The sequence below is a fragment of the Oncorhynchus tshawytscha genome, linkage group LG13, assembly GCF_018296145.1.
Source record: "Oncorhynchus tshawytscha isolate Ot180627B linkage group LG13, Otsh_v2.0, whole genome shotgun sequence".
Classification (NCBI taxonomy): domain Eukaryota; kingdom Metazoa; phylum Chordata; class Actinopteri; order Salmoniformes; family Salmonidae; genus Oncorhynchus; species Oncorhynchus tshawytscha.
Window position 1 is genome coordinate 67,843,724 of NC_056441.1, and position 142,366 is coordinate 67,986,089.

General features: G+C 43.1%; 7 protein-coding genes and 1 long non-coding RNA gene across 35 annotated transcripts in view; 5 read left to right on the top strand and 3 right to left on the bottom strand.

The window, feature by feature from the left end:
* LOC112265557 (roundabout homolog 2) overlaps positions 1-3,512 on the top strand; it is a 79,997-nt gene extending 76,485 nt beyond the window's left edge. The window contains exons 24-26 of one of the 2 annotated variants that reach the window (XM_024442963.2): positions 1,689-1,862; positions 2,159-2,298; positions 2,827-3,512. In XM_024442963.2, the coding sequence (XP_024298731.1) occupies positions 1,689-1,862; positions 2,159-2,298; positions 2,827-2,838 (326 nt within the window). In that variant the 3' untranslated portion in view covers positions 2,839-3,512. The remainder of the gene's footprint in view (positions 1-1,688; positions 1,863-2,158; positions 2,299-2,826) is intronic. The other variant, XM_024442962.2, reaches the window with a different exon arrangement.
* Positions 3,513-9,386: 5,874 nt separating this feature from the next.
* On the top strand, positions 9,387-12,930 carry LOC112265559 (lens fiber membrane intrinsic protein-like). Of its 2 annotated transcripts, none has more exons than XM_024442967.2 (5): positions 9,387-9,954; positions 11,503-11,690; positions 12,045-12,194; positions 12,337-12,471; positions 12,764-12,930. In XM_024442967.2, exons 2-5 carry the CDS (start codon positions 11,516-11,518, stop codon positions 12,823-12,825), a joined length of 522 nt encoding a protein of 173 aa, XP_024298735.1. In that variant the 5' UTR covers positions 9,387-9,954; positions 11,503-11,515; the 3' UTR covers positions 12,826-12,930. The 2 variants fall into 2 exon arrangements, with proteins under 2 accessions (XP_024298735.1, XP_024298733.1); XM_024442965.1 differs by lacking the exon at positions 9,387-9,954 and adding an exon at positions 10,089-10,137.
* A 520-nt stretch (positions 12,931-13,450) lies between these two features.
* LOC112265558 (heat shock cognate 70 kDa protein) lies at positions 13,451-21,659 on the bottom strand. The gene is made up of 9 exons (XM_024442964.2): positions 21,505-21,659; positions 18,331-18,540; positions 18,025-18,230; positions 17,700-17,852; positions 15,437-15,992; positions 15,077-15,279; positions 14,676-14,874; positions 14,182-14,414; positions 13,451-14,000 (listed from the first exon to the last, which is right to left on the bottom strand). The coding sequence occupies exons 2-9, from the start codon at positions 18,533-18,535 to the stop codon at positions 13,800-13,802; spliced, it is 1,956 nt and encodes a 651-aa protein (XP_024298732.1). The 5' UTR covers positions 18,536-18,540; positions 21,505-21,659; the 3' UTR covers positions 13,451-13,799.
* A 1,400-nt stretch (positions 21,660-23,059) lies between these two features.
* LOC112266142 (zona pellucida-like domain-containing protein 1) lies at positions 23,060-33,368 on the top strand. 3 transcript variants are annotated; one of them, XM_042296230.1, is made up of 12 exons: positions 23,060-23,112; positions 27,173-27,237; positions 27,483-27,595; positions 27,808-28,034; positions 28,164-28,348; positions 28,501-28,573; positions 28,684-28,781; positions 28,927-29,007; positions 29,141-29,312; positions 31,271-31,373; positions 31,565-31,585; positions 31,715-33,368. In XM_042296230.1, the coding sequence occupies exons 2-11, from the start codon at positions 27,224-27,226 to the stop codon at positions 31,582-31,584; spliced, it is 1,086 nt and encodes a 361-aa protein (XP_042152164.1). In that variant the 5' UTR covers positions 23,060-23,112; positions 27,173-27,223; the 3' UTR covers position 31,585; positions 31,715-33,368. The 3 variants fall into 3 exon arrangements, with proteins under 3 accessions (XP_042152164.1, XP_042152165.1, XP_024299378.2); XM_042296231.1 differs by lacking the exon at positions 31,715-33,368 and having other exon boundaries at positions 31,565-31,663; XM_024443610.2 differs by lacking the exons at positions 31,565-31,585; positions 31,715-33,368 and having other exon boundaries at positions 31,271-31,544.
* Positions 33,369-35,730: 2,362 nt separating this feature from the next.
* On the bottom strand, positions 35,731-57,738 carry sytl2b (synaptotagmin-like 2b). Of its 6 annotated transcripts, none has more exons than XM_024442970.2 (20): positions 57,378-57,734; positions 57,109-57,290; positions 53,691-53,854; positions 50,574-50,728; positions 48,067-48,175; positions 46,794-46,860; positions 46,516-46,618; positions 45,088-46,017; positions 41,837-44,863; positions 40,786-40,899; positions 40,600-40,650; positions 40,274-40,368; positions 40,055-40,171; positions 39,522-39,691; positions 37,839-37,941; positions 37,557-37,718; positions 37,100-37,178; positions 36,801-36,909; positions 36,357-36,562; positions 35,731-36,216 (listed from the first exon to the last, which is right to left on the bottom strand). In XM_024442970.2, the coding sequence occupies exons 3-20, from the start codon at positions 53,789-53,791 to the stop codon at positions 36,071-36,073; spliced, it is 5,844 nt and encodes a 1,947-aa protein (XP_024298738.2). In that variant the 5' UTR covers positions 53,792-53,854; positions 57,109-57,290; positions 57,378-57,734; the 3' UTR covers positions 35,731-36,070. The 6 variants fall into 6 exon arrangements, with proteins under 6 accessions (XP_024298738.2, XP_024298740.2, XP_024298736.2 ...); XM_024442972.2 differs by having other exon boundaries at positions 45,088-45,984; positions 53,691-53,887; XM_024442968.2 differs by having other exon boundaries at positions 53,691-53,887.
* Positions 57,739-59,424: 1,686 nt separating this feature from the next.
* picalmb (phosphatidylinositol binding clathrin assembly protein b) lies at positions 59,425-81,918 on the bottom strand. Of its 18 annotated transcripts, none has more exons than XM_042296234.1 (24): positions 81,038-81,918; positions 73,774-73,916; positions 73,420-73,495; positions 73,142-73,259; positions 72,633-72,726; positions 72,274-72,385; positions 71,933-72,039; positions 71,711-71,749; positions 70,905-70,916; positions 70,234-70,319; positions 69,763-69,886; positions 67,818-67,951; positions 67,454-67,554; positions 67,134-67,289; positions 66,518-66,601; positions 66,084-66,179; positions 65,710-65,814; positions 65,517-65,630; positions 65,285-65,315; positions 65,060-65,159; positions 64,596-64,658; positions 61,740-61,847; positions 61,257-61,361; positions 59,425-60,786 (listed from the first exon to the last, which is right to left on the bottom strand). In XM_042296234.1, exons 1-23 carry the CDS (start codon positions 81,165-81,167, stop codon positions 61,269-61,271), a joined length of 2,226 nt encoding a protein of 741 aa, XP_042152168.1. In that variant the 5' UTR covers positions 81,168-81,918; the 3' UTR covers positions 59,425-60,786; positions 61,257-61,268. The 18 variants fall into 18 exon arrangements, with proteins under 18 accessions (XP_042152168.1, XP_042152171.1, XP_042152167.1 ...); XM_042296237.1 differs by having other exon boundaries at positions 71,711-71,752; positions 73,142-73,244; positions 81,038-81,917; XM_042296233.1 differs by having other exon boundaries at positions 71,711-71,752; positions 81,038-81,917.
* Positions 81,919-92,838: 10,920 nt separating this feature from the next.
* On the top strand, positions 92,839-97,867 carry LOC112265970 (zona pellucida-like domain-containing protein 1). The gene is made up of 10 exons (XM_024443482.2): positions 92,839-93,774; positions 93,896-94,116; positions 94,306-94,487; positions 94,667-94,739; positions 94,948-95,045; positions 95,518-95,598; positions 95,834-96,005; positions 96,240-96,342; positions 96,659-96,688; positions 96,954-97,867. Exons 1-10 carry the CDS (start codon positions 93,633-93,635, stop codon positions 97,127-97,129), a joined length of 1,278 nt encoding a protein of 425 aa, XP_024299250.1. The 5' UTR covers positions 92,839-93,632; the 3' UTR covers positions 97,130-97,867.
* A 6,296-nt stretch (positions 97,868-104,163) lies between these two features.
* On the top strand, positions 104,164-108,164 carry LOC112265971. Of its 2 annotated transcripts, XR_002955868.1 has the most exons (7): positions 104,164-104,276; positions 104,486-104,540; positions 105,019-105,116; positions 105,260-105,367; positions 105,671-105,843; positions 106,498-106,606; positions 106,810-108,164. It is a non-coding gene; the product is annotated as an uncharacterized LOC112265971 (long non-coding RNA). The 2 variants fall into 2 exon arrangements; XR_002955867.1 differs by having other exon boundaries at positions 105,260-105,843.
* Positions 108,165-142,366: the final 34,202 nt, after the last annotated feature.

The window sequence follows — 142,366 nt, forward strand, 5'->3', positions numbered from 1 at the left end:
ACAACTTAAAAAGAGGTTTTAAAAATAAGTTATATGCCTCAACATTCCATGACGTACACTAAGGCATTGTTGGCAGAATAGATTGATGCCGTTCAATGCATTATTAATATAATTCACCAATACGTTTCTTGGTAGTCCAAAAAATATTGCTATCAGGTTGTAAATCACAGCTGGCCTGGTACATTGTTTGCTGCCTCCATTCAGGATGCACTGTTTCAGTTTCAATGGCTCAATATTTTGGACAAAAATGGTTGAATGTAACTAAGGCTGGATATGACAATACAGTCAAACTAGCAAGGGCAATGATCACTAGTCAGTCATAATGTGGCTAATAGGCTAGCGTATCTATTTATGTAGCAAGCTAAAAACTCGGATCCTAATGTTAGTTAAATCGCTAGCTAGCTGTTAGGAGGATGTCATGTCATTGGAGGAGTGACTGACCTTTTCTCCTCATTGTTTTATGGTGGCTATACACGGCTAGAGATGCAGGTGTAATTTGGTTAGATAGCAATAACTTTAACATTTAGCATATCTCTTGCGTTTGCAATTTCACTCTAGCTATCTACTACAATTTCAGAGCACTCTTCTGAATGTGCCAGAGCACAGAATAACTGATACATTTTTGAATGCGCAACATCCGCTGAATATGACTTGTGTTAGTAAATGTAGGCAAAGAAAGTAATAGTTAGTCACGAACACTTTAGATAACAACGTGTAAAAAGCCTAACCAGCTGTTAGGGCGAGTAAAATGGTCAGAGTAAGGTGTTCTCTCATTTGTGTCAGGAAGTAGCAAGCTAGCTAACTTTAACCAGTTCGCTTTGGTTCATGGTTGGGACAAGCATGCATTGTAGGCATGCAAGCGCCAAAGAAATAGTAGGCTACAATTCCCCATTGTTTATCAGTGCAATTTTGACGACTAGCTATTTCTAAAAGTTGGTGTTTATCCTAATGTTCCTTCGTTAATGTTAGCTCATCCTTCTCTGGCTAGCATTAGTTGTTGATCTTTTTGTTGTTGATGTGCATAACTGAAGGAGAGAGAGACTATCTTTTCATGGTGGTTTAATCAATAGGACTGTAAAATTTCCCAAATGTAAGAGGACTCCCAAGTGGTATTGACATATTTGCAGAAATCCATTCAGGGGTATTTTGTGGTTTTTGGCGAATGCGTTCTAACGATCTAAAGTTGCCAGTCCAGTTCAAAGTGAATGGTGGCAGGCCTGTGTGCAAATGGCTTGTTTGCATAAAGGCCTATACTGTAGCTCTGATTGGCTATGGTGTACCAGTCTAAGTAGACTCTGGTCCTGGACGAGACAGATGTATTTATTTACTGCAGTGTCTATTAATTGTCCAAACGCACGGCTGCTTTCCCACTCTATATTGCTATAGAATTTTGACATACCTTAGTATTTGTAATTCCCAAACATTCTAAGAATTTATGAAAACATGAAAATTACCATATCTAAGTGTTCACTTGTCAGAAAAAGTTTTTTTTTTTTTTTAGTCATAGATTTTAATATTTCATGTTGCTAAAATGCTGTCAGTTCCACTTCAATGCTGTCAGTTCCACTTCAAAGTCCTGTAGTGTACATTTAACTGTGAACAGATAGACAGCAGTGCTTTAAAGAGGCAACCTGTGTAGTTGAGTGAAGACAGAGTTTTTTTCATGAGCTGTCAATCTGTCTGTACAGAACTGCCCCCTCCGCCGGCCCCACCCCCTGCAGCAGATGACCCCATGCAGCTCCTGGTTGATGTGCTGGGCTGTAGCCGGAGGCCTTCGGCAGAGAACTCGCCGGCCCTACAGAGGAGAGGAGGAGACTACTCCTCACCCCAGAAGAGAGGGCCTGCCATGAGGGGCTCACAAGGTATGCATCAAACCATCTAATTAAAGCAAATACACGTTACAGTAATATAAAAGCGGCAAGCACAGACTCATATTGTTATTGAGGTCTAGTAATACTCCGTCTACATTAATATGCATACAAATCCTCATTGGACTTAAAATAGTGCATCGGTTTAAGCACACATCGAGCAACAATCCCCTCTACCCAGGTGGCCAGGGATGGTGGGGGGTCTAGTCTGGTCCAGCACTTAGAATCTGACCCATATAATTCCAGCTGTACTTTTGAGTGATTGCGGTATTGCATATTGTCATCTGCAGATGAGGGGGTAATCCCGTACTGCCAGTCCAGCTTTCTGCCCCGGGGTCAGATGTCCGGCTACAGTTCCCTTGGTGGAGTGGCCTCCTCGCGGGCTTCAACTGGACAGAGAGGGCCTGGAGTTGCCCAGAGGAGGGACGAGGTGAGTCTAGTGTGAAGGACAGCAGGACTACCTGGTCTGGCTCAGGAGAGACATGTTAGTCCTATAGTTGTTATCAGTGTTGGTGTCCTCCTAAAGTCTAGTGGGTAAATGTAAGGCAAGGATTTGGTGATAATCCAAGACCATTTTGGATCTTAATCAGTGTTGATTGGTGTGGCACAGAGAGCCAAGAGACCCACTGGCCCAAGACCCACCTGGTTCTCTGCTGCTTTAATCTCTATACTAATCTGGTCCAGTTTATCCAACATCTTGGTTATATTAATAATGCCAAATCAAGACTAGTGTTTTCATCTATAGTATGTTGCATAGGATAGATTATGGACATGTCAAATTAATGTTTTGACAATGGCATAGATGTAGGCAAATATGGGAGGTCAGAAGATTTATAAGAGCTCAACATAAATGGAATACTCACATTTGTGTGGCTAAGCCTTGGCTAAATTAGTGTCAGGATTCATTTTTGGCACCAGCCACATCGCTGATTTGTGATGTATGTTTGTTTACTTTCAGAACCTCATATAGCTGGAAGCAGATTATGTGATGTGAAGTTCTCCGCCATGTTTTTTTTAAAGGTTGTTTTGCTGCTTCCTTCTTTGCTGTACTCCAGCCTGTTGCCATGGTATCAAAGAAGAGCTGAAGACAAAAGTGAAAGCATGTAGGCTTGCCACCTGCCTTTTCCATATTGGTTCATATTTGTGTTTTTTATCATTTGATTATTCATAATTTGTATGTGATTTTTATGTCCTGCCTCGATGTATATAGACATCTTAGCAACTTTTTTAAACAGGACCTTGGATAAAGATAATATATTGTATTTTGAGAAAAAGGAAAGAAAAAGTCTTAAAATTACTGTAGATGTTTGAATGTACTTTGTTTTGTTGTTTACCCTGAAACCCTGGTGATGTTTGTGTGATGAAAGGATATGAGGCAAAAACTCTGTTAACATGACCATCTGAGAGTTGGGCATATGTGTATGTTTACAGTTTTTCTCTCTCTCTCGCTGTCATTGTGGCGTACACCTCCTGCTTCTAAACAGACATATCGATCTTATCAACACCAGATGAAATAGCTTTGTCCTTTTAGGTTGTGATGCTGAAAATGTGTGAACCTATACCCTTGTTGAACACCAATTGTTATGTTCTGTCATTAGCTGAATGATTTGTTAAAAAAATACCAATAAAACATGTTACTCTAAAGACATGTTTCCCTAGACTGTTTCCTGGAATCGATCAAGTGTAGGTAATCAATCCTATTATACATGCCTGCTATATTGATTCACGTTTATGAGAAAAATGTGCCCTTTTTCCTATGTTCTTTGTACTGCGCTGCTGTGCACTGACTTTGATGTAATAGTTAACTGCTAAACCCAGACAGATTTCAGATTGTGTTTTCTACAAGAGAGTAGAAAGTAGTTAATAGTAAGGTGGTGAGGAGGACAACCCACCACAAAACTACAGTAGCGAGAACTGTAACAGGCAGGGATATGCTACAGTTAAAAGGTAGCCAGAGGAGGGAGAGGTTTTTATTTAGTGTGGAACATTGGGCAGTATATGTGAGGTGTGTTAAATCAACTGGCTGGCTGGCTGGCTGGCTGGCTGGCTGGCTGGCTGGCTGGCTGGCTGGCTGGCTGGCTGGCTGGCTGGGAGCGTTGTGGATGAGGTTGGGAGAGAGAGGAGCATGTGAGCTGTTCCACCTATGAGACACTCTTCCCAGGTTTCTAAACGCTCCTCTCTGTACAATATTAACCTCCTTTGTTCTGTGGCTCAGCATAGAGCTCTCTAGTGACTGGTACACTGGTATCAATAATATATCCACGCAGTTATCTTTCGATACTGTCTCAAGTCATTCTGAAAACCTCTGCTTGAGATACTGTTATGTAAGAACATTTAGGGTTTTTGCGAACACAGGCGCCAGGGAGCAGAAATATATGAAGATGATTGGGTGGTTTCTTTTCTATTGGGTAAAAATAGCACGAGAAGAACAATGCCTTATTAAAGTCAGTGGAATGTCACTGGACTTCAAAGGGACATTCTTTCTGGACACAGTTACTCAGTGTGGATGATGGGTTCTGGGACTGTTTGAAATTAACGAGTGGGCAAGACTGTATGATAAGCTATTTTTTTATTTAACTAGGCAAGTCAGTTAAGAACAAATTCTTATTTACAATGATGGCCTACCCCGGATGATGCTGGGCCAATTGTGCACCTCCCTATGGGACTCCCAATCACAGCCAGATGTGATACAGCCTGGATTTGAACCAGGGACTGTAGTGACGCCTCTTGCATTGAGATGCAGTGCCTTGCACCACTCAGGAGCCCAAAATACTCCTCTCTCTCCCAAATGTCCACAGGGACCCACAAAGATTGGGGATAATCCATCAGAATTTAGAGCAAAGCGTTTAAGCAGTGGGGGCATTGTTTAAATATTTTTTGCATGCTTGTTTGTGTTGTGGATTAGGGTATTTTTATTAATCACAATCCCTCAGTGATCCTCTCCCAGCAAGGCTCAGACTACTGAAAGGCCATTTCACATACAGTATGTCTCTGTATAGAATTTTTTCAATCTATACTTTTTCCCCCATTTAGTATAGGAACAGAAATAGACAAACATCCACTGAGATGTTTTTATATCTGTGGCAGCATCGGGGTCAATTTCACTTCAATTACAGTCAATTCAGAAGGTAGACTAAAATTCAAATTCTCTTCAATGCTTTTCAATGAGGAATCAATGAGGAATTTTTTTTTAATTGACTGGAATTGAAATTGAATTGACCCAACCCTGATCAGTTGTATATGATGGGATTAGAGATATGAGAACTGATCTGCTGAGTAAAGATGAAAATAGAAAAGGTCAACCATAAATTCATTTCAGCATCGACACACAGTAAGAATATAAAATACCACAATGTTTATCAATGGCAGATGATGGGATTAGGAATTTAATGTGATCTGATATACAGTACCAGTCAAAAGTTTGGACACACCTACTCATTCCATTGTAGAATAGTAGTGAAGACATCAAAACAACAATTGGAATCATGCAAAATATATTACAAAATATATTTTGATTTATCACTTTTTTGGTTACTCCATGATTCCATATGTTATTCCATAGTTGAGATGTCTTCACTATTATTCTACAACGTAGAAAATAGTCAAAATAAAGATGAACCCTTGAATGAATAGGTGTGTCCAAACGTTTGACTGGTACTGTAGATTAGATTATAAATCAAACATGAATGTCATCACGGAGAGAATTTGCAAAGATGATCCCATGTACTGTTGACTAAATACTCCTGAGTCAGTTACCATGTGGAGGATGACAAGGAACACACAAATGCTTATTACCAGTTGGCCAGACACTGGTTAAATGAGTAACAGAGACCTGTTGAACTTGCTCCATGTATGGATGTTTGACTTGATAGAGGGCACCATCTAGTGGCTGTTATATAGCATTTATCCTTCTGCCCAGTCATCAATTGCATGTAGGATCCACAGATAATTTTGCCATTAGGCCACACAGAAGCTATCACAATGTAGCTTTTTTTGTCTCATCCTTGAGCTAGATAAGAGTCTGACTCAAAATGTGAACACTAGGAAATGAATTCACAATCTACCACAATTTAGGAGGTACTGTGTGGCTAAATTGGTAAGAGCATACTGCCAGCAATGCCAGGGTGGTGGGTTTGATTTCCACATTGTGCTACATCCACCCATATGAAAAAAATGTATGCACTCACTGATGTAAGTTGCTTTGGATAAAAGTGTATGCTAAATGGATTTCATATTAACAGAACTCTCAGCAAATCACTGGCTGTTGACAGACATGTTCAGCCTAAAGAAACACATAAAACATGCCAGTCAACAGTTTGGGCACACCTACTCATTCAAGGGTTTTTCTTTATTTTACTGTTTTCTACATTGTAGAATAATAGTGAAGACATCAACACTATGAAATAACACATATGTAATCATGGAGTAACCAAGAAAGTGTTAAATAAATCAAAATATATTTTATATTTGACATTCTTCAAAGTAGCCTCCCTTTGCCTTGATGACAGCTTTGCACACTCTTGGCATTCTCTCAACCAGCTTCACCTGGAATTATTTTCCAAAAGTCTTGAAGGAGTTCCCAGATATGCTGAGCACATGTTGGCTCAATACAAATTATCCTGCAGTTGAATCTAGTTGATGATCCCTGATGTAAGCAAAAAAAAGGGAAATTATAGGATGGGCAACTGGTGACCCGCAGCCCCCCTTTTGTAGACAGCAATTTAAGTCTAGCTATAGATTTTAAAGAGATTGAAGACAGAGCTGTTACTTGGCCACTCAGGAACATTCACTGTCTTCTTGGTAAGTAATTCCAGTGTAGATTTGGCCTTGTGTTGTAGGTTATTACCCAGCTGAAAAGTGAATTCCTCTATCAGTGTCTGATGTAAAGCAGACTGAAGCAAGTCTTCCCCTATGATTTTACCTGTGCTTAGCTCCATCCCAATTCTTTTAATTGTGAAAAACTCCCCAAATCTACACTGGAGTTGCGTATCAAGAATGTGAATGTTCCTAAGTGGCCAAGTAACAACTTTGACTTCAAGCTCTTTAAAATCTATAGCAAGACTTGAAAATTGCTGTCCAACCATGATCCCCAACAACTTGACAGAGCTTGAACAATTATGAAAAGAATAATGGGCTAATACTGTACAATCCAGGAGTGTAAAGCTCTTATAGCATACCCATACCGTGATGCAGCCACCCCCATGCTTGAAAATAAGTAGGCAGTTACTCAGTGATGTGTTGGCCAGTAGCTTACCACCCTGCATCCCACTGCTGGCTGGCTTGCTTCTGAAGCTATGCAGGGTTGCCCTGATCAGTCCCTGGATGAGAGACCAGTTGGTGTTGGAGGGGCAGTATCGTCCTCTGGTCTATAAACACATCCGAATGCCCCAGGGCAATGATTGGGGACATTGCCCTGTGTAGGGTGCTGTCTTTTGGATGGGATGTTAAATGGGTGTCCTGACACTTTGTGGTCACTAAAGATCCCATGGCACTTATTGTAAGGGTAGGAGTGTTAACCCCGGTGTCCTGGGTAAATTCCCAATCTGTCTCTCATACAATCATGGTCACCTAATCATCTCCAGCTTACAATTAACTCATTCATCCCACCTCCTCTCCCCTGTAACCATTCCCCAGGTTGTAGCTGTAAATGAGAATGTGTTCTCAGTTAACTTACCTGGTAAAATAAGGGTTAAATAAAATGTGTTGTGTTGGATTTGCCCCAAACATAAGGCTTTGCATTTAGGCCAAAAAGTGTATTCATTTGTTGTTGTTTTCCCCAGTATTACTTTAGTGCCTTGTTGCATACAAGGTGCATGTTTTGGAATATTTGTATTCTGTATATTTGTATTCTTTTCACTCTATCATTTAAGTCATTATTGTAGAGACACTACAATGTTGTTGATCCATCCTCAGTTTTCTCCCATAACAGCCATTGAACTCTGTAACTGTTTTAAAATCACCAATGGCCTGATGGTAACATCCCTGAGAAGTTTCATATCTTTGATGTGTCTGGGAGGTTTAATACATAATCCACAGCATACTGTAATTATTAACTTGACCATGCTTAAAGAGATGCTCAATGTCTGATTTTATATTGTTACCCATCTACCAATCACTGCACTTCTTTATGAGGTTCCCTGGTCTTTGTAGTTTAATCCGTGCTTGAAATTCAATACTTGACTGAGGGATTTTACAAATGTTGTATGAATGGGGGACAGAGGAAGTTAGTCATTCAAGAATGATGTCAACAACTATTATTTCACACGGAGTGAGTCGATGTAACATATTTTTTAAACTTTTTCTTCCACTTTGACCTTACAGAGTATTTGGAGTTCATTGTTGACAAAATATGACAATTTTTTTTTTAAAGTACCTTTATTTTACTAGGCAAGTCAGTTAAGAACGAATTCTTATTTTCAATGACGGCCTAGGAACAATGGGTTAACTGCCTGGTCAGGGGCAGAACGACAGCTCGGGGGTTTGAACTTGCAACCTTCCGGTTCCTAGTCCACCGCTCTAACCACTAGGCTACCCTGCTGCCCACTTTGCAAGTAACTGTACACTTATAGTGTACTTGATCACTCTCAAGCAGTTTCATTTTTTTTTTAAATCAACACTTCAACTTAAAAACAACTCCAAGTGTATTTTGAATGAATATATTAAATTACAATTCAAGTGTTTGAAATTGAAGTACAGTTTTAATGAGTGTCTTTAAGTTTAATGATAGTGAACATATAGTATACTAAAAGACTGAAATAACAATGAATATAAAGTACACTTTTAATAAGTGTGTTGAAGTGTAATGATAGTATATTTATAGTATACTTAAGGTATAAAGTACATTTCGTATTTGAAGTACAGTATATTAATATAATTGTTTTATATATTTAAGTATACTTATAATTAAAATATTTCACTTGGGATCTCTGGACTTGAAACCCATTGAAAACCTATGGTTTGAATTGAAGAGGGCAGTCTATTTCTCACAGACAAAGGAGATCAAGGAACTGGAAGGATTCTGTATGAAGGAATGCTGTTAAGATCCCTCCAGATGTTCTCCAACTTATAAAATATTTTTAGGGGAAAAAAGTATTAATTGTTTTAAAAATATATATCTTTCTCTGAGCAATTGTATTAGTTTAAAATACTATAATTTCCCCATTTATTTAAGCATAGCTCAGTATTTGAAGTATTTATTCCATAGTCATTTTTGCTCATTTTTATCAAGGCTGTTAATAATGTCAGACCTCACTTTATATATAAAAATATAAAAACACTCACTGATAAAATTTCATTTGATTATTTTCCCACCTCCTAAACAACTTAACTCTCCACCGAAAATGTTGAATACATAATTATTGATTTATTTGACTGAAAATGTGTTAATTATGGAATAGCACTGAATAACTTGAATCATTGTTTTGTGATTATAAAATACATCTACCACCATTTGTTCAAGACACCTGCTACCCTAGAAAAGGAAAGTATTACATACTGTAGTGACTCATATGCATCACAGTGTGTGTTTGAAGCTGATTTTTGGACCACGGTCTGAGATTTACTGGGCAGTTTAAATTCAATGAACTGGCAGGGGTTTTGGGAGTTCAATTGTAGTTTCAATGAAGATTTTAAAACCTTAACATCTGATGTTGAGAGAAAACATTATCTCAATTTCGCTTAACTAACATGAGAGCCCCAACTATACTTTTGTTCTTTTCTGCGTGAAATAACTACGTGAAACTTACTTTTACTGCATAGTGTGGGATCCTATTGCCAACCCATGTCCACTGTGGATGGTAGGGCAGTATTTTGAATTGAAACCCCTGTGTCATCAGTATTACTGTGACTTACCCAGGGCTTAAATAGTTTTGTATTTTCAGCAGATTCCCTAAAACACAAAACTCATCCCATGTGATTGGTTGTGGCTCAGCATGCTCTATTGTGCCCCGGGGCCGTTTGTTCGCCTGGTTTCCGACACACAAACAAAACTTTCCTGTCAGCCTGGGCAATATTGGGCTCCGGAGTGCTTTGACAACCCCCCTGTAATATTGGAATCTCTGACTTTTTCTCTAACGGGATAATAAAGGTAAGTTATTAATTAGCTGAGTGGTGTGGGTAAAATGTCATGTTATGTGTTTTGATATAATGTACAGTAGGTGACTTAAAGATCATATTTCTTCATAGAAAAACAGAGAGAACAGAAGAGAGAGGACAGAAAAGAGATGACAGAAGAGAGAGGACAGAAGAGAAACAGATCAGTCATGTCAGGGTAAATACAGTATATCAAAGCTAAAACTACACTACCGTTCAAAAGTTTGGGGTCACTTAGAAATGTCCTTGTTTTTGAAAGAAAAGCATGTTTTTTTGTCCATTAAAATAACTGGTCTTCTTTAAACTGGCAGCTTCATTAAATAGTACCCGCAAACCACCAGTCTCAACGTCAACAGTGAAGAGGCGACTCCGGGATGCTGGCCTTCTAGGTAGAGTTGCTAAGAAAAAGCCATATCTCAGACTGGCCAATAAAAATAAAAGATTAAGATGGGAAAAAGAACACAGACAGTGGACAGAGGAACTCTGCCTAGAAGGCCAACATCCCGGAGTAGCCTCTTCACTGTTGACGCTGAGACTTGTGTTTTGTGGGTACTATTTATTGACGCTGCCAGTTGAGGACTTGTGAGGTGTCTGTTTCTCAAACTAGACACTCTGATGTACTTGTCCTCTTGCTCAGATGTGCACCGGGGCCTCCCACTCCTCTTTCTATTCTGGTTAGAGCCAGTTTGTGCTGTTCTGTGAAGGGAGTAGCACACAGCGTTGTACGAGATCTTCAGTTTCTTGGCAATTTCTCACATGGAAGCCTTAATTTCTCAGAACAAGAATAGACTGATGAGTTTCAGAAGAAAGTTTTTTGTTTCTAGCCATTATGAGCCTGTAATCGAACCCACAAATGCTGATGCTCCAGGTACTCAACTAGTCTAAAGAAGGACAGTTTTATTGCTTCTTTAATAATAACAACAGTTTTTAGCTGTGCTAACATAATTGCAGAAGGGTTTTCTAATGATCAATTAGCCTTTTAAAATTATAAACTTGGATTAGTTAACACAACGTGCCACTGGAACACAGGAGTGATGGTTGCTGATAATGGGCCTCTACACCTATGTAGATATTCCATAAAAAATCTGCCGTTTCCAGCTACAATAGTCATTTGCAACATTAACAATGTCTACACTGTATTTCTGATCAATTTGATGTTATCTTAAATGGACAAAAAATGTGCTTTTCTTTCAAAAACAAGGATGTTTCTACGTGACCCCAAACCTTTCAACGATAGTGTATATAATGGCCATTTGAAAAGACCTTGCTCTAACAAACTGTCTAAAAGCAGTAGGCTTATGGTAAAACAAATGGAATATGAATAAGATTATTAAGATTATTCTTTGAAAAAATATAATTGATTCAATGTTAAAACGGTCTGTAATGTCCATCCAGACCCTTTCAACTATTCAAAGCAAACAATGTACTTTATGTTGTGTTACTCAATGCTGTATTCACCAGCCATGAGATGTAATTGTATAGAGATGCTTCAGTGTCCCTGACAATTGTGTTGTAGGCTAACTGTCTCCTCTGTGTACATCAGTGTGCTTGGCAGGATGTACAGCTTCATGGGCGGTGGGTTGTTCTGCGCTGGAGTCGGGAACATACTCCTTATTATCTCCACAGCAACCGATTACTGGATGCAGTACCGTCAATCCAACAACTATATGCATCAGGGCCTGTGGCGCTACTGTGTGCCTGGGAAATGCATGACACACACAGATAGCATTGGTAAGCGCAACATGTCCCATTTGTCATCAAATGTACTGTAAGTGAACGAAAGGTCTTTATAAGGTCCTGTTCCATGCTGTGAATATCTAGTAAAAAAGCATTTCAACAAAGGAATCAGCTCCTTTTATTTGAGCAGGTTTAGTTGGGAATAAGTCACCATAATTCAACATTTGGTGCAAAATATAGAATATTGTGTAGTAAGTAAATGTTCAGTGATGTCACATCTGAGTAAAGTGTGAAATGTAATTCAGTACTATGGACAGGAATGTCACTACTAATAGTAGTAGTGCTTATTGGGTAAGTAGTACCTGTACTGGGTCTCAGCCTTGTCCTCTCTGTGCCCTCTGTCACCAGCGTACTGGGATGCCACCCGTGCCTTTATGATCCTCTCCCTGCTGGCCTGCTTCATTGGCATCGTGATCGGCGTCATGGCCTTCATACGCTCCTCCTCCTTCAGTGGGTTTGACAAGACCTTTGCTGCCGGCATCCTCTTCTTCATCTCCTGTAAGTGTCTCCTTCTGTCATTTGTCCCTGTAACTCTTTCAAGCAAAGAAATACAATAAATTACATATTTCTATGCTATCAAGTCTCTGTTGATTTTTGTGATGAAAGGAATAAGCAGCATTTGATTGACTACTCTCCACAGGCTTCTTTGTGCTGCTGGCGATGGCTGTGTACACTGGGGTGACTGTGAATTACTACGGGAAACGATACGGGAACTGGCGTTTCTCCTGGTCCTACATCATGGGTTGGGTAGCCGTGGTCCTCACCTTCTTCTCAGGTAGGATAACGTGGTTCTACCTGTAGAGCTAAAAGGGCTTCATTTACTATTGTACATCCCAAATGGCCCCCTATTCCCATTAGTGCACTACTTTTTATCAAGGCCCATGGGGCCCTGTTCAAAAGTAAGTGCACTATATAAGGAGTAGGCTGCCATTTGAGATGCACCCTATGGCTCAGTCCAACAAGATTCATTTGAAGAAAAACATTTTTGACATCAGTGGATAATCCAGTGGACAGTATACAGTATGCCCAGGACCTGAATGTTAATCTCTTCCTATTTTCTTTTACAGGCATCTTCTACATGTGTGCCTACAGGATGCATGAATGCCCAAGAAACTCCAACTCACGCTGATCTGACAAAAACACACAGTTCACACCTGGGTTTACACACCTAACTACGTAATTTCCTGTTTACCTGACCACTATTGAATAAGCATAATAAAAAGGGTAAAACCAATTGTCTGTTTATTCTCCTTTCTATTGAGTGGTATTCATCTGTTTAATAATTAAAAATTATAACTGTGGTGCATATTCTTTAAGTTTCTTTAAAGCTGCAATATGTAACTTTTTGGGTGACCTGACCAAAATCAAATAGAAATGTGAGTTATAGATCAGTCATTATTGAAAGTCTAAGTGGTAAATCTGTTCTATGTGCACCATTTCTATGCTTCCCATTCTTAAGCTTCGTTTTTGTGTCTTTTACTTTCAGTTTTGTACACCAGATTCAAAACAACTAAAAATACAATATTTTTGGTTATAGAAAATATATTTCACAGTGGTTTAGATTGTACAATGATTCTATTTACTATAGGTGTTTTTTTTACAAAATGAAAATAGGCGAACTACTATAATTTTTTGCAACCAGGAAATGGCGGAGCTATTTCTGCATAGAGCAGCTTTAACATGCAAATTAAACCCTGACTGTCATCAAGACTGTCACAGGTGTCGAAATTAAAGAAGAGTCTGGTAGAAGAATGTGAATTCAAGAGATTTTATTTTTTAAGAGTTACCTTTAGCCAAGAGCGCAGTGCAAAGGAAAAAACATTTTGCAGTCACAGAATGCAACTGGTAAAAAACATGCTCTGTATAGTAACCATTCACTGGCTAAACTGAAAACATTTAACAATAGGTAGAACAGTGCCCATGAAAAAGACTCAATCCATGGTTGCTTTCAGCATAAAAAGATGAATGACCGAAATAAACAAAAAGTAGTCAATGTAGATTCTGAAAATAAAGGTTCAGTCCATTCCAAGCCATAGCATGTGGACCACTATTTAATGTGGACCACTATAATATCCAATCAAGAGTAAAATAATACTAAATGGTTTAGTCAACTTCCTCAATTGTTGGTCCAGAGGATCCACCTCCTCCGGGTGCGGCACCACCAGCCCCGGGCATCCCCCCAGGCATCCCCCCGGGCATCCCCCCGGGCATCCCCCCGGCACCCTGGTACAGCTTGGTAATGATGGGGTTACAGACCTTCTCCAGCTCCTTCTGGTGGTGCTCAAACTCCTCCTTCTCTGCAGACTACAAGGAGAAAGAGGAGAAAGGAAGAGATAGCAAAAGAGAGTGCTCCAACCTTGTTCAACCACCAGACATTTGTTTAATCAAATTACAATGAGGTGAAGGACTCAGTGCTTTACTTCACTTTAGATATGAACATCAACCCACTCCATTCTGGTTGAAGGACCCAGAGCCCGTACTGTACCTGGTTCTTGTCCAGCCAGCTGATGACCTCATTGCATTTGTCCAAGATCTTCTGTTTGTCCTCATCGCTGAGCTTGCCCTTGAGCTTCTCGTCCTCCACGGTGGACTTCATGTTGAAGGCGTATGACTCCAGGCCATTCTTGGACGCCACCTTGTCCCTCTGGACATCGTCTGCAGCTTTGTACTGCTCAGCCTCCTGGACCATGCGCTCTATGTCCTCCTTACTCAGACGACCTGTGGAGAGAGGGGCAGACAATGAGATGGAGGCTTTGTTACCAAGCATTGTTAGAGAGGACATGCCTATTTAAAATGTTGTGCATACTTTACAATGGCATAGTGTTTAAAGCTACATTCTGGGATTCAGATGTTCAAGAATCAATGGGTAAATATCAAGAATTTGAAATGAACATTGAACAGATTTCCAGATCCCAGACATGTTTTGCTATTGTTTGAACTGCCGATTTCCCCTTTAACTGTAAGAACTACTAAGTGTACCTTTGTCATTGGTGATGGTGATCTTATTCTCCTTGCCGGTGCTCTTGTCAGCGGCGGACACATTCATGATGCCGTTGGCGTCAATGTCAAAGGTCACCTCGATCTGAGGCACACCCCGGGGGGCTGGTGGAATCCCACACAACTCAAACTTCCCCAGTAGGTTGTTGTCTTTGGTCATGGCTCTTTCCCCCTCATATACCTGAGGACAGGACACAGACACATTCAGGTCAACATTAAAGTGGATACATTCAAAGTCTCATCTTAAGTTGTAATGTAAACACTAACAAATAAATGACCATGTAGTTCAAGACTGGTTCAGATCAAAATTGTATATGATAACATTTTGACTCTGATGGATACAATCCATTGAGGTACCTAAGAATGAGGTACCTCATTCTCACCTGGATGAGCACCCCAGGCTGGTTGTCTGAGTATGTGGTGAAGGTCTGTGTCTGCTTGGTGGGGATGGTGGTGTTCCTCTTGATGAGCACGGTCATGACCCCTCCGGCCGTCTCAATACCCAGGGACAGTGGCGTGACGTCCAGCAGCAGCAGGTCCTGCACGTTCTCAGACTTGTCTCCGGACAAGATGGCCGCCTGGACAGCTATCAACAGGCACAGGGGTTGTCACTCATTCTTAAATCATTATCCATATTCGGGCTTCTCTGGATGAAGGTTAGGGAAGGCAGAACAGGAAAAGACACAGCTGACCAGAGGGGTTAACTGGGCAAAGCTTTAGATAGAAAAATAAAAGAGCCTCACCTGCACCATAGGCGACAGCCTCATCAGGGTTGATGCTCTTGTTGAGCTCCTTCCCATTGAAGAAGTCCTGCAGCAACTTTTGGATCTTGGGGATGCGTGTGGAGCCTCCCACCAGGACGATGTCGTGAACCTGGGCCTTGTCCATCTTGGCGTCCCTCAGAGACTTCTCCACCGGGTCCAGGGTGCCTCTGAACAGGTCAGCGTTCAGCTCCTCAAAGCGAGCTCTGGTGATGGAGGTGTAGAAGTCGACGCCCTCATACAGAGAGTCAATCTCAATGCTGGCCTGGGTACTGGAGGACAGGGTGCGCTTGGCACGTTCACAGGCGGTGCGCAGACGACGCACGGCCCTCTTGTTATCGCTGATGTCCTTCTTGTATTTGCGCTTGAACTCAGAGATGAAGTGGTTGACCATGCGGTTGTCGAAGTCCTCTCCTCCAAGATGGGTGTCTCCGGCCGTGGACTTCACCTCAAAGATCCCATCTTCGATGGTCAGGATAGACACATCAAACGTACCGCCGCCTAGGTCGAAGATCAGGACGTTTCTCTCCACTCCCACCTAAAATGATTATAAATGTTTTTAAACGCGAGTTAAATATGCATTTTTATGAAATTTGTCTCCCAAAACACTTGGATGCATTATAGTTCTAAGTACAGTGGGGCAAAAAAGTATTTAGTCAGCCACCGATTGTGCAAGTTCTCCCACTTAAAAAGATGAGAGAGAGGCCTGTAATTTTCATTATAGGGACACTTTAACTATGACAGACAAAATGAGAAGAAAAAAAATCCAGAAAAATCACACCGTAGGATATTTAATGAATTTCTTTGCAAATTATGGTGGAAAATAAGTATTTGGTCACCTACAAACAAGCAAGATTTCTGGCTCTCACAGACCTGTAACTTCTTCTTTAAGAGGCTCCTCTGTCCTCCACTCGTTACCTGTATCAGTATAAAAGACACCTGTCCACAACCTCAAACAGTCACACTCCAAACTCCACTATGGCCAAGACCAAAGAGCTGTCAAAGGACACCAGAAACAAAATTGGAGACCTGCACCAGGCTGGGAAGACTGAATCTGCAATAGGTAAGCAGCTTGGTTTGAAGGAATCAACTGTGGGAGCAATTATTAGGAAATGGAAGACCTTTCAATTCCACTGATAATCTCCCTTGATCTGGGGCTCCACGCAAGATCTCCCCCCGTGGGGTCAAAATGATCACAAGAACGGTGAGCAAAAATGCCAGAATCACACGGGGGGACCTAGTGAATAACCTGCAGAGAGCTGGGACCAAAGTAACAAAGCCTACCATCAGTAACACACTACGCTGCCAGGGACTCAAATCCTGCAGTGCCAGACGTGTCCCCCTGCTTAAGCCAGTACATGTCCAGGCCCGTCTGAAGTTTGCTAGAGAGCATTTGGATGATCCAGAAGAAGATTGGGAGAATGTCATATGGTCAGATGAAACCAAAATATTACTTTTTGGTAAAAACTCAACTTGTCGTGTTTGGAGGACAAAGAATGCTGAGTTGCATCCAATAAACACCATACCTACTGTGAAGCATGGGGGTGGAAACATCATGCTTTGGGGCTGTTTTTCTGCAAAGGGACCAGGACGACTGATCCGTGTAAAGTAAAGAATGAATGGGGCCATGTATCGTGAGATTTTGAGTGAAAACCCCCTTCCATCAACAAGGGCATTGAAGATGAAACGTGGCTGGGTCTTTCAGCATGACAATGATCCCAAACACACCGCCCGGGCAACGAAGGACTGGCTTCGTAACAAGCATTTCAAGATCCTGGAGTGGCCTAGCCAGTCTCCAGATCTCAACCCCATAGAACATCTTTGGAGGGAGTTGAAAGTCCGTGTTGCCCAGCCACAGCCCCAAAACATCACTGCTCTAGAGGAGATCTGCATGGAGGAATGGGCCAAAATACCAGCAACAGTGTGTGAAAACCTTGTGAAGACTTACAGAAAACGTTTGACCTCTGTCATTGCCAACAAAGGGTATATAACAAAGTATTGAGATAAACTTATTGACTTCTTTTCCACCATAATTTGCAAATAAATCCATTAAAAATCCTACGATGTGATATTCTGGAATTCTTTTTTTTCATTTTGTCTGTCATAGTTGAAGTGTACCTATGATGAAAATTACAGGCCTCTCTCATCTTTTTAAGTGGGAGAACTTGCACAATTGGTGGCTGACTAAATACTTTTTTTGCCCCACTGTATAGTTGTTAGTGTTGATAAACATATATACATTAACCTTCTTGTCCAGGCCGTAGGCGATAGCAGCAGCAGTTGGCTCATTGATGATGCGGAGTACGTTGAGTCCTGAGATAGTCCCTGCATCTTTGGTGGCCTGGCGCTGAGAGTCGTTGAAGTAAGCTGGCACAGTGACCACTGCATTGGTTATAGTCTGCAAGAAGAAAGATTCAGTATACACAAATAGGTAATGCTTCACTAGACAAGACAATCTTCATTTTTTGAATGTGTTCGAAAAATGCATTTCTATTTGGTTAAACCATTAGGTAACATCCCAAAGATCATAACATGTGTTGCTATGAAGACAGAGTGATAGGCATGCTCACCTTGCCCAGGTAGGCCTCTGCAATCTCCTTCATCTTGACCAGCACCATGGAGGAGATCTCCTCTGGGTAGAAGGCCTTGGTCTCTCCCTTGTACTCCACTTGGACCTTGGGCCGTGTCGAGTCGTTGATCACTGTAAACGGCCAGTGTTTCATGTCTGCCTGGACGACACTGTCGTCAAACTTCCGCCCTATCAGCCGCTTAGCATCTGGGAGAAGATAAGGGGGTAAACATGAGTTAATACCACAGATGGAGAGACTATGTAAAGTACATCTTATTTAATCAATTTTTCTAAGTTAATTTCTTACCAAACACTGTGTTTGTGGGGTTCATGGCCACTTGGTTTTTGGCTGCATCCCCAATCAGCCTTTCTGTGTCTGTGAAGGCGACATAACTGGGTGTGGTTCTGTTTCCCTGGTCATTGGCTATGATCTCCACTTTGCCATGCTGGAACACACCCACACAGGAGTAGGTGGTGCCCAGGTCAATGCCAACTGCTGGTCCCTTTGACATGGTGTCTGAAAATGAAGAGATAACAAAACAAACTGTGTGGTTGGGCTGGGCAATATGACCTGTTGACATGTTGACCCAGGTGAGTTATTCTGAGGGTAGACTCTAGGGGACAACTCTATACAAACTGGTCAAGTTGGATCTATTTTAGTATAGACCCATGACACACGATGCTATTTTCTGAAAAGTTCATGCAATAGTAGCCACAACAGAGCCCCACCTGATTTGAGCCCCACATGTCTTTTCTTTGGGTTGCTTGTTTTGCATGTTATTTTGGCATTAATATGTCACATATTAGTTTGCAAACAATGTATAAAAATGAATAGAATAGAATCATTGAGTTAATAAAGCTTCAATACAAACATGGTCTCTTTTTTGCTTTCTTGAGTAAGGCAGCTCCAAAATGCAGGTGTTTCAGCCTAGCTCAGTGCTTTCTGTGGTGGTGGGGCAGCCAGCAGAAAATACAGAGTATAGGGGTTGGTAATGTTCTCTAGTTGCGCCGTGATTGGCTCAGTGTTCTTTCACTCATGGGGACACTACAGTACATCACTTCCAAATCTAAGGGTAGAGCTAGAAAATTCAAGCCCCTTGGGTGCTGCCATAGAGTTACATTAGAAGTGCCCATCCAAGAAGGCACAGAAAATGGCCACAGATAAATCAAACATTACACAACAAGTTGGAAATGGCAAATTCAACAATGAGTGGTTTGGAAAGAATCAGTGGCTAACTGCAAGCATTGCAAAGCAATCCCTAGCCTGCTATTCAGTGGAGTGGGTGTGTGATCCCTATTCTGTGTTTAAGGGTCGCTTTTCCAAGCTTAAAATGATTAACATCCAACAATGGCCTGCTGTTAGTGAAGCATGATTTGTGCCTCGCTCCAAACAACTTGACTCGGAACTGGGAAATCTGACTTCAGCGAGTTCAAGACAACTGGGAACTCGGGGGAAAAACAAGCTCCGACTGGGAAAATACATTTTGAACAGTCATCAAGCTCGGAATTTTAAGCAGGGAACTTGGGCCTCTTTCTAGAGCTACATCCTGAAGATCACTGACATCATCATGATTCAACCTTTTTTGAGTTCCCAGTTGTCTTGAAAACACCATAAATCCAGAGAATGTCAGACTTCGATGACAAAATTTGCCCACAAAAGGACCGCCGCGCCACCTTCCTGTTCAAGTGAACACAACAAGGGGAGTCTAAAAATGTCTTGTATGCTGCTGCATAAATGATGCAATATGCCAGGTAGATATGTATACTGTAGCCAAGAAAATAATATTTAGTGTATGTTGTGTAGTAAGCTGTTAGTAGCCTATGTGCCTCACCCTAATAATTTGGTATATTTTCCCCTCTTAATTTCACCTAATGTTCTGACTTGGTGATGAACATTTGGCCTATAAACTGTTTTAGAGAAATGTAATCATCGAATGTTGTAAGAGCTTTCATTGTCTGCTTATATGCCCCTGTTATTTATCCTACGGTTCTGACTTGGTGTACAGGGAGAACACTGTAAGAACGATTGTGTCACTGTACATTTCAAAAGTGCTGAACAAAGTTATATTGACTACATCCGTCCTAGCTCGCTCATTAATGTCTTACAGATTACCGTCCCCTTTATGCCATAGTTTGTACATCTCAATCGCCAGTGGAAAACAATTTTTTAAGCAAGTCAGCCTTATCAGCTGTTTTATTTTATTGTTAAAGGCAGTAAATGAGGCTAAATTAGCTGTTTCGCTGCCAGACAAGGCTCCGCTGATAGCCAGGTGTAGCAGTGGTAAGGTGTTGGGACTGCTGTTGGGACAGCTTTATGTGGACACCGTTATAGTACAATTCATGTATTGTTTAGTGTTGTGTAGTGGCTTTGCTGGCATGCATCCCCCAGATTTTTGGGATTGACATACATAACTTTGTTACAAAGAAAACAGGATAGGTTGTACAATTTAATGGTTATGATCTGATTTATTTCAGAAATTCTGACTTTGATTAAATGTAGTGTATTTAATTCAACTGCTAGTAATATTTGGTCAATTTCATATTCAAATGCTAATGGTCTAATTCAAAACCTATCTTTTTTCACTTTATAAATTAATAAATTATTTATTTTTATAATTAATTTAATTAATTATTTAAACAATATGGCACTACTTTAAGTGAAAAAACAAAATTCAAACTTGAATTTTCAATGAATACGTTTTGTTTGCTTAGCGTCCCTGGCAATGTACATAGTTTGTATGTATGCATGCATGCTTGTTTACATGTGACTATTCGTCTTTTGTTTGTTGATATTCGTTTGTTAATAAATAAAACAAAAACATCTCGAGCTTCATTTTAACTGAATAGCTAAAGCAACTCCATACTTATTATCACTTTAACCAAATGAACATGGATAGACCACATCCTGGAAGCTATTCCTCCCGATCACATATTTAAATATAAAACAAACATTTTGCCGGGAGTTTGTCAGTGGACTCGCCCCTGCGCTGCCGCGGTGTGTTGGGAAATTGCTGGAACATTCCGTTCAGCTTCATCACCATCCAAGTATTGCCAGCCAACTCACGTAGTCTAGACTAGGTAGGGTTTCCATTCAAATAAGTTTCACACGCAATTATTTAAACTAACATTTAACCAGCGCATTAAGCAACATCGATAGAACAAGCCAATGGTTCAACTGTATAATGTTGGAAGGCAAACCCAGGTCTTCATACAACGTTAGCTAGCCTAACAAGAGAGCGCCCTTTAAACATCTAGCAAGCAAACTGATACTGACATATCCGATGATGTAATCGTTGAAACTATTGAGGCATTAGAAAATAATGTAACAACTTTGAACCTGAATCTGTGTTTACAGGAGAAGTTGAATATGGCGATTATCCTACAGGAGACGTTGAATTTTGGAGAATAGCCTAATTTACTGTTCGTAATTTACAACAACTATAATGCTGATATTCAACAACTTCCATTTCAAAATGCTTACCTTATTAAATATTACAAATCAGCCTGAAAATGTCGCTTCACCCTGATTAGTACAGAAGTACACCTCGCAGAAGCTGACCGTGCTGGTGATTTCCGCAGAACAGTCTAGAACAAACTGAGCGATGTCGCTAGCCAATCAACTGCCAACAGTTGCTTCATCGCGAGGTCAAATGAACCAATAAAAATATTTCCACAGTAGATAAGTTAGTTGCTACAATGTTTCCTATTTTTAGAGAAACAGTGTTGGACCGTTCCACAATTTGAGAAGTGTAACTTGTTGAGAAACACCCCAGTTTTATTTCACCTAATTATAACATTCTGTCATAAAGTTCACATGTTCATCTTAATGAAAAACAATTTTTCCCTTCTCAAGAGCAATTTTTTAAAATTATTATACTATAGCATGTGCCTAATAAAGCAACAAGGTTGACTGTAAATCAGCCATAAATCCCCTTGTGACAGGGGGAATGGAAGCTTGTGTGTCACATGGAGGCACAGTTAGTTGAATGCAAGCTTCACTAGAAAAAAGTAAATTGCTAAAGGACCAATTCAGCTTTTTTCATCTAAAAATCAAATAATTTCTGGGTAACAATTAAGTACCTTACTGTGACTGTTTTCCATTTAAAAGGTCAAAAATAAACAAAAATAGCTTTTTAGCGAAGAGCAATTTCTCAAGGAAGAATTTTGATGGGACTGTCTAGGAGTGGTCTGAGTGGGGAGGGGGAAACTGAAAAAAACCTGTTACTGGCAGAGAGGTTTGGAACTCTTTCTTATTGGTCTAACATCTAACTTACTGCCTGGTGACATCAGGCAGGCCAAAACTCCATCCTACCTAAGCATTTTCAAAGTGTTATTCCAACCTCATGGAGTGGATATACAGTACCAGTCAAAAGTTTGGACACGCCTACTCATTGCACGGTTATTTTTACTATTTTCTCCATTGTAGAATAATAGTGAAGACATCAAAACAATGTATGTATTAACCAAAAAAGTGTCAAACAAATCTAAATATATTTTATATTTGAGATTCTTCAAAGTAGACACCTTTTGCCTTGATGACGGCAGGTAGCCTAGTGGTTGGGGCGACAGGTAGCCTAGTGGTAATGAGCATTTGGCCAATAACTGAAAGGTTGCTAGATCGAATCCCTGAGCAAATCTGTCGTTCTGCCCCTGAACAAGGCAGTTAATCTTCTGTTCCTAGGCCATCATTGTAAATAAGAAAATGTTCTTAAATGACTTGCCTAGTTAAATAAAGGTTAAATAAAAAATGTAAAATGACAGCTTTGCACACTCTTGTCATTCTCTCAACCCACTTGGAGTTTTCCAAAAGGCACCTCAGACCATGAGAAACAAGATTCTCTGGTCTGATGAAACCAAGATTGAACTATTTGGCCAAGTGTCATGTCTGGATGAAACCTGGCACCATCCCTAAGGGGAAGCATGGTGGTGGCAGTATCATGCTGTGGGGATGTTTTTCAGTGGCAGGGACTGGGAGACTAGTCAGGATCGAGGGAAAGATGAACGGAGCAAAGTACAGAGAGATCCTTGATGAAAACCTGCTCCAGAGCGCTCAGGACCTCAGACTGCAGCGAATACTCACATAAAGAAGGTATTTCTGTTTTTTATTTTTTTAAATAAATTTGTTCAATGTTTGTTGACCTAAATGACTAATGATGATAAATACAATCCACCTGTGTGTAATCAAGTCTCCATATAAATGCACCTGCACTGTGATAGTCTCAGAGGTCCGTTAAAAGCGCAGAGAGCATCATGAAGAACAAGGAACACACCAGGCAGGTCCGAGATACTGTTGTGAAGAAGTTTAAAGCCAGATTTGGATACAAAAATATTTCCCAAGCTTTAAACATCCCAAGGAGCACTGTGCAAGCGATAATATTGAAATGGAAGGAGTATCAGACCACTGCAAATCTACCAAGACCTGGCCGTCCCTCTAAACTTTCAGCTCATACAAGGAGAAGACTGATCAGAGATGCAGCCAAGAGGCCCATGATCACTCTGGATGAACTGCAGAGATCTACAGCTGAGGTGGGAGACTCTGTCCATAGGACAACAATCAGTCGTATATTGCACAAATCTGGCCTTTATGGAAGAGTGGCAAGAAGAAAGCCATTTCTTAAAGATATCCATAAAAAGTGTCGTTTACAGTTTGCCACAAGCCACCTGGGAGACACACCAAACATGTGGAAGAAGGTGCTCTGGTCAGATGAAACCAAAATTGAACTTTTTGGCAACAGTGCAAAATGTTATGTTTGGCGTAAAAGCAACACAGCTCATCACCCTGAACACACCATCCCCACTGTCAAACATGGTGGTGGCAGCATCATGGTTTGGGCCTGCTTTTCTTCAGCAGGGACAGGGAAGATGGTTAAAATTGATGGGAAGATGGATGGAGCCAAATACAGGACCATTCTGGAAGAAAACCCGATGGAGTCTGCAAAAGACCTGAGACTGGGACGGAGATTTGTCTTCCAACAAGACAATGATCCAAAACATAAAGCAAAATCTACAATGGAATGGTTCAAAAATAAACATATCCAGGTGTTAGAATGGCCAAGTCAAAGTCCAGACCTGAATCCAATCGAGAATCTGTGGAAAGAACTGAAAATTGCTGTTCACAAATGCTCTCCATCCAACCTCACTGAGCTCGAGCTGTTTTGCAAGGAAGAATGGGAAAAAATTTCAGTCTCTCGATGTGCAAAACTGATAGAGACATACCCCAAGCGACTTACAGCTGTAATCGCAGCAAAAGGTGGCGCTACAATGTATTAACTTAAGGGGGCTGAATAATTTTGCACGCCCAATTTTTCAGTTTTTGATTTGTTAAAAAAGTTTGAAATATCCAATAAATGTCGTTCCACTTCATGATTGTGTTCCACTTGTTGTTGATTCTTCACAAAAAAATACAGTTTTATATCTTTATGTTTGAAGCCTGAAATGTGGCAAAAGGTCGCAAAGTTCAAGGGGGCCGAATACTTTCGCAAGGCACTGTATATACAATTAAAAACGTTATATTACATTTCACTACAGATTTCACAACACATGAAGTGTGTGCCCTCAGGCCACTACTCTACTACTACATATCTACAACATAAAATCCATGTGTACGTGTGTATATTATCATGTGTGTGTACGCATGTGTCAGTGCCTGTGTGTATGACTCTTCACAGTTCCCGCTGTTCCATAAGGTGTATGTTTATCTGTTTTTTAAATGTAACTTTACTGTTTGCAGTTACTTGATGTGGAATAGAGTTCCATGTAGTCATGGCTCTATGTAGTACTGTGCACCTCCCATAGACTCTTCTGGACTTGGGGACTGTGAAGAGACCTCTGGTGGCATGTCTTGTGGGGTATGGATGGGTGTCTGAGTTGTGTGCTAGTAGTTTAAACAGACAGGTCGGTGCATTCAGCATATCAATCTCTCCTCTACTTTGAGCCAGGAAAGATTGACATGCATATTATTAATGTTAGCAGTCCGTGTACATTTAAGGGCCAGCCGTGCTGCCCGGTTATGGACCAATTCTCATGTTCCTAAGTCCCTATTTGTGGCACCTGGCCACACGACTGGACAGTATTCCAGGTGTGTCAAAGCTAGGGCCTGTAAGACCTGCCTTGTTGGTGGTGCTGTTAAGAAAGCAGACATACCTCTCCCCATCTTACCTACTTTTGCATCAATATGTTTTCACATTGACAGTTTACAATCCAGGGTTACTTCAAGCAGTTTAGTCTCCTCAACTTGCTCAATTTCCACATTATTCATTACAATATTTATTTGAGGTTAGTGAATGATTTTTCCCAAATACAATGCTTTTAGTTTCAGAAACATTTAGGACTAACTTATTTATTGGAAGTTATGCTCAACCTGCTCAGATTTCCACCACAAAACACACAAAAATTAACCAGCTCACCTGCTTTTACACTATGTATTGATATTGAAGTAAACTTGGAGTCACGCGATGACATGTTGTGTGGTCCTCCCACTACGACTAATCGGGAAAGCCTACAGCAGTTGTTTGTGCTTGGATGAAATTGAACAGGTGAACTAGAGTACACGAGATGAGAGCAGAGAACACGTTCTTGCTTTGTCTCCTCTCCTGCCATCTGCTTGTATCAAATGTATACGTCCCTGCTCCCATGGGAGGTGTGAAGTATAGCTTACTGGCACAGGGGAGCTACAGCTCACAGTACAGTAGCCTAGGCTTTGTTGTACTGTGGGAGTGATACATTCCTTGATAAAGGACAGCCCAGCAGAAACCCTGACATAACACTGTGAGTCAGATGGGGGAGCGAGACACACACACACACACACACACACACAGAGACAGAGAGACTCACTCTGTGAAAGAAGGTTGGGATTTAGCTAAAGAGGTTGCCTCACTTAACAATTGCTGCCAATTGGCCTTTGTGTCTGGACTGGAACAAGTTGTTAGAGAAAGAAGAAATAGTGCTAAGCATATCTGCAGTTCCATTATCAGAAAAATAATGAAAGATACATGATGGTGGCAGTCCTATATATATGTTGTTGTTTATGGTTCTTATGTAATGGTAAAAGTATCTCTAGGCCTACAGTAAACAACACCAATGGAGAAAAATAGATGTTTAGACGGCAAAGGTGAGCTCAAAACTGGCATTTATCATTGGATACCACTAGAGTAATTTAGCATGCGTTTTTATTGGGCTGTACTAATACAGGCTATTGTGGTGCTGTCTCTGGGGGATCCAGGAAACTCCCTTTCATGTTGGGGTGCCACACAAAATACCCTGACTCTCTCTTCAATAGGTGTGTCTTTTATTCCTGAACAGGGAGAAAATTGAAAGATTTTCTACATCCAATTTAGATGCCTGGCTGAGGCGCCTAACCGCCAAACCTGATACATTATGAAAGCCATGCTGTATCAAATAATGACATGTTTATCACCATACAAAAATAATGGCAACAGAATATCTGACGACATCACTTTGTACACCCTCCGTTTGCTGATCCCAGGGATCAAGAACATAATTATAGTAATCATTGTAGTGTCGAATGTACTTAATATATACTTGAATTGAATGTGCTTATTACATTATGTCTGAGACGATTCATTATGTAGTCCTTACATAACACCATTAATGGCTATTCACACCTTTATAATAACACCTTCCATCCCACCTACCTTCACGTCTCCCTATCCCATGGACAGTATGTGCTTGGTGTGGACTTGATTGTAACTCAATTGAAACAGTTAGAAAATTACTTGAATTATGTCATCAAGTTGTTCCTCGAGCACTGAGCTCATCCTGTGGCAGTCTATCTCAGATGCACAACGCTGTTGAAGTGCATTGGCTATAATCAACACAAAATCATACAATTACTGTCAGAGGATATTTAATGAAATTGTCTTACTTTAAAGTGCATCTGTGTCCTTCATTTCACCCCATGTTGATAAATCACCTTTAGTCTTGCATTCTAAAGCAACATTGTAGGTATGTCTACTGACAGAGATCATTGGTAAAATATGAAAAATGTATAAAAATACTTGATAATTGAAGTATATAGCAATGTTGAAAATACAACAACATGCAGTACTGAGATGTTTCTGAACATCCATATCTCATGTTACTATATCTTTTGTATGGGATATTCACTCTCACGCCCCTCTGCTCCTCAGGAGGCCAGTATAAATATAGGGAGCTGGAGACAGAGATAAAGACAAAGTAAGATGAACACCTACAGGTGAGTCTTTGACAACATCTTTTTTTAGCCATTTCACTGGAATGTCATCAACTAGAATACATATTTGCTTATTTTCTTAATAATAGATGCATACAAATGTGTGCTTTAATTAGTGCACAAATGTAAGAAGTGTGCTTGTCTTTAATCTATGCAAGATTATTCCGTATAATCTATAATTTCCTGTTTATTTGTGATTTTGTAATTGAATGCCTTGGTCCTCATTGTGGAGTGTCTTGTACTTGCAGACTGAGAACAATGTGGCTGCCCCTGCTTGTGTGCCAGCTTTGCCTGATTCTGCGGAGTGAGGCCCAGACACCCAGCACTTTTTGCAACATGCACTCAACATTCAGACCACCAGGTTAGTGAATACACTGCTCAGCTGGTACAAGTACTTCCATCCCCTCTTATTTCAACAGAGGTTAGGGTGATGATAAAACAACATTTTCACACACATCAACGTCACCAAAATGTCAGGTAATTACTATTATAGTATTACAGTATTACTGTTGTACCACATTGTGCGCTATTCCATTGTCTTATCTAATGGTTCATATCTCTGGTCTTTCCCAGTGAACTCGGACATCACAGTGACCTGTGGTACTGAGGTTATGGAGTTGAGTATCTTGTTATGCCCAGTCTACTTTGGTGGATACAACGAAACCCTGATGGCCCTCAACGCACAGTTCATCTTCCCCGGGTGCCATGGAATACCTGACTGGAACATTGACCCTCCAATCCTGAAATTCAATCTGTCAATAACTGCTGATGCTGTGGCTGTCTGCTCCAACACATTCAGGGTAAATCAATTATAGGAATGTATTTACCTGCTTGGTTAATTATGGTGAGAGAAAATTTGTATTTGATTCTTCGAGTTGCCACCTATTGTTCTAAGCTGGGTGTTTTAAATCTCTTTGTCTTGACTCTAGATAACCAATGAAGTTGGTACTGGGTTATTTTCTGACTTCTCAAATGTCCAGTTTGTTAATATATCTGGCACCATCAACTCGCTGGACCCCAGTGCATCTATTGTCACCTACCGCCGGCAGATCATCTACATGTTCTCCTGTCGCTACCCTCTGCAGTATCTGGTCAACAACAGTAAAGTCACAGTGTGAGTACTTAAATTCATCACCTGCTCTACTGTAACTCCCAGTATAATTCTGCATAATTTTGTCTAATGACTCAAACAGCCTGTTCATTATTGAGTGTAAACCATGTACAGTATGTGTCACTGTAACATTCCCTCCCCTTGATTGTCCACAGATCGGGTGTGAGTCTTGCAGTGAGGGACAATGAAGGCAGCTTTGTCAGTACACTGAGCATGTGGCTCTACAGTGTAAGTGTCTACCTTCAGCACATTACTGCCAGAAGTACACAGTGCACTTCTATAGGATATGAAGCAATTGTGTTGTGCTTATAATAGACTGGTGTTTTGCTGTGAAACAGGACACTGACTACACTCAGCAACTCATTGTCCCAGAGAATGGAATAAATCTGAAGACCAGAATCTTTGTGGAGGTGAAAGCCACCAGTCTAACAGAGAGGTAAGACTACAGATGCTGAGCCTTTTGTAAAGTACCGTACTGCAAAACATACAATTTCTCACAAATAAAAAACAAATATATTTAAGAAAAAAAGTGCTGTAGCTATACTGCATTCTAGAATCTGTCCCTCTGTTCCTCTCTAAAGGTTCCACGTTCTGCTTGACCGATGCTATGCAACAACAAGTCCCGTTCCCAACAACAGCACCTACTATGACCTCTTTGTTGGGTGAGTCAGTATTATTCACCCAGTTTAATTTCTATAGATTTATAATAACTCTAACTGAAACCGAAGCATTTTTGGTTTCTGGTCACGCCTAATTTGTGTATGTGTATGACTCATATCTCTTATCTCATCAAAGGTGTACACGTGATAGAAAAACCAGGGTCGAGTTGAACGGAGCGTCTCAGAATGCACACTTCTCCTTTGAGGCCTTCCGTTTCATTGAACACAAGAACATGACCATCTCCACTTTCTACCTGCACTGTGTCACCCGACTCTGTGAGGTGTCCTCCTGCTCGTCCTTACTGCCCGTAAATAGCAACAATTAGAAAATAACACACATGTCACTGCCTTCACTCAGAGAAACAAAACAAAACATTTTACAATTGTACACAGTGGCGGTCACAATCACATTCATAATATTGCCGTTGCTCTCTCTCTCGACATCCGGTTTGTCTACAACAACGTTCAAAGATTCCAGCTTAACACCTGTTGCCTAGAGTCTGGGTTTCCCAGACTATATTGCCCTCTGTTCTGAAGAACCCTAATTTATGAGACAACCCTATGATATACAGTGCCTTGCGAAAGTATTCGGCCCCGATGTACTTTGCGACCTTTTGCCACATTTCAGGCTTCAAACATAAAGATATAAAACTGTATTTTTTTGTGAAGAATGAACAACAAGTGGGACACAATCATGAAGTGGAACGACATTTATTGGATATTTCAAACTTTTTTAACAAATCAAAAACTGAAAAATTGGGCGTGCAAAATTATTCAGCCCCCTTAAGTTAATACTTTGTAGCGCCACCTTTTGCTGCGATTACAGCTGTAAGTCGCTTGGGGTATGTCTCTATCACTTTTGCACATCGAGAGACTGACATTTTTTCCCATCCCTCCTTGCAAAACAGCTCGAGCTCAGTGAGGTTGGATGGAGAGCATTTGTGAACAGCAGTTTTCAGTTCTTTCCACAGATTCTCGATTGGATTCAGGTCTGGACTTTGACTTGGCCATTCTAACACCTGGATATGTTTATTTTTGAACCATTCCATTGTAGATTTTGCTTTATGTTTTGGATCATTGTCTTGTTGGAAGACAAATCTCCGTCCCAGTCTCAGGTCTTTTGCAGACTCCATCAGGTTTTCTTCCAGAATGGTCCTGTATTTGGCTCCATCCATCTTCCCATCAATTTTAACCATCTTCCCTGTCCCTGCTGAAGAAAAGCAGGCCCAAACCATGATGCTGCCACCACCATGTTTGACAGTGGGGATGGTGTGTTCAGGGTGATGAGCTGTGTTGCTTTTACGCCAAACATAACGTTTTGCACTGTTGCCAAAAAGTTCAATTTTGGTTTCATCTGACCAGAGCACCTTCTTCCACATGTTTGGTGTGTCTCCCAGGTGGCTTGTGGCAAACTTTAAACGACACTTTTTATGGATATCTTTAAGAAATGGCTTTCTTCTTGCCACTCTTCCATAAAGGCCGGATTTGTGCAATATACGACATTGTTGTCCTATGGACAGAGTCTCCCACCTCAGCTGTAGATCTCTGCAGTTCATCCAGAGTGATCATGGGCCTCTTGGCTGCATCTCTGATCAGTCTTCTCCTTGTAAGAGCTGAAAGTTTAGAGGAACGGCCAGGTCTTGGTAGATTTGCAGTGGTCTGATACTCCTTCCATTTCAATATTATCGCTTGCACAGTGCTCCTTGGGATGTTTAAAGCTTGGGAAATCTTTTTGTATCCAAATCCGGCTTTAAACTTCTTCACAACAGTATCTCGGACCTGCCTGGTGTGTTCCTTGTTCTTCATGATGCTCTCTGCGCTTTTAACGGACCTCTGAGACTATCACAGTGCAGGTGCATTTATATGGAGACTTGATTACACACAGGTGGATTCTATTTATCATCATTAGTCATTTAGGTCAACATTGGATCATTCAGAGATCCTCAGTGAACTTCTGGAGAGAGTTTGCTGCACTGAAAGTAAAGGGGCTGAATAATTTTGCACGCCCAATTTTTCAGTTTTTGATTTGTTAAAAAAGTTTGAAATATCCAATAAATGTCGTTCCACTTCATGATTGTGCCCCACTTGTTCTTGATTCTTCACAAAAAAATACTGTTTTATATCTTTATGTTTGAAGCCTGAAATGTGGCAAAAGGTTGCAAAGTTCAAGGGGGCCGAATACTTTCGCAAGGCACTGTACTAAGCGTATCCAACTGAATAGATAAATGTTTTACTTCCTGTCTGAACTCTGCCTGTTTGATCCCAGAACTGTTCAGGTTCCTCCAGGAAAAAGAGAGAAGCCCAGGGAGGGTTGGCCAACGACCAGGCCACAGTCTCCTCCGGACTCATCAAGACCAAAGTGGACGACGGTGCGGCCATACTGTACCAGTGGTGTGATATGATAGCAGACATTAATGATATATCAGACATGAATTAATGACACTTGATGAGAGTGAAATTGATTAGTCATTTCATTGCTTATATAGAATGAGTAATTAAATGTATTGTAATGTAAGTCACTTCATTCTTGAACATCTTACTCTGTTTCCATCTCCTACAGGTCTTCCAACAGCTTCATAATGTAAGAAATTCTTCCAAGCTGCCCTTGATAATCACAGTCATCAAAGCCTATGCCTTTCAATAAAATAAAATAAATGCTCCCAATGGTTACAGTATGTTGATATATCCCTACTTTCTGCCCCTCCAACAGTCTCATTCCAGTCCCAGAGAAGCCCAACGGGCTTGTGGCTGTCAGTACTGCGGTGCTGGTTGTCATTTGTCTCTCCATGGCCCTGTTCATTGGTCTTTTCCTGAGGAGTAGAATGTTATCCATCCTCCAATGAGATTTGGTCTAGGACCAGGGAAACACTCAGTGGGGTACTTTACATCCCCAGAGCACGTAGACAGCTGTTATGAAGACACAATACAGTGGCAGGTAAAATGAGCAAAGGATGGTTAGTTCTCAATTTATAAGTAAAGGATGGTTAGTTCTCAATTTATGTAAAGGATGGTTAGTTCTCAATCCATGAGCAAAGAAGGGTTAGTTCTCAATTCATGAGTAAAGGATAGTTCATTTTCAATTAATACGTAAAGGATGGTTAGTTCTCAGTTCATAAGCAAAGAATGGTTAGTTCTCAGTTCGTAAGTAAAGGATGGTTAGTTCTTAGTTCATAAGTAAATTATGGTTAGTTTTCAATTCATGAGTAAAGGATGGTTAGTTCTCAGTTCGTAAGTAAAGGATGGTTAGTTCTTAGTTCATAAGTAAATTATGGTTAGTTTTCAATTCATGAGTAAAGGATGGTTAGTTCTCAGTTCATAAGCAAAGAATGGTTAGTTTCTCAGTTAATAAGTAAAGGATGGTTAGTTCTCAGTTCATGAGTAAAGGATGGTTAGTTCTCAGTTCATGAGTAAAGGATGGTTAGTTCTCAGTTCATAAGCAAAGAATGGTTAGTTCTCAGTTCGTAAGTAAAGGATGTTTAGTTCTTAGTTCATAAGTAAATTATGGTTAGATTTCAATTCAAGAGTAAAGGATGGTTAGTTCTCAGTTCATAAGCAAAGAATGGTTAGTTTCTCAGTTAATAAGTAAAGGATGGTTAGTTCTCAGTTCATGAGTAAAGGATGGTTAGTTCTCAGTTCATAAGTAAAGGATGATTAGTTCTCAGTTCATGAGTAAAGGATGGTTAGTTCTCAGTTCATAAGTAAAGGATGATTAGTTCTCAGTTCATGAGTAAAGGATGGTTAGTTCTCAGTTCATGAGTAAAGGATGGTTAGTTCTCAGTTCATAAGTAAAGGATGATTAGTTCTCAGTTCATGAGTAAAGGATGGTTAGTTCTCAGTTCATGAGTAAAGGATGGTTAGTTCTCAGTTCATAAGTAAAGGATGGTTAGTTCTCAGTTCATAAGTAAAGGATGGTTAGTTCTCAGTTCATGAGTAAAGGATGATTAGTTCTCAGTTCGTAAGTAAAGGATGGTTAGTTGTCAGTTCATAAGTAAAGGATGGTTAGTTCTCAGTTCATGGATTACAACGTTATACGCGTTAGTGAGAAAGTATCAAGCAACATTTCATGCATAATGATACAGAAACATAGCATTTTATAATTGTAAGAAAGTGACAGCAGGGTACTAGAGGTAATCATCTTCTACACACCTAAATGTATAGTTCATAAATACGGCATGTACAGATTTTTTGTATGAATCTTTTGTATGATAGCTGACTAATAATCAGAGTAAATTCTGTGTGATAGCTAAAGGCCAGAGCAAATGTTGATTGCACTTGCTTGACAGATGTGTATTAAAGTACACAACAAAAATATAAACGCAACATGTAAAGTGTTGGTCCCATGTTTCATGAGCTGAAATAAAAAATCCCACAAATGTTCCATACGCACAAAAAGCTTATTTCTCTCAAATGTTTTGTACAAATTTGTTTAAATCCCTGTTAATAAGCATTTCTCCTTTGCTAAAATAATCCATCCACCTGACAGGTGTGGTATATCAAGATGCTGATTAAACAGCATGATCATTACACAGGTGCACCTTGAGCTCGGGACAATAAAAAGCCACTCTAAAATGTGCAGTTTTGTCACACAACACAATGCCACATATGTCTCAGGTTTTGAGGCAGCATGCGATTGGCAGGAATGTCCACTAGAGCTGTTTGCCAGAGAATTTAATGTTAATTTCTCTACCATAAGCTGCTTCCAATATCATTTTAGAGAATTTGACAGTACGTCCAACTGGCCTCACAACCGCAGACCATGTGTAACCACGCCAGCCCAGGACCTCCACATCCAGCTTCCTCACCTTCGTTATTGTCGGGAGGAGAGGGGGGTGTTGAGTAATATTTCTGTCTGTAATGAAGCCCTTTTGTAGGGAAAAACTCATTCTGATTGGCTGGGCCTGGCTGCCAAGTGTGTGGGCCTATGCCATCCAAGGCCCACCCATGGCTGCACCCCTGCCCAGTCATGTGAAATCCATAGATTAGGGCCTAATGCATTTATTTCACTTGACTGATTTCCTTATATGAACTGTAACTCAGTCAAATCTTTGAAATTGTGGCATGTTGCGTTTATAATTTGTGCAGTAAGAGAAAAGAGCAACATGTTGACAAGCTTTGTCAGGACCTACACAGGTCATTATTTCAACTATTTGTCTTATTTAAGCAATTTCACCTGGCACCTATCTTTTGGTTTCAGTAGCCTAAATACAATATAAGTTCAGTCAAGGAACATGTGGAAAGTCACAAAAAAACACAAAAAAACAGACACATAGCTATAGTAAGTACTGTTTTGGTAACAGATTGAGGTACTAGCAGTCTAACTTCTCACATCCATCAGTAGTCTAAAACACACTTTTGGTTTTATATGTACAGACATGTTTGAATTCTCTTTGTTTGTGTGTACCTGGTTGACTGCCAGGGTTTGTCTTGGCTGGACTCCTGCTGGCTGTGGTCTGCCAAGAAATTGATAAAGATGTGGAAGAGACCAATGAACCTTCAAACCCACAAGAGAAAAAGGAGCTGATGGACTTTTTTGGCACAAAAAAAAGGCAAGGTCATCAAAACATTATCCCGTAGGTGGCAAACATGTAAAGCAATTCAAAATGTAGCTGGGGGTGGCATACACTAATATACACGAAGATTGTACTGTGTTGTACTGTACAGTATTGCACTGTGGGAAACTTCTAGATAAGGACATGCATATAGCTCTACGGCTATGCCACTAACAGTTTCATACAGTACTTATATTTACCCCTGAATCATGGGATGCATCCCAAATGGCACCCTATTCTGTTTTTAGTGCACTACTTTTGACCTGGGCCCTGATAATGCACTATATAGGGAATAGGATGCCATTTGGTACGCTGTTGATCTTTCTCTCCACTGCCCTGGCTCAGGTGCACCTGTTCCTTGTACACTCTGGGAGCCAGACATGAGGCTGAGGTCCTTTGAGATGGTGAAGACGGACCGTCAGCTGCACTGCAGTGACACGCTGGCCCAGCTCTGTACCTCCCTCTGCTTCTCCAGTGTCATGGAGTTCATGAGCAACCAGCCGTCTCACTGACCACTTCTGTCATCACCGGGGATTGAGATCATAATTAACATACATTTTATATATATATAATATATATATATATTTTATGACCACTTCTGTCATCACCGGGGATTGAGATCATAATTAACATACATTTTATATATATATAATAAATATATATTTTATATATATATATATATATATAAAATATATATATATATATATTATATAAAATGTATGTTAATTATGATCTCAATCCCCGGTGATGACAGAAGTGGTCAGTGAGATATATGGACACACTAGTTACCGATATATATATATATATATATATATATAGGTAATGAAACAAAAAATATAGCTTTTTTATGTCTACCAAATAGATCCCGTTCCAGAATGTTACCAACAGTCACAGGTTCCCAAACCCACCATTTCCTGACCATGTATGGTAAAATAATAGTGCCTGCTGTCAGTGTGTCTGTCCACCAGGTGGGGCTGGTTATCCAGAGTGCTCAGTGCTTTCTGCCCAAAGTGATCTGGCACACCAAGTACAAAGTCACATGTGAGGGCCATTATACAGGCAGTGATGTTTGAAGAGATGGGTGCAGAGTAGACTGTTCATCAACGTCACACACAGACCACGGATCTACTAAAACTCTTCACTTCTTCTGGACACTAATCAAAACTCTGAATACTCATCATTGCACATTCTTTAATTGTGGTTAATGTTAGGATGAACATTCATGTCATGGAAAATTGTCATATCAAATATAAATAATGGAGTGAGTAAACTTGTTGTGATTGAGAATTAAACACAGAAAATAAGTGTGTTTTGACTGATAATAATCATATTTGGGTTGTATGATTATCATTAATATAACATTTGATCAACTTGTTCAGCAGATTTTTACAAAAGCTTCTTCATTCCTATATATTTCAATATAAAATGTCTGATTATTCTAGATTACACATCACATGTACAGTATATAGCATAAAACGCAACAACGTTATTTGAACTGTGGCAGGTTGAAGACTTTCTCATTTCAGCACAGTCTTTGCTGTTAGCATTCTTAGTGGCAGTACATCCTCCACCCATTCATTTGGAGAGGTCATCATTCGTTCCCATAGAGCTACCTCGTCAGCATTCGAGTCCATCCAATTCACCAACGCCCCATAACTTCTGCCTGTAGGGAGAGATGGAGAGAATCTAGGCTTAGCCAATGAAGTCAATTTAATAAAATGAATGTACAGAACCTGTGTTTCTGTGGAGAAATCTAGAATATAAAATAAAATCATATAATAGAATAGAATAGTCCATTAGTACCTGTGCCAGGCCCCAGTCTTAGACCCCCTAGGAGGTTACTGGCCAGCTTGTCACGGTCCCACACAGTCAGCTCCACGCAGGCCTCCTTCAGGTCCTCCTGTCTGAAGCCATCGTACACCATGGTGTGGTTAAACACCGGCTCCACCGTCCTCCTCAGCACCCGAGTTTTCTGTCGACTCTTTCTGCTCGTGTCCGGGAGCACAAAGCTACAAAGGAGTCAGGCAGTCTCACAAGTCAGGCAATTGTTTCAGAAATATTACATATACCTACAACTATCACGAGCAAAGTAAATGTGAAAGGCTGGAAATTGAGGCTAAGGGGATATGTCTTATGATAGGCCTCCACATTTTCTGTTCTCCCCAGATGCTGTAGTTGTCCTTGATCATATTGAGCAATTCAAACATTTCAAATGTTGATATTATTTATGGCATGTGTTGTACGTACCACTTGACATATGGGTTGATGGTGGCCCCTCTGATGAGGGGAAGGTTCTTGCAGTCTTTCACCCAAATATGAACCTCACCTTTGTTAGAGGGGGGATCCTTTCCTGGGCCTAGTGGTTATAATCAAGCATGATTCAGTGAACTTGTGTACTTTCTGTTTCTTTCTGTTGCACAAAATTGATATTTGACCGTATGTTAACTAATTACCGAAAGCAACACATTTTCTTCATAAAATATACCTTTTCTATTTAATAAATTGCTTATAGACGGTTAAGACATGTGAGGCGTGCAGACTCTTACTGTGGGAGACTTGAGGCAGGAAGCGTATGGCCAGTTTCATCTCCCCTCTGTAATCTGAAGGCTGCAGACTGGAGGTGGGCTGAGGAGACCAGGCCGCCAGCACAGAGAGTACAGTGAGAACACCCTAATTTACTAAATAGCACCACCACCTTACTGGACACACTCCAAACTACACTCACACCTCCACAACCCACTGTGTATAGCATGTCATGTCACACAATTCTATTTTATTTTATTTAACCTTTATTTAATTAGGCAAGTCAGTTAAGAACAAATTATTATTTACAATGACGGCCAACAATGCTAACATGCACAGCATGTCATGTCACACAATGCTAACAGGCACAGCCATTTAAATAAATAGCAAAAGCCTAGAGATGGATTTCAGTCTTGGATGAATGTTTTGGCACAGTACTGAGACCATTACACAGACAAAGCAGGTGTGATGTTGTCTCACCCTGGATTTCAGAGCTAAGTAGTTCATCTGGGTGTGGTCAAGGTCCCATTTGGACAGGTCCACATCCACCTCACCCAGAAAACTGTTCCTGCCAAAGGTGTCGTGGTGCCAGACAGAGAGAATGAGGGTCTGAGTTCGGAGGTGCTCCATACGAAGCCGATACTGATAAAGGAACAGGAAATACTTTTTGTTAAAAGCACTTTATGTCAGACCTGATGTACATGTAATGATACATTTCTCTATTCAACTTAAATTATATATAGTTTTTAGAAACTCTCGTACTCTGAGGAGCTCGTTGAAAATGGGGTTGAGAGTCTTCTTCTTCACAGACGTTTTCCTCTTCCCTATATTGGCTTTGTCAGGTACCAGGTAACTTTTAACATACCTACAACAAGAAACACAAGACTCATACACACAAAGCACCATGTATTTCAGCAGTGTCCAATCAATCATGGAGGAGTAAATAAGAAAGCAAGGCTATATAAACTCAGCAAAAAAATAAACGCCCTCTCACTGTCAACTGAGTTTATCTTCAGCAAACTTAACATGTGTAAATATTTGTATGAGCATAACAAGATTCAACAACTGAGACATAAACTGAACAAGTTCCACAGACATGTGACTAACAGAAATTTAATAATGTGTCCCTGAACAAAGGGAGGGTCAAAATAAAAAGTAACAGTCAGTATTTGGTGTGGCCACCAGCTGTATTAAGTACTGCAGTGCATCTCCTTCTAATGGACTGCACCAGATTTGCCAGCTCTTGCTATGAGATGTTACCCCACTCTTCCACCAAGGCACCTGCAAATACCCAGACATTTCTGGGGGGAATGGCCCTAGTCCTCACCCTCCGATCCCCAGTTCCCAGACGTGCTCAATGGGATTGAGATCCGGGCTCTTCGCTGGCAATGGCAGAACACATTCCTGTCTTGCAGCAAATCACCACAGAATCAGCAGTATGGCTGGTGGCACTGTCATGCTGGAGGGTAATGTCAGGATGAGCCTGCAGGAAGGGTACCACATGAGGGAGGAGGATGTCTTCCCCATAACGCACAGCATTGAGATTGCCTGCAATGACAACAAGCTCAGTCCAATGATGCTGTGACCCTCCACCTCCAAATTGATCCCGCTCCAGAGTACAGGCCTCTGTGTAACGCTCATTCCTTCGACGATAAACGCAAATCCGACCATCACCCTCGGTGAGACAAAACCGTGACTCGTCAGTGAAGAGCACTTTTTTGCCAGTCCTGTCTGGTCCAGCGACGGTGGGTTTGTGCCCATAGGCGACGTTGTTGCCGGTGATGTCTGGTGAGGACCTACCTTACAACAGGCCTACAAGCCCTCAGTCCAGCCTCTCTCAGCCTATTACGGACAGTTTGAGCACTGATGGAGGGATTGTGCGTTCCTGGTGTAACTCGGGCAGTTGTTGTTGCCATCCTGTACCTGTCCCACAGGTATGATGTTCAGATGTACCAATCCTGTGCAGGTGTTGTTTCACATGGTCTGTCACTGCGAGGACGATCAGCTGTCCATCCTGTCTCCCTGTAGCTCTGTCTTAGGCGTCTCAGATTATGGACATTGCAATTTATTGCCCTGTTCACATCTGCAGTCCTCATGCCTCCTTGCAGCATGCCTAAGGCATGTTCACACAGATGGGCAGGGACCCTGGGCATCTTTCTTTTGGTATTTTTCAGAGTCAGTTGAAAGGCCTCTTTAGTGTCCTAAGTTTTCATAACTGTGACCTTAATTGCCTACCGTCTGTAAGCTGTTAGTGTCTTAACGACCGTTCCACAGGTGCATGTTCATTAATTGTTTATGGTTCATTGAACAACCATGGGAAACAGTGTTTAAACCCTTTACAATGAAGATCTGTGAAATTATTTTGATTTTTACGAATTATCTTTGAAAGACAGGGTCCTGAAAACAGGGGAAGGGGCCTTGTATAATAGTTGGCACTGTACTCACGGGTCAGAGCGGCCCCTCTTAGGGTCGACAGCGGCCAGGTCTCGGCATTGAGCCACGAAGATGTGGAACTCCCTGAGCTTCTGAACGTAGTTGATGGAGAACTGGATGTTCCCCTGCACCTCCACACCGCCATAGTCCCCACTGTACATGGTCATCACACTGCCACTCAGCTAACACACGCACACACACACACACACACACACACACACACACACACACACACACACACACACACACACACACACACACACACACACACACACACACACACACACACACACACTTAAAACCTTCTAAACAGTTTACATTAAACCTTAGCCTTTCAGGCAGTTCTCATTAATATCATGATGTGAAAAACGATCAAATGTGTGGTTAATGGGACAATTAAGAGATTTAATAAGACTGTTAATATTGTATAATCATGATAGTTGCCAATAAAAAATGCCAGCTAAGTTTGGTTAGGCAGAACATGTGCATGCTTTGAATGTGAACAGTGGTTGCGTGTTAGCAGAGCATGCGTGAAGTGAACATACAGAGGACACAGATGCCATGCCAGAGGAGCTGCTGAGGTTAGTCATAGATCTGCCCGTCTTCTGCCTGCCTCCATGGTAACTGTCTTCAGAGGCGGAGTCAGTTTCTCTGCAATCACTCTAGAATACAGACAGCATCGCTAGAATGCCCAGTGCACATACAGACATACAGTGTTCTTTGACCTAAAGAGCTCGCATGGAATAAAGATGTTGTGGCTTTACCTCGTTCTGCAGGAACGAGGGAACAGACTTGCTCATCTTCTTCAAATGTTCAGGGTCAGAGTAGAGGGATGAGGAGGGAGAGGGGATGGTGGATGCTGAGGGAGAACAGAACAGAGAGAAGGATGAGAGGCTAAAGGTTCCATAATACTCTCATAACCTTATTACAGATCACTTACTGTAGCTATTGAATTACCCAGCAATGCTAGCATTCTACAACACAGAATAAAAAGCCTGTATTCTATATTATATTTGGTATAAACTGTCTAACCCAATATCGACCCAAAGGCTAATTACATTTCCAAGAAAAGTACAAAACAATTCTTAACCATCACTGCTTCGCCTGAGGACATCAAGGGGAGCCAGTCTTCTTTCTTGTCCTGTTGGGAATTATGTAAAACATAGACAACATTATGTTTTCATCCCAACATGCATTAATTCTGGTATCTGGGCCAACCTGACAGCACCACTATAATGCTGGTATAGTGGTTGAGGAGACAAGGGACATTTCTCACGTGGTGGCATGGGTGCTGTGATATCCTCAAGACTTTTGGCCAGATTTTGTGAGCGGGCCTGAGCTCTTTTCAATGCCTTCTGTATCGGGTCTTGATCCTCATCATTATTTTCACCTAAAACATCAGATATTACAGAAAGATTTGCTCATACAGTACATTAGATGCCTTCAACAAAGACCACACATAGACATGTTAAAAAAAACATTACATGTGGCCTCATAACACTGATCATTTACAAGAAGTATATAAAACATTAAGAGTACCTTCCTAATATTGAGTTGCAACCCCTCCTGCCCCCTCCCCCCTTTTACCATCCGAACAGCCTCAATTTGTTGGGGCAAAGACTCTACAAAAGTGCCATTCACCCTCCGAATGGCACACAAACACAATTCATGTCAAAATTGTCTCAAGGCTTAAACATCCTTCTTTATCCTGCCTCGTCACCTTCATCTACACTGATTGAAGTGGATTTAACAAGTAACATCAATAAGGGATCATAGATTTCAACTGGATTCACCTAGTTAGTCTATGTCATGGAAAGACCAAGTGTTCATAATGTTTTGTACACTCAGTGTATGTAGTCTGTTGTTTACAGATAGCCAAAGTGTCTCTAGAGTTAAGTTGGAAGAGAGAAATATGTTTGAAGTTGTAGAAAATATTTTTTTTACTGGCTATATTATATCATTACTCATAAAAGTAAACTCCGGAATGTATCCTGGAGAGGAATGCCTAACTCAAACAAAGCAAAACTTGGCTACTTAGTTGCTGGCTCTATCAGAGCACTATGTGATGTCAATAAAGTTACAAAAGAGTATCGTCCAACCCACAAATGAAACACAGGCAGCTGATTCCCTGCACACACTCTATTTACAATGAAACAGGACACTGCATCCTGGATGCTGGCTGATCTAGAAAAACATCTATCAGAAGATAACTTCACAGGAAACCCAGATAAACAAATAACTATTATATGTTTTCATGATATATCACAGGTCACATAACACTTGTACTAAAACAACAGGGCGCTACCGTATTGATCATCAAAACTCACAGTTTGAACTGGTCCTGGAGTTGGACCAAGTTTCAGACGCGCAACTCGATGCTATTTCAGATGCACTTAATGATGACTCCCGTCCAGTGTCAGTGCTGCCCTGGTTTGACCAGAGGGCCAGGGGCCGCTGGGTTATCTTGCTGCTCCTCCTACTGTAGCGCTCCTCTGAGTCCACTATTGTGCTGGATCTGACAAGCCCACCACTCAGGTCAAGTTCAGCCCCAGGCGGGCTTGCTGCCGGGGCCAGAGCAGTGTGGACGCTGGTCTCTGAAAACTCCAGGTAATAGGGGTAGTCTTTGGGAACAAAGACCTGAGTGCGAGGGGTCAGAGATTCAGACTCGTCCAATGATTTTGAGGACCTCCTTGGACCAGGAGGAGTGTGCTTGTCACCACTCTGTTGTCTACCCTGTGTCCTCTTGGGCTGGACATGACTAATATCCAGTGTCTTTTTAGGGTACAACATAGAAGTTTGGGCCTGTTCCTCATTTATGTCTAATGTGTACATACTGGTGGCGCGCTGAAGTGAACTTGCACGTCCACTTCCACTTGAGTTTCCAAAACTGTCTTTTCTAGCTTTATGAGGCCGAGATTCCTTTCCTGAGGTGCTTTGGGGCTTCGGGGCCTTTTTATCTTTGGTGAAGTCCCGTTCTGAGCCCCTTGTTACCTGGGGGACACCAGGGGCTCTTTGCTGCTCTGACTCTATGGTGATTTGAGGTGGGAAGTTGGGTTTAGTGTCAATCATAGCTCCTGATCCCACCTCAACTGATCTAGACTTTGACTGGTGCTCTTTAGTGTCAATCATAGCTCCTGAACCCAGTCCAATCGATTTAGACCTTGACTGGTGCTCTCTGTCTTTGTTCCCCCTGACTAAAGATGGCAGGGGAGATGGAGAAGATGGTGAAGAAGGCGAAGATGTTTTCTTGAGCTGGCTCTCATCCAAAGGTAGTGTAGCACTGACCTTTTGTGGCTGGCTGGGGGCAGATTTGCTGTAGAAATCAGGGTCAACACATTGCTTTAACTCCAGTATTGAGTTCTGGGCATCCATTGGCTCCTTATTTTTGGAACTTTTGAGTTCGTCAGAAGAGATCGGCCCTCTGTTATTCGAAGTGGCCTCACCCCAGAAGTTGCAGAGATTCTTAAACTGTGAGCGTTTTGCACCGAGGCTTGGGGACGACTTCTCCAGTCTCTGATCCATTGTGAAGACTGTGAAATTCTGTATTTTTCTGTCAGAGGAAAGGTTGGAATCCCCTTCATGGTCGCCGTCAAATTCGTTGCAGATTGACCTCAGGTCAAACTCAGACTTGGTGTACCTTTTATTCAGCTTTTCTATGGCCGATGATGGAATTTGAGTCACGCTGGCGTCCCCTGCTTCTTTTGATTTACCCGTGTAAAATATAGGCCTGTTCTTCTCCTGCTCCCAGAAGGACTTGAGTTGCTTTATACGGTCTACTTTGCTGTCCTGTTGAGGGGGAACCTGTTTCAGGGTGTGTGGGCTATTTCCCTGATCTTTAATGGTGTAGTCTTGTTTTTTAGTGGACACACTTGACTGTACATTGACATTGCTTTGCTGAGTTTTGGGGGAAAACTGTTCACTTTCTTTTCCAACCTTGTGTATAAACTTCTCAGAGTCTAGGCTGTTTGTAGGCTGGGAGAGTAGTTCAGGCAGTGGGCTGGGACTGGGCTTGGACCTGGCCCTGGATGGCATTTCAGGTTGGGGTTTTGGTATGGCAGGTGAGAGCTTCACAGGCTGGGGGTTGACTGTGGGCTGGATGAGCAATTCAGGCTGAGGACTGAGTGTTGATGGGGAGAATCTCTGATGTTCTGGGCTGAGTCTGGACTGGGACAGCGTGTCAGGCTGAGGATGGAGTCTACTTAGGTAGAGTATTTCTGCCTGTGAGCTTCTTCTGTCTACTGTCATTGGGGATCTTCTGAGATCTTCTTCTGTTAAAGTCAAATTGTCCTCCTCACTTTGAGCCCCATGAGTGTAGCTATCATCCCAGGTTGGCAGTGTACGTATCTCTATAGAGGGAGCAATAACAACACTGTTTTGGGGTCTGTATACCTCCTGTTTGTAAGGGCTAACACTTGGCTGAACACTTCTCATATCTCGACTAGCAGTGCTTTGTTGAGTATCTAGGTTTAACCATTCATCTCCTTTTTCATCCTTGAGATTGTTCCTCAAAGACCCCTCCACACCGTTTGACTCTGGGATAGAAACAGTTCTATGAGACTTCTCTGCTAGTGCTCTCTCTTTCTCTTTCTCCATTGGTTTCTGTCTTTTGTCAATGATTGATCTACTGATGAGTATCTTGGGCCCAGTGTTTCCTTTCTCCCAGAAGGACTTCAGGTGGGTGATTTTGGGTGGTTGGTTCTCATCTTGGACCTCTTTCTGTTTGACTTCTTGTGTTGCAACCTGTGGTCCAACAGCCTTGGCTGGAGGGCCACTGACCGTCTTCACATCCTCTTGCCTATCTATCACATCCTCTTCTTTATCTAACTTCACTTGCTTGAACTCCTTCCAATATGCTGCTCTCAGCCCCTCAGACTTGAGCTGGTATGATCTTAATGTATTCAAAGGTGACTGGTCCGTAGGTTGATCCATAGAGGATTCTGACTGAGATCCATCCTTTACCTCTGGTGTTAAACACACTGACACTCCTCCTCCAATACTTTGCATATCCAGGCTGGGGTCAACATGTAGGAGCTTTCTCTTCACCTCAGGAGCTTTCCTCTCCGTCTGCTGAGACCTGATCTCAAAGGTAGGCCGGTCATCTGTATCTGTTTTCACAGAGTTAATCACGTCTTCCTCCACGTCTGGTTGATCGCTCTCAGTCTTCAGCCAGTCGTTGCTGTCTGTGCTGCGGCTGAACCACTCTAAGACTTTAGAAATGGAGTCGCCCTGCTCCGCTGTGGGCTGGGGACTACGAGGGGCTGATTTAGAGGCAGGTTTGTGGTTTACTGTTTTTTTATGAACATGCTTATCAGGCTTATCCCCAGAGTTATGGAGATCATGATGTTTCCATTGATCTGAAGAAGAAAAAAAGTTCTAAAAGTGTTATGATGCATGAAAAAATAAGCTGAAGAACTAAAGATTAGACATTTCAACAGTGGCCTAAAAATACCCTCCATTGATTGATCATGTTCATGTATAACAATACCCTTGGGCCAAGAACTTTAATGAATTTAAATTCATTTTCACACTGGTTGTAGTGTGGGCTCCATGAATTTTCACTTTCTGTCTTTGGACTTACCCACAGTGGTTGGAGGCAGCCTAGGGTCCTCCTGTCTGATTGCGGTGTCCACATTGCGGGTTCTTATCACCTCCTTGTCCTGCATCTCAATGAGTTGAAAGGCTGCATGCTGTGAAGGCTGGTGGTGAGTAGGGGCTGTTAGTTCTGAGCTAGGAGAGAGTGGTATGGACAGAGGTTTTGAAAATGGACCATCAGACCTCTCTCTGCCCTGAGGAGGACCCTCACTGACAAACTCTCTCTGGATGAGACCATCGCTACCTTCACTCTTCTGATGACCTGTGTAGGATGTATCTGTGTGTCTGTCATTATCAGAGTGTGTGGCTGGTCTAAGGTTCAACAGTCTGAGAGGCTTTGGCTCACTCAACGGCCTCAATGGAACTTTGGAACTCTCAGTTTCCCTAAGATGAGAGGGGGTTCTCACTAGGTGTCTGACAAGTGAGTTATCTGAGGGCTCTGCTCTCCTCTCTCTTTCATGGGCCTCTTTCGCTCTCTCAAAATCAGTATTGGCGGAGACTAGGGTTAAAGGCTTCAGTGGCTTGTGGGAGTGGTGACTCAAAGTGTTCAGTTGTTGACTGGAGGGAGATACTGGAGTTGCATTGTTCTGTAACTCAGAGATGGGAGTTGGATACATTTTCTGTGACTGAACGTCCAAAGACCCCTGGCTAGACTGGTTTGAGCCACAGCTGGAGCCATGTTGGAGACTTCCGTGAGAGGCAGGGGTGATGACCTTTGACCCAGCTGGATGACCCTGCAGCCCAGGAATGGAGATATCACTGCCCGTGAGAGAGCTCTGCGAGTGCCGGGAGAGGATGGTTATTTTCTTGGGCACGGGCCTGAATCCTAGAGAGGACCCCTCGGAGGTGGCAGAGCCTGCTGAGTTGTGACTGGTGGAGTCTGCTGTCATGAGAATGATCAGGGGAGATAAGGGCTCTGTGTGTGTGAGAACACAATGGTAGAACATGAGGAGATGTGATACTGTGATAAATTATTTCCATGTCCCAGGCCTGGTTGGCATCAGTATCACCTTACTCCAGATGTATGATCTTAATTTTACCTATATTGCCACATCAAAAATAATCCAGCAGCAACAGGATTTGAACGTTTAGTCCATAATGTTGCTTGGTCATGATTATGCTATTAGCTAGCCAAAAGTAGGCTAAATGAAAACTGCAATACTGTTAATATAGCCATGTGTTTTTTGTGAATTTATGCAAAATTACGAAGCTCATCTGCAGTGCAGGAACATTCTCAGCAAAAAAATAATGATCAAATTAAGATCCTACATCTGTAAAGCACTATTGTGAACCAGCCAAAAATTGTTCTCACAATATCCTGAAAGATCATGTTATTCAATTTGACTCAACCTCCTATTCTTCAATGTACCATAATGCTTGATTGTGTAAAAAGGTATATGCACTGCACTCTAACCTGCTTCAGATGCTTTCTCAGTCTCTTGATTTCCATTGGACTGTTTTTCTGTCTTCTCTACCTCTAGAATAAGGGATGCTCGATTGAAAGGATTGTGCCTTGGCTGGAATGAGAAGAGAAGAAAATATATATTTCACTATATTTCACAATACTCTAGAAGTCAACCTGTGATATGATGATTGGAAAAACAGAAAAAAATCAGAAAAGCATGAAAGTACTTTGTTTGTTTATTCTGTTCATGCTTCACATATATTCTCTGCAAATGAAATCTCACCTACCCTTCCCGGGGACTGCACAACTGAATTCAGCCTCTCTTTCTCTGCATCTGATACATTGAGGCTTTTGCTGCAAAGGAGACAGAATGATCACTATCAGAATAGAATAGGAATTTGGGTTTATACTATAGATGAGTAGCCCTCAGAGCACCAGGATAAAAAAATAAAAAAAGTTTTTAATTAACTTTTATTTAAGTAGGCAAGTCAGTTAAGAACAAATTCTTATTTACAATGACGGTCTACCCCAGCCAAACCCTCTCCTAACCCGGACAGCGCTGGTCCAATTGTGCGCCGCCCTATGGGACTCCCGATTACGGCCGGTTGTGATACAGCCCGGTGTCAAACCAGGGTCTGTAGTGACGGCTCTAGCACTGTGATGCAGTGCCTTAGACCGCTGTGCCACTCGGGAGCCCAGATACACTCTACTGGATGTCAAATCAGATGGACATTGGAGACCACTGTTACACTGTGGCCTTGTAAGGAAAGGGCTTAGTATCTGCACTTCTTCATTCAATTCCTGAGCACCTCTGTGACCGGCTGTTCAGTGAACAAGCCTCCTGCATAACTGATGCCTGCTCACATGTGATTCATTGTGACATCAAAGGGAGTCAGGTCTGTGGAAGAGTCGACTCACCTAGAGATCTGGCTGCTGCCCGCTGGGAGTCAGGGAGGTCAACACAGCCCATATGACCTCATGCACAGCATGCCAAACACACCAAGCTTCACTACAAGACTTATAGAAAGCTTCACTTTGTATTTACTTTAGGAAGTGATGTAAGTTATAATACAAGTGACTGGGCAGAGAATAATACCTGTACATTAACAGCCACATGTAAAATTACAGGCCTCTCTAGTTGAATTACTTGCTCCTCAAAATAATAACTTTTTGTAGCATTCCCATACTGACTGACTCCTAGCCTCGTGAGACCACATCCTGTAAATATAATAGAGCAGATAGATTCCATGTAAGCGTGAGCACCACCTATGTTGACTCAAATTGAGATTGAGTCACACCTAAGACACACAGACGTGCATCCCTGCACGCGCGCGCGCATACACACACACACACACACACACACAAACACACACACACCACAGGACTCACTCTGTACAGGCAAGCGCTATGATTGATCACTCATGCTGAACTGCTACACTGACCTATCCTCAAGGCATGGTTATCAGACTGGGTAGAGTAATGGGGTACAGCAGAGAGAGGGATGGGTTAGGAAGGAGGATGGAGGGGTGGGAGGAGGAGTGCAGTGGAGCAGTGGATCACCTGTTCTTCTGGGGCTGTGTTGGTGCCTCCAAGAGCCTGGCAGGTTTTGGAGGGGGGGTGATGTCTGAGACTTTACCGCTGACTGCTCTGGGTCTGGAAAGAAACCCATCTGCAGGACAGACAGACATACAGATACAGACAGACAGGGAATACAGTAAGTGCTTACAGTATACTCTCTATAAACTCAATAACCCATGTCTGCAGATGATCTGAACATACTGTACAAACCCGATAGCATAAACTTGACATATTAATACAACATTTAGCACTTTTTAATGTATTTTTATTTCACCTTTATTTAACCAGGTAGGCTAGTTGAGAATAAGTTCTCATTTGCAACTGCCACCTGGCCAAGATAAAGCATAGCAATTTGACACATACAACAACACAGAGTTACACATGGAATAAACAAAACATACAGTCAATAATACAGTAGAACAAAATAAAACAAAACCTCTATATACAGTGAGTGCAAATGAGGTAAGATAAGGAAATAAAGGCCATGGTGGCAAAGTAATTACAATATAGCAATTAAACACTGGAATGGTAGATCGGCAGAAGATGAATGTGCAGGTAGAGATACTGGGGTGCAAAGGAGCAAAATAAATAAATAAATACCAGTATGGGGATGAGGTAGATAGATAGATGGGCTGTTTACAGATAGGCTAAGTACAGGTGCAGTGATCTGTAAAATGCTCTGACAGCTGGTGCTTAAAAGCAAGTGAGGGAGATGTGAGTCTCCAGCTTCAGAGATTTTTGCAATTCGTTCCAGTCATGGGCAGCAGAGAACTGGAAGGAAAGACGACCAAAGGAGGAATTGGCTTTGGGGGTGACCAGTGAGATATACCTGCTGGAGCACGTGCTACGAGTGGGTGCTGCTATGGTGACCAGTGAGCTGAGATAAGGCGGGGCTTTACCTAGCAGAGGCTTGTAGATAACCTGTAGCCAGTGGGTTTGGCGAGTATGAAGCGAGGGCCAACCAACGAGAGAGTACAGGTCGCAATGGTGGGTAGTGTATGGGGCTTTGGTGACAAAACGGATGGCACTGTGATAGACTGCATCCAGTTTGTTGAGTAGAGTGTTGGAGGCTATTTTATAGATGACCTCACCGAAGTCGAGGATCGGTAGGATGGTCAGTTTTACGAGGGTATGTTTGGCAGCATGAGTGAAGGATGCTTTGTTGCGATATAGTATGCTGATTCTAGATTTAATTTTGGATTGAAGATGCTTAATGTGACTCTGTCTAACCAGACACCCAGGTATTTGTAGTCAGAGCCGTCCAGAGTAGTGATGCTGGACAGGCGAGCAGGTGCGGGCAGCGATCGATTGAAAAGCATGCATTTAGTTTTACTTGCGTTTAAGAGCAGTTGGAGGCCACGGAAGGAGAGTTGTATGGCATTGAAGCTCGTCTGGAGATTAGTTAACACAGTGTCCAAGGAGGGGTCAGAAGTATATAGAATGGTGTCGTCTGCGTAGAGGTGGATCAGAGAATCACCAGCAGCAAGAGCAACATCATTGATGTATACAGAAAAGAGAGTCGGCCCGAGAATTGAACCCTGTGGTACACCCATAGAGGCTGTCAGAGGTCCAGACAACAGGCCCTCCGATTGAACACACTGAACTCTATCAGAGAAGTAGTTGGTAAACCAGGCGAGGCAATCTAAAGTATATAAATATCTTCCTCTCTAACTTTAAGCATCAGCTGTCAGAGCAGCTTACCAATCACTGTACCTGTACACAGCTAGTCTGTAAATAGTACACCTCATCCCCATATTATTACTTACCCTCTTGCACCCCAGTATCTCTACTTTCACATCATCATCTGCACATATATCACTCCAGTATTAATGCTCAATTGTAATTATTTCCGCCTCTATAGCCTATTTATTGCCTACCTCCCTACTCTTCTACATTTGTACATGTAACAGTATAACTTTAGACTGTCCCCTCGCCCATACCCAGGCGCGAACCAGGGACCCTCTGCACACATCAACAACAGTCACCCACGAAGCATCGTTTCCCATCGCTCCACAAAAGCCACGGCCCTTGCAGAGCAAGGGGAACCACTACTTCAAGGTCTCAGAGCAAGTGACGTCACCGATTGAAACGCTATTTGGCGCGCACCACCGCTAACTAGCTAGCTATTTCACATCCGTTACATACACACTGTACATATATCTTTCAATTTTTATTTTATTGTGCGTTATTGACTGTACGTTTGTTTATGTGTAACTCTGTGTTGTTGTTTTTGATGTACTGCTTTGCTTTATCTTGGCCAGGTCACAGTTGTAAATGAGAACTTATCAACTGGCCTACCTGGTTAAAATAAAAAATAAAAACAATTAAAAAATAACATTAAAAAAAATATATATACATATATTTTACTCTGATGTATGGCTTTTTCATTATACTGCAGTATGTGTGAACTGCACACGTACTTATCTTGCGTGAAAATGACTTACTGTATGCAGCGCTCAATTAGTGTTTGAACAGTGTTTTTGACCCACCTAAAGAACCTGCTTTCCTCTGCTTCATGGAGGCCAGGATTACTTCGGAGCCATGGATCTTTTCCCGGTGTCTCAGAGACTTGGCCTCGTAAAACCACTCCCCTGTCAGGTACTTGAGCCTGCTGTCCACTGGGGCACTGGTTTTCTGCAGCTGCCTGATGGGAAAAACACGCCCAGGTACATCACAGTATACAGGGTACGGTACAGTTACCCATTAAACACATTACATAAGCACAAGAGTTGGAACACAGTTCAGTCAAGGATGTGATTCTGAATAATTACCTTTAGGTAATGCCATTGATTTATTCTGGTTGAGAGACACACTATAGGCTAAACGTTGACGGGAAAGGTACATTTACCACCACATGAGTTAACAATCTAACCCAATGGAACACAATGCAGCACTTGTGCTAAATAGTTCACATTCTTTTTGAGGAGAAAACACTTATTTGATTCAATCAATATTAAATGAGGAAAAGCTCAACAACGATTTCTGTTTGAATTAGTTGTTGGTGAGTAAGCAAGATGTTTGTTCTGGGGGATTATTTAAGATACTCTTTGAAGAGGTAGGGTTTCAGATGTTTTCGGAACATGGGCAGGGTCTCTGCTGTCCTAGCTTCAGGAGGAAGCTGGTCCCACCATTGGGGTGCCAGGACAGAGAAGAGTTTGACTGGGATGAGTGAGAGCTGCCATCCTGTAGGGGTGGAGCATTCTGGATAAATTGCAGGGGTTTGATGGCACAAGCGGGGAGCCCAGTCAACCTCGAGTTACAGTAGTCCAGACGGGAAATTACAAGTGCCAGGATTAGGACCTGCGCCACTTCCTGTGGGAGGTAAGGTCGTACTCTACGGATGTTGTAGAGCATGAACCTTCTACCAACTCGACTCCTCTGATGTCAAAAACTACAACCGGTATCTCTTCTTTGGGGTGGCAGGTAGCCTAGTGGTTAGAGCGTTGGGCCAGTAACCGAAAGGTTGCTAGCTCGAATCCCCGAGCTGACAAGGTACAAATTTGTCGTTCTGCCCCTGAACAAGGCAGTTAACCCACTGCTCCTAGGTCGTCATTGTAAATAAGAATTTGTTCTTAACTAACTTGCCTAGTTAAATAAAATTAAAAACCTGCAGGAGTGAGTCACTGCTTTGATGTTTGCAGAGAACAACAGGGTGTTGTCCAGGGTCACACCAAGGTTCACACTGTGGAGCTGTCAACTGTGATAGAGAGGTCTTTGAGCGGGAGGAGGAAGAGCTCGAGGTGGTGGGCTGACATCCAAGCTGAGATATCTGCCAGGCTCGCAGAGATGCATGTAGCCACCTGGGTGTCAGAATGGGGAGAGGAAAAAAGTAGTTGAGTGTCATCCGCATAGTAAAGATAGGAGAGACCTTCTGAGGATATGATGGAGCCGAGTGACTTGGTGTAGATAGAGAAGAGGGCCTAGAACTGAGCCCTGGGGGAAACTAGTAGTGAGAGATACGTGGTGTAGACAAAGATCCTCTCCACGTCACCTGGTAGGAGTGGCTGCCAGGTAGGATGAAATACAAAAGTGTGCAGAGCCTGAGATGCCCATCCTTGAGAGGAGGATCTGATTGTTTATGTTGTCAAAGGCAGCGGATAGATCTAGGGGGATGAGAACAGAGGAGAGAGATTCAGATTTCGCAGAGCGGACAGCCTACGTGACACAGAGAAGACTAGTCTGGTTGAGTGACCCGTCTTGAAGCCTGACTGGTTAGAGTAAAGAAGATCGTTCTGAGAGAGATAGCGAGAGAGTTGGTCAGAGACAGCACGGTCAAGTGTTTTGGAAAGAAAATAAAGAAGTGATACCAGTTGTAGTTTTTGACATCAGAGTCGTCGAGTGTTGGTTTCTTGAGGAGGGGGAAAGACTTGGAACATTTTGACGTCAGAGTGGATGCAGCCAGTGGTCAAGGGTGAGTTGATGAGGGAAGTGAGAAGTTCTCCAGAGATGGGGTGGAGGAGGCATGCTTGCAGGGCAGCCGGACCTCAATACTCGCAGGATTTCATCTTGAGAGAGAGGGGAGAAAGAGGTCAAGGCGTAGGGTAGTTCTGTGGGAGTGAGACCAGTGGACTCAATAGGCTGAATGAATGAGGAGCTGATGTCGTCAACCTTCTTTTCAAAGTGATTGACAAAGTAGTCCACAGAAAGGGAGGAGGGAGTGTGTGGCAGATTAAGAAGGGAGGGGAGGGTGGAAAAGAGAAGGTAAACAACCCTGGTCATGTGAAAGAGGGGTAGCACATTAATACATACGATTGCCGTTAACCATTTTACACTAAGACCATGGCTGAACACAGACAAGTCGACCATACAGAGTCAGTCTCCAGTCTTCTACTGTTAGAAATAGACTTGTCTAGCCAACTCCATTACAGAATCAAAATGATTAGGCCTTTGTTTCTCAACTTTTTTCTTACTGTGGAACTGCTTTGACAAGAAGGCTTAAGACTAAGCTAATTTAAGACCCAGTTGTCCTTAGTTGGCACTTCTGAATGTGTAATGACATGACAAGAAATTCTAAGACTGTCTGAGTATACATCAACATGACGTTGTTTATGTAGTGGATGTGCCTCAGGATTCCATGGTTAAACGCAGTGAGGTGTATATCTGTGTTCTACCTCTGTGGGTATCTATTTCAGACAATTGAGCCTGCATTTTTCTCTCCCACGTGGTTCTGTAAAGTTGAATCGGAGGGTTAATCTAATTGCTTATCTCACATTGAGGCCTCTCTGTGGTGGAGGCTGTGTCCATATCTGGCTGAGTTGTTATTATATTACAGACAGACGAACATCACTTCACCAGCCTTTTTACCTCTCCCACACAGGTGGGGGGAGGTTGACAGAGAAACCACTCTCCTCATAGAATGAAAGGGAACGAATAGGCACTAAAAAATACAACAATATTGAATACATTACATTATCTAAAACAATATAGCATATTTACATGCAATACACAAAGCATGTATTTGATTACATAACTATAATTTCAGCTAGAGGGTGGAGAGGCTAAGTGGGGCAACACTAATGTTTTATCAAAATATGTGGAAACTAGGAAATACACTAATGACACAGTCGTGGTTCAGAGCTGTGAGAATAGGGCTATCACAAACTCACTTGATCCTCTCCTCCTCTGCTTTCTTCAGCGCTTCATCTCTCTTCAGCACAGTCATGATCATCGACTGTTCCTCCTCCGTCAGATGGCTCAGGTCTATCATGGTGACTCAGGTTCTCTCTCGCCAGGGCTGGTGTGGAAAGGGCATGGAGTTGGGCCCTGAGGCCTGTTGAGGCAGTCAGTGATGGGATGTGATGGGCTGGATCAAACACTAATTCAGTAAATCATGCTGGATCAAACACTAATTCAGTAAATCATGTTGGATGAAACACTAATTCAGTAAATCATGCTGGATCAAACACTAATTCAGTAAATCATGTTGGATCAAACACTAATTCAGTAAATCATGTTGGATCAAACACTAATTCAGTAAATCATGCTGGATCAAACACTAAGTAAATCGTGCTGGATCAAACACTAATTCAGTAAATCGTGCTGGATCAAACACTATTTCAGTAAATCATGCTGGATCAAACACTAATTCAGTAAATCATGCTGGATCAAACACTAATTCAGTAAATCATGCTGGATCAAACACAAATTCAGTAAATCGTGCTAGATCAAACACTAATTCAGTAAATCATGCTGGATCAAACAGTAATTCAGTAAATCATGCTGGATCAAACAGTAATTCAGTAAATCATGCTGGATCAAACACTAATTCAGTAAATCATGTTGGATCAAACACTAATTTGGTAAATCATGCTGGATCAAACATTAATGCAGTAAATCATGCTGGAACAAACACTAATTTGGTAAATCATGCTGGATCAAACATTAATTCAGTAAATCATGCTGGAACAAACACTAATTCAGTAAATCGTGCTGGATCAAACACTAATTCAGTAAATCATGCTGGATCAAACACTAATTCAGTAAATCATGCTGGATCAAACACTAATTCGGTAAATCATGCTGGATCAAACACTAATTCAGTAAATCATGCTGGATCAAACACAAATTCAGTAAATCATGCTAGATCAAACACTAATTCAGTAAATCATGCTGGATCAAACAGTAATTCAGTAAATCATGCTGGATCAAACAGTAATTCAGTAAATCATGCTGGATCAAACACTAATTCAGTAAATCATGTTGGATCAAACACTAATTTGGTAAATCATGCTGGATCAAACATTAATGCAGTAAATCATGCTGGAACAAACACTAATTTGGTAAATCATGCTGGATCAAACATTAATTCAGTAAATCATGCTGGAACAAACACTAATTCAGTAAATCGTGCTGGATCAAACACTAATTCAGTAAATCATGCTGGATCAAACACTAATTCAGTAAATCATGCTGGATCAAACACTAATTCGGTAAATCATGCTGGATCAAACACTAATTCAGTAAATCATGCTGGATCAAACATTAATTCGGTAAATCATGCTGGATCAAACACTAATTCAGTAAATCGTGCTGGATCAAACATTAATTCGGTAAATCATGCTGGATCAAACACTAATTCAGTAAATCGTGCTGGATCAAACATTAATTCGGTAAATCATGCTGGATCAAACACTAATTCAGTAAATCGTGTTGGATCAAACACTAATTCAGTAAATCATGCTGGATCAAACATTAATTCGGTAAATCGTGCTGGAACAAACACTAATTCAGTAAGTCGTGCTGGAACAAACACTAATTCAGTAAATCGTGCTGGATCAAACACTAATTCGGTAAATCATGCTGGATCAAACACTAATTCGGTAAATCATTTTTTAAAATTTAACCTTTATTTAAATAGACAAGTCAGTTAATAAGAACAAATTCTTATTTACAATGACAGCCTACACTGGCCAAAACTGGACGACGCTGGGCCAATTGTGCACCACCCTACGGGACTCCCAATCACGGCCGGTTGTGATACAGCCTGGATTTGAACCAGGGTGTCTGTAGTGATGCCTCTAGCACTGAGATGCAGTGCCTTAGACCGCTGTGCCACTTGAGAGCAGAAAATCATGTTGGATCAAATATTCTAATTCAGTAAATCATGCTAGATAAAACCTAATTAATTTAAATTGATGTGATTTGTCTCTGAGGTCACATGGACTAAGTGTACTCTGTATTATTTTATCTCAACTACAAAATACTCTGATGATGTAGTCAGTGGGTGGAGAGTTTAATTACTGTGCTTTAGATGTTTCTGAACACTGCGGTGATCAACGCCTTGTTAAATAAATTGCGTACAGTGAGTGAAATAAGGTAGTAATCATGATTTACAGTCATTGAGAAACAAAAGACTATGTTGAGTTGACAGTCAGCTGAAATCAGCATGAATATAATTTGCCATACCTATGCTAGGTGTAATGAAGCCCCAAATAGATTAGGATATATTCCTTTGTAAACCATCTGACGAATAGGCTGCGTTCACACAGGCAGCCCAATTCTGATATTTTTTCCATTAATTGGTCTTCTGACCAAGCACATCAGATCTTTTCACATCAGATCTTTTTCAGAGCTGATCTGATTAGTCAAAAGTCAAATTATTGAAAACATTATCAGAATTGGGCTGCCTGTGTAAACGCAGCCACAGAATTCCATGTTGAAAACCCTCATTGAAACGTTTCTTTTTTCCTGCTCAATGAAATTCTGCTGATTTACCTTAGTTTAGATGGGTTGCCTACTTTACTTAAATCAATCAATAAAAATCTCTATAAGATTAGGGTCAACTCTGATATAAATTATGAATAATTTGTCCTCCATTATCAACAGTTAACATATTGTAGTGTCCACTGCCTTAATACAAACCCAGCAACCTTGTGAAGACTGAGTGAAAATTACTTATAAATATTGGGCAAACAGCTAAAAAGCTTACAGCTAAACATTTGTCAGATAAAAAGATACATGAATATGGAAGCCTCATATGTGTGCTACCTGGGTTCTGTCCTATCTCATGGATTTCGACATTGATGTTAGCTATTCACATTATAGTTGAATGTAAAACATTTCATAATTTCATATTGTGGGTGTGAACTGTCAGTAAATCAAAGATAGGCTTTAAAAAAAAATGTTTTTAATAGTAGCCTACAATAGTAGCAGAGAACAGTCGATAACCTATAAAATGGAAATGTTTTGTGCAATGTTATGTTTTTGCCTGCTTAATCCGTCTCATAACTAAATTAGTGTAATTGGATAATTAAATTGCAGACTCATGTCTTCTTCTCAGGAAGAGAAGCCCTAAAGCTGCAGTATCGTAGTCCTCTTTAAAATAAGTTTACATTTGTTGTATGTAGGAAAACAATGAGATCAGCCTCGGAAAGAAAAATAACATTTTATCTATATATTTTAATTGGCACCGGCACATGATGCTGGCTTGAAAAACACAATCCTAAAAGTAGCCCACATAAAGAATAAGAATTAATACACAGGTCTCTGAAGTCTAAATTCCTTGTATGATAATTTCTGACTAACCTTAGGATATGAGGCAGCTCGTAATCATTTTCGTTCACAAGTGTTGCCTTCAGGACAGTTGGGATAGACAGCGATTAAAATGTCTGCGTTATGTCAATAACTTCAGTTTTATTGTTTCCCAAATGTCATTGTGGGTAAGGCTTCACAGCGCCTTCGTGTTCTTCCTCATCAGACGTTAAAATCTGAAGAACAATAGATTGATATCTTACTTTGTAACTTTTTGGAGACAAATACAGGCCAAACAAAAACATTTAAATAAAAAGTTTTACCTTGTTTTGGAAACTACCTCTGTCTGTAGAGAAATTCGGACATCCACTGGAGGTAGGTGGGTCAGACTCAGGGAGGTGTGTGCTTCCCTCAAACGGGTTAAGTGCCCATAATGACTAGTGGTCACTGTTCAATGCCAGCAGTCAATGTTGATAGCAGCCTATACTGTAGAAACGTTAACAAGTGTATGAAGAGCAAACACCATTGAAAATAAAGTTGTCCAATAAAAATAGTGTTGTTGTATTTTCATACGGGAATCTTAAACATATGCTAATGTAATCGTATTACACTGGGCCAATGGAAATATGTACATTTGTGTAAAAGGAACACGAACAAGGTGCTAATTTATTATCCGTGTCATATTCCCTGCCAGTTGTGAAATTCTTAACCTCAAGATCCAACCCACAAAGTAAAGATGATTGTTGAGATTATGGCAGTGAGTCTGTTTGTCAAGGAGGAGTGTAAGCCTGATGGAGCACAGGTGTTTCAACACGCTGACCTGGACAAATGCAAATGTGAATATTGATAAGTACAACACTGTAAATAGACTCCAAGTGATTGCATACATTCTGTTGGAGTAAATTACCTTTCATCCAAATGCAGTATACAGGTATACAGTAAACTAGAATAACCACAATAGGTCTGTTTTATAGAAATTGGACACTGGGTGGCAGTCTTGTTCAGATAAAGTATACAAGGAAAGCTGCAAATAATTTTAGTGGAGGCTGAGGACATAAAATATTAAAATACAGAAGGCAAAAAGTCATCCAGAAGCTAAGAGAATCCACATATACTATATGACCAAAAGTATGTGGACACATGCTTGTCAACCATCTCATTCCAAAATCATGGGCATTAATATGGAGTTGGTCCCCCTTTGCTGCTATAAACAGCCTTCACTCTCCTGGGAAGGCTTTCCCCTAGATGTTGGAATGTTGTTGTGGGGACTTGCTTCCCTTCAGCCACAAGGGCATTAGTGAGGTCGGGCACTGATTTTGGGCGATTAGGCCTAGCTCGCAGTCGGTGTTCCAATTCATCCCAAAAGTGTTTGATGGGGTTGAAGTCAGGGCTCTGTGCAGGCCAGTCAAGTTCGTCCACACCGATCTCGACAAACCATTTCTGTATGGGCCTTGTCTTGTGCACGGGGTAATTGTCTTGCTGAAACAGGAAAGGGCCTTCCCCAAACTGTTGCCACAAAGTTGGAAGCACAGAATCATCTAGAATGTCATGGTATGCTGTAGCGTTAAGATTTCCCTTCACTGGAACTAAGGGGCCTAGCCCGAACCATGAAAAACAGCCCCAGACCATTATTCCTCTTTCACCAAATTTTACAGTAGGCACTATGCATTCGGGCAAGTAGCGTTCTCCTGGCATCCTCCATCCCAGATTCATCAGTATTACTGCCAGATGGGGAAGCGTGATTCATCACTCTAGAGAACACATATCCACTGATCCAGAGTCCAATGGCGGCGAGTTTTACACCACTCCAGACGACGCTTGGTATTGCACATAGTGATCTTAGGCTTGTGTGCGGCTGCTCGGCCACGGAAACCCATTTCATTTTGCTGACGTTGCTTCCAAGGGCAGTTTGGAACTCGGGTGTGTGTTGCATCCAAGGACAGACGATTTTTACACGCTGCACGCTTCTGCACTCGGCAATCCCATTCTGCGAGCTTGTGTGGCCCTTGATGTTTCCACCTCACAATAACAGCACTTACAGTTGACTGGGGCAGATATTTGACGGAAAGGAGCCATGTTAAAAGTCACTGAGCTCTTCAGTAAGGCCATTCTACTGCCAATGTTTGTCTACGGAGATTGCATGGCTTGGTGCTCAGTTTTATACACCTGTCAGCAACGGGTGTGGCTGAAATAGCCAAAACAACTAATTTTAAGGGGTGTCCACATACTTGTGTGTATATAGTGTATATACTAACCGTAGTGCCAAAGATGCCATCACTGTTGCAATATTCACCAACAAATTGTAATAAAAATGTTTAAGAACATCACTTTGTGGAAGCTGCTCTTTATTTAAAAAAAAAAACCTGTCAATGTCTGCTACACGTTTTAATTACATAAACAAAAATATAATCCACGCAAGACAAACGCAGAAAATATCCTGAATCAAATGTAGGTAGAGTCAGATTTGATTGAATTGCTTTCATATTTCTTACATCCTTCACTTCCCTCTCCGTTGAACAGTCAGTTTTATATACACAGAGCACCGATCAACAGTGCCCCTCTCTCACCCTGTTCCACTGGATCTTTATACAACTAATTTACATCAAAACTGTAACCCTTGTTTAGTGTCTACAACACCCAGACACACTCTCGTCTGGCTTCCAGGGAGTCAGAGCTGAGGTGGTGCGGGTAGCATGGAAAGATATGTTCAACATGAAAGCAATTCTTTCACATTCAGAGTAAAGGCAGCCATTAAACGGTCAGTGAGTCAATGGCATGCCAAGCTTAAAGCAAAATGGATTCCACCCCAGTGTGATGCTTCAGAATCGTGGATTAAGTGTTTTTCAACTAGACAGAAAAGTTGTTCCATTGCAAAAAACCCTAGGCACAGAATTGACTATATAGATTACTGACTCATACTGGAACCCCCTACTCCACTTGCACAGGGGAGATCATGAGATTTGACCTAGTAAAACTGTTCTTATCACAAAACTTGAAGAATATTTAGTGCTCTATCATTCCGTTTATAGGTGTATTTTATATAATATCTATTTTATTTTCTCTACATCTCCAATGAAACCATCCAACATCCATGTTAAATGCTGAGGCACTCCCACAGGTACTATAGATTACACTATAGATTTTCTTCCTCAGTTTTAAAACCATATCATAAATAAATAAACAACACACAAGGAATGTCTACTGTAAACACAGTAAAAAAGACAAACTAAAACAGGTGTAAACGTCATTAGCATCACTACTCAGTGACAGTTAAATAACTAGGAAATGGATCACTGATGATTGAATCAAGAGATGGAAGGATTTTTCTTCTTGTCCCCCTCCCCCTCCCCCTCACACTAGATTAGAACACCAAGCTGTTACACCCAACCACAGTAGTATTTCCAAATACATAATATCAAAGTTTCTCAGCACCCATAGCAGAGGATACAATGGATGAGGAACCCCTATAGGTACTTTTTAAAAACAGCAGCATCACTTGACGTCTTGGACAAATGACAGAATAACGGGTGGTGAATTATTTTCTTCCCATCGTCAGTTGGACATGGTTTCCATGGTTTTCCTCCAGTCATTGCACTGTTTGTTGTGTTCTTGACATGTCTGTATTTGGGGTGGGGAGAGGGTGAACGTTTCTCTGAAGAGTTAGACTGGCAATGAAGACAAAGCTTTGCTGCTAAGTGCTTCATTTTCTGAGTCATATTACATGAACTGCATCTGTGGATGGAAATCAACATACAAGGATTTATTAGAAAATAGTTTTACCAGCCCGCTCATGGTGGTGCTGAAATAGTCAACTGAATAAATGCAATGAAAAGGCATCAGAATGTCCCCAGAGCAAAAGCAACTGTCACATAAGATACAGCTGATGAATCAAGATTTCAGCAATGGCAACCTATATCAGCAAAGACATACTGGTTAGTGTAATTGAAAGTTTAAAAACATCCTGAAATGCATCTGCCAATTGTTTAAGCGAGCAAGACACAAACCAACTAATCAAGCCCATATAAAGCGCAAGAGATATAGCAAGAGGAAATAAACAGCAGTGGTTGATCAGATGGAAGAAGCAGGGTTTTTGCAAATGAAGGAAGGGATGATAACAGTAAGAGAAGAGAAAAAAAGAGAAGCATTAGAGTGAAGCCACGCTGCGCATGCATGTACATTCGCAAGCACACAGCATGCTGTACCTAAGAGACGCTCTACAAGAAATCCTTGAGAGAGAGCTGTGCAAATGGGTCCTGTCCGGGGGCTCTGAGAGGACTCTGGCTGGAAGGACTAGAGGCTGCAGAGGGCTATTTCAGGGAGAGGGAAAAACACACAGGAGGAGCAGAGGTCAGAGAGAGGAAGACAGTGTGTGTGAGTGAGAGAGAGGGCGAGCGATCAGATTGAATGAAAGAGAGGAATGAAGGGTGAAAGAGAAGTTTCACCAAGATGGGAAAATAATTGGGGACTCTTGAGGAAACTGATGACAGACAGATGTCCCTCTCCTCCTGAGTAGGTAAGAGTAAACTGGAACATTGTTGTTTTCACAGGGGGTAGTACACACACACAGAACGGATACTGTAACTATACACCACACAGCACTGAATACACCTGAACACTGAACTCACACAACCCTACAATAGACATTTACCATCACACACACGTCTGATTATTGTACAAACACACACCTGGGCACTGGAAACAGAGCCGAAGGGGTTGGGTGGCCTCATGATGGGCTGGTTGTACATCATGTTGGGTTGGTTCATCATACCCATAGAGCCAAGCTGTTGGGGTGGCTAAAGACAATATCAGAGAGAAACATCAGGCATAATAGACATGTTACAGTAGATTGCATAGCACAGAAGGATATATAGCACTTATTACTGTTACTCCAATTACTACTGCATGGCTATTATCTCTCAGTGCTAGCTATACTGCATGGCTATTATCTCTCAGTGCTAGCTATACTGCATGGCTATTATCTCTCAGTGCTAGCTATACTGCATGGCTATTATCTCTCAGTGCTAGCTATACTGCATGGCTATTATCTCTCAGTGCTAGCTATACTGCATGGCTATTATCTCTCAGTGCTAGCTATACTGCATGGCTATTATCTCTCAGTGCTAGCTATACTGCATGGCTATTATCTCTCAGTGCTAGCTATACTGCATGGCTATTATCTCTCAGTGCTAGCTATACTGCATGGCTATTATCTCTCAGTGCTAGCTATACTGCATGGCTATTATCTCTCAGTGCTAGCTATACTGCATGGCTATTATCTCTCAGTGCTAGCTATACTGCATGGCTATTATCTCTCAGTGCTGACTATACTGCATGGCTATTATCTCTCAGTGCTGACTATACTGCATTGCTATTATCTCTCAGTGCTAGCTATACTGCATGGCTATAATGTTCTCATTGCTAGCTATGCTGTATGGCTATTCCCTCTGTAAATAATAATAATAATACATTTTATTTAGCGGACACGTTTCAAGATACTCAAGGGCATCTTAGATTAAAAGTAGGCCTACATAAAATACAGTACAGTACGTAAAATGCATCAATTAAAAGTATGTGTGTGTGTGTGTGTGGGGGGTAGATCAGAGTCAATCTCAAAGAGTTGTGATTTGAGGAGTTTTTTTAATGACATGAATGTGTCTGCATGTTGCATGTGTGGGGGAGAGTGCTAACTACTGCATAGCTAAGTCCTTCAGTACTAACTACTGCATGGCTATGTCCCTCAGTGCTAGCTACTGCATGGCTAGGTCCTTCAGTACTAACTACTGCATGGCTATGTCCCTCGGTGCTAGCTACTGCATGGCTATGTCCCTCAGTGCTAGCTACTGCATGGCTATGTCCCTCAGTGCTATGTCCCTCAGTGCTAACTGCTGCATGGCTATGTCCCTCAGTGCTAGCTACTGCATGGCTATGTCCCTCGGTGCTAGCTGCTGCATGGCTATGTCCCTCGGTGCTAGCTACTGCATGGCTATGTCCCTCGGTGCTAGCTACTGCATGGCTATGTCCCTCGGTGCTAGCTACTGCATGGCTATGTCCCTCGGTGCTAGCTACTGCATGGCTATGTCCCTCGGTGCTAGCTACTGCATGGCTATGTCCTTCAATGCTAACTACTGCATGGCTATGTCCCTCAGTGCTATGTCCCTCAGTGCTATCTACTGCATGGCTATGTCCCTCTGTGCTAGCTACTGCATGGCTATGTCCCTCGGTGCTAGCTACTGCATGGCTATGTCCCTCGGTGCTAGCTACTGCATGGCTATGTCCTTCAATGCTAACTACTGCATGGCTATGTCCCTCAGTGCTATGTCCCTCGGTGCTAGCTACTGCATGGCTATGTCCCTCGGTGCTAGCTACTGCATGGCTATGTCCTCGATGCTAGCTACTGCATGGCTATGTCCCTCGGTGCTAGCTACTGCATGGCTATGTCCCTCGGTGCTAGCTACTGCATGGCTATGTCCCTCGGTGCTAGCTACTGCATGGCTATGTCCCTCGGTGCTAGCTACTGCATGGCTATGTCCCTCGGTGCTAGCTACTGCATGGCTATGTCCCTCGGTGCTAGCTACTGCATGGCTATGTCCCTCGGTGCTAGCTACTGCATGGCTATGTCCCTCGGTGCTAGCTACTGCATGGCTATGTCCCTCGGTGCTAGCTACTGCATGGCTATGTCCTTCAATGCTAACTACTGCATGGCTATGTCCCTCAGTGCTATGTCCCTCAGTGCTATCTACTGCATGGCTATGTCCCTCTGTGCTAGCTACTGCATGGCTATGTCCCTCTGTGCTAGCTACTGCATGGCTATGTCCCTCGGTGCTAGCTACTGCATGGCTATGTCCCTCGGTGCTAGCTACTGCATGGCTATGTCCCTCGGTGCTAGCTACTGCATGGCTATGTCCCTCGGTGCTAGCTACTGCATGGCTATGTCCCTCGGTGCTAGCTACTGCATGGCTATGTCCTTCAATGCTAACTACTGCATGGCTATGTCCCTCAGTGCTATGTCCCTCGGTGCTAGCTACTGCATGGCTATGTCCCTCGGTGCTAGCTACTGCATGGCTATGTCCTCGATGCTAGCTACTGCATGGCTATGTCCCTCGGTGCTAGCTACTGCATGGCTATGTCCCTCGGTGCTAGCTACTGCATGGCTATGTCCCTCGGTGCTAGCTACTGCATGGCTATGTCCCTCGGTGCTAGCTACTGCATGGCTATGTCCCTCGGTGCTAGCTACTGCATGGCTATGTCCCTCGGTGGTAGCTACTGCATGGCTATGTCCCTCGGTGGTAGCTACTGCATGGCTATGTCCCTCGGTGCTAGCTACTGCATGGCTATGTCAATCGGTGCTAGCTACTGCATGGCTATGTCCCTCGGTGCTAGCTACTGCATGGCTATGTCCTTCAATGCTAACTATTGCATGGCTATGTCCCTCAGTGCTATGTTCCTCAGTGCTATCTACTGCATGGCTATGTCCCTCAGTGCTAACTACTGCATGGCTATGTCCCTCAGTGCATCCAGACATCTATCTGACAGATACTGACCATGCCATATCCCCCCACCATGCCTGTTGGTGTTGTGGCAGGGTAGGCCATGACTGGGGGGGTCTGTGGAGACACAAACACACCAATGAGAACCTCCCGGGTGGTGCAGTGGTTAAGGGCGCTGTACTGCAGTGCCAGCTGTGCCATCAGAAACTCTGGGTTCGCGCCCAGGCTCTGTCGTAACCGGCCGCGACCGGGAGGTCCGTGGGGCAATGCAAAATTGGTCTAGCGTCGTCCGGGTTAGGGAGGGCTTGGCCGGTAGGAATGTTCTTGTCTCATCGCGCACCAGCGACTCCCCGCCGGCGCAGTGCGCGCTAGCCAAGGTTGCAGACCAATGTCAAGTCAAGACAACAACTTCTTAACATTGGTCTAAAACCAACACTAGAGTGATACAGTAGCTAAAACAGTCATCACAGGCAGGTAAGAGCACCAGTACTGTAAGAGGCCAGTGTAGTGTGTATTACCATGGAGACGGGGTTCCAGGTGGTGTTTGGGGCTGCCTTGGGCTGCCAGTTGCTTCCGCCAGTCAGCCTCTTCTCCCCAGGCTGGCTCCAGTGGATGTCACTGTAGATTAAGACAGCTAATATTAGCACTGGCTCCTAACTGCTGCTGGCTATACAGAACAGTTCTTCATCGAGCACTGACCACAGCATGTTGAAGAGACTGAACAGCATGAACAGCTCACTTACTTTTTTGATGTGCCATTTCCAATCCCGAGATCTACAAGAGATAATATAGTAATATAAATGTGAGATGTACACATCCAGAAACAGTTCATTCTACTGCTATAGCTGTGTGACATATTGCGATCTAACATATGAGTCAAAATATCAATAGACACCATGATTCACTCAGGCAAAGATGAGAGTTGATCTATTTTAATCTGAATTAAATATCCTAGCGTGACTTTGTGACACTTACTGCCCACCAGGTTGGCCAGGGAGGAGTCCAGGTCATCTCCGACCAGTTTGTCTGACAGCTGATTGATTGAGCACAGGGCCTGATTGGAGCCGACCATGGTGGGTTTCAGGATGTCTAAGGAGGACAGAGAGGTGTACATTGGTTGGATGTGAAACACCATGTGCATCAAACAGTAAAATATTCAACACCTCACCATCAGAGTCAATGTTGTTAACGCCAGCAGCTTTGGCTCCAAAGACTGACTCGAAATCCACCTGGAGTGCTCCTGAGGGGGGGGCCTGTGATGCTGTGGAGTACCCTGTAAAGAGGTCAAAGGGGAGGCTGCTCAGAACACAGCAGGTGCAGTGATGGATAAGCATTATCCATTGGTGTTAAAGTCAGACCTGCTACAGTACAGCTACAGGTTCTCTAGTACTCTACCTCTGAATAGACCTGCTACAGTACAGCTACAGGATCTCTAGTACTCTACCTCTGAATAGACCTGCTACAGTACAGCTACAGGTTCTCTAGTACTCTACCTCTGAATAGACCTGCTACAGTACAGCTACAGGTTCTCTAGTACTCTACCTCTGAATAGACATGCTACAGTAGAGGGCTCAGTGGGGTAGGGAGCCTGGTGTGGAAGGTGCTGGGCCATGGACACTGGACCACTACAGAAGGAGTCTGACAGCGTCAAAGGAGGAGCAAGAAGAATAAGAGAGCAAAGGAAGGCATTTCAAGGCACGGCAAGGCAGGCAAATTGACAGTACAGATAGAAAGGAGACAGTTAACAGAAAATAGTTAGCAGTTGTATAGGGACACTAACAGGTAACAAGTAAAACTAATTCTAACAAAGTCAAAACAGGAACTGCAGAGTACAAGGTATACAAATATCCTATTGACACTAAATTCCTCAAAATCGAGTTATTATTGGGCCACTAAACACATTACATGGGTTGAGGGGCGTATGTTTGCCTATGGGCTCAGGAAACATAGGCTGGGATGGTGAGCCATCGTAGTACCTGAGATGGAGTGTTCTATCCGCACTGTGCGTTTGTAATTGGTTGAAACGGACGAGTTTGTGTCAGTAAAGGGATTATAACGATCTAGAGAATCAAAAATAATATTGGTAAGTGAAACAGATTTCAACTTATTAAGAGGATACTACAACAGAAAATAATACAATTATTGGTTTGAAAAATCTGAATCTAGAAGCAATAGCCTATTTGAATACATTATGAAACAATATATCAGCAGTAGGAAAACCATCATTTGAACATAACCAACTTGGTCAGAATTAACTTAGACATGGGTTTACTAGACTGTAAAATAAATTTGAGACCTCAATGGATGAAGCGTCATATTAGACTGGGAGCCTATCAAAAGAACATAACCAGTAACTCCACCGTCACAGTGTTAGCTTGTGGTTCTATCCTTAGCACAGTCCTATAATGGAAACATGGCAAGTGGAGGCCTTGCATTTTAAGGTACACAACAAACATTTAACTTTAGACAGCTATGAGATGATTTACATACAGACAGAAGTAACAACAGTACGGCTTATGGGAGACTTCCTTCAAACAGTCCCACAGAGAGACACATGAAGGGTATTTCAGGAGGAATAAAGAGTATCTTTACCACCAAACATTTCATGACCAGACGTCCTAGAGGAATAGCTAACACCGTCAGATGACACGACAGGCAAGTGAGCGGCGGCATCGACAACAACTTTTGAAAGGAAAGGGTTAAGGTTTGGCATGGAGTCATCTCCAGCTTCAGCAGAGGTGAAAGGATCTAAGCAGGCAGAGGAGAGAAAGAAAGAGAATAGGTAGAGAAGAGAAGAACAGGAGGTTATCAGAGTCAGACGCAACAGGAAGAGAGGGAGAGCATGCAGAACAGGTCATGGTAGAAGACAGCAGACAATAGAGGGGTCCTGAGCTGGTGGCTGTTTCTCCTACCTGCCCATGCTGTGGCCACAGGAAGCCCTGTAGAACTGGCCTGCACTGAAGGGTTAAAGGTCTGCTGAATGTCAAACAGGTCACTCTCCATCTTCAGAGCACTGAGGAGAGAAGACAGCAGTGATGCAATACCTGAATCAACACCGGGAATGTAGCTGAACATTAGAATTACCAGATACACACAGACGTATTGAGGTATAGGTTCCCTCTAACCACAGATCTAGAATAAGAGCACTCTAAATCCTAAACTTAACCACTAGGAGGACAAAGAAATATCAGTGGTTATCAGCAACTTCTAAATAATCCACTCTAACCTCTCTGGTGAACCACATGAGTGGGTAAGCTTTACAGCTCATAAGTTTACCCATTGGAGCAGCTGGGTGTGGAGAAGAGGTCGATGGCCGGGGCTGTACTGATAGTGCCCCCGGTGGTGGAGACCGGAGACGTGTCTGTGGTGGCGAAGGAAGGCCTCTTAGAGAGCTCCTTCAGCCTCTGTTCCTGGGTGGAAAGAGTCCAAGTCAAATACAGACACTCTACAGATGTAGAATGTAGAGCGTAGACTGGAGGTGATGGTTGTAGTTATGTACAGTACCAGTCAAAAGTTGGGACACACCTACTCATTCAACGGTTTTTATTTTTACTATTTTCTACATTATAGAATAATAGTGAAGGCATCAAAACTATAAAATAACACATATGGAATGATGTAGTAACCAACAAAGTGTTAAACAAATCAGAATATATTTTAGATTCTTCAAACTAGCCACCCTTTGCCTTGATGATAGCTTTGCACACTCTTGGCATTCTCTCAACCAGCTTCATGAGGAATGCTTTTCTTGAAGGAGTTCCCACATATACTGTGCACTTTTTGGCTGCTTTTCCTTCACTCTGCAGTCCAACTCATCCCAAACCATCTCAATTGGGTTGAGGTCGGGCGATTATGGAAGCCAGGTCATCTGATGCAGCACTCAATCACTCTCCTTCTTGGTCAAATAGCCCTTACACAGCCTGGAGGTGTGTTGGGTCATTTTCCTGTTGAAAAAGAAATGATAGTCCCACTAAGCGCAAACTAGATGTGATGGCGTATCGCTGCAGAATCCTGTGGTAGCCATGCTGGTTAACTGTGCCTTGAATTCTAAATACATCACAGACCGTGTCACCAGCAAAGCACCCCCCACACCATCACACCCCCTCCTCCATGCTTCACGGTGGGAACCACACATGCAGAAATCATCCGTTCACCTACTCTACATCTCACAAAGACATGGCGGTTGGAACCAAAAATCTCAAATTTGGACTCATTAGACCATAGGACAGATTTCCACCTGTCTAATGTCCATTGCTCGTGTTTTTTGGCACAAGCAAGTCTCTTCTTATTATTGGTGTCCTTTAGTAGTGGTTTCTTTGCAGCAATTCAACCATGAAAGCCTGGTTCACACAGTCTCCTCCGAAGAGTTGATGTTGAGATGTGTCTGTTACTTGAACTCTGAAGCATATATTTGGGCTGCAATTTCTGAAGCTGGTTATCTAATGAACTTATCCTCTGCAGCAGAAGTAACTCTGGGTCTTCCTTTCCTGTGGTGGTCCTCATGAGAGCCAGTTTCATCACAAAGCTTGATGGTTTTTGCGACTGCACTTGAAAAAACTTTCAAAGTTCTTGAAATGTTCCGGATTGTCTGACCTTCTAAAGTAATGAAGGATTGTTGTTTCTCTTTGCTTATTTGAGCTGTTCTTGCCATAATTTGGACTTGGTCTTTTACCAAATAGGGCTATATTCTGTATACCACCCCTACCTTGTCACAACAGAACTGATTGGCTAAAATGCATTAAGGAAAGAAATTCCACAAATTAACAAGGCACACCTGTTAATTGAAATGCATTCCAGGTAACTCATGAAGCTGGATAAAATAATGCCAAGAGTGTGCAAAGCTGTCATTAAGGCAAAGGGTGGCTACTTTGAAGAATCTCAAATCTAAAATATATTTTGATTTGTTTAACCCTTTTTTGGTTACCACATGATTCCATATGTGTTATTCCATAGTTTTGATGTCTTCACTATTATTCTACAATGTAGAAAATAGTGAAAATAAAGAAAAACCCTTGAATGAGTAGGTGTGTCCAAACTTTTAAATTATACTGTATGTAATTATACATACTGGATCGACCAAACGAGGCTTTGAATTGTTCAAATCATTGTCTGCATACTGCAACACATCAGTGTCCTTCACATGTAGATGGGACAGGCAACACAAAACCATGTCCATTCTCGTCAAATTCATGTTGTGATCCACGCATCATGACGGCTGTACCTTCAGTGCTTTGAGACGGGCCTGTTCCTCCTCCAGAGCAGCCTGCTTCTCCCGCTCGTCTACTTTAGTAAAAGACATCCCTGTACTGGCCAGCGAGGACACTGCGTTGGATAGAGTACTAGCCCTGAAACAACACACAACAGTAAACATCCCTCGGCAGAATACTACAGCAACCCTGGCTGAAAACATCAATAACCATTACCATCAATAATAATTTAACCAATATTGGCTTAAGAGCTTGGTGCACAAAGCAAATCAGTTATTATACCGGCAGACACTTCTAGGCTACCTGCAGGGGGAGTAGTGGACTCAGTGCCAAAGACACTCCAGTGTGAGATGTAGGATACGTCCCAAATGGCACCCTGTTTCCTATGCACTACTTTTGACCAGGGCCCATAGGGCTCTGTTCAAATGTAGTGCACTATGTAGAGAATAGGGTGCCATTTGGGACGTAGCCCATCCTGTACATACCTGCTGGCAGCAGTGGAGTCTTTGACTTTCTTCCCCTCTAGAGAGGCCAGGTGCTGCTCCAGAGCTTCCAGGAGGCTACTGGGAGCCTGTTGTAATGGAGAACAGCAGTTAGTATAGGCCAGGGTTAGAAACATGCAGTTAGACAGTACTGTACAAACACAACCATCTAAGGCAGTGATGGGCAACCTGGTTACTGTACTGTGCATACACTAGCTTTTTCCTGACAACATTTTCTGAAAACATTTAACTGGTCATGTCACGTGGTGAGGAAAAACTCAGGTCCCTAACTATACTGTCCCATATACCACTATACCTTAGTTAATGGATTCTAGCTAGCACTTAGTTTACTGGGAAGTGTTTAGCTCCTCAATATGGGACAAATACTAACTCGAGACTTCAGCTGAAAGCCACATTGGATGAGTGATTTTGAAATGTGTGTAGATGACACGGCACTTTCAACATCCTACAGTATGTGGTGTTGAATTGGCAATGTCTAAGCACACCTGGGCAGTATGTTGGATGGGCTATGTGACAAAGAGAACTGTGTATACAATTGGTTTCACTCCTATAAAACACAATATCAATGAGATACAAAGTCAGAGTAGAGGCATGCAAAGACAACACCAAAGCAAGTCACAGACACAGAAGAAGAATGAGATGAGAATACTTACACAAACTGTGAACTAAAGGTGGAAAGATAAGGGGAAATACAGAATATAAAGGTGGTGATGGTCAGAGATCAATATCTATATTGAACTGTAACTATAATGTATTTGAAGGGTATAACACTGTTGCAGGTGCCTCATAAAACATACAACAGGGGACATAACACACAATTAGTGTAATTGTACTTTCAAGGAAAAAAATTATCCTTGGTCGAGGAGGGATTTCCCATGGAAATACTGCAATATAACCAGTGTCACTGCAAAGACTGACTGTAGCACAACAGGTGTGGGGGGCCATCTATTAAATTTCCTGTACATTGTGTGAAATCGGAAGTGCTGTAAGATACAGTCAGTTTGGACTCTTAACAGCTTAACACCTTTATTTACTGTAGATAGAGCCTAATCAAGAGGGGAAGAAGAAGAAAAAGTGAGAAATATGCCTCAAATGGCAACATGCGCTAGAGGACTTCATGCACTGAGCAGTGCCTTATCTCTGGGAGACGTGTGCAGGGTGGAGTAAATAGTGTGGAGGGACAACAGAGCTGATTAAATAAGAGAAGTTAATACTGAGATAGAGAGACACACAAAGAGAATACAGAGTGAGAGAAGAAAATAGAAAGTGATAGCAAGAAATAAGGGAGAGAAAGTGAGAGCCAGAGAGAGAGATGGATACAGTAGGAATCTAACTGTCTTTTCAGTAGACAAACGGATAGAGTAAGTTCGGTGTGTAGGTGTTTTGTGCAGAGAATGTGTCTAATAGGTTATACCAGCAGAAGTAAATCCATCATTCAGTTTGGAGTGTAAAGTCTTACCTGGGAAAGGTCTGGAATGTCTCCTCGATCAATCCCCACCTGCTGTCAAATGATTATGTGCAAAGTTATAGTGGTGCTTCTAAATTAAAACGTTTTTTCTACCACTATCTGCCACCATAATTTTCTCACAAAAATTTAAATATATCAGAGGTTTTCCCCTTTAATGAATGGTATTGAATGAATGAATAGCATCAAACTCAAAGCAGGTAAAGAAGAAATCACCTCTGCCACTTTAAGGAACTCTGAGATTCGGGTCATTCGGGTCAGGAACTTCTTGTATATATCCAGGCCCTCTTTACACTGGGTTTTCTTCATGTCAAAGTACTTCTCTGTGGAAAAAAAATTACAACTAAAAATAACAGTGGGTATTAGCACTGAAAATCTGTACACACACTAGGGATAAACTCTGTAGAGAATTTAGTCTCCATTAGTGCAATTTAGTTCTGTACATATCAAAAGATCTACAGTACAAGGATCTTCAAAGCACTTCTCCAGACTAAACATTTTAAAAGAGTATTGATCAGAAAATAGTGGAGTAAATCAAGTTGGAGTTGATGTTTTACCGAGCAGGTTGATGATGCCTTCGTTATATGCAGCGAAAAGCCTAATGGAATCTTTGAAGAGGAGCATGAACCCTGCATTGATCACTCCGTTTGTTAGCTCATTGGCATTAACCTGAAGAAGACACATCATTCAGTTTCACATAAGCCATAAGTTGCCCTTTTAACACATAATGACTTTGGCATCGGTGACAAACAATAAAAGAGCAGGTCAGTGAGGGGGAAAATAGCCTGTATCCATCTCTGGTTTCAGCACTGTCCATTCAGTAATCAGTATGCCTGACAATATGTTAGCCCCAGGAACCCTCTCATATTACAGTACATGAGCAGCACGGTTCTGAGGAGGTTGACCTCAGACTCACATTGAAGTCGAGGAGGGCGTCCATCTGGCTTTGTATGATAGGGATGGTCTTCAGTAGCTTCTCTGTATTCATGGTCCTCATCACCCCATCCACCCTGTTGAGATGTGTGTGTGTGTATGTGTAGTGTTAAATAGATATTAGAAGCACAAAGGACAGAGAGGGAGGGAATCAGTGAGAATAGCCTCAGCCAGTCAATTTCTACTGCATGTTAACAAATCGTTCCCAGAGTTACAAAAATACTGTGATTACTTGATGGGATATAAAAAGCTTTAAAAATGTTGAAAAAATGATGACATTCTGTTGTTAAAATTGACAGGAATCTTCTTAACTAAATATTTGAACTGTCAAATATTTTAAGTATTTTTTTTTTTACACCAGCTAGCGGCTCTGCAAGGGGAAAGTGTTTATTGTAAGAAATTGTTTGAGCCTTTGAACTCCATTGACATACATTCGGGTCAGTCAAAAATAAACACACCACTTTCTTCTGTTATATGTTGGGAATTTCTTACCCTCGCTTTACTTTAGTGAAGTCAAAGGCAACCTGTCTGTATGACACAGCCTTTTCATTCAGATATCGACTGTACCTCCGGATAAATGTGGACATATCGTAGCCTGGGAGAGAGAGACCTGAGAAGTGATATAAATCTTACATTTGTCATGAAAAACTACTTGAGAATCATGCTATATTCGTTCAAAAGTTATATTGTTTCCTCTTATAAGTATGTCACTGTAACAGTTAAGGATGTGTTTGAGAAAAGCATTTGAGAGCCGAGGCCTCATACTTTACCTTGTAAACCACTTTTGTCCAAAAAATTACTGAGGTTGAATAATGTGTTCCTTGAAGCCAAGTACTGCACAAAACGCTGTATCAAAGAAAAAGAGCGGCATCAATACATGTTCTTACATTTTCATTGATCTACAGAAATAGAATAGGACTGGAGTACCAGAGTAATTTCCAGATGTTTATTAAAATCGCCTGGTTAGCAATTGATTGTCTTATTGTCTGTGACCTGAAAACTTCAACACTATAGCATTGCTGTTATAGATATAATATACTGTATATTACAGCAAATAATGGAATGAGTGATGAATGTAGCCATAGACAATGTTTCATTGAGTGGTGATTGTAAGCCCAGCTCACCTCATTACCGTAGACCATAAGGTGGTGTGTGGCGATGAGCGACTTGAAGACCACCACCCAGCTCGTGCTGGTGGTCCTCTCAAACAGTGAGTCAGCCAGCTGGGGAATGTTCACATTCATCTCATTGGTGCAATGGATCAGGTCTAAAGATGAGAGAGAGACAGAGAGGGAGAGAGAGAGAATGTTAGCGATAGCTTGATGTCTAGGAAGACCATGGATAATTGATGTCATGTAGTGACTTATGGCCACTGGCCAGTAGAGGTTAAAACAACTGTGGTTACAAGGCATTTCCCCTATGGGGGAGTTGAATTTTGGGGTAAAGTTAGTTAATATTCTATGAATGACAATGTTTTGAAAATCTGTGTAAACAGGGACTCAGGCACTCTGCCCTCAGCTGCAATCTCATTCAATTAGCTTTAATTCAAGGTCTGGCTAATTGCCTAACTACACTCAAGACACTTAATTACTATGCTACGGTACTACAGGCTGCCTCTCTTTTTTGGCACGGTAATTCCTCAAGAGGGTCTACTGAAGTTCAATAGAGGAAAGCCTGATGAATAAGTCACCATCTCTAAATCAAACAATATATTTTTGGTCAAATACACTATAGATACAAAGGTATGTGGACACCCCTTCAAATGAGTGGATTTGGCTATTTTCAGCCACACCCGTTGCTGACAGATGTTTAAAATCGAGCACAAAGATATGAAATCTCCATAGAAAAGACATTGGCAGTAGAATGGCCTTACTGAAGTGCTCAGTGACTTTCAATGTGGCACCGTCATAGGATGCCACCTTCCCAACAAGTCAGTTCGTCAAATTGCTGCCCCGGTCAACTGTAAGTGCTGTTGTTGTGAAGTGGAAACTAATTATTAGAATCAGGTGCGCTAGATTAGGGTAGGATTGAAAACCTACAGGACAGTAGCTTTCCAGGAACAGGGTTGGAGAGCCCTGATGTAGAGATTGGGTGATGCCAGTCAAACCTGTGTCCATTCCTATTCAGAGTTAGACTGAGTGATGAACAGATTGACAGTATAATAACCAGGCCTGGCTTTCTGGCCTATATTCTCATGTTTTCAAAGGAGGGAGTCTAAGTAGGACAGCATAACCTTCCAGAGCAGCAGTTAGCATGGCTAGTTGATTATCCAGGGAAGACTGGGACTGGGGTGGGGGATGACAGTGCTGTCATGTTATAGACACTAGACAGCCTGCTAAATATTCACCGGAGTTCGCATTGATGATAGCACTTTTTTAACTGCACCTTGATGGTGTCATATGTTGCAACACTGCTCTAAAAGTAGGTCTAACACAAATCATACTGTATGCAACACTGTACATGAAGACTGTAGCACAACAATTAACCATTTATGTGCAATTGTGTTGCAATCTCTAACGATATCTGGTATATTGTCAGTTAAAGCAGCCACACTGAGAACTCCTAAATATTACTGTGTGGACAGTGGGCCAGGAACGATGACAGTGTTATTTTAACAGCTCTTTATATAAGGCCTAGGCGGCCTACTCTCCTGTCTGTGTATGAGAGGCTGTAAGTGAGTCTAAGGTACAGTGCATTCATAAAGTATTCAGACCACTTGACCTTTTCCACATTTAGTTGCGCTACAGCCTTATTCAAAAATGTATTATAGTTTTTTTCCCCTCACCAATCTACACACAGTACCCCACAATGACAAAGCAAAAACAGGTTTTTAGAAATGTTTGCAAATGTATTAAAAATAAAAAACTGAAATATTACATTTACATAAGCATTGAAGACCCTTTACTCAGTACTTGAAGCACCTTTGGCAATTACAAACTCGAGTATTCTTAGGTAAGACGCTACAAGCTTGGCACACATGTATTTGGGGAGTTTTCCCATTCTTCTCTGCAGATCTTCTCAAGCTCAGGTTGGATGGGGAGCTATTTTCAGGTCCTTCCACACATGTTCAATCAGGTTAAAGTCCGGGCTCTGGCTGGGCCCCTCAAGGACATTCAGAGACTTGCCCCGAAGGCAATCCTACATTGTCTTGGCTGTGTGCTTAGGGTCGTTGTCCTGTCGCAAGGTGAACCTTCACCCCAGTCTGAGGTCCTGAGCGCTCTGGAGCAGGTTTTCATCGAGGATCTCTCTGTACTTTGCTCTGTTCATCTTTCCTGCGATCGTGACTAGTCTGCCAGTCCCTGGCGCAGAAAAACATCCCCACAGCATGATGCTGCCACCACCATGCTTCACCGTAGGGATGGTGTCAGGTTTCCTCCAGACGTGGCGCTTGGCATTCAGGCCAAATGGTTCAATCTTGGTTTCATCAAATCAGATAATCTTGTTTTTCATGGTCTGAGAGTCCTTTACGTGCCTTTTGGCTTCCATCTGGCCACTGTACCGTAAAGGCCTGATTGGTTGTCCATCTGAAAAGTTCTCCCATCTCCACAGAGGCACTCTGGAGCTTTATTAGTGTCCATTGGGTTCTTGGTCACCTCCCTGTCCAAGGCCCTTCTCCACCGATTGCTCAGTTCGGCCGGGCGGCCAGCTCTAGGAAGAGTCTTAGTGGTTCCAAACTTCTTCCATTTCAGAATGATGGAGTCCACTGTGCCCTTGGGGACCTGCAATGCTTCAGAAATGTTTTGGTACACTTCCCCAGATCTGTGCCTCGACACAAGTCTGTCTGGGAGCTCTATGGACAATTCCTTCGACCTCATGGCTTGGTTTTTTATCTGACATGCACTGTTAACTGTGGGACCTTATATAGACAGGTGTGTGCCTTTCCAAATCATGTCCAATCAATTAAATTACATTTACCATAGGTAGACTAATCAAGTTCTAGAAACATCTCAAGGATGATCAATGGAAGCAGGATGCACCTGAGCTCACTTTGTCTTTATGGGGTATTATGTGTAGATTGATGAGGGAAAAAAATGATTTAATCAATTTTAGAATAAGGCTGTAACGTAACAAAATTTGAAAAAATTCAAGGGGTTTGAATACATTCCGAATGCACTATATTTCACATTGGACGGCTGATCGGGTTTGGGTGAGCCAACAGACTTCTGAGCCAACTTTCACTCATCCTGTCATATAATGGCTCCTGTACCTCAGGAGAGTACTGTAGGCCTAAGCTCAACTAACAGGTGTGAAATTCACAACTTTAGCATAGATAGTCCATAGATTCAAATGTGATTAGAAGTGGGCACTTTCAGATCACACAGTTTTCCAGTTGTTCCAGAGGTCAATGTCTGCAAAAGGAACCTAGGAAAAGCAATACAATATGTAGCTAGACTACTACATTCTTCAGTTGGGGTCTGAACCAGCAACCTCCATGGCATTGTACCTGTGTGTCATGCAATATGCTCCTATAATCATGATAACAATGACATATGAAAGGTAACCTATTATCCATAACCTGCTTGCAGAAGAGATACAAAATCCTTGAGATTTAATCACATATAATTAAACAAATTATAGTTGGAATTAATTAATGGACATTTATTGCCCTGATGTTGCCATCAGGGTTAAATATGCAGTACCAGTCAAAAGTTTGGACACCTACTCATTCAAGAGTTTTTCCTTTATGTTTACTATTTTATAGAATAATAGTGAAGACATCAAAACTATGAAATAACACATATGGAATTATGTAGTAACTGCAACAAAAAAAAAGTGTTCAACAAATCCAAATAGACTTATCTCCCTCACCAACTTTAAACATCTGCTATCTGAGCAGCTAACTGATCGCTGCAGCTGTACATAGTCCATCGGTAAATAGCCCACCCAATTTACCTACCTCATCCCCATACTGTTTTTATTTACTTTTTTGCTCTTTTGCACACCAGTATCTCTACCTGCACATGACCATCTGATCATTTATCACTCCATTGTTAATCTGCAAAATTGTAATTATTCGCCTACCTCCTCATGCCTTTTGCACACAATGTATATAGACCCTTTTTTCTACTGTGTTATTGACTTGTTTATTGTTTACTCCATGTGTAACTCTGTTGTTGTCTGTTCACACTGCTATGCTTTATCTTGGCCAGGTTGCAGTTGTAAACGAGAACTTGTTCTCAACTAGCCTACCTGGTTAAATAAAGGTGAAATAAAAAATAAATGAAAAACAAATATTTGAGATTTTTCAAAGTAGCCTAATGGTTAGAGCGTTGGACTAGTAACCGGAAGGTTGCGAGTTCAAACCCCCGAGCTGACAAGGTACAAATCTGTCGTTCTGCCCCTGAACAGGCAGTTAACCCACTGTTCATAGGCCGTCATTGAAAATAAGAATGTGTTCTTAACTGACTTGCCTGGTTAAATAAAGGTAAAATTAAAATTAAAAAGTAGCCACCCTTTGCCTTGATGACAGCATTGCACACTCTTCGCATTCTCTCAACCAGCTTCATGAGGTAGTCACCTGGAATGCATTTCAATTAACAGGATGTGCCTTGCTAAAAGTTGACCTGTTGAATTTATTTCCTACTTAATGCGTTTGAGCCAGTCAGTTGTGTTGTGAGAAAGTAGGGGTGGTATACAGAAGATAGCTCTATTTGATCTTTATTTTTGCCTTGATGACAGCTTTTCCACATTCTTGGCATTCTCTCAACCTGGAATGCTTTTCCAACAGTCTTGAAGCAGTTCCCACATATACTGAGCACTTGTTGCCTGCTTTTCCTTCACTCTGCGGTCCAACTCATCCCAAACCATCTCAATTGGGTTGAGGCAGGATGATTGTGGAGGCCAGGTCATCTGATGCAGCACTCCATCACTCTCCTTCTTGGTCAAATAGCCCTTACACAGCCTGGAGATGTGTTGGGTCATTGTCCTGTTGAAAAATAAATTATAGTCCCACTAAGCGCAAACCAGATGGGATGGCGTATCGCTGCAGAATGTTGTGGTAGGCATGCCGGTTAAGTGTGCCTTGAATTCTAAATAAATCACAGACAGTGTCACCAGCAAAGCACCCCCACACCATCTCTTCCATGCTTTACAGTGGGAACCACACATGCAGAGATCATCTGTTCACCTACTCCGTGTCTCACAAAGCCATGGCGGTTGGAACCAAACATTTCAAATTTGGACACATCAGACCAAAGGACAGATTTCCACCGGTCTAATGTCAATTGCTCGTGTTTCTTAGCCCAAGCAAGTCTCTTCTCCTTATTGGTATCCTTTAGTAGAGGTTTCTTTGCAGCAATACTACCACAAAGGCCTGATTCACGCAGTCTCCTCTGAACAGTTGATGTTGAGATGTGTCTGTTACTTATGAAATATTTATTTGGGCTGCAATTTCTGAGGCTGGTTACTCTAGTGAACTTATCCTCTGCAGCAGAGGTACCTCCGGTCCTCATGAGAACTAGTTTCATCATAGCACTTGATGGTTTTTGTGACTGCACTTGAAGAAACTTTCAAAGTTCTTGAAATTTTCCGGATTGACTGACCTTCATGTAAGATGGCGCCGGAGCAGAAGGCTGACATTTTACGCCTTAAAGTAATGATGGACTGTCGTTTATCTTTGCTTATTTGAGCTGTTCTTGCCATAATATGGACTTGGTCTTTTACCAAATAGGGCTATCTTCTGTATACCACCCCTACCTCGTCACAACACATTGGTTAGAATGCATTAAGGAAAGAAATTCCACAAATCAACTTTTAACATGACACACCTATTAATTGAAATGCATTCCAGGTGACTACCTCATGAGAGAATGCAAAGAGTGTGCAATGCTGTCATCAACGCAAAGGGTGGCTAGTTTGAAGAATCTCAAATTATTTTGTTTAACACTTCGGTTTGGTTACTACATGAATCCATATGTGTTATTTCATAGTTTTGATGTCTTCACTATTATTCTACAAAAACTTGTGGCAAAGAAATTCACGGTATGTCCTGAATACAAAGAGTTATGTGGTGTGTTGGATTTGCCCCAAACATCACTGAGTACCACTCTTTAATATTTTCAAGCACGGTGGTGGCTGCACCATGTTATGGGTATGCTTGTCATCGGCAAGGACTAGGGAGTTTAGGATAAAAGTACATGGAATAGAACACAGGCAGAATCCTATAGGAAAACCTTTCCAACAGACACTGGGAGAGAAATATTAACCTTCCGGCAGGACAATAACCTAAAAAACAAGGCCAAATATACACTTGAGTTGCTTACCAAGACAACATTGAATGCTCCTGAGTGGCCTAGTAACAGTTGACTTAAAATGGCTTGAAAATATATAGCAAGACTTGGAAAAATGTCTGTCAGGCAATTACCAACAACCAACTTGACAGAGCTTGAAGAATTTTAAAAGGAGAATAACATGCAAATATTGGTCAATGCAGGTGTGCAAAGCTCTTGGAGACTGACACAGGAAGACTCACAGCAAACGTAAACACAGTAAATGCTGCCAAATGTAATTCTAACATGTATTGACTTAGGGGTGTGAAATGTGAATACATATGTAAATGAGATTTCTGTACTTCATTTAATATATTTGCTAAAATGGGGTGTTGTGTGTAGATGGGTAAGATTTTTATTTATTTAATCAGTTTTCAATTCAGGCTGTCACACAACAAAATGTGGAATAAGTCAAGAGGTATAAATACTTTCAAAAGGCACTGTACATGTGTTTCCCTCAGCAGTGACAGACACACCTACTAATGATAATAATATGGAATACACTTTGCATATTGGACTGAAAGCATTATCCTTGATACTTCCTCTAGGCCACCTGTGAAATATGAACAAGGTAGTTTCTACCTCTGAACTGTTCAAAGGTGTTTTTTTATACCCTTTCCTATGGTAAATATATCAAATATTTTCAGGGGCATTTTTGTATAGCCAAAACGTTTATGTACTGTATCATGGAGAACTGGTCAATTGTAAGATAAGATACACCGACTGATAATTACATGATAACTGTTTAGACCAGAGAGCCTAAAGCTATGCGAAATGAATTAAACCGCTATACAGACGGCTAGAAAGCTTGCTAATTTGACAGTAATGTTAATGATGAGTAGGAATACCCTGAAACTATACAAAATATATCTGATATTAAAAGTACTGTTGTTAACGTCCAGTTAAATAATGTTACGAGAATTCTCATTGTGCGATCTCGTTTTTCTATAATATAACGTTATCCTTGATACATTTTGACAGGAACTAGCAATAACATTAGCCTATCCATTCAGCCTTTGGGCCTTGTGTAACCATCGCCATAATTCAAGAAATGCAGAACTCTGACTGGATTTAAGAATGACACATTATATCAGAAACACTTGATTAATTCGATACTTACAATCCAAATGTTTCTTTTTCGGGCCCATTATTTCATGTGTGGTGGCCTTGCATACTGTTTTCGACACAGCAGATCCAGTTACACTGTGCTGGGCTGCAGTTATCCTGTCAGTAATGCTCTGCCCCGACATCTTCGTTTATTGATGCAACAAAGAATTTGAAAAATCACAATATGTCTATAAAGTTCCAAATTAATTGAATGATATAATCTCTACGGTTGACACCTCCTGTCCACCGCCTATTTAAAAATAAAATAAAGAAAGGGGGAAAACAAAGAAAAAGACAGGGCGACGAGGCGGAAGAAAAATGATACAAAGAAATTCAAACAACGTATCCAACGCTTGACTATTTCAGTCTTATGTTGATCCAACTGACGCCTTTGATCAAATAGATTTCATAAATAAAGATGCGGCGGTAGATTTGGTGGGTTCTCTCGCTGACTCATTCTCTGCCCATCTCTCATCCCGATCTCTCGCTCACTGGATCCCTGTGTGTCTCCTGTCTTCGTATTGACACTCCTGCTGTGTTTAAAGGACTAGAAGCATTCAGGGAAATGGCGGGCCTGCTCTGCTCTCAGAAAGGTTAGGATGTATGACGTTATACGAAGCATGCCGACCTGGAATCAGATTTTACATCCATAATCCATAACATTTTATTCTGTGCATGTGTCCACAACTGATTGTGGTCTTGGTGGGAAATTAATATACCAGACCACAGCAATTAGGCCTAAATCAATATTCTGCAATAATTTCATAATATTTTCAAATTTCTCAAGGTAAACTGGGCATATGCCCACAGTTCTTTCTTTTTTTTCTTGCAACACATTTGTCCAAGTCCCACTCCCTGCAGGCTGCTATTGAAGCTTTAGTGTTGATTAGGCCTAGGCTACACTGGCTGGGTTCTTCTTCTTCTTCTTCTTCTTCTTCTTTGAGGTTAACTGGCAGACTACACTCATAAGGTGTATTGCCGCCACCTACTGTACGGGGTAGTAAAAAATACCCCAAAAACAAAATCTGTTTTGGATGAACAAATTCATACCATATACCGAAAATAAAAAACACAAACCAATGCTACTACCCTAAATTTCAAACCAAACCAAAAACTGTACTATTCAGATCCCTACACAGGTTCAGGAACCTGAGAGGGGAACCTCTTTATTCAGTACTCCCTGTAACATTTCGGCTGTAAAGTCCTGGAGATCCAGAAATCTATTTGCCGCCTTCACAATGATGTCCAGCTTCTTTGATTTTTTATTAGTTTGACTATTGCAGTTTATCACTTGCGCTATAAACGCAACAAAGTCCACCTTCTTCACAATTAGTGTGTCGGGATCCTTCTCCTGCATGGCATTCACTGCAGACTGTGGGACATCCACTACCATCTCTTCTCTACTCACTCCTTCAGCTATTTTCACTTCCTCCACATAGAAGACCTGCTGGATGGCCCTGATCCTAGCTGCTGCGACCTCTTTCATCCATGCAAGGCACTCTGGGAACATGATTCCCATCACAATTACAACAACATACTTTATCTTACTCTTCAACTTCTACATATTTATTCCTTCGACAAACACTTGCCGCGTGTCCAAACTTTTTATAATTGTAACACTGCAGCGGCTTCTGTACATACGGTCTCACCGCATATCTCACATACCCAAGTTTTACATAAGTTGGTAGAACTACTTCATGAAACGACAGTAGGAACGATAGGCTTCGCTCCTACTTTCCGTTTATCAGACAATTCAAGGCGAAGTGCACCTACCACACCTGGAATGTCCACACAGCCTCTATGTCCAATGAGACACCAGAGATGACACATTTAACCGGTGCCCTACTCTGAAAATCATAGCTTTCCACATCATACATCAACATCTTGTTGAGCCGCAGAGCTTTCTCCTTTTGCGCTTTTAAAACACACAAAATCAACATCATACCGCTCCTGGTCACTCTAAACGATTCCACTTTAACTAATTCGTCCTTCACCATCTTCGAGACTGCAAACTGGTCACCCCAAAAAATATCCTTGCTTGTGAATCACTCTCCAACCATAAACTGCTGTTAATTTCCAACTTTAGCCCTTTTTACTCCACTCATTCTCACCAACTGTACTCGCTTCCGCCATTGCTCCTCCAGTCATCCCCCGGACTCCCTCATACTTTGCTGTGATAGATGCAGGAGTTTGTGTTCACTGGCTGCGTTGTGTGCGATCTGATTGTTCAAAATACTAATTTGTGGAAAAATATGAGAATTGGGTTTATGTCTCATATAGAAATAGTTTAGAGCCCTTTCGATAACTAAATTACTGTTAAAGTTATTGGATAACTTCATGTTAGATTTATTTGAACCATTTTGTAATAATTAAAAAAATACAGAGTAGACCTAGAGCCACATATGTTATTCTAATATGGCTATGGCTCTGAGTGGGCCTATACGTCATAACACTGGAAGGAAAAAGTCATTTTTGTGTGTTAAGTGCCTTGAGACACTCTAGTGTACAGAACCTCACAGGGCAAGAGATAATGTTGAAAAAAGAATATTTCTTCATTTTGTCTTGACAGTCCAATAGCCTACTGTATGTATTTATGTTGCTTTCCATGTATGTTCTTAACTTATTATACTATAATTACATCAGATTATTGCAGGTGAATCCATCATGACTTCACTATGTCCTCTATTCTCACTGCACTAGATATGTAGCCCATTATTCATTTCTCTTATCCTGCTTGCCTTTCTTCTCTATTTTCAATGAAGACAGATGACTGATAGACCTTACAGTAAAATGCTTACTTATAAGCCCTTAATCAACAATGCAGTTTTAAGAAAAATACCAACAAATAAATGGAAGTAACAAATAATTAAATGCAAATAGTCTGGGTAGCCATTTGATTAGCTGTTCAGGAATCTTATGGCTTGGGGGTAGAAGCTGTTAAGAAGCCTTTTGGACCTAGACTTGGTGCTCCGGTACCCCTTGCCGTGGGGTAGCAGAGAGAACAGTCTATGACTGGAGTATTTTACATTTTTAGGGCCTTCCTCTGACACCACCTGGTATAGAGGTCATGGATGGCAGGAAGCTTGGCCCCAGTGATGTACTGGTCCGTGCGCACTACCCTCTGTAGTGCCAGGCCGAACAGTTGCCATACCAGGCAGTGATGCAACCAGTCTGGATGCTCTCGATGGTGCAGCTGTAGAACCTTTTGAGGATCTAAGGATCCATGCCAAATCTTTTCAGTCTCCTGAGGGGGAATAGGCTTTGTCGTGCCCTCTTCACAACTGTCGTGGTGTGTTTGGACCATGATAGTTTGTTGGTGATGTGGACACCAAGGAACTTGAAGCTCTCAACCTGCTCTCAACCTCCACTACAGCCCTGTCGATGAGAATGGGGGCGTACTCGGTCCTCCTTTTCCTGTAGTCCACAATCATCTCCTTTGTCTTGATCATGTTGAGGGAGATGTTGTCATCCTTGCACCACACGGCTATGTCTCTGACCTCCTGCCTATAGGCTGTCTCACTTTTGTCAGTGATCAGGCCTACAACTGTTGTGTCGTCTGCAAACTTAATGATGGTGTTGGAGTCGTGCCTTGCCATGCAGTCATGGGTGAGCAGGAAGTACAGGAGGGGACAGAGCATGCACCCCTGACGATCCACCATGTTGAGGATCAGCGTGGCAGATGTGTTTTTACCTACCTTTACCACCTGGGGAAGTCCGGTCAGGAATTCCAGGATCCAGTTGCAGAGGGATGTGTTTAGTCCCAGGTCCTTAGCTTAGTGATGAGCTTTGAGGGCACTATGGTGTTGAATGCTGAGTTGTAGTCAATGAATAGCATTCTCACGTAGGTGTTCCCTTTGTCCAGGTGGGAAAGGGCAGTGTTGAGTGCAATAGAGATTGCATAATCTGTGGATCTTTTGGGGCGGTATACAAATTGGAGTGGGTCTAGGGTTTCTGGGATAATGGTGTTGATGTGAGCCATGACCAGCCTTTCAAAGCACTTCTTGGCTACAGACGTGAGTGCTATGGGTCAGTAGTCATTTAGGCAGGTTACCTTAGTGTTCTTGAACACAGGTACTATGCTGGTCTGCTTGAAACATGTTGGTATTGCAGACTCAGTCAGGGACAGGTTGAAAATGTCAGTGAAGACACTTGCCAGTTGGTCAGTGCATGCTAGTAGTACACGTCCTGGTAATCCATCTGGCCCTGCGGCCTTGTGAATGTTTTAAAGGTCTTACTCACATCAGCTACTGAGAGCGTGATCACACAGTCGTCCGGAACAGCTGATGCTCTCATGCATGGTTCAGTGTTGCTTGCCTCGAAGCGACCATAGATGTAATTTAGTTCGTCTGGTAGGCTCGTGTCTCTGAGCAGCTCGTGGATGTGCTTCCCTTTGTAATCTGTAATAGTTTGCAAGCCCTGCCACACCCAACGAGCGTTGGAGCCGGTGTAGTGCAATTCAATCTTAGTCCTGTATTGACACTTTGCCTGTTTGATGGTTCGTCGGAGGGCGTAGCGGGATTCCTTATAAGCAACCCTTGCTGTGTCTACTAAATATATCAATTACTTTGTGTATATTGAACAAGAGAAACTCATGGGACAGGCTCATATAAAGTTATTTTAAACACGCTATAACCTCGGTCCAATGGTATCAATCAATCAATCAAATTTTATTTGTCACATACACATGGTTAGCAGATGTTAATGCGAGTGTAGCGAAATGCTTGTGCTTCTAGTTCCGACAATGCAGTAATAACGAACAAGTAATCTAACTAACAATTCCAAAAAAAACTACTGTCTTATACACAGTGTAAGGGGATAAAGAATATGTACATAAGGATATATGAATGAGTGATGGTACAGAGCAGCATAGGCAAGATACAGTAGATGATATCGAGTACAGTATATACATATGAGATGAGTATGTAAACCAAGTGGCATAGTTAAAGTGGCTAGTGATACATGTATTACATAAGGATGCAGTCGATGATATAGAGTACAGTATCTACGTATGCATATGAGATGAATAATGTAGGGTAAGTAACATTATATAAGGTAGCATTGTTTAAAGTGGCTAGTGATATATTTACATCATTTCCCATCAATTCCCATGATTAAAGTGGCTGGAGTAGAGTCAGTGTCATTGACAGTGGTTGGCAGTAGCCACTCAATGTTAGTGGTGGCTGTTTAACAGTCTGATGGCCTTGAGATAGAAGCTGTTTTTCAGTCTCTCGGTCCCAGCTTTGATGCACCTCGCCTTCTGGATGACAGCGGGGTGAACAGGCAGTGGCTCGGGTGGTTGATGTCCTTGATGATCTTTATGGCCTTCCTGTAGCATCGGGTGGTGTAGGTGTCCTGGAGGGCAGGTAGTTTGCCCCCGGTGATGCGTTGTGCAGACCTCACTACCCTCTGGAGAGCCTTACGGTTGAGGGCGGTGCAGTTGCCATACCAGGCGGTGATACAGCCCGCCAGGATGCTCTCGATTGTGCATCTATAGAAGTTTGTGAGTGCTTTTGGTGACAAGCCGAATTTCTTCAGCCTCCTGAGGTTGAAGAGGCGCTGCTGCGCCTTCCTCACGATGTTGTCTGTGTGAGTGGACCAATTCAGTTTGTCTGTGATGAGTATGCCGAGGAACTTAAAACTTGCTACCCTCTCCACTACTGTTCCATCGATGTGGATGGGGGGGTGTTCCCTCTGCTGTTTCCTGAAGTCCACAATCATCTCCTTAGTTTTGTTGACGTTGAGTGTGAGGTTATTTTCCTGACACCACACTCCGAGGGCCCTCACCTCCTCCCTGTAGGCCGTCTCGTCGTTGTTGGTAATCAAGCCTACCACTGTTGTGTCGTCCGCAAACTTGATGATTGAGTTGGAGGCGTGCGTGGCCACGCAGTCGTGGGTGAACAGGGAGTACAGGAGAGGGCTCAGAACGCACCCTTGTGGGGCCCCAGTGTTGAGGATCAGCGGGGAGGAGATGTTGTTGCCTACCCTCACCACCTGGGGGCGGCCCGTCAGGAAGTCCAGTACCCAGTTGCACAGGGCGGGGTCGAGACCCAGGGTCTCGAGCTTGATGACGAGCTTGGAGGGTACTATGGTGTTGAATGCCGAGCTGTAGTCGATGAACAGCATTCTCACATAGGTATTCCTCTTGTCCAGATGGGTTAGGGCAGTGTGCAGTGTGGTTGAGATTGCATCGTCTGTGGACCTATTTGGGCGGTAAGCAAATTGGAGTGGGTCAAGGGTGTCAGGTAGGGTGGAGGTGATATGGTCCTTGACTAGTCTCTCAAAGCACTTCATGATGACGGATGTGAGTGCTACGGGCGGTAGTCGTTTAGCTCAGTTACCTTAGCTTTCTTGGGAACAGGAACAATGGTGGCCCTCTTGAAGCATGTGGGAACAGCAGACTGGTATAGGGATTGGTTGAATATGTCCGTAAACACACCGGCCAGCTGGTCTGCGCATGCTCTGAGGGCGCGGCTGGGGATGCCGTCTGGGCCTGCAGCCTTGCGAGGGTTAACACGTTTAAATGTCTTACTCACTTCGGCTGCAGTGAAGGAGAGACCGCATGTTTTCGTTGCAGGCCGTGTCAGTGGCACTGTATTGTCCTCAAAGCGGGCAAAAAGTTATTTAGTCTGCCTGGGAGCAAGACATCCTGGTCCGTGACTGGGCTGGGTTTCTTCCTGTAGTCCGTGATTGACTGTAGACCCTGCCACATGCCTCTTGTGTCTGAGCCATTGAATTGAGATTCTACTTTGTCTCTGTACTGGCGCTTAGCTTGTTTGATAGCCTTGCGGAGGGAATAGCTGCACTGTTTGTATTCAGTCATGTTACCAGACACCTTGCCCTGATTAAAAGCAGTGGTTCGCGCCTTCAGTTCCACACGAATGCTGCCATCAATCCACGGTTTCTTGTTAGGGAATGTTTTAATCGTTGCTATGGGAACGACATCTTCAACGCACGTTCTAATGAACTCGCACACCGAATCAGCGTATTCGTCAATGTTGTTGTCTGACGCAATACGAAACATCTCCCAGTCCACGTGATGGAAGCAGTCTTGGAGTGTGGAGTCAGCTTGGTCGGACCAGCGTTGGACAGACCTCAGCGTGGGAGCTTCTTGTTTTAGTTTCTGTCTGAAGGCAGGGATCAACAAAATGGAGTCGTGGTCAGCTTTTCCGAAAGGGGGCGGGGCAGGGCCTTATATGCGTCGCGGAAGTTAGAGTAACAATGATCCAGGGTCTTTCCACCCCTGGTTGCGCAATCGATATGCTGATAAAATTTAGGGAGTCTTGTTTTCAGATTAGCCTTGTTAAAATCCCCAGCTACAATGAATGCAGCCTCCGGATAAATCGTTTCCAGTTTGCAGAGAGTTAAATAAAGTTCGTTCAGAGCCATCGATGTGTCTGCTTGGGGGGGGATATATACGGCTGTGATTATAATCGAAGAGAATTCTCTTGGTAGATAATGCGGTCTACATTTGATTGTGAGGAATTCTAAATCAGGTGAACAGAAGGATTTGAGTTCCTGTATGTTTCTTTCATCACACCATGTCACGTTGGCCATAAGGCATACGCCCCCGTCCCTCTTCTTACCAGAAAGATGTTCGTTTCTGTCCGCGCGATGTGTGGAGAAACCCGCTGGCTGCACCGCTTCGGATTGCGTCTCTCCAGTTAGCCATGTTTCCGTGAAGCAGAGAACGTTACAGTCTCTGATGTCCCTCTGGAATGCTACCCTTGCTCGGATTTCATCAACCTTGTTGTCAAGAGACTGGACATTGGCAAGAAGAATGCTAGGGAGTGGTGCACGATGTGCCCGTCTCCGGAGTCTGACCAGAAGACCGCTTCGTTTCCCTCTTTTTCTGAGTCGTTTTTTTGGGTCGCTGCATGGGAACCATTCCGTGGCACTGGTTGTAAGGCAGAACACAGGATCCGCATCGCAAAAAACATATTCTTGGTCGTACTGATGGTGAGTTGACGCTGATCTTATATTCAGTAGTTCTTCTCGGCTGTATGTAATGAAACCTAAGATGACCTGGGGTACTAGTGTAAGAAATAACACGTAAAAAAACAAAAAACTGCATAGTTTCCTAGGAACGCGAAGCGAGGCGGCCATCTCTGTCGGCGCCGGAAGTCTGGTAGAATGACGTTGTGGCTTTTTAGAAATATTACTCACTGAAGATCAAATGGCAGAGCAGTCTTTGATGGGGGCTAGGTTTCCATGGTGGTGTTAAAGCTGGAAAGTCTAATTAGACTGAAACTCTCACCAGTTTTGCGATGAACTCGGATTGTAGGATTTGCGTGTCTGTTGGGCCAGGTTGTGTTTAGAAGGTGATCTGATAGAGACTGTAATATCTGGCAGATCTCACAACTCACCTAAGCGACATTGGAGATTTCAGAACACTATAAAAAAACATTCTCCTAAAGCCCAGAGGATGAACCTCAGGGACATAGGGTCAGCTATGGTACAGTGTAAGAGCATGACATAATCTCACGAGGCAAATTTTTCATTCCAGCATAAAAATTAATGACCTTAAAAGGTGGTTTTAACAATATATGCTTCTTATTAAAAGTCATGACTCAAGTGGAACACATGGCCATGTAGGACATGTGTTAGATGGTAATGGTTTCATGATATGTATAGATGTAGGATCTTAATATACTACAAGTTTCATTTCCTGGAAAATTCTCTGCAACAAAAGTAATCAAATGAAGATCCTATATCTGTATACAGATGTAGGATCCGTATACAGATGTAGGATCTTCATGTGATCACTCTTTTGTTGCTAAGAATCTTTCATTTCCACTTAAATGTTAGACTTGATTTGCCTTTGTCACGCCCTGACCGTAGATTGCTCTGTATGTTTCTATTTTTAATTTGGTCAGGGTGTGATGTGGGTGGGTATTCTATGTTTTGTTCTATGTTTGTATTTCTATGTGTTTGGCCTCGTATGGTTCCCAATCAGAGGCAGCTGTCAATCGTTGTCTCTGATTGAGAACCATACTTAGGCAGCCTGGTTTCGCCCTTGAGTTGTGGGTAGTTGTTTTCTGTTTTGTGTGTATCACCTGACAGAACTGTTTCGTTCTCGTTAGTCCTCGTTGTTATTTTGTTTAGTGTTCAGTTTTGATTAAATTTGCAATTGTCAACACGTACCACGCTGCACCTTGGTCCTCACCTTCTTCCACCTATGACGATTGTTACAGCCTTAAAGAAAAAATTATCAACCCCTACAAAAAGATGCCAATTCATTAAAATCCACATAATAATTCACAGTTCCTGTCGCTGCAGGATTATTTTCCTGCTTTAGTAAACTGGCTCAAATTGAGATCCTACATCTGTCCATTTATTGTGTTCATGGCCATCTAATCCGATTTGTTCTCAATGGCAGTTGTGCTCTTGTGTGTGCTTCATATTTCATTACAGCCCAGGGTCATCATATGGACAGATGCTAATGAACAGCAGATTCCCCTTGTCTGTTGTGTGCAGAAGGTTTTGTGACCAGCAGTGGCCTGGCGTCAATCTAGCACAGAGCGTGGCACTTGAGGGAAGCATGCTATCAATACACTGATGCTCTATTGGGGTGCATAAAGTATTATGGGGTATTGACAAACAAGCAAACACATGATAAACACACACACACAAGGACAATACACACATACAGATATATGATCTTAATTTGGTCACCCTGTTGCAGGAGAACTTTCCCGCAATGCAGGAAATGTTAAACTTGTAGTGTATTTGTGGGTTAAAAAGGCTTTTGAAATGTGTAATTTCACACACACAAGAACACATTGATCCAAGGCGGAAATACACCAGACATATTTCATGGGTAGCCTACAACATGACACACTGCTCTTCATAAGTGAATCAATGCAAACAGCAATGTTATCTTGCTAGTAACTTTAGATATTATGCTCTTTATATTGTATGCCATTACATAAGCATGTTATCTAACAAAAAATTAAAAAGCTAAAATTATGTAACAAATAGCCAAAAGCATGTTGTGTTACAAAAACATTCTCTAAAGTTGCCATTTCCATTCTGTTCTAGGGGTGTTTCAGGAGAGATAGGTTAATGGGTGAGGAACCAGAGAGCACATGACCCTACACTCACACTAGGCCCCAGCTCATCTGGAGAGAATGCCTTGAAGTAGCCCAATATTAGACCTCTGATTAGTTATTTCATTAATCTGGGGTATAATATTGGGCTTTGAAGAAGCCTATCAGATCAGGTTGAGAATCACAGTATGTTCCCAAATAGTATTCTGTCTGATGATAACACATAACAGTCGATGAAGCTGTTAGGGTGATGTGGTGTAAAAATGTATCAAAAACATAATATTGTAATAACTTCTAAATTGGGACCATTCTGGTCGCAAATGCTCTTAAATATTTTGCTTTGCGACCTGGAGTTTTGATTTCACCCACATAACACATTAATTGAATGGCAACATGATGGCTGTGTCTACACAGAAAGCCCAATTCTGATTGTTTGCCCAATTATTGGCAAAAGAGCTGATCTGATTGGTCAAAAGACCAATTAGTGGGAAAATATAAGAATTAGGCTGGTTGTGTAAACTCAGCATACGTTTGTGTGGTTGGAAGCAAGCAAAGTTGTTCAATTGCATAATTTACTGTCCTGTGCACTCTTTCATTTTATATTATTATATGAGTGGCACCACTGAATTTTTTCAATGGAGGAGAGAGAGGACGGAAGAGAGAGGACGCAGGAGTTGAGCAAATCAAATTAAGAAAAGGGCATTGTATCAATTCACCTCACCCGTGAGAGTTAAGAGGAAATTCTGCAATTTTCAGAAGACAGTAGAAGTTGATAAAATGCTTCAGGAAGTTATAAAGTAAAACGTTGGTCATCAGTATATAGACCATCTTTGCTTAATTGCTTTAGTTTTAAAGATTAAATGATTAAGGAGGCTGTTATATATTTCAAATAGGTTCAGGGGCCAATCACAATGGGAATACAAAAAAAATGATGTGATTGGTAAATGCATTTAAAAAATCAGACAAATCACATTATGTTTGTTTTGTATTCCCATTGTGATTGGTTCATTGACAGAGGCAATATATAGTTTTATATTTAAATCTTATCTATTCTGTTTGCTCCTCAATTCATGCACCTTGGTCGGATCTAGGAGAGAGGGGTAGAGGCAATGATAAATTCACTTCACTTACACCTGAGAACTACGAACACACTGCCAAGTCTCGTCTGATGATGCTTCGCTGTACCAAGAGTATTGTAATGAAACAGCAGGGAGCAGGTCTCGAACCCTCGACCTTCTAGCCTGAGGTCTGGTGCGCTATCGACTGTGCCGCAAAAGCATGCTCGTGTGGCAGGGTCGATTTCCGCGCTTATAAACCCAGGGTTGTTACATACCGTTTTAATCTACTTGCGGGTCGCTAACTATTTGTTTGATAGCAAAACAACCTTGTCCAGTCATGTTACCTTGCTGGCTAATAACCTGGTAATTTGACCTGTATGGTTTAAGATGGCACCGGAAAAAATAAAGAGGCTTCTGTATAGCTTCAAAATAAGGATTCATATAGGCCTAGTGTAGGCCATATATAAATCAATTTAAATTCATCTATTTTCTGGTGATCCTAAATACTGTTTGGTGTGCTCCTAACTTTTGTTGGGAGCACCAGTGCTAACAATGACAAAAGTTAATATGGAGCTTAATTTGGAGTTTTTGTAATCAAAAGTCATATAATTTAATGTTAAAGACTTTCAAAATAAAACTTCCAAGTCTAAGTAGGTCCAAACTACACCATAAACTCTTCTATTAAAATAATTGAATTAACTTTACCCTAAGTGATACCCTGTGCATCACAATGACCTACACACAGCCCTGCATTAGACCATGCAGACCAGACGTGAGTTGACTTTTATGTCCATGTGAATGTAGGCCGCGGCCTGCTCTCCTCAGCACCTGATGACAGCTTAATTCCCAGGCCGGGCCTCCTGCTGAGGAGGCCGTTTGTGTGGGATGACAGACGGAGATCAGGCCAAGGGGAGATGAGTGGGAACCCTGCGAGCCCGCTCAGGTTTCGTGCACCGTGAAAAGATTTGTCCAGGCCATTCACCTCTGATGGAGTTTCCCATGTTCTGCTGGGAAGCACTTTTTGTTGAAGTGTTTCCATAGCGAGTCCCCGTTTCTCTCTATCTCTGCGTGGGCACGCACATATGCACTCACTCACGTATGCACGTTGGCCACACACATTTTGTGGAGAGAGCTGGCCCGTCCATTCGGTTGTTTGCTGCAGCCGAGACCACATGGAGCACCGGTGAGCTGGCCACTACACAGACCAAGGTAAGATGGGTTCAGGCCCAGAACAAGAGGATAAGAAAAATAAGGGAACAGGATAAAAAGGGGTTGGGTGGTCTTGGAAAGAGGGGACTTGTTAGAATAGTTAGGGGATTAGAGTAAAGTAAAAGAGGGGCAGTAAAGTGACCAGGGCAAGAGGGTTTATGTTATGAGGAGGTCTAGATGTGAAGTATTGGAGGACTTTGGGGGCTTTTAAATAACTTGAAGGTACAGTACAGTTTCAGACATTCTTGCAACACAATAAACATTTTGAGGGTTATAAGTTGTGACATTCTGAAGGATGGAAATGTGTGAACCTCGCTCTCTAGGTGGTAAGATGGAGCGCTTATGTTTGATCCTCCTGCTGATGGGTAGGACCACTTCAGTCTTGGCACAGTTTAATGGATACAACTGTGATGCCAACTACCACAGTAGGTTTCCCGGTGAGCATGACAGTCATTTCATCTCTATGTAAATTATCCTCTCAAATCATTTTCACTTATTCTTAGGTCTGAGAATTGTTGTTAGAATTACTGTTTATCCTTTATATCTCTCTCTCTTTAGCGGAGCGCGACATCAGTGTGTACTGTGGGGTTCAGACCATGACCTTGAAGATTAACTTCTGCCCAGTGCTGTTCTCCGGCTACACAGTTGCAGATCTGGCGCTCAACGGTCGCCATGGCGATACCCACTGCCGGGGCTTCATCAATAACAACACGTTCCCCACGGTAGTACTGTTCAGCATCAGCCTCAGCACACTGGAGGCCTGCGGCAACAGCCTGGTGGTGAGGAACACACACACACACAGACGGACACACTCGCGCACACACACATATACAGTTATGCTTTGTACTCACACAGGTGTATGACCAGCAGAATGTAATGTGTTTTATAATGTGGGAGCACGTCTTGCTTGAGTCTATGGTAGGTGTTGTACCAGATTGTGTATTTAGAGACAATGTCCCTGTCCTCAGGTCACAACATCCTATGGGGCTAATGCCTACAGGAACATGTCACTGGTGCAGATTGGGAATATCTCAGGGTACATCGACACTCCAGATCCGCCATCCATCATCAGCTATCTGCCCGGCCTGCTGTACAAATTCAGCTGCAGCTACCCCCTGGAATACCTGGTCAACAACTCACAGCTGGCATCGTAGGTGCCTGTCATAAACACCTGAAGAGCTTATTTTGAATAAAACTGAAGTATTGAGTACATAAGTAGGGATATTTCAGTATTTTCATATTCAGTGCAGACTTCAATAAACAACAATTCAAAAAGCAAAAGCATGTTAACCTGTCTGAACTGTACTAAATAATTTGAACCTTTTCTAGATCATCTGCTGCAATATCAGTGAAGGACAGCAATGGTACCTTTGTGAGCACATTGAGTATGATCCTTTACAATGTGAGTACACAACATCAGTGTTTTTTTTAGTTCACACAAAGACTTCATAACAGGTCCCTCATAGTAGGAATCCAATGTCAAATAATAGCTAGAACATGCTCCTGCCAAAATACCAAACAAATGACGAGACATTTCTATTAGGTAGAAATAGACATATAATAAAAATAGGCAACTTTTTTTATTCATGGACAAAATCATGTTTGTGCAGGACTCAACCTACAACCAACAACTCTCTATCCCAATGGCCGGACTGGCTTTGAAAACCCGAGTGTTTGCTGCAGTGAAAGCCACAAACCTGGACAAACGGTGAGAGAAGGAGATCTTCAGATATTAAAAAGTTATATTTTTTGTTCTAGTTTCTATTATTCACAATACAGATGGGGATATGATCTGAGAAGCACAAAGATTTCCAACATAATGTGAACAGAAAACTATGATTCCGCCATGATACGTGCTGTTTTCCAAACTAATTGAATAGCTGCAACCTGCTGGGACTTTCTCTCACATAACCTGGATGGCATAGAATTCTTATAGTAGTCAAGTACAACTGCACTATGTCATGCACAGTATGCCATACACATACGCTATAATTTAAGACCAATCCTCTATGCCCCATACCAATTCAGTTCTATCCTCTTTGGCTCATTGCCATTCAGCTGTCCTCTATGACTGTGTGAAGGCGCCAGTGGTGGTGCTAAGAATGTCTGATCTGTCCTGTTGTGTTGTGTGGTTAGATCTCTATCCTGTATCAGCCCCGTACTGTTTTGTCTCTCTCTAGATGGAATATCTTGATGGACTACTGTTACACCACTCCCTCAGGGAATCCCAATGATGAACTGCGCTATGACCTTTTCTTTGGGTAATCACACTTTTTCTCAAATGATGCCTGGATAAACGACAAAAGTGTCCCATTACCCATTCACCCTCAACCACTTATCATAGAGGCCCTACAATGGGTTCTCATGATGACTGATAGGACATTTTTCTCATTGAGCAGTTAAAACAGGTCTAGATGTTTCAGTAGTTTCAGTGCATTTTGTGTGTGTGTGTTTGTGTGTGCGTGCATGCTTGCGTGCGATGCTCTTTCCAAACAGCTGCTATAAAGACCCACAGACCACTGTTTTTGAGAATGGGAAGAGTCAAATGGGTCGTTTCGCCTTCGAAGTGTTCCGTTTCGTCAAACACAGACACCAGAAGATGTCCACTGTGTTTCTGCACTGTGTCACCAAGCTGTGTCGGGTAGATGACTGTGTCCTGCTCATGCCGGTAAGAACATTTGACACCTTACCAAATGATGTGTTCAACATCAGCACAGTCAATAGGGTGAACTACAATGCTCTGCAAATATCAGAAAACATGTACCACTTATCCTGTCTTAAGATCAATATGAAGCTTCACATAGTCCAGTAATACCTGAGCACAATTTACTATTCCCTATTGAATACAGTATCTTATAAAGGGGTAAGTGTCTGTCATTTTATATTGATCTAATATTGCCAGATCTGTGGGCGTCGGCGTAGGAGGGACATAGAGGATAGCCTGGAGTCTCGGCCGTCGTCTGGGGATGCCATCATCACCGCTGGACCCATCATCACCAGGATTGGTACGCAGTACACCTCTTCATCCATAACCACTTCAACTTAGACTATAGTTTTGTCTGACTTTAATTCGATTATTTTGATATCTATGATATAGTTGTAGTGTAAGTATTAAAACTGTATGATGTGATGTAGCCTATACACGATAATCTCTTTCGATTATATACTGTATAGTCTTGAAATATATTGATGGAGGGTGAGGTGGGATTTGACAGTATAATCAGTGGTTATTCAGTACATTTTATATTAAAATAAATGGTTGTTTTCCTCAATAATGTTGAAACTATGAAAGCATCAATGATTGATTTAGTTTATTTTCAGATGAAACTCCAACAAATAACTCACAACTTGGTAAGCTCTCTCGCTTTGTCACTGCTTGTGCAATGCCTTGAGAGGTGATATATTTTTCTAATCTATAAACTCTATGACCTTTATACATTATTTTTACATTATTGATACATTCTCTAGCTTCAAAAGAACATTTTGACATCCATGGATTTCCAGCGGAAGTGACTCATACAAGTTTTACCACTAACTGTGGTAATTTGAGCCTATATCAGTGAGTATTTGTGTCGGCCCATACTTACTCTTTGTGTGTTTGTGTGTGGTAATCCAGCTTCATCGAGTGGCCCCTCCCTAACGTTGAACCCAGTGACCAGTGCTCTGCTGTCGGGTGTGGTCATTCTGGGCGTGTTCAGTCTGGGCTTCTTCCTGCTCTCGCTCTGCCTCCTCCGCAGACCCCCCCTCCCTACAGCCACACCATCAGAAGCATGGAACCCTAGCTTCAAATAAACCTCTGGTGTGCGTGTGCTCTCTCTCTCTCTTTCTTTTCATTCTCATTATCGCTCTCATTCTCCCCCTCACTTTTTTCTCTCTCTCTCTTATCCATCTAACTATAACTAATACCTACAGTATGTATTTGCACGGCAGTTAGAATAGGCAGGTGCATATAAGCTCCCAGTAAAGATAACTGTGATCTAAAATAATGATTCTAGAGTAAGAGGAGGTTTAGCCACGAGCAATCGTTTCACTCTGTAACTACCAAGTAAATAGATCAATACATAATAGGAGCAGTTATTGTAGAGCGGGACCTGTATTTCCTGAAATGTATACTTAGGTACTCTATCTTTCCTGAACGTGTACTTACTCTCCGTTTCTTACTTACTCTTTTCCGGCAGCTGTAACAGTCACTGTCATGCCAAACTCTCAGTCACATACTCACATGTACATACACATAGTCAAGCGCATATTGATACTGTAAATAGTTAATTCCTCCTTTGTGTACAAGGGTACAGTATATGTTCAATAACAATTTAATGAATTGTTTTCCTGTTCTTTATTTTGATCTATTGATAGACCAGTGTATTGTTTTTTACAGGTAGTGTGTAATAAAACTGACCCAGGTCAGTATGTAAGGCTCATTTCCCATCTATTCAATACCTTAGTGTCTTTTTGTCATCAATTGGGGCGGCAGGGTAGCTAGTGGTTAGAGAGTTGGACTAGTAACTGAAAGGTTGCAAGTTCAAATTCCCCAGCTGACAATGTACAAATCTGTCGTTCTGCCCCTGAACAGGCAGTTAACCCACTGTTCCTAGGCCGTCATTGAAAATAAAAATTTGTTCTTAACTTACTTGCCTAGTTAAATCAAGTTTATTTAAAAAAATGTTTTTAATTGCTTGGCACAGGATCAGTTACATTAAAGAAATGAAGGGTCATACAAATAACCCTGACACACGGTGATGACTGCTACTATCCTCTACAGAGACCAACACCAAAATGTTACTTGTTGTAGCTATTTGATTTCTATAACATACTACCTGTCTTAAGTACAGTACTAACACGTGAGTAGAATTGAAGAAGTCATCAATTTTATATATATGATCAGGATAAATATTTATATACCATATGTACTTATTGGTATTAATTATGGCTGAAATATTGACTTCCACATAACTTGAATATTTGTGACATCAATGCTTAATTAAAAAAATAACATTTCTTGCTCAGTCAGGACTTCAGCCTATGTGCATTTTTTATTTGAGAATGATGTGTTTTTTCCCCTTTTTAGGGAATTTGCTATTTGACCTTCACTGATGTGGAAAGTTTAAAAAAGAAAGCAAAAAATGTACTGTAATTGCCTAACTTCGTATTATGTGTTTAAAGTTATAATCATGTTGAAAGGAGTTGCATGTGGGGGGTTATTTTTCAAATAAATCTTTTACATATCAGTCTGCCTAATGATATTATTTACTGGCCTTATTTATAGTGTATCAGAATTATTTTAACACTGATGTTGTGCCATGTTTTAAACTTCAAGCTAGAATTGAATCGAACCTGATTGTGTCTTTTACCCATGGTCAAATAAAATCACAGAAGGTTTCTAGCTATTGTAGAAAGTAGAGGTAGACCCCCTTAGATGTGTCCAGTTTTCTGAATAAGTGCACAGGCAGTCTGTAAACAAAGATACAGCATACATATTGTTATTTTTGATTGTATTCCAGCAATTGCAATTCAATTCTATGATGATTGTGATCTATTTTCCTCCATATTACAGGCATATGGTCGCAGTGGCCTGCTATCACATGTCTAACTCCATGCTAATTGTCGAAATGTAACCTACACAACAATCCTGTAATCTGGGCCCTTTATTGCGCTAATCCCATATTTCAGCAGCTATTATACATTATATTCTCTGTCCATAATGGCCGCCGATGACTGAGAGGAGAGAAATGAGGGCAGTCATCACCCTCTGGATTTACTATCTTTGATAAGCTATTATGCTTTTTTTTCTTGGACATTCAATATTCAACCCAAGTTCAGGTCACTGCCAGGTCCAAACCCAGGCTGCGTTTAAACAATAAGGCCTGAGTACGTGTGGTATATGGCCAATATACCACGGCTAAGGGTTGTTCTTATGCAACACGGAGTGCCTGCAAACAGCCATTAGCCTGTAACGGCGTTCGTCTGTTGAAGGAGAGTCGGACCAAAATGCAGTGTGGTGGTTACTCATGTTCTTTAATGAAAAAATAGCGATACATGAAATAACTAAATAAATACAAAAACAACAAACGAAACGTGAAAACCTAATTACAGCCTATCTGGTGAACACTACACAGAGACAGGAACAATCACCCACAAACACACAGTGAAACCCAGGCTACCTAAATATGGTTCCCAATCAGAGACAACGAGAATCACCTGACTCTGATTGAGAACCGCCTCAGGCAGCCAAGCCTATGCTAGACACACCCCTAATCAGCCACAATTCCAATGCCTACAAAAACCCCAATACGACAACACAATAAACCCATGTCACACCCTGGCCTGAACAAATAATTAAAGAAAACACAAAATACTAAGACCAAGGCGTGACAGAACCCCCCCCAAGGTGCGGACTCCCGGACGCACCTCAAAACCATAGGGAGGGTCCGGGTGGGCGTCTGTCCATGGTGGCGGCTCCGGCTCGGGACGTGGACCCCACTCCATAAATGTCTTAGTTCCTCCCCCTTGCGTCCTGGGATAGTCCACCCTCGCCGCCGACCATGACCACATAGTCCTCACCCAGAACCCCACTGGACTGAGGGCAGCTCTGACTGAGGCAGCTCGGGACTGAGGGGAAGCTCGGGACTGAGGGAAGCCCGGGACTGAGGGGAAGCCCGGGACTGAGGGGAAGCCCGGGACTGAGGGGAAGCCAGGGGACTGAGGGGAAGCTCTGGCTGGCTAGCGGATCTGGAAGATCCTGGCTGGCTGGCGGATCTGGAAGAGTCTGGTTGACTGGCAGATCTGGAAGAGTCTGGTTGACTGGCAGATCTGGAAGAGTCTGGTTGACTGGCAGATCTGGAAGAGTCTGGTTGACTGGCAGATCTGGAAGATCATGGCTGACTGGCGGATCTAGCTGCTCTGGCTGCTCCATGCAGACTGACAGCTCTGGCTGCTCCATGTAGATTGGCAACTCTGGCTGCTCCATGCAGATTGACAGCTCTGGTTTCTCCATGCAGACTGGCAGCTCTGGCTGCTCCATGCAGACTGGCAGCTCTGGCTGCTCCATGCAGACTGGCAGCTCTGGCTGCTCCATGCAGACTGGCAGCTCTGGCTGCTCCATGCAGACTGGCATATCTGGCTGCTCCATGCAGACTGACAGCTCTGGCTGCTCCATGCAGACTGACAGCTCTGGCTGCTCCATGCAGACTGACAGCTCTGGCTGCTCCATGCAGACTGGTAGCTTTGTGCAGACTGACAGCTCTGGCTGCTCCATGCAGACTGACAGCTCAGGCTGCTCCATGCAGACTGGCAGCTCTGGCTGCTCCATGCAGACTGGCAGCTCTGGCTGCTCCATGCAGACTGGCAGCTCTGGCTGCTCCATGCAGACTGGCAGCTCTGGCTGCTCCATGCAGACTGGAAGCTCAGGCTGCTCCATGCAGACTGACAGCTCAGGCTGCTCCATGCAGACTGACAGCTCAGGCTGCTCCATGCAGACTGACAGCTCAGGCTGCTCCATGCAGACTGGCAGCTCTGGCTGCACCATGCAGACTGGCAGCTCTGGCTGCTCCATGCAGACTGGCAGCTCTGGCTGCTCTATGCAGACTGGCAGCTCCATGCGGACTGGAAGCTCCATGCAGACTGGCAGCTCTGGCTGCTCTATGCAGACTGGCAGCTCTATGCAGACTGGCAGCTCTGGCTGCTCCATGCAGACTGGCAGCTCTGGCTGCTCCATGCAGACTGGCCGCTCTGGCTGCGTTGAACAGGCAGGAGGCTCCGGCAGCGCTGTAGAGGAGGAAGGCTCTGGAAGCGCTGAACAGGCGGGAGACTCCGACAGCGCAGGAGAGAAGGAAAACGCTGGCTGCGCTGAACAGGCGGGAGGCTCCGACAGCGCTAGAGAGAAGGATGGCTCTGGCTGTGCTGAGCAGGCGAGGCGCACTGAAGGCCTGGTGCGTGGTGCTGGAACTGGTGGTACTGGATCGAGAACACGCACAGGAAGCCTGGTGCGGGGAGCTGCTACCGGAGGACTGGTGTGTGGAGGTGGCTCTGGATAGACCGGCCCGTGCAGGCGCACTGGAGCCTTGAGCACCGAGCCTGCCCAACCTTACTTGGCTCGATGCCCACTCTAGCCCGGCTAATACGAAGAGCTGGTATGTACCGTACCGGGCTATGCACCCGCACTGGAGACACCGTGCGCTCACTAGCATAACACGGTGCCTGCCCGGTCTCTTTAGCCCCCCGGTAAGCACAGAGAGTTTGCGCAGGTCTCCTACCTGGCATCGCCATACTCCCTGTGAGCCCCCCCCCCAATACATTTTTTGGGGGTGACTCTCAGGCCTCCATCCGCGTTGCCGTGCTGCCTCTTCATACCAGCGCCTCTCCGCTCTCGCTGCCTCCAGTTCTTCTTTGGGGCGTCGATATTCACCAGGCTGTGCCCAGGGTCCTTTTCCGTCCAATATCTCTTCCCAAGTCCAGAAGTCCTTTGATCGCTGCTCCTCACGATTAACAGGGAGAGTTGGCTCAGGTCTGACTCCTGACTCTGCCACTCTCTCCCTGAGCCCCCCCCAATAAATTTTTGGGGCTGCTTTTCGGGCTTCCTTGCCAACCGTGTTCCCTCGTATCGTCGGCTCTTATCTCCGGCTGCCTCTGCTCTCCTAAATGCCTCCACCTGTTCCCATGGGAGGCGATCTCTTCCGACCAGTATCTCCTCCCAAGTGTAACAACTTGTGCCATCCAACACGTCTTCCCATGTCCATTCCTCCTTTCGCTGCTCCTGCTGTCGCTGCCTGTTACCACGCCGCTTGGTCCGGGTGTGGTGGGTGATTCTGTAACGGCGTTCGTCTGTTGAAGGAGAGTCGGACCAAAATGCAGCGTGGTGGTTACTCATGTTCTTTAATGAAAAAATAGAGATACATGAAATAACTAAATAAATACAAAAACAACAAACGAAACGTGAAAACCTAATTACAGCCTATCTGGTGAACACTACACAGAGACAGGAACAATCACCCACAAACACACAGTGAAACCCAGGCTACCTAAATATGGTTCCCAATCAGAGACAACGAGAATCACCTGACTCTGATTGAGAACCGCCTCAGGCAGCCAAGCCTATGCTAGACACACCCCTAATCAGCCACAATCCCAATGCCTACAAAAACCCCAATACGACAACACAATAAACCCATGTCACACCCTGGCCTGAACAAATAATTAAAGAAAACACAAAATACTAAGACCAAGGCGTGACCTAGCCGTGGTATATTGGCCATATATCACAAACCCCGAGGTGCCTTAATGCTATTATAAACCTGTTACCAACATAATTAGAATAGTAAAAATTACTTTTCATCTGTAATGAAAAGCGCTATAGAAATTGTATTTATTATTATTGTTTATTATTAATCAGAATAAATGTTTTCCCTTCCCAGGTGGCTCACCTGACAAGACCAGGTTACTACTTTCCTTCATGCAGTTCCATTCAGTCCCACTTCTGATTCCAGACCAAAGTAGAAGGGCCCCTAGATGTAGACATGATGAATAATATGTATGTGCACTCACTCTTTGAAGTCACACAGGGCACATTTTTTGGTGATATTTCTTGGTGACATTTACATCATATTAGGTTTTATTTGCATTGGTGTCACATGATAGTATCACAGATGAAAGCAGAGCCTTCAGACGATCCCTCGTTTATCAATTTATCTCATTTTAATGGCCATATACTATAGTGCTGAAGCTCCCTCCCTTAAAAGTGGATGAAAACACTTTACTGTGTCGACAGTAGACAATCATTATTCAGATAAGAGACTAAAGAGGTAAGGTCTAAGCTATTAGAAAAGACCATCTCCAGGAAGAGGGTTGTACTACAGATTGCACACATCTAGGAATGCGGAGACATCCCATAGTATTTTATGCTAGTCTTGAAATTGTATTTTACACCTTGGTTTAGATTTTTAAATGTTATACTTGACATTGAAATATGTGTGTTTTGCTGCAGATCTTCAGTGAAACAGACTGGTGAGATGGCTTTATCCAGCTTCCTCATTCTGATATTGTGGGACATGATCAGGCCCTCACCCCTGCTGAATGTGGGTTTTGTAACTACCAGGCATAGTAACTACATTGACTCTCCATTTCACCTCTTGTTTACTGTAGCTAAGCCTCACCATCTTAGCTTTATATAAGACAGTGTTTATGATAAAAGGATTTGAGACGGTTAGGGTTAGAGTCTTGTTAAGTTGTTATTTGAATCATGTCTAAAACAGCTAGATTGCTTCAGAGCAGGGACACTTAAACTACAGTGGTTTATCTGTATGTATTGGCTCAGAATTCATTTGAATGTCTTCAATCTCATTCAGTGTCTTCCTGCATCTATCATAATACACAGCCATCTCTGTGGTCTGTGGGACCTCCTCCATTGACCTTGCTACTCAAATCTGCCCTGCCATCTACACTGAATACAATGAGAGTCTGTTGATACTGAATCACATCATGGATAACACAGTCTGGAAGGGAACTCTGGACACCAGAGTGAATCCTCCTGTCCTGAGATTCAGCTTTCCCATTCGCCAAGGGGATGCCTGCGGGAGTGTCTTCTTGATTATTAATAGGAGAATGTTTCAGTATGCTCTCCTTCTGCCCTGGAGGAGTGTTGTGTTAAAAAAAAATATGTATATATTTATATAGCCCTTATGGGCTAGGGCAGGCCTGCCCAACCCTCTTCCTGGAGATCTACTGTCCTGTGGGTTTTCAGGCCAACCCTAATTTAACACACCTGATTCTACTAATTAGCTTCTCAACAAGACCTTAACTAGCTGAATCAGATGTGCTAAATTAGGGTTGGACTGAAAACCTACAGGACAGTAGATCTCTAGGAAGAGGGTTGGGCAGCCCTGTGTTAGAGGGAACACTCGCAGCACCACTAACCTTGACTGAGGGGAATGGGGGAGCAAAGGATGTATGTTTCTCTGAGAGGTTTTGACCCCTGTGAATCTTTTAAAACTTTTGAAACGTACCTTATCATGAGCTAGAAAGTAACACTAACTTGAAAGTCCATTTAGACTAAAGTAGCTGAGTTGAACAGGTGATGGCTTTCAGTCTAAAATAAACTTCAAGGGAATAAGAGATCTCATTGTCTGGTTTGCTTGTACACACTATTGCACACAGCAACCTTCAAAGCCACATAGTCAACATACTTCGTCAACAACACCCAGGTGGACATGTAAGTGAAAAGATTTACTGGATATATCGCTTACATTTAAAAATCAGACAGCAATTGAAATTGGGTCAGGGTGTGACTAGGGGGGTGTTCCTATCTAGGTTGTTGATTTCTATGTTGGCCTGGTATGGTTCCCAATTAGAGGCAGCTGTTTATCATATTTAGGCAGCCATCTCCCCACTGTGTTTTGTGGGATCTTGTTTTTGTGTTGTTGCCTTTGAGCACTTCATGTACATCACGGTTCTTTATTTTGTCTTGTTCAAAGTTTCACATCAATAAGTATGTGGAACCCAGATCACGCTGCGCTTTGGTCCGAGTATGCTTCCAACGACGATCGTGACAGACATGGCAAAGTGCCAACTTTCCAACGTGCTGCCACCTTATAAAATAACTGCAATCCCATTCCAACATGTGTAAACCTGTCTGATCTTAAGTAAGTGTGCTTTTATAATGGTGCCATCTTCCTTTCTTCCTTCACCAGGATGCAAACTATACCACACCCCTGGTTATCCCTCCTCTGGGTATTGAGCTGAGGACTAATGTCTACATTCAGGTTTTAGCTGCCAACCTGACTTCCTAGTAAGAACCTTCTCGTTGTGTTCCCTCTTAGCCTTAGTAATAATTACTGTCAGTTCTGGTCCAAACTGTTAAATGTGTATAGAGGGTTCTACTTGTGATCTGAAATGTTTGTCTGTTCTGATGACCTCACTCTTTCTCTACAGATACCATGTGCTTCTGGACCGACGCTACGTGTCCATCTTAACATTCATTAATCTCTTTGTATTGTTAGACAAAAAAAATAACCCTCTTCAATCAAATTTGGAGAAAGTGTTAGTAGCCAAATTCATATCAAATGGTTAATCATTTTAAGACTGGGCTTGATTAAATGTCTTTCCTCCTTTGCATTCAGACAGTCAAATTCTTTAGTGAGAAGGTACACTATCTCCATCCATGTTCTTTATCTAGTGAGCTCAATGCAAAATGGAGGAGTAGCCACTTTGTCTAGGCACCAAGGTGCCTTATAAATAACATTAATACGATTTTTAGATCAATCATTAATACTCTTTCTGTATCCATCAGTGTGTTGTCCTGCCTGTGTGTGGGCAATTGTGAGGTTCACCTTTTTTGTAAAGGTGCTCCATAGATCAGATGACCACCATGCTGGAGAATGGAGACAGCCATAGGGCCATTTTCTACTTCCCTGCCTTCTGATTCATTGAGCAGGCAGCAGAACCAGACCGTCTCCACCTACTACTTGCACTGAATGACACGCCTCTATGATCACACCACCTGCAGGTCCTTAAAGGTACCATTGATCTGACCACACAACGTTATTCTCCATCCATCCATAACACGTCACAGCTTTGGTTGTTGGCAGCTTTACAAATTCAAAATCAAGAGAAAAGGTTACAAAGAAAGTTAGAAAATGACCCTTTACTAGTGGGTTGCCTCCAGAAGTCACATTTGAGCTGTCTAAATTTGCAGCCTGGTCTCATAGACTAGAAGGAACATAGTAAATGAAAAACCGGTACACTGAAATTATTTTGATGTTACATGAGACAGAAGGTTATTTAAGGCAAAAATAAAAGGAGGTTGGTTGGTCGGGGTGGATAAGTAGGAGTATAATGCAAATGTCTAGCAACCAAAGTGTGCTATTTCTAACATATCATGAAAATAGTCATTTGTAACATATCATATGAAATGGATGATGAACTTCCACAAAATTATACATACATGTCAAACGTAACATATCATACTAATTTGAGTGTGCCAAATTGTATTATACTATGTTACGTCTACCCTTGAGTCCAGGTTGCAGCATACAGTTTGTTGCTATATGTTAGGTATAGATAACTGTACACCTGGTGTTTCACTGTATAAACAATTGAGGAATAGCATGGTCACTATACCAGCACGATACTCACTTTTCTGTACTCTTTCTTTCTCTCCCACCACATAGCAATTCAACAGGAGGCGGAGGAGGGCTGCAGAAACCCCCATCGGCCAGGATGGGATTTCAGATTAAGCTCTCTTCAGCTCAGGACCCATCAAGACCATGGCAGAGAGCTGTATGTCTACTCTCTATGTATCTGTTATATTATATGTACCAATATGCCCATATTAGGACCACATAGCTTTCCTAAAAGACATGTGTTAATGTAAAGATAATTTCACCATGTTCACTAGGCATATCTATTGTTTTCCATTTCCAATGCTCATGTAATGGCAATTTATTTGGAATAATCTTATGAATACTGTTTCTCTTTTTCAGCCTCTTACTTCCAAAGAAGAGGGTTTCTCTCTTTCTCAGCCTCTCTTACTTCCAAAGAAGAGGATATGTTTTTTCTTTATCACATTAACTCTATCATATGACAGCAAACCTTTCACTTTTAAAGTGGTGAACATCATTCTAACAGGAAGGACAGAGCTGCTCAGAAGCTCTTCCATTGGCTGTTGGTGTAATGTACTGTATCGTGTTGCTCCCTCTCCCCTTTGTGCACAGCGCTTTCTGGTGGCCAAGGGAGCGGCCGGGGTGTATCTGTTGGCCTGGAGATTGCCATGGCAGTTGTCATTGTGGTTGGTGTGGCTGCTCTAATGATGGCCTTTTATTGCAAAAGGATGTGGTTAAGCTAATGCCAGTGCCAGACTGCCATGCCAAAGCCCTCATCAGGAGACCGAGACATGACATGAGTTCAACAGGGTTACATTTCAGTACTGCTGTATTTGATTTATTTATTTTTATTTAACTAGGCAAGTCAGTTAAGAACAAATTCTTATTTACAGTGACTGCCTACCAAAAGGCCTCCTGCGGGGACGGGGGCTGGGATTACATTTTTTTTAAATGTCTATATAAATATAGAACAAAAGAGTAGTGTTCTCTTGTACTCACTCAACCTTGACTATTGCTTTGGCGTCATTTATGTTTCTTTGGGCCTCTTGAGAAACTGTTACAGGGTCGGTAACATGAACATTCTCATTGGTTTAAAACATTATGGATATCCCAGGTAATAACTGTGCTAACAAGTAGGGTGGACCGTGACCATTGTAAACACAGATAGTTGACTACTGACCCTGTGAGAAACCTAAGCTTTATATGTACAATGCAGAGCTGCATTTTAAAGTATTGTTCAACTTTAGGTTATTGTAATCTTGATCTTTTGTTGTGCATGTTATATGGAAAGATGGGACATGTAGAATTAAATATTGGTAGCAAGTGAGTGTACCCTGCATTCAAGTGATATAAGATGCCATAAGGATGAGAAAGTGGCATGTGTATGTCTTTAAAAAAATCCATATTCCAGAAATATGAAGATTAATTTGGCTATTTATTTCCAAGAAATGCATGCACGTGAAGTCATGATCTTTATATCCAAATTAAGTTAGACTAAGGACTGCAAACTTTCCTTTCTAAAATAGGACTCTTTCAAATAATCTTACACGTATGACGTCCTATAACTTTCAGGCTTGTGTGATTCTTGTATTATGGATACTCAGGTGGGTTTCTCTGGCTTTACTTTTGGATTGATGTTTAAAATGTATCTTGTGAAAACTGTTCTGTGAAACCTTTGCTTATTTCCAAGAAGTGAATGGTTTTAGTTATGTACAGTTGGGCAAAAAAGTATTTAGTCAGCCACCAATTGTGCAAGTTCTCCCACTTAAAAAGATGAGAGGCCTGTAATTTTCATCATAGGTACACTTCAACTGTGACAGACAAAATGAAAATCACATTGTAGGATTTAATGAATTAATTTGCAAATTATGGTGGAAAATAAGTATTTGGTCAATAACAAAAGTTTATCTCAATACTTTGTTATATACCCTTTGTTGGCAATGACAGAGGTCAAACGTTTTCTGTAAGTCTTCACGAGGTTTTCACACACTGTTGCTGGTATTTTGGCCCATTCCTCCATGCAGATCTCCTCTAGAGCAGTTATGTTTTGGGGCTGTTGCTGGGCAACACTGACTTTCAACTCCCTCCAAAGATTTTCTATGGGGTTAAGATCTGGAGACTGGCTAGGCCACTCCAGGACCTTGAAATGCTTCCTACGAAGCCACTCCTTCGTTGCCCGGGCGGTGTGTTTGGGATCATTGTCATGCTGAAAGACCCAGCCACGTTTCATCTTCAATGCCCTTGCTGATGGAAGGAGGTTTTCACTCAATCTCACGATACATGGCCCCATTCATTCTTTACTTTACTGGTCCCTTTGCAGAAAAACAGCCGGCACTGCAGGATTTGAGTCCCTGGCGGCGTAGTGTGTTACTGATGGTAGGCTTTGTTACTTTGGTCCCAGCTCTCTGCAGGTCATTCACTAGGTCCCCCCCCATCTGGTTCTGGGATTTTTGCTCACCGTTCTTGTGAGATCTTGCGTGGTGCCCCAGATCGAGGGAGATTATCAGTGGTCTTGTATGTCTTCCATGTCCTAATAATTGCCCCCACAGTTGATTTCTTCAAACCAAGCTGCTTACCTATTGCAGATTCAGTCTTCCCAGCTTGGTGTAGGTCTACAATTTTGTTTCTGGTGTCCTTTGACAGCTCTTTGGTCTTGGCCATAGTGGCGTTTGGAGTGTGACTGTTTGAGGTTGTGGACAGGTGTCTTTTATACTGATACAAGTTCAAACAGGTGCCATTAATACAGGTAACAAGTGGAGGACAGAGGAGCCTCTTAAAGAAGTTAAGTCTGTGAGAGCCAGAAATCTTGCTTGTTTGTTATTGACCAAATACTTATTTTCCACCATAATTTACAAATAAATGTATTAAAAATCCTACGTGATTTTTCCGGATTTTTTTTCTTCTCGTTTTGTCTGTCATAGTTGAAGTGTACCTATGATGAAAATTACAAGCCTCTCATCTTTTTAAGTGGGAGAACTTGCACAATTGGTGGCTGACTAAATATTTTTTTTTGTCCCACTGTATGTTTCTGCCATTTCTTCATGATTGCATGCATTATATCAAAGCTTGTAGGATCCATATGGCTGTGTCTAATTGTACCATCAGTAGAAACCTTCGCCATAGCATGATATCAACAAACATATGGACAAGAGTTCAGGTGGGCCTTCACATTTCAGCAAACAAAGGAAAGGAGGGGTGCACAACAACAATGACAAAAATCACCAGAATGGCTTACCAAGAAAAACTTCCAAAAGTACTAATTTGAGGTAAAAAGGAGTTGGAACACTCGACACATTGCTCACTTTAATCCATTGTACAGGATGCAGACAGGTGACTAACGTTTTGACGTCAAGCTGACGTTTTTCTCAGAGTGACCTGGCTATTGCACTTAGCTCCTATGTATAGCCTAGTGGCTCATTGAAACACAACAATATAAAACAAATTATAATGATGAAAGGTAAATGGCAAATTATAGCTCAAGCGTACGGACAACTTTAGATCTTACTCATTTTACAGCCGCTTGTAGAGCGAATGGCTGCTATACTCGAAACCAGAGATCCTTGTCTCGTTGCAGAGTTGTGGTCAGTTCTATTTCATGTGAGAATCAGAAAATGATTGAAAGTTCTGTTCATTTAAACTTTCAAAACTCACAGAAAATGATGGCCAATTACACATTGATTGACTGGGAAGAAATGGAAGTGACCCTAATTCAACTTCAAGTTAAGGAGCCTATTTTATGGAACGCACAAACAGACTGCCTATTCATTATCATACAGTAAACATTTGATATATCTGTTCATAGCAGTATGTGCTGCTCTTCCAGCATCTTTCCACTAGGGGGTATCTAACCACCATTTTCAGTTTTTCAGCATAGGGTTGATGTTGGAGAGTCTCTTCGCTTACTCTAACAAAGGATATTGTGATAGGTAGGAATCCTCAAAGATAAGCAGGTGTTGTCTGCAATGCAGTGGTATGGAGTGCCTTTATTGTTTAACTGGCATTTCAGTCCATAGCACCTTTAAATTCGAACATGATTCACTAGGGATGTCTCTTTTAAAGTAATCTTAGCACCATATTCTTCACAGGTAAAGTGAGTGGCCTGCCTTTGTTTGATGATGGTGTCCTAAAAAATACAAGGTGAATATGTGGTGTGACCCTATGAAAAGTGATCTGCCTGAAACGGGGGGAAAAGTTTAGGAACTGACCTCAGCCTTGTTAGAAAATTATCTAATTAAGAATTCACACCCAGTTAAGTAGGCTATCACAAACTCTGTGACAGGATGACCCATTTTAAAACAGCAGAGGATAAATCAGTTGGGTAAGTATCCTCCATAATGATTAGTGTAATTGTGTGTTAGGTATAAATCTCCCCTCTCTTTATAAGGGCTTCTTTATAAGTGAATTAAAACAAGGACAGGCGTGTGCTTCTCTAATAGCGTGGACATTAACCTTTAGCTACAGATGGGCTCTCTAAAATGTTAATGCTCTGGTGGGAGGGATCTAGTCTGGAGAGTGGAATGGTTTGGAACTCTGTGCTCTGTTTGGTTGCTCTGATCCTGTTGCTACTGTATTTGTCTGGGCCTAACTTGACAGGCCAGATGGAACACATGACCATTACACTAACACAATAATGCATGTTCATGATGTGATTTGTGTTAGGTATGTGCCTGTTAGTATTGTTGGGGGAACCAGCTGCCTGTAACCAGTGCCTTGCCTTCCACAGATTCGTGTTGCTTTATATACAGTACAGAATAGAAAGAAATCATGCATTCAGTTGAGATTCAATTTTGCCAATGCGGGAGCTTTATAGGAAATCTTATGTGGTTATAGAGACACTCAAAACAAGAAACAATCACTATCTCATGTGCTGCACTGTGCTCGCGGCAAATAAAGAGCAGTCCCACTAGGCACAGGCCTCAATTCAACATCTATTCCACGTGGGTTCCACGTCAACAACGTTGATTCAACCAGTGTGTGCCCAGTGGGGTGAGACATGATTCTATTGATCCGTCTGTAAGGATAATAAGACACTAATTCAGCTGTACATTATTTGGGGGATTATATTACTGAGTAAACATTTGCATGGCACTGTGTTTGAATTGGTCAGAAAGGACATGTATGAAGGATTGACAAACCTGGCCTGCTGTAATTCTGGTCAGCCGTATGAAGAGTTAGTCTATAATTTTCCCTTATGAAATTAACAAAGCCTTCTCTGTGTTTACTTTCTTTATTTACAGACACATCACCAAGGTCTCTGTCTGTCGTAGAGCTCTGTATTCTTAGTGTTCATGTTGGCATGGATACCAGGCAGGTAAAATTCATGGCTCTTAGATCAGATATGATCAGCTGAAGATACATTAGATGTGGCCCCAGAGACACTAGTACACCAGATTTAGATGTTTGAAAGTTTTATAATAGAGGAAAAGAAGATTCTGTGTGTGTGTGTGTGTGTGTGTGTGTGTGTGTGTGTGTGTGTGTGTGTGTACAGTGCCTTCGGAAAGTATTCAGACCCCTTGACTTTTTTCAACTTTGGTTACGTTACAGCCTTATTCTAAAATCCTCAGCAATCTACACACAATACCCCAATGACAAAACTAAAACAGGTTTTCAGAAATGTTAGCAAATTTATTAAAAATAAAAACAGAAAAACCTTATTTACATAAGTATACAGACACTTTGCAATGAGACTCGAAATTGAGCTCTGTTGCATCCTGTTTCCATTGATCATCTTTGAGATGTTACTACAACTTGATTGGAGACCACCTGCGGTAAATTTGGAAAGGCGCACAACTGTCTATAAAAGGTCCCACAGTTGACAGTGCAGGTCACAGAAAAAACCAAGCCATGAGGTCGAAGGAATTGTCCGCAGAGCTCAGAGACAGGATTGTGTCGAGGCACAGATCTGGGGAAAGATACCAAAAAATATCTGCAGCGTTGAAGGTCCCCAATAACACAGTGTCCTCCATCATTCTTAAATGGAAGACGTGTGGAACCACCAAGACTCTTCCTAGAAGAGTTTGAGAGGATCTGCAGAGAAGAATGGGAGAAACTCCCAAAATACAGGTGTGCCAAGCTTGTAGCGACGTACCCAAGAAGACTCGAGGCTGTAGTCGCTGCCAAAGGTGCTTCAACAAAGTACTGAGTAAAGCGTCTGAATACTTATGTAAATGTGATATTTCCGTTTTTTTTGTGAAAAATTAGCAAACATTTCTAAAAACCTGTTTTTGTTTTGTCATTATGGTGTATTGTGTGTAGATTGATGGGAAAAACAATTGAATCAATTTTAGAATAAGGCTGTAACATAACAAAACGGGGGAAAATCAAGGGGTCTGAATACTTTCCAAAGGCACTGAATGTGCACACGCGAGGTGTGTGTGCCATTGTGTGTGACTGACATCTCTTTCAAAGAGAAACCTGACCAATAGCTCTGGAGGTCGCCGTGGGCATCTGTTTAGATACAGAGCCTAGACTCTGTTTTAACCAGGAGAAGTGTGAGAAGGAAAAGGCTAAAGGTTTACGGTCACGCAAAGGGGATTTCTAATCTTATGACCCAAGCACCTGGTTTAGATTTGGAATTCCTCAAATTGTTCCCTATTTTCAGCAGGTCTGTGGATTTGAGACAACAAGAGAGTTTGGTTTCTGGCTTTGTCTTTAGGCAAACAGTACAGCAGACAAAGAAAGACAGAAAGAATATTAAATCCCAAAAGACAGGGTAATACTACTTTAGAGGAATAGCCCTGTTTGTCTTCTTGACCGGTACACAAACTCTTAACACATATTTTAAGAGGTTACTAGAATATTATTAAACGATAGGTACCTACAGCAGAGTAGAGTGCAGAAAACCCCTGTGGAATTACTAGGTGAAGTGGTGGCCCAAGAAACAGGATTTGAGTGTCAGATTCACAACCCATCAGGAGTCCTCTATACTAAACCCCCTTTAAAGGATGGTGAGGCTTATCTGTTGAGTCTGGTTTGAGACTTTTACTTATTTCAGAATAAACCTGAGCAGCATTGATCTCTTACTGTCTCTCTATTAAATACATTTTTATTCACAGCAATTCCCCTATTCCCATCTTGATATATTCCTTAGTCTTAAATACATCTTCTGAAATGGGAAAGGTCATCATCACCCTGTCCTGCTTCATCTTAACATATTTTTCAAGCTGTCCACCATTCTCTCAACATTGGGCTACTTGTTAATGATTGATGTGAACACCTCTTAATGTGATGGATGAAGCCCCCGCTGCATGCCGGGATAGGGGGCAGAAGGCTCCTCTTGACTACTCTGTGAGTGTGAATGAGGGGAACACGCCTTGTGTCTGTCTCTCATGGAACAAAGGCACATTTAATTTAAACCCCATCAATAATGCATAGCCAGGCAGACAGAAAGCAGGGAGGGGCTGAGGCAGGGAGGGGGCTGAGGGGCTGGGAGAGCATTGAAGAGCACCAACCTCCATTTGGTAGAGGCAATATTTTCTTGAGAATTTATCTGTCAGAATTGTACACAGTAAAGTCTTAGCTTTGGTTTTATCAACACGTATGGCTCATTGCTTTTACAAAAAATATGTTTCCTTTTAAAATATTCTGGTGCATGCCCTGCAACCTATATTGTCAGCAAAAGGGAAATATGTAGAACAGAAAGTGCTGACATGTCTAGCCAGTGCATATATTATGGCAGACCCCCTGATTTTGCAATCACCGAGTTAGTAGTCAACAGACTTGGAGGCAGAGAGGGGAGTAGGCAGGACAGGAGGGGGAGTGGTTGAAGTGAAAATGTTGTGTGGTGCAATCAGCAGAGAATTGAGACCGGGACTATTAGTGTGGAGTGTGTGGCTGGCTGGCTCTCTGTACCCACACCCTGTCTCCTATCTATTCTACTGGAGGAATGCATGCCCACTTAGCCCTGCTGACCCAACACTAATGCAGTCTACAGGGGGGCGTAGGGGGAAGCAGGCCAGCCACGCCCACATGGCATTATCAGAGACACCCTTGGTGCACTCACACAACACAAATGCCCTCTGACACTCTGGCTGAGATGGGCCAACGTGCCCAAATCCCTGTGTAGGCCGCTGGGAGACCTGAGGAGCAGGATTACCTTTCATAATTCATAGAGGGAGCCAGACATCCCCAAACTGGTGGCAGACTGCCTGGGGCGAGGGCCTGCAAGGCTAAACCAACCTGTTTCATAATGCATGCAGTACACAGCATACCATGACCAAGTACTCACAGACAGATAGGCAAACCCTCAGATATTCACAGGCCAAAGATGTGTATTTAGCTTAGCCATACCCTCATACTTGTACATTGGCACTTTAACCTGCCAGGCACAGCCACCAAGTTGATGGGGTCCATGTAATTGCATTTCCTCCATGGTGAAGAATGAAGAAGCCCCCCTTTTGGTCTCACTCAGGTATTTTGAGTGATTAGGCATGAAGGCGGAACTGGCAAGCTGATCAGGCATAAAGCGCTGGCAAACAGCACGGCACTAAAGAGTTAGGAGAAATCCCCCCTCGGTGCAGTCAAGCGTCAACTCTCAAGGCAAAGCCCTGCAGAGCAAATTGTAATGAGTTAAGTGCAGTGGTGAAGCTAATTGCAAGGCAGAAACCCCTGCAAAAAACACTTTCCTATTTCTCCTTTGGGTTTCTCAAATTATGGTCTTGACTCTTTAGATTGGTCTCAGGTTGTCCTGAAATGTCAGAACTGTCATTTATTGTAATTGCCATATTACGATTATTTGGATAAAATGTAAGAAATGCTGCCTGGTGCATGGCTGCAATCCAATCCATGATATATGGGCCTACTCACTCATTCTCAGACATTACAACAAAATGTAACTGAGTTTCATTGTTTCCCCTTGTGCTGTTGTAGTTTTAATGTATTTGTTCATTATTTGTTAATACTGTCGGTCACACTTTAATGGATAGTCCGGATTTTCATACTATCAGCAAACTGGTGATAAACAACTGCTTCCTAAGGGTAAGGGTTCAGTTTAGGGTTCGGATAAGGATTACGGTTAAAGCTAGGGTCAGGGTAACTAGATAGTTAGTTGACATGTTACTGATAGTCTGTAGATGGTTGGAGAGCCCTGCTCGACAGACTATGTTCCTGGAGAGCTACCCTCCAGTAGGTTTTCACTCCAACCCCAGATGTAACAAACATGATTCATCCTATCAACAAGCTAATTATTAGAATCAGGTGCACTAGATCAGGGTTGTAGCAAAAACCTACAGGACACTAGCTCTCCAGGAACAGATTTGGAGTGAAAACCTACAGGACACTAGCTCTCCAGGAACAGGTTTGAGTGAAAACCTACAGGACGGTCGCTCTCCAGGATCAGGGTTTGAGTGAAAACCTACAGGATGGTAGCTTTCCAAGAACAGGTTTGGAGTGAAAACCTACAGGAAGCTAGCTCTCCAGAAACAGGTTAAGAGTGAAAACCTACAGGACACTAGCTCTCCAGGAACAGGTTTGGAGTGAAAACCTACAGGAAGCTAGCTCTCCAGAAACAGGTTTGGAGTGAAAACCTACAGGACACTAGCTCTCCAGGAACAGGTTTGGAGTGAAAACCTACAGGACACTAGCTCTCCAGGAACAGGTTTGGAGTGAAAACCTACAGGACACTAGCTCTCCAGGAACAGGTTTGGAGTGAAAACCTACAGGACACTAGCTCTCCAGGAACAGGTTTGGAGTGAAAACCTACAGGAAGCTAGCTCTCCAGAAACAGGTTTGGAGTGAAAACCTACAGGACACTAGCTCTCCAGGAACAGGTTTGGAGTGAAAACCTACAGGACACTAGCTCTCCAGGAACAGGTTTGGAGTGAAAACCTACAGGACACTAGCTCTCCAGGAACATGTTTGGAGTGAAAACCTACAGGACACTAGCTCTCCAGGAACATGTTTGGAGTGAAAACCTACAGGACACTAGCTCTCCAGAAACAGGTTTGGAGTGAAAACCTACAGGAAGCTAGCTCTCCAGAAACAGGTTTGGAGTGAAAACCTACAGGAAGCTAGCTCTCCAGAAACAGGTTTGGTGTGAAAACCTACAGGAAGCTAGCTCTCCAGAAACAGGTTTGGTGTGAAAACCTACAGGAAGCTAGCTCTCCAGGATCAGGGTTGGAGTGAAAACCTACAGGACACTAGCTCTCCAGGATCAGGGTTGGAGTGAAAACCTACAGGACGGTCGCTCTCCAGGATCAGGGTTGGAGTGAAAACCTACAGGACGGTCACTCTCCAGGATCAGGGTTGGAGTGAAAACCTACAGGACGGTCGCTCTCCAGGATCAGGGTTGGAGTGAAAACCTACAGGACGGTAGCTCTCCAGGAACAGGTTTGGAGTGAAAACCTACAGGAAGCTAGCTCTCCAGAAACAGGTTTGGAGTGAAAACCTACAGGGAGCTAGCTCTCCAGGAACATGTTTGGAGTGAAAACCTACAGGACACTAGCTCTCCAGGAACAGGTTTGGAGTGAAAACCTACAGGACGGTCGCTCTCCAGGATCAGGGTTGGAGTGAAAACCTACAGGATGGTAGCTTTCCAAGAACAGGTTTGGAGTGAAAACTTACAGGAAGCTAGCTCTCCAGAAACAGGTTTGGAGTGAAAACCTACAGGACACTAGCTCTCCAGGAACAGGTTTGGAGTGAAAACCTACAGGAAGCTAGCTCTCCAGAAACAGGTTTGGAGTGAAAACCTACAGGACACTAGCTCTCCAGGAACAGGTTTGGAGTGAAAACCTACAGGACACTAGCTCTCCAGAAACAGGTTTGGAGTGAAAACCTACAGGACACTAGCTCTCCAGGAACAGGTTTGGAGTGAAAACCTACAGGAAGCTAGCTCTCCAGAAACAGGTTTGGAGTGAAAACCTACAGGACACTAGCTCTCCAGAAACAGGTTTGGAGTGAAAACCTACAGGAAGCTAGCTCTCCAGAAACAGGTTTGGAGTGAAAACCTACAGGACACTAGCTCTCCAGAAACAGGTTTGGAGTGAAAACCTACAGGAAGCTAGCTCTCCAGAAACAGGTTTGGAGTGAAAACCTACAGGACACTAGCTCTCCAGGAACATATTTGGAGTGAAAACCTACAGGAAGCTTTCCAAGAACAGGTTTGGAGTGAAAACCTACAGGAAGCTAGCTCTCCAGAAACAGGTTTGGAGTGAAAACCTACAGGAAGCTAGCTCTCCAGAAACAGGTTTGGAGTGAAAACCTACAGGAAGCTAGCTCTCCAGGAACAGGTTTGGAGTGAAAACCTACAGGACAGTAGCTTTCCAAGAACAGGTTTGGAGTGAAAACCTACAGGAAGCTAGCTCTCCAGAAACAGGTTTGGAGTGAAAACCTACAGGACACTAGCTCTCCAGGAACAGGTTTGGAGTGAAAACCTACAGGAAGCTAGCTCTCCAGAAACAGGTTTGGAGTGAAAACCTACAGGAAGCTAGCTCTCCAGAAACAGGTTTGGTGTGAAAACCTACAGGAAGCTAGCTCTCCAGGAACAGGTTTGGAGTGAAAACCTACAGGAAGCTAGCTCTCCAGAAACAGGTTTGGAGTGAAAACCTACAGGACACTAGCTCTCCAGGAACATATTTGGAGTGAAAACCTACAGGACACTAGCTCTCCAGGAACAGGTTTGGAGTGAAAACCTACAGGACACTAGCTCTCCAGGAACATATTTGGAGTGAAAACCTACAGGACGGTCGCTCTCCAACAGGTTTGGAGTGAAAACCTACAGGACACTAGCTCTCCAGGAACAGGTTTGGAGTGAAAACCTACAGGACACTAGCTCTCCAGGAACAGGTTTGGAGTGAAAACCTACAGGACACTAGCTCTCCAGGAACAGGTTTGGAGTGAAAACCTAAAGCTCTCCAGGAACATATTTGGAGTGAAAACCTACAGGACACTAGCTCTCCAGGAACAGGTTTGGAGTGAAAACCTACAGGACACTAGCTCTCCAGGAACAGGTTTGGAGTGAAAACCTACAGGACACTAGCTCTCCAGGAACAGGTTTGGAGTGAAAACCTACAGGACGGTAGCTCTCCAGGAACAGGTTTGGAGTGAAAACCTACAGGACACTAGCTCTCCAGGAACAGGTTTGGAGTGAAAACCTACAGGACACTAGCTCTCCAGGAACAGGTTTGGAGTGAAAACCTACAGGACACTAGCTCTCCAGGATCAGGTTTGGAGTGAAAACCTACAGGACACTAGCTCTCCAGGAACAGGTTTGGAGTGAAAACCTACAGGACAGTAGCTCTCCAGGAACAGGTTTGGAGTGAAAACCTACAGGACACTAGCTCTCCAGGAACAGGTTTGGAGTGAAAACCTACAGGAAGCTAGCTCTCCAGAAACAGGTTTGGAGTGAAAACCTACAGGACACTAGCTCTCCAGAAACAGGTTTGGAGTGAAAACCTACAGGAAGCTAGCTCTCCAGAAACAGGTTTGGAGTGAAAACCTACAGGAAGCTAGCTCTCCAGAAACAGGTTTGGTGTGAAAACCTACAGGAAGCTAGCTCTCCAGGATCAGGGTTGGAGTGAAAACCTACAGGACACTAGCTCTCCAGGATCAGGGTTGGAGTGAAAACCTACAGGACGGTCGCTCTCCAGGATCAGGGTTGGAGTGAAAACCTACAGGACGGTCGCTCTCCAGGATCAGGGTTGGAGTGAAAACCTACAGGACGGTAGCTCTCCAGGAACAGGTTTGGAGTGAAAACCTACAGGACACTAGCTCTCCAGGAACAGGTTTGGAGTGAAAACCTACAGGAAGCTAGCTCTCCAGAAACAGGTTTGGAGTGAAAACCTACAGGAAGCTAGCTCTCCAGGAACATGTTTTGAGTGAAAACCTACAGGACACTAGCTCTCCAGGAACAGGTTTGGAGTGAAAACCTACAGGACACTAGCTCTCCAGGATCAGGGTTGGAGTGAAAACCTACAGGATGGTAGCTTTCCAAGAACAGGTTTGGAGTGAAAACCTACAGGAAGCTAGCTCTCCAGAAACAGGTTTGGAGTGAAAACCTACAGGACACTAGCTCTCCAGGAACAGGTTTGGAGTGAAAACCTACAGGAAGCTAGCTCTCCAGAAACAGGTTTGGAGTGAAAACCTACAGGACACTACCTCTCCAGGAACAGGTTTGGAGTGAAAACCTACAGGACACTAGCTCTCCAGGAACAGGTTTGGAGTGAAAACCTACAGGACACTAGCTCTCCAGGAACAGGTTTGGAGTGAAAACCTACAGGACACTAGCTCTCCAGAAACAGGTTTGGAGTGAAAACCTACAGGACACTAGCTCTCCAGGAACAGGTAGCTTCCAGAAACAGGTTTGGAGTGAAAACCTACAGGACACTAGCTCTCCAGAAACAGGTTTGGAGTGAAAACCTACAGGACACTAGCTCTCCAGAAACAGGTTTGGAGTGAAAACCTACAGGAAGCTAGCTCTCCAGGAACATGTTTGGAGTGAAAACCTACAGGACACTAGCTCTCCAGAAACAGGTTTGGAGTGAAAACCTACAGGAAGCTAGCTCTCCAGAAACAGGTTTGGAGTGAAAACCTACAGGACACTAGCTCTCCAGGAACATATTTGGAGTGAAAACCTACAGGACAGTAGCTTTCCAAGAACAGGTTTGGAGTGAAAACCTACAGGAAGCTAGCTCTCCAGAAACAGGTTTGGAGTGAAAACCTACAGGAAGCTAGCTCTCCAGAAACAGGTTTGGAGTGAAAACCTACAGGAAGCTAGCTCTCCAGGAACAGGTTTGGAGTGAAAACCTACAGGACAGTAGCTTTCCAAGAACAGGTTTGGAGTGAAAACCTACAGGAAGCTAGCTCTCCAGAAAAAGGTTTGGAGTGAAAACCTACAGGACACTAGCTCTCCAGGAACAGGTTTGGAGTGAAAACCTACAGGAAGCTAGCTCTCCAGAAACAGGTTTGGAGTGAAAACCTACAGGAAGCTAGCTCTCCAGAAACAGGTTTGGAGTGAAAACCTACAGGAAGCTAGCTCTCCAGAAACAGGTTTGGAGTGAAAACCTACAGGACACTAGCTCTCCAGGAACATATTTGGAGTGAAAACCTACAGGACACTAGCTCTCCAGGAACAGGTTTGGAGTGAAAACCTACAGGACACTAGCTCTCCAGGAACAGGTTTGGAGTGAAACCTACAGGACAGCTAGCTCTCCAGGACAGGTTTGGAGTGAAACCTACAGGAAACCTCCAGGACGGTTGCTCTCCAGGATCAGGTTTGGAGTGAAACCTACAGGACTAGCTCTCCAGGAACAGGTTTGGAGTGAAAACCTACAGGAAGCTAGCTCTCCAGAAACAGGTTTGGAGTGAAAACCTACAGGACACTAGCTCTCCAGGAACAGGTTTGGAGTGAAAACCTACAGGAAGCTAGCTCTCCAGAAACAGGTTTGGAGTGAAAACCTACAGGACACTAGCTCTCCAGGAACAGGTTTGGAGTGAAAACCTACAGGAAGCTAGCTCTCCAGAAACAGAAAACCTACAGGACACTAGCTCTCCAGGAACATATTTGGAGTGAAAACCTACAGGACACTAGCTCTCCAGGAACAGGTTTGGAGTGAAAACCTACAGGACCTCCAGGAACAGGTTTGGAGTGAAAACAGGAGGCTCTCCAGGATCAGGGTTGGAGTGAAAACCTACAGGCTAGCTCTCCAGGAACAGGTTTGGAGTGAAAACCTACAGGACAGTAGCTCTCCAGGATCAGGTTTGGAGTGAAAACCTACAGGACACTAGCTCTCCTCAGGTTTGGAGTGAAAACCTACAGGACAAGCTCTCCAGGATTTGGAGTGAAAACCTACAGGACACTAGCTCTCCAGGAAACAGGTTTGGAGTGAAAACCTACAGGAACTAGCTCTCCAGGAACAGGTTTGGAGTGAAAACCTACAGGACACTAGCTCTCCAGGAACAGGTTTGGAGTGAAAACCTACAGGAAGCTAGCTCTCCAGAAACAGGTTTGGAGTGAAAACCTACAGGACACTAGCTCTCCAGAAACAGGTTTGGAGTGAAAACCTACAGGAACTAGCTCTCCAGAAACAGGTTTGGAGTGAAAACCTACAGGAAGCTAGCTCTCCAGAAACAGGTTTGGAGTGAAGAAAACCTACAGGAAGCTAGCTCTCCAGAAACAGGTTTGGAGTGAAAACCTACAGGAAGCTAGCTCTCCAGGATCAGGTTTGGAGTGAAAACCTACAGGACACTAGCTCTCCAGGAACAGGGTTTGGAGTGAAAACCTACAGGATCAGGGTTGGAGTGAAAACCTACAGGAGCTCTCCAGGAACAGGTTTGGAGTGAAAACCTACAGGACACTAGCTCTCCAGGAACAGTGAAAACCTACAGGACACTAGCTCTCCAGGAACAGGTTTGGAGTGAAAACCTACAGGAAGCTAGCTCTCCAGAAACAGGTTTGGAGTGAAAACCTACAGGAAGCTAGCTCTCCAGGAACATGTTTTGAGTGAAAACCTACAGGACACTAGCTCTCCAGGAACAGGTTTGGAGTGAAAACCTACAGGACACTAGCTCTCCAGGATCAGGGTTGGAGTGAAAACCTACAGGATGGTAGCTTTCCAAGAACAGGTTTGGAGTGAAAACCTACAGGAAGCTAGCTCTCCAGAAACAGGTTTGGAGTGAAAACCTACAGGACACTAGCTCTCCAGGAACAGGTTTGGAGTGAAAACCTACAGGAAGCTAGCTCTCCAGAAACAGGTTTGGAGTGAAAACCTACAGGACACTAGCTCTCCAGGAACAGGTTTGGAAAACCTACAGGACACTAGCTCTCCAGGAACAGGTTTGGAGTGAAAACCTACAGGACACTAGCTCTCCAGGAACAGGTTTGGAGTGAAAACCTACAGGACACTAGCTCTCCAGAAACAGGTTTGGAGTGAAAACCTACAGGACACTAGCTCTCCAGGAACAGGTTTGGAGGAAAACCTACAGGAACTAGCTCTCCAGAAACAGGTTTGGAGTGAAAACCTACAGGACACTAGCTCTCCAGAAACAGGTTTGGAGTGAAAACCTACAGGAACTAGCTCTCCAGAAACAGGTTTGGAGTGAAAACCTACAGGAAGCTAGCTCTCCAGGAACAGGTTTGGAGTGAAAACCTACAGGACACTAGCTCTCCAGAAACAGGTTTGGAGTGAAAACCTACAGGAAGCTAGCTCTCCAGAAACAGGTTTGGAGTGAAAACCTACAGGACACTAGCTCTCCAGGAACATATTTGGAGTGAAAACCTACAGGACAGTAGCTTTCCAAGAACAGGTTTGGAGTGAAAACCTACAGGAAGCTAGCTCTCCAGAAACAGGTTTGGAGTGAAAACCTACAGGAAGCTAGCTCTCCAGAACAGGTTTGGAGTGAAAACCTACAGGAAGCTAGCTCTCCAGGAACAGGTTTGGAGTGAAAACCTACAGGACACTAGCTCTCCAGGAACAGGTTTGGAGTGAAAACCTACAGGAAGCTAGCTCTCCAGAAACAGGTTTGGAGTGAAAACCTACAGGACACTAGCTCTCCAGGAACAGGTTTGGAGTGAAAACCTACAGGAAGCTAGCTCTCCAGAAACAGGTTTGGAGTGAAAACCTACAGGAAGCTAGCTCTCCAGAAACAGGTTTGGAGTGAAAACCTACAGGAAGCTAGCTCTCCAGAAACAGGTTTGGAGTGAAAACCTACAGGACACTAGCTCTCCAGGAACAGGTTTGGAGTGAAAACCTACAGGACACTAGCTCTCCAGGAACAGGTTTGGAGTGAAAACCTACAGGACACTAGCTCTCCAGGAACAGGTTTGGAGTGAAAACCTACAGGACACTAGCTCTCCAGGAACAGGTTTGGAGTGAAAACCTACAGGACACTAGCTCTCCAGGAACAGGTTTGGAGTGAAAACCTACAGGACACTAGCTCTCCAGGAACAGGTTTGGAGTGAAAACCTACAGGACACTAGCTCTCCAGGAACAGGTTTGGAGTGAAAACCTACAGGACACTAGCTCTCCAGGAACAGGTTTGGAGTGAAAACCTACAGGACACTAGCTCTCCAGAAACAGGTTTGGAGTGAAAACCTACAGGAAGCTAGCTCTCCAGGAACAGGTTTGGAGTGAAAACCTACAGGACACTAGCTCTCCAGAAACAGGTTTGGAGTGAAAACCTACAGGAAGCTAGCTCTCCAGAAACAGGTTTGGAGTGAAAACCTACAGGACACTAGCTCTCCAGGAACAGGTTTGGAGTGAAAACCTACAGGACAGTAGCTTTCCAAGAACAGGTTTGGAGTGAAAACCTACAGGAAGCTAGCTCTCCAGAAACAGGTTTGGAGTGAAAACCTACAGGAAGCTAGCTCTCCAGAAACAGGTTTGGAGTGAAAACCTACAGGAAGCTAGCTCTCCAGGAACAGGTTTGGAGTGAAAACCTACAGGACAGTAGCTTTCCAAGAACAGGTTTGGAGTGAAAACCTACAGGAAGCTAGCTCTCCAGAAACAGGTTTGGAGTGAAAACCTACAGGACACTAGCTCTCCAGGAACAGGTTTGGAGTGAAAACCTACAGGAAGCTAGCTCTCCAGAAACAGGTTTGGAGTGAAAACCTACAGGAAGCTAGCTCTCCAGAAACAGGTTTGGAGTGAAAACCTACAGGAAGCTAGCTCTCCAGAAACAGGTTTGGAGTGAAAACCTACAGGACACTAGCTCTCCAGGAACATATTTGGAGTGAAAACCTACAGGACACTAGCTCTCCAGGAACAGGTTTGGAGTGAAAACCTACAGGAAGCTAGCTCTCCAGAAACAGGTTTGGAGTGAAAACCTACAGGACACTAGCTCTCCAGGAACATATTTGGAGTGAAAACCTACAGGACACTAGCTCTCCAGGAACAGGTTTGGAGTGAAAACCTACAGGACAAGCTCTCCAGGAACAGGTTTGGAGTGAAAACCTACAGGACACTAGCTCTCCAGGAACAGGTTTGGAGTGAAAACCTACAGGACACTAGCTCTCCAGAAACAGGTTTGGAGTGAAAACCTACAGGACACTAGCTCTCCAGGAACAGGTTTGGAGTGAAAACCTACAGGAAAGCTCTCCAGAAACAGGTTTGGAGTGAAAACCTACAGGACACTAGCTCTCCAGAAACAGGTTTGGAGTGAAAACCTACAGGACACTAGCTCTCCAGAAACAGGTTTGGAGTGAAAACCTACAGGAAGCTAGCTCTCCAGGAACATGTTTGGAGTGAAAACCTACAGGACACTAGCTCTCCAGAAACAGGTTTGGAGTGAAAACCTACAGGAAGCTAGCTCTCCAGAAACAGGTTTGGAGTGAAAACCTACAGGAAGCTAGCTCTCCAGAAACTTGAAAACCTACAGGAAGCTAGCTCTCCAGAAACAGGTTTGGAGTGAAAAAAACACTAGCTCTCCAGGAACATATTTGGAGTGAAAACCTACAGGACAGTAGCTTTCCAGAACAGGTTTGGAGTGAAAACCTACAGGAAGCTAGCTCTCCAGAAACAGGTTTGGAGTGAAAACCTACAGGAAGCTAGCTCTCCAGGAACAGGTTTGGAGGAAAACCTACAGGACAGTAGCTTTCCAAGAACAGGTTTGGAGTGAAAACCTACAGGAAGCTGCTCTCCAGAAACAGGTTTGGAGTGAAAACCTACAGGACACTAGCTCTCCAGGAACAGGTTTGGAGTGAAAACCTACAGGAAGCTAGCTCTCCAGAAACAGGTTTGGAGTGAAAACCTACAGGAAGCTAGCTCTCCAGAAACAGGTTTGGTGTGAAAACCTACAGGAAGCTAGCTCTCCAGAAACAGGTTTGGAGTGAAAACCTACAGGACACTAGCTCTCCAGGAACATATTTGGAGTGAAAACCTACAGGAACTAGCTCTCCAGGAACAGGACAGGAAGCTAGCTCTCCAGAAACAGGTTTGGAGTGAAAACCTACAGGACACTAGCTCTCCAGGAACCAGGAAGCTCTCCAGGTTTGGAGTGAAAACCTACAGGACACTAGCTCTCCAGGAACAGGTTTGGAGTGAAAACCTACAGGACTAGCTCTCCAGAAACAGGTTTGGAGTGAAACCTACAGGACACTAGCTCTCCAGGAACATTTGGAGACAGGACTAGCTCTCCAGGAACAGGTTTGGAGTGAAAACCTACAAGCTCTCCAGAAACAGGTTTGGAGTGAAAACCTACAGGAAGCTAGCTCTCCAGAAACAGGTTTGGAGTGAAAACCTACAGGACACTAGCTCTCCAGGAACAGGTTTGGAGTGAAAACCTACAGGACAGTAGCTCTCCAAGAACAGGTTTGGAGTGAAAACCTACAGGAAGCTAGCTCTCCAGAACAGGTTTGGAGTGAAAACCTACAGGACACTAGCTCTCCAGGAACAGGTTTGGAGTGAAAACCTACAGGAAGCTAGCTCTCCAGAAACAGGTTTGGAGTGAAAACCTACAGGAAGCTAGCTCTCCAGAAACAGGTTTGGAGTGAAAACCTACAGGAAGCTAGCTCTCCAGAAACAGGTTTGGAGTGAAAACCTACAGGACACTAGCTCTCCAGGAACATATTTGGAGTGAAAACCTACAGGACACTAGCTCTCCAGGAACAGGTTTGGAGTGAAAACCTACAGGAAGCTAGCTCTCCAGAAACAGGTTTGGAGTGAAAACCTACAGGACACTAGCTCTCCAGGAACATATTTGGAGTGAAAACCTACAGGACACTAGCTCTCCAGGAACAGGTTTGGAGTGAAAACCTACAGGACACTAGCTCTCCAGGAACAGGTTTGGAGTGAAAACCTACAGGACACTAGCTCTCCAGGAACAGGTTTGGAGTGAAAACCTACAGGACACTAGCTCTCCAGAAACAGGTTTGGAGTGAAAACCTACAGGACACTAGCTCTCCAGGAACAGGTTTGGAGTGAAAACCTACAGGAAGCTAGCTCTCCAGAAACAGGTTTGGAGTGAAAACCTACAGGACACTAGCTCTCCAGAAACAGGTTTGGAGTGAAAACCTACAGGACACTAGCTCTCCAGAAACAGGTTTGGAGTGAAAACCTACAGGAACTAGCTCTCCAGGAACATGTTTGGAGTGAAAACCTACAGGACACTAGCTCTCCAGAAACAGGTTTGGAGTGAAAACCTACAGGAAGCTAGCTCTCCAGAAACAGGTTTGGAGTGACAGGAAGCTAGCCTACAGGAAGCTAGCTCTCCAGAAACAGGTTTGGAGTGAAAACCTACAGGACACTAGCTCTCCAGGAACATATTTGGAGTGAAAACCTACAGGACAGTAGCTTTCCAAGAACAGGTTTGGAGTGAAAACCTACAGGAAGCTAGCTCTCCAGAAACAGGTTTGGAGTGAAAACCTACAGGAAGCTAGCTCTCCAGGAACAGGTTTGGAGTGAAAACCTACAGGACAGTAGCTTTCCAAGAACAGGTTTGGAGTGAAAACCTACAGGAAGCTAGCTCTCCAGAAACAGGTTTGGAGTGAAAACCTACAGGACACTAGCTCTCCAGGAACAGGTTTGGAGTGAAAACCTACAGGAAGCTAGCTCTCCAGAAACAGGTTTGGAGTGAAAACCTACAGGAAGCTAGCTCTCCAGAAACAGGTTTGGAGTGAAAACCTACAGGAAGCTAGCTCTCCAGAAACAGGTTTGGAGTGAAAACCTACAGGACACTAGCTCTCCAGGAACATATTTGGAGTGAAAACCTACAGGACACTAGCTCTCCAGGAACAGGTTTGGAGTGAAAACCTACAGGAAGCTAGCTCTCCAGAAACAGGTTTGGAGTGAAAACCTACAGGACACTAGCTCTCCAGGAACATATTTGGAGTGAAAACCTACAGGACACTAGCTCTCCAGGAACAGGTTTGGAGTGAAAACCTACAGGACAAGCCTCCAGGAACAGTGACAGGACTAGCTCTCCAGGATCAGGGTTGGAGTGAAAACCTACAGGACACTAGCTCTCCAGGAACATATTTGGAGTGAAAACCTACAGGACGGTCGCTCTCCAGGATCAGGTTTGGAGTGAAAACCTACAGGACACTAGCTCTCCAGGAACAGGTTTGGAGTGAAAACCTACAGGACACTAGCTCTCCAGGAACATATTTGGAGTGAAAACCTACAGGACAGGTTTGGAGTGAAAACCTACTAGCTCTCCAGGACAGGTTTGGAGTGAAAACCTACAGGACACTAGCTCTCCAGGAACAGGTTTGGAGTGAAAACCTACAGGACACTAGCTCTCCAGAAACAGGTTTGGAGTGAAAACCTACAGGAACTAGCTCTCCAGAAACAGGTTTGGAGTGAAAACCTACAGGGCTAGCTCTAGCTCTCCAGGAACAGCTCTCCAGAAACAGGTTTGGAGTGAAAACCTACAGGACACTAGCTCTCCAGGAACAGGTTTGGAGTGAAAACCTACAGGACAGTAGCTTTCCAAGAACAGGTTTGGAGTGAAAACCTACAGGAAGCTAGCTCTCCAGAAACAGGTTTGGAGTGAAAAACCTAGCTCTCCAGGAGGTTTGGAGTGAAAACCTACAGGACAGTAGCTCTCCAGAACAGGTTTGGAGTGAAAACCTACAGGAAGCTAGCTCTCCAGAAACAGGTTTGGAGTGAAAACCTACAGGACACTAGCTCTCCAGGAACAGGTTTGGAGTGAAAACCTACAGGAAGCTAGCTCTCCAGAAACAGGTTTGGAGTGAAAACCTACAGGAAGCTAGCTCTCCAGAAACAGGTTTGGAGTGAAAACCTACAGGAAGCTAGCTCTCCAGAAACAGGTTTGGAGTGAAAACCTACAGGACACTAGCTCTCCAGGAACATTTGGAGTGAAAACCTACAGGACACTAGCTCTCCAGGAACAGGTTTGGAGTGAAAACCTACAGGAAGCTAGCTCTCCAGAAACAGGTTTGGAGTGAAAACCTACAGGACACTAGCTCTCCAGGAACATATTTGGAGTGAAAACCTACAGGACACTAGCTCTCCAAAACAGGTTTGGAGTGAAAACCTACAGGACACTAGCTCTCCAGGAACAGGTTTGGAGTGAAAACCTACAGGACACTAGCTCTCCAGGAACTGAAAACCTACAGGCTCTCCAGGAACAGGTTTGGAGTGAAAACCTACAGGACACTAGCTCTCCAGGAACAGGTTTGGAGTGAAAACCTACAGGACACTAGCTCTCCAGGAACAGGTTTGGAGTGAAAACCTACAGGACACTAGCTCTCCAGGAACAGGTTTGGAGTGAAAACCTACAGGACACTAGCTCTCCAGGAACAGGTTTCCAGGAAAACCTACAGGAACAGGAACAGGTTTGGAGTGAAAACCTACAGGACACTAGCTCTCCAGGAACAGGTTTGGAGTGAAAACCTACAGGACACTAGCTCTCCAGGAACAGGTTTGGAGTGAAAACCTACAGGAACTAGCTCTCCAGGAACAGGTTTGGAGTGAAAACCTACAGGACTAGCTCTCCAGGAACAGGTTTGGAGTGAAAACCTACAGGACACTAGCTCTCCAGGAACAGGTTTGGAGTGAAAACCTACAGGAAGCTAGCTCTCCAGAAACAGGTTTGGAGTGAAAACCTACAGGAAGCTAGCTCTCCAGAAACAGGTTTGGAGTGAAAACCTACAGGAAGCTAGCTCTCCAGAAACAGGTTTGGAGTGAAAACCTACAGGACACTAGCTCTCCAGGAACATATTTGGAGTGAAAACCTACAGGACAGTAGCTCTCCAAGAACAGGTTTGGAGTGAAAACCTACAGGAAGCTAGCTCTCCAGAAACAGGTTTGGAGTGAAAACCTACAGGAAGCTAGCTCTCCAGGAACAGGTTTGGAGTGAAAACCTACAGGACAGTAGCTTTCCAAGAACAGGTTTGGAGTGAAAACCTACAGGAAGCTAGCTCTCCAGAAACAGGTTTGGAGTGAAAACCTACAGGACACTAGCTCTCCAGGAACAGGTTTGGAGTGAAAACCTACAGGAAGCTAGCTCTCCAGAAACAGGTTTGGTGTGAAAACCTACAGGAAGCTAGCTCTCCAGAAACAGGTTTGGTGTGAAAACCTACAGGAAGCTAGCTCTCCAGAAACAGGTTTGGAGTGAAAACCTACAGGACACTAGCTCTCCAGGAACATATTTGGAGTGAAAACCTACAGGACACTAGCTCTCCAGGAACAGGTTTGGAGTGAAAACCTACAGGAAGCTAGCTCTCCAGAAACAGGTTTGGAGTGAAAACCTACAGGACACTAGCTCTCCAGGAACAGGTTTGGAGTGAAAACCTACAGGACACTAGCTCTCCAGGAACAGGTTTGGAGTGAAAACCTACAGGAAGCTAGCTCTCCAGAAACAGGTTTGGAGTGAAAACCTACAGGACACTAGCTCTCCAGGAACATATTTGGAGTGAAAACCTACAGGACGGTCGCTCTCCAGGATCAGGGTTGGAGTGAAAACCTACAGGACACTAGCTCTCCAGGAACATATTTGGAGTGAAAACCTACAGGACACTAGCTCTCCAGGAACAGGTTTGGAGTGAAAACCTCCAGGAACAGGGAGTGAAAACCTACAGGACACTAGCTCTCCAGGAACAGGTTTGGAGTGAAAACCTACAGGACACTAGCTCTCCAGGAACAGGTTTGGAGTGAAAACCTACAGGACACTAGCTCTCCAGGAACAGGTTTGGGAAAACCTACAGGACTAGCTCTCCAGGAACAGGTTTGGAGTGAAAACCTACAGGACACTAGCTCTCCAGGAACAGGTTTGGAGTGAAAACCTACAGGACACTAGCTCTCCAGGAACAGGTTTGGAGTGAAAACCTACAGGACACTAGCTCTCCAGGATCAGGGTTGGAGTGAAAACCTACAGGACACTAGCTCTCCAGGAACAGGTTTGGAGTGAAAACCTACAGGACACTAGCTCTCCAGGAACAGGTTTGGAGTGAAAACCTACAGGACACTAGCTCTCCAGGAACAGGTTTGGAGTGACAGGAAGCTAGCTCTCCAGAAACAGGTTTGGAGTGAAAACCTACAGGACACTAGCTCTCCAGGAACAGGTTTGGAGTGAAAACCTACAGGAAGCTAGCTCTCCAGAAACAGGTTTGGAGTGAAAACCTACAGGACACTAGCTCTCCAGAAACAGGTTTGGAGTGAAAACCTACAGGACACTAGCTCTCCAGAAACAGGTTTGGAGTGAAAACCTACAGGAAGCTAGCTCTCCAGGAACAGGTTTGGAGTGAAAACCTACAGGACACTAGCTCTCCAGAAACAGGTTTGGAGTGAAAACCTACAGGAAGCTAGCTCTCCAGAAACAGGTTTGGAGTGAAAACCTACAGGAAGCTAGCTCTCCAGAAACAGGTTTGGTGTGAAAACCTACAGGAAGCTAGCTCTCCAGAAACAGGTTTGGAGTGAAAACCTACAGGACACTAGCTCTCCAGGAACATATTTGGAGTGAAAACCTACAGGACAGTAGCTTTCCAAGAACAGGTTTGGAGTGAAAACCTACAGGAAGCTAGCTCTCCAGAAACAGGTTTGGAGTGAAAACCTACAGGAAGCTAGCTCTCCAGAAACAGGTTTGGAGTGAAAACCTACAGGACACTAGCTCTCCAGGAACAGGTTTGGAGTGAAAACCTACAGGACAGTAGCTTTCCAAGAACAGGTTTGGAGTGAAAACCTACAGGAAGCTAGCTCTCCAGAAACAGGTTTGGAGTGAAAACCTACAGGACAGTAGCTTTCCAAGAACAGGTTTGGAGTGAAAACCTACAGGAAGCTAGCTCTCCAGAAACAGGTTTGGAGTGAAAACCTACAGGAAGCTAGCTCTCCAGAAACAGGTTTGGTGTGAAAACCTACAGGAAGCTAGCTCTCCAGAAACAGGTTTGGAGTGAAAACCTACAGGACACTAGCTCTCCAGGAACATATTTGGAGTGAAAACCTACAGGACACTAGCTCTCCAGGAACAGGTTTGGAGTGAAAACCTACAGGAAGCTAGCTCCAGAAACTGAAAACCCAGGACAAGCTCTCCAGGAACATATTTGGAGTGAAAACCTACAGGACACTAGCTCTCCAGGAACATATTTGGAGTGAAAACCTACAGGACACTAGCTCTCCAGGAACATATTTGGAGTGAAAACCTACAGGAGCTCTCCAGGAACAGGTTTGGAGTGAAAACCTACAGGACACTAGCTCTCCAGGAACAGGTTTGGAGTGAAAACCTACAGGACACTAGCTCTCCAGGAACAGGGTTGGAGTGAAAACCTACAGGACACTAGCTCTCCAGGAACATATTTGGAGTGAAAACCTACAGGACGGTCAGGCTCTCCGGGATCAGGGTTGGAGTGAAAACCTACAGGACACTAGCTCTCCAGGAACAGGTTTGGAGTGAAAACCTACAGGACACTAGCTCTCCAGGAACAGGTTTGGAGTGAAAACCTACAGGACACTAGCTCTCCAGGATCAGGGTTGGAGTGAAAACCTACAGGACGGTCGCTCTCCAGGATCAGGGTTGGAGTGAAAACCTACAGGATGGTAGCTCTCCAGGAACAGGTTTGGAGTGAAAACCTACAGGACACTAGCTCTCCAGGAACAGGTTGGAGTGAAAACCTACACACTAGCTCTCCAGGGACAGGACTAGCTCTCCAGGAACAGGTTGGAGTGAAAACCTACAGGACACTAGCTCTCCAGGATCAGGGTTGGAGTGAAAACCTACAGGACACTAGCTCTCCAGGATCAGGTTGGAGTGAAAACCTACAGTACACTAGCTCTCCAGGATCAGGGTTGGAGTGAAAACCTACAGGAAGCTAGCTCTCCAGGATCAGGGTTGGAGTGAAAACCTACAGGAAGCTAGCTCTCCAGAAACAGGTTTGGAGTGAAAACCTACAGGACACTAGCTCTCCAGGAACAGGTTTGGAGTGAAAACCTACAGGACACTAGCTCTCCAGGAACAGGTTTGGAGTGAAAACCTACAGGAGCTAGCTCTCCAGGAACAGGTTTGGTAGTCTCAAGAACAAGTGAAAACCTACAGGAAGCTAGCTCTCCAGAAACAGGTTTGGAGTGAAAACCTACAGGACACTAGCTCTCCAGGAACAGGTTTGGAGTGAAAACCTACAGGAAGCTAGCTCTCCAGAAACAGGTTTGGAGTGAAAACCTACAGGACACTAGCTCTCCAGGAACATATTTGGAGTGAAAACCTACAGGACACTAGCTCTCCAGGAACAGGTTTGGAGTGAAAACCTACAGGAAGCTAGCTCTCCAGAAACAGGTTTGGAGTGAAAACCTACAGGACACTAGCTCTCCAGGAACAGGTTTGGAGTGAAAACCTACAGGAACTAGCTCTCCAGGAACAGGTTTGGAGGACAGGACACTAGCTCTCCAGGAACAGGTTTGGAGTGAAAACCTACAGGACACTAGCTCTCCAGGATCAGGGTTTGGAGTGAAAACCTACAGGACGGTCGCTCTCAGGATCAGTGAAAACCTACAGGATGGTAGCTCTCCAGGATCAGGGTTGGAGTGAAAACCTACAGGACACTAGCTCTCCAGGATCAGGGTTGGAGTGAAAACCTACAGTACACTAGCTCTCCAGGATCAGGGTTGGAGTGAAAACCTACAGGAAGCTAGCTCTCCAGGATCAGGTTTGGAGTGAAAACCTACAGGACGGTAGCTCTCCAGGAACAGGTTTGGAGTGAAAACCTACAGGACACTAGCTCTCCAGGATCAGGGTTGGAGTGAAAACCTACAGTACACTAGCTCTCCAGGATCAGGTTGGAGTGAAAACCTACAGGAAGCTAGCTCTCCAGGAACAGGTTTGGAGTGAAAACCTACAGGAAGCTAGCTCTCCAGAAACAGGTTTGGAGTGAAAACCTACAGGACACTAGCTCTCCAGGAACAGGTTTGGAGTGAAAACCTACAGGACACTAGCTCTCCAGGAACAGGTTTGGAGTGAAAACCTACAGGAAGCTCTCCAGGATCTGAAAACCTACAGGATGGTAGCTTTCCAAGAACAGGTTTGGAGTGAAAACCTACAGGAACTAGCTCTCCAGAAACAGGTTTGGAGTGAAAACCTACAGGACACTAGCTCTCCAGGAACAGGTTTGGAGTGAAAACCTACAGGACACTAGCTCTCCAGAAACAGGTTTGGAGTGAAAACCTACAGGACACTAGCTCTCCAGGAACAGGTTTGGAGTGAAAACCTACAGGAAGCTAGCTCTCCAGAAACAGGTTTGGAGTGAAAACCTACAGGACACTAGCTCTCCAGAAACAGGTTTGGAGTGAAAACCTACAGGACACTAGCTCTCCAGAAACAGGTTTGGAGTGAAAACCTACAGGAAGCTAGCTCTCCAGGAACATGTTTGGAGTGAAAACCTACAGGACACTAGCTCTCCAGAAACAGGTTTGGAGTGAAAACCTACAGGAAGCTAGCTCTCCAGAAACAGGTTTGGAGTGAAAACCTACAGGAAGCTAGCTCTCCAGAAACAGGTTTGGTGTGAAAACCTACAGGAAGCTAGCTCTCCAGAAACAGGTTTGGAGTGAAAACCTACAGGACACTAGCTCTCCAGGAACATATTTGGAGTGAAAACCTACAGGACAGTAGCTTTCCAAGAACAGGTTTGGAGTGAAAACCTACAGGAAGCTAGCTCTCCAGAAACAGGTTTGGAGTGAAAACCTACAGGAAGCTAGCTCTCCAGGAACAGGTTTGGAGTGAAAACCTACAGGACAGTAGCTTTCCAAGAACAGGTTTGGAGTGAAAACCTACAGGAAGCTAGCTCTCCAGAAACAGGTTTGGAGTGAAAACCTACAGGACACTAGCTCTCCAGGAACAGGTTTGGAGTGAAAACCTACAGGAAGCTAGCTCTCCAGAAACAGGTTTGGAGTGAAAACCTACAGGAAGCTAGCTCTCCAGAAACAGGTTTGGTGTGAAAACCTACAGGAAGCTAGCTCTCCAGAAACAGGTTTGGAGTGAAAACCTACAGGACACTAGCTCTCCAGGAACATATTTGGAGTGAAAACCTACAAGGACACTAGCTCTCCAGGAACAGGTTTGGAGTGAAAACCTACAGGAAGCTAGCTCTCCAGAAACAGGTTTGGAGTGAAAACCTACAGGACACTAGCTCTCCAGGAACATATTTGGAGTGAAAACCTACAGGACACTAGCTCTCCAGGAACATATTTGGAGTGAAAACCTACAGGACGGTCGCTCTCCAGGATCAGGGTTGGAGTGAAAACCTACAGGACACTAGCTCTCCAGGAACATATTTGGAGTGAAAACCTACAGGACGGTCGCTCTCCAGGATCAGGGTTGGAGTGAAAACCTACAGGACACTAGCTCTCCAGGAACATATTTGGAGTGAAAACCTACAGGACGGTCGCTCTCCAGGATCAGGGTTGGAGTGAAAACCTACAGGACACTAGCTCTCCAGGAACAGGTTTGGAGTGAAAACCTACAGGACACTAGCTCTCCAGGAACATATTTGGAGTGAAAACCTACAGGACGGTCGCTCTCCAGGATCAGGGTTGGAGTGAAAACCTACAGGACGGTCGCTCTCCAGGATCAGGGTTGGAGTGAAAACCTACAGGATGGTAGCTCTCCAGGATCAGGGTTGGAGTGAAAACCTACAGGACACTAGCTCTCCAGGATCAGGGTTGGAGTGAAAACCTACAGTACACTAGCTCTCCAGGATCAGGGTTGGAGTGAAAACCTACAGGACGGTCGCTCTCCAGGATCAGGGTTGGAGTGAAAACCACAGGACGGTAGCTCTCCAGGATCAGGGTTGGAGTGAAAACCTACAGGACACTAGCTCTCCAGGATCAGGGTTGGAGTGAAAACCTACAGTACACTAGCTCTCCAGGATCAGGGTTGGAGTGAAAACCTACAGGAAGCTAGCTCTCCAGGATCAGGGTTGGAGTGAAAACCTACAGGAAGCTAGCTCTCCAGAAACAGGTTTGGAGTGAAAACCTACAGGACACTAGCTCTCCAGGAACAGGTTTGGAGTGAAAACCTACAGGACACTAGCTCTCCAGGAACAGGTTTGGAGTGAAAACCTACAGGACGGTCGCTCTCCAGGATCAGGGTTGGAGTGAAAACCTACAGGATGGTAGCTTTCCAAGAACAGGTTTGGAGTGAAAACCTACAGGAAGCTAGCTCTCCAGAAACAGGTTTGGAGTGAAAACCTACAGGACACTAGCTCTCCAGGAACAGGTTTGGAGTGAAAACCTACAGGAAGCTAGCTCTCCAGAAACAGGTTTGGAGTGAAAACCTACAGGACACTAGCTCTCCAGGAACAGGTTTGGAGTGAAAACCTACAGGACACTAGCTCTCCAGGAACAGGTTTGGAGTGAAAACCTACAGGACACTAGCTCTCCAGGAACAGGTTTGGAGTGAAAACCTACAGGACACTAGCTCTCCAGAAACAGGTTTGGAGTGAAAACCTACAGGACACTAGCTCTTCAGGAACAGGTTTGGAGTGAAAACCTACAGGAAGCTAGCTCTCCAGAAACAGGTTTGGAGTGAAAACCTACAGGACACTAGCTCTCCAGAAACAGGTTTGGAGTGAAAACCTACAGGAAGCTAGCTCTCCAGGAACATGTTTGGAGTGAAAACCTACAGGACACTAGCTCTCCAGAAACAGGTTTGGAGTGAAAACCTACAGGAAGCTAGCTCTCCAGAAACAGGTTTGGTGTGAAAACCTACAGGACGGTCGCTCTCCAGGATCAGGGTTGGAGTGAAAACCTACAGGATGGTAGCTCTCCAGGATCAGGGTTGGAGTGAAAACCTACAGGACACTAGCTCTCCAGGATCAGGGTTGGAGTGAAAACCTACAGTACACTAGCTCTCCAGGATCAGGGTTGGAGTGAAAACCTACAGGACGGTCGCTCTCCAGGATCAGGGTTGGAGTGAAAACCTACAGGACGGTAGCTCTCCAGGATCAGGGTTGGAGTGAAAACCTACAGGACACTAGCTCTCCAGGATCAGGGTTGAAGTGAAAACCTACAGTACACTAGCTCTCCAGGATCAGGGTTGGAGTGAAAACCTACAGGAAGCTAGCTCTCCAGGATCAGGGTTGGAGTGAAAACCTACAGGAAGCTAGCTCTCCAGAAACAGGTTTGGAGTGAAAACCTACAGGACACTAGCTCTCCAGGAACAGGTTTGGAGTGAAAACCTACAGGACACTAGCTCTCCAGGAACAGGTTTGGAGTGAAAACCTACAGGACGGTCGCTCTCCAGGATCAGGGTTGGAGTGAAAACCTACAGGATGGTAGCTTTCCAAGAACAGGTTTGGAGTGAAAACCTACAGGAAGCTAGCTCTCCAGAAACAGGTTTGGAGTGAAAACCTACAGGAAGCTAGCTCTCCAGGAACAGGTTTGGAGTGAAAACCTACAGGAAGCTAGCTCTCCAGAAACAGGTTTGGAGTGAAAACCTACAGGACACTAGCTCTCCAGGAACAGGTTTGGAGTGAAACCCTACAGGACACTAGCTCTCCAGGAACAGGTTTGGAGTGAAAACCTACAGGACACTAGCTCTCCAGGAACAGGTTTGGAGTGAAAACCTACAGGACACTAGCTCTCCAGAAACAGGTTTGGAGTGAAAACCTACAGGACACTAGCTCTTCAGGAACAGGTTTGGAGTGAAAACCTACAGGAAGCTAGCTCTCCAGAAACAGGTTTGGAGTGAAAACCTACAGGACACTAGCTCTCCAGAAACAGGTTTGGAGTGAAAACCTACAGGAAGCTAGCTCTCCAGGAACATGTTTGGAGTGAAAACCTACAGGACACTAGCTCTCCAGAAACAGGTTTGGAGTGAAAACCTACAGGAAGCTAGCTCTCCAGAAACAGGTTTGGTGTGAAAACCTACAGGAAGCTAGCTCTCCAGAAACAGGTTTGGAGTGAAAACCTACAGGACACTAGCTCTCCAGGAACATATTTGGAGTGAAAACCTACAGGACAGTAGCTTTCCAAGAACAGGTTTGGAGTGAAAACCTACAGGAAGCTAGCTCTCCAGAAACAGGTTTGGAGTGAAAACCTACAGGAAGCTAGCTCTCCAGGAACAGGTTTGGAGTGAAAACCTACAGGACAGTAGCTTTCCAAGAACAGGTTTGGAGTGAAAACCTACAGGAAGCTAGCTCTCCAGAAACAGGTTTGGAGTGAAAACCTACAGGACACTAGCTCTCCAGGAACAGGTTTGGAGTGAAAACCTACAGGAAGCTAGCTCTCCAGAAACAGGTTTAGAGTGAAAACCTACAGGAAGCTAGCTCTCCAGAAACAGGTTTGGTGTGAAAACCTACAGGAAGCTAGCTCTCCAGAAACAGGTTTGGAGTGAAAACCTACAGGACACTAGCTCTCCAGGAACATATTTGGAGTGAAAACCTACAGGACACTAGCTCTCCAGGAACAGGTTTGGAGTGAAAACCTACAGGAAGCTAGCTCTCCAGAAACAGGTTTGGAGTGAAAACCTACAGGACACTAGCTCTCCAGGAACATATTTGGAGTGAAAACCTACAGGACGGTCGCTCTCCAGGATCAGGGTTGGAGTGAAAACCTACAGGACACTAGCTCTCCAGGAACATATTTGGAGTGAAAACCTACAGGACGGTCGCTCTCCGTGATCAGGGTTGGAGTGAAAACCTACAGGACACTAGCTCTCCAGGAACAGGTTTGGAGTGAAAACCTACAGGACGGTCGCTCTCCAGGATCAGGGTTGGAGTGAAAACCTACAGGACGGTAGCTCTCCAGGATCAGGGTTGGAGTGAAAACCTACAGGACGGTAGCTCTCCAGGATCAGGGTTGGAGTGAAAACCTACAGGACACTAGCTCTCCAGGATCAGGGTTGGAGTGAAAACCTACAGGACGGTCGCTCTCCAGGATCAGGGTTGGAGTGAAAACCTACAGGACGGTCGCTCTCCAGGATCAGGGTTGGAGTGAAAACCTACAGGACGGTCGCTCTCCAGGATCAGGGTTGGAGTGAAAACCTACAGGATGGTAGCTCTCCAGGATCAGGGTTGGAGTGAAAACCTACAGGACACTAGCTCTCCAGGATCAGGGTTGGAGTGAAAACCTACAGGACACTAGCTCTCCAGGAACAGGTTGGAGTGAAAACCTACAGGAAGCTAGCTCTCCAGGATCAGGGTTGGAGTGAAAACCTACAGGAAGCTAGCTCTCCAGGATCAGGGTTGGAGTGAAAACCTACAGGAAGCTAGCTCTCCAGAAACAGGTTTGGAGTGAAAACCTACAGGACACTAGCTCTCCAGGAACAGGTTTGGAGTGAAAACCTACAGGAAGCTAGCTCTCCAGAAACAGGTTTGGAGTGAAAACCTACAGGACACTAGCTCTCCAGGAACAGGTTTGGAGTGAAAACCTACAGGAAGCTAGCTCTCCAGGATCAGGGTTGGAGAGCCCTGCTGTAGAGCATCTACAGATGGACTATCGAAATACTTTCTTTTTTGTTGTTGTCAATGCGCTGTTCGTTTTCAATTCCCTGTGTAGTTTTCAAGGCCCTGTTGTTTGCACAGCCTTTGAAATGCAGCTCCATGTTTTCCCAGACTGACTCCTATTACTCCTTCTGATAGAATGTGAAAGAATAGAGGTGCTTAATGTGCCCTACCTAATTTCTGACTCCTCATTTCAGGTGAAAAAGTAAATGCATGTGCTATTACTTATTTTCTTCGCAATCATTCTTCTGCCTGCGGGGGTGAGTTGCACATGCCGGGAGCACACTCTCACTACCTCTCGCTTATTTATCATTCACACAGCCTCTCACCGCCCACTCTCTGTCTGTCTTTCTTTTAACCTTTGATGAGTTAATCTAACAAGATATTTCTATGAATAAATGAAAGCTTAAGCATAATTTTACTTATCACACCCACCTGTTAGACAGAATTGTTCAAGGCAATAAATTAGACATCTGTACAGCATGGTTTTCATTGGTGAAAAAATGGTTCCAAAAGGGTTCTTCGGCTGCCCCATAGGAGAACCCTTTTGTGTTCCATGTAGAACCCTTTCCACAGAGGGTTCTACATGGAACCCAAAAGGGTTCTACATGGAACCAAAAGGGTTCTTAATAGAACCAAGAAGAATTCTTCAAAAGGCTATCCTATGGGGACAGCTGAATAATGCTTTTTTTCTATGGGTGTAAAGTCAGCTAAAGTAAATAAGGCTGCTGCCATTAAGCCCCAGAGATCTCTTATCATTGTGTGAAGCTTCAGCAGACCTCTTGGATTAGCTACAGGTGGCTAAATGCCATATTTTAGTGGTACATGAGGGGAGTAAACCCGGACTCTCGCTTCTCCAACCAAATAATATTCTATAACCATTCACTTCTTGTGAAGTATGGTGTTTTCTTTTTAGCATTTTGAAAAATCTTCTAGGTTCAGGGAGCACCATTTTTAGATGGTGATATCCCTCAAATCCCATGGTAAAACCACAAAAGCAACCTGCAAATAACTAAGTAAAACTACTCTCTGTCAAGATGTTTCTGAAAGGCATCAGAGAGATTGATGTGTGTTTCAGATCGTTAACTGGGGAGTAAAATTATTTAAAAACGTGCGTGTCTACCAACTGTTCTCCACCCTGTTTAGAATGCAGTGGAAAGATGAGATCCCTGTGGGAGCTGAGGAGCTGGAAGCCCAAAACACAAATAAACCTTTCCCATGACACATCCCTGAAAATAGGGAGAAATATCTGAGCTCTCTGCATCATCCTTCAACCCGCATTTTCCTGTGAGTGCTGGAGGCAAGGCACATCACCACCATTTGATAAAAGATTTATACCTTTTCTGACATGTTTTCTCTCATTTTCTGAGGGCCTTATGTGAGATGGTCTGCTGGGAGATGTAATTTAAGAGAGGCGTGTGGCCTCGTCTCATTTGTTTTGCTGTTGTTGTTGTTGTGGTTGTGTACTTGTGGCTGGGTTGCCAAACAACAAAAGTAGTCATGAATATATTCAGCGTGGCTCATTTGGTTACATGGGATATGAAGGATTAAATGGCCAACATAAACAGAACCTGACTGTGCGGCTTCCTTCTGTAGGTGTCAGTCCGTCTTTTCCCTGAAGCACTGGACAGCAGCCGTCAGAGACTTCTAATTGGTATCTCTTTTTCTCTGAGAGTGGAAACATCAAGAATGTTTCAACCTTTTCATTCTCCACTGAGCTGTGGTGGTGGGAGTAGAAAAATTAAAAAGGGTTTCCTTGTTTCATGGTCATGAAATGAAAATGAATGAATAATGGGATGAAGGTGTGTTCTGGAAAATTCCACATTAAACATTCAATGGGTTTGGCTAATCTTTTGATGACGCACAAAGAGAGAAGGTGCAGAGAGAAATAATCTGTTCTTTAATTAGTTCATCAATATTGTATCTAAGAAGAGAGAGAAAGGGCAGTACGATCCTTTCAAACTCAGGTGGATTAAGTAAAATAGTGTGAGATTATTTTTAGAAGATCTAATGAACCTCAGTGTATTATTTGAATGTTTTATACTGTACAGTCAAGTGTTTTGGAGAATTTGAGGCCTGTATCTTCCACTTTCTGTTTCATTTTGTTTACATGGTTGGGGTATGTGGGTGTGTGTGTATTTTGGTATGTGTGAGTGGGCTTGTGCGTACATGTGTGTGCATGCTCATGTGTTTGATTGTAGTGGATAGTCATGGCTGTAGAGATGATGGACTGACTTACAAATGCCTCATTGTCAAAAACAGAACTCTGGACATGAGGTTTCATCTTTGAATAGAAAGTGGGTACCGGCTCGGGAGATTGTGGGAAGGTTGGAGGCCTGACCTCTGACCTTGTGGTGGAATGGGGCCGGTGCTGGCGGGATTAGAGCCCTGTTCTGTTAAAACGGAGAGAAAGTGCCAGAAGGCTTCATGGAGCCAGGAGTACGAGCCAGACACAGTCTGAGTAATACTAGAACTCAGTGAGTTCGTCATCGCAAGAAGCTGCAGTACCAACAAGGGAAATCAACCAGTTACAAGAGGTTTACTGGAGCTAATTTCCTAAGCTAGCACTGCTGTTGTGGCCTGGGGCATGGAAGGCACATTGTAGCAGTTAGTAAATACGCTATTAACATATGTAATTGTTGTACTGTATGTGTGTCTATAGTTTTGTTCAATGTTGTGTTAGTGTATGTAAGTTGTTTTGTATGAAACTTTGTTCCCTCTGCTGCTGTTGGACCAGGTCTTTCTTGAAAAATAGATTTTATCGCAATAAGAAACCCCTGTATAAATGAAGATCATTTTTTAAAAGTGGAATCTTTAAAACTGAAAGATAATTATTGTTAATTGAGAGTGCAATGATACAGCTAAACATAGCCTGCTATGTAGTTCCACCTCCACTTCCACCTCCTTCACTTACTCTGAGTAGAGATGGAAAAGAGACTTCCTCTATTTCAATGTTTTTTTTTGTCATCAGAGATGGGCCAACCCACTCATTATCAGTCCAGCAGATTCTCTGGGTGAGAATAGTGGATGGCATCAATGAATAATGGTATTAACCCTCACCTCTGACTCCCTCATGTACCGAAGCAGCATTGTGCTGCCGTGCCGACAGATAATAAGAAGGACAATAAGCCTCTGGTCTATTTTCACAGAGGAGAAGACAGTTTGGAAAGCAAGCATGCCTCAATGTAACAGACACACCTTGAAATCTGACAATACCTCTTTGAGAGCTCCACAAGCTTTCATTTCATGCTCCTTTTCGATTCTCTTCTCTCCATTTTTCAATTTCGATATTTCCAGTAACTCTCTTAATTTTGTACATTTTGGTGTTGTTGGATGTGGCCATGGACATGGTCCACAAAAACAGTTGTTCCTCAAGTAAAGAACCATTGCAATAGGAAGCAGATGGCATGCATGGTGGGGGCATGGTGGATCCATCCATTAACTGTTCCTTCCAGCTTGCACACAGACCTGAATGATGTCAGAGGGATTTGTGTATTCTTTGTCATTTGAATGTTTGTTCATGGCAAGATGGAAATTGTGCAATGCGGGGTCGTTTCCAGTGATCTAAGATAATGAAACAATAATACATTTAGAGTTCCATAATAAAAGGCAATTTTATGG

Coding starts and splice junctions, on each gene's coding strand:
- sytl2b (XM_024442971.2), bottom strand. CDS start 53,791: ATGATAGACCTGAGCCATCTGACGGAGGAGGAACAGTCGATGATCATG. Junction 50,729..53,690: donor GCAGAGGAGGAGAGGATCAA/GTGAGTTTGTGA, acceptor TTTTCCCATCAG/GCAGCTGCAGAAAACCAGTG. Junction 40,900..41,836: donor CTCCAGGACCAGTTCAAACT/GTGAGTTTTGAT, acceptor CTGATGTTTTAG/GTGAAAATAATGATGAGGAT.
- picalmb (XM_042296233.1), bottom strand. CDS start 81,167: ATGTCGGGGCAGAGCATTACTGACAGGATAACTGCAGCCCAGCACAGT. Junction 67,952..69,762: donor CCCGTCTCAAAGCACTGAAG/GTACAGCCGTCA, acceptor CTTTCCACCCAG/GAACAGAGGCTGAAGGAGCT. Junction 61,362..61,739: donor GCTCTGTTTCCAGTGCCCAG/GTGTGTGTTTGT, acceptor TCCCTGAAATAG/CCCTCTGCAGCCTCTAGTCC.
- LOC112265970 (XM_024443482.2), top strand. CDS start 93,633: ATGGAAATGTGTGAACCTCGCTCTCTAGGTGGTAAGATGGAGCGCTTA. Junction 94,740..94,947: donor TGAGTATGATCCTTTACAAT/GTGAGTACACAA, acceptor ATGTTTGTGCAG/GACTCAACCTACAACCAACA. Junction 96,689..96,953: donor AACAAATAACTCACAACTTG/GTAAGCTCTCTC, acceptor GTGGTAATCCAG/CTTCATCGAGTGGCCCCTCC.
- LOC112266142 (XM_024443610.2), top strand. Junction 27,596..27,807: donor CTCAACATTCAGACCACCAG/GTTAGTGAATAC, acceptor GGTCTTTCCCAG/TGAACTCGGACATCACAGTG. Junction 29,008..29,140: donor TACTATGACCTCTTTGTTGG/GTGAGTCAGTAT, acceptor ATCTCATCAAAG/GTGTACACGTGATAGAAAAA.
- LOC112265559 (XM_024442965.1), top strand. CDS start 10,091: ATGACAGAAGAGAGAGGACAGAAGAGAAACAGATCAGTCATGTCAGG. Junction 10,138..11,502: donor AACAGATCAGTCATGTCAGG/GTAAATACAGTA, acceptor TGTGTACATCAG/TGTGCTTGGCAGGATGTACA. Junction 11,691..12,044: donor GACACACACAGATAGCATTG/GTAAGCGCAACA, acceptor CTCTGTCACCAG/CGTACTGGGATGCCACCCGT.
- LOC112265558 (XM_024442964.2), bottom strand. CDS start 18,535: ATGTCAAAGGGACCAGCAGTTGGCATTGACCTGGGCACCACCTACTCC. Junction 18,231..18,330: donor CCCCACAAACACAGTGTTTG/GTAAGAAATTAA, acceptor ATCTTCTCCCAG/ATGCTAAGCGGCTGATAGGG. Junction 15,993..17,699: donor CCTACGGCCTGGACAAGAAG/GTTAATGTATAT, acceptor TAATCATTTTAG/GTGGGAGTGGAGAGAAACGT.